Here is a 107683-nt window from a genome sequence, read left to right as displayed (position 1 = left end):
TTATAGTATACAATTATCCGTTGTAAAACTACACATAACACACCTTTTCATTAACAGACCCAAAACCTAAATAAGATGGCAGATGTCGAGAGTTATGTTAATTAGTTAGTTTAAGACAGTGAATATGCTATTATTTAGTCACAAATTAACATTATTATCCATACAATGTAAATGTATAGAAGTTGAGTTTCATGAAGTAAACTAATATAAGATGGAAACAGAACGATATTCTGTAGTGTGCGAGCATTTAAAAAAGATATATTATAATTATAGATCGAATGGTTCATAACGACATTTCATTTACAGTACAATAGTGCAAAAACAGCAGTATTGAAGTCCAAGAATTTAATAGGTATATAATACATGGTTTTTTTGTGAAACTTTGAACAACCAAAACTCGAACCTTGGATGGATGCCCAAATAAATTTAAATGAATTTAGTAGCTTTACCGATTAACCAGGCACACAAATTGCCGAGGGATTTAGAAGAAGTAAGAAAGCACAAGACAGAAAAAATAGTGAAGAACAAACAAGGATTTTCAAACCACATTTTTTTCAAATAAATTTCAATTCATAAGTGCACATATCGATAAATTGGACATATGTTGGAGAGGGTTAGGAGTGACATACAGATTTCTTTTTGATATAAACAAATAATTGTTAAAATTATTATTTATACATTGATGAATTAAATATAATAATGATATAGTATGTGTCATAAGTATAATACTTTATCTCATATTTATCTAGAGTCAAGTACGGTAAATCCGAAATTGCGTGAATGTGTGTATATAAACAACCTAATAAACAGTGAACAGGATGTCCTCGAGAACGGTACTTTTTCTTTCTTCATATTTAACTAAAACGGTCAATGAAATATTGTGAATAAATGCTGCAAAATATGATGTGTTATCTGAGAACCTAAAGCACTGTTATAAATGCGTGTAGATTGTATTAAATTTCGCTAAATGTCATTGTAACATGAATCATCTTTACCGCATTAGCTGTTTCTTTTCACTGCTTCCAAGAACGGAAGACTATTTTATATTTTAATCAAAAGTGGTATTATTGTTACCTTTTTTTTGGACGAAATAGTTAATTTGGTATAAAAGCAGGATATTGTTTTCACGTATGTTTTATTTTGCTGTCTAAACTGTCAGAAAATATTTTGAGTTTATTGAGTAATATATTAAACAATGTGCTTCTGAGAATACAAAAGGGATTTATGACACATAATAAAGGTTCTGGATCTAAACGTATTGTCAATATGGTGTAATTTTTCATAAAGAGAAATATAGATCGAGCAAGGTAGGTCAATATAGTGTTTTATTTGTATACACAAACGTGAAAACAATATAAGAGAATTTAATGTGTTGGAAATGTTTATATATGAGTTGATAATTTAAATACTATTCATGCAAGACAATTGTTTGATTCCTGTTGGTTAATGAAATTGTTATTTTGTTTCAAAAAACGTCGATAGCATTCCATAAAAGTAATGCTTATTGCATAATGTCTTATGATTTATATTGTATAAATCTTCACATTTTCCTTACAGATTTTCACCGTGGCCATGCTTTTGATACCGATCCTGATGTTTCTGCGCCCATGTATGATCTTAGGTATATATACACATGCATGTTGTTGTACGTCCTGCTTGTTAAATACCTAACAATACAGTATCCACGATATTAATATCGCCATACGGCTGGCTAGATAATTCAAATTAAATTGATGTATCCCAAGCGTACAAATCGGGTGTATGACTGCTTATTTAGCCGGGTTATTCAAATTGGAAAATAGAGAATATATGGTTGATGACTTTTGATATCAACCGTAAACTTCATTTTGTAAACCTTAGCCACATATTCACACAAACAGAAACACGTGATTCGAAAAATACATTTTACTTACTGGAAGGTAATGTTATAGACTTGTTGATACAACTTTAATACACTATTAATAGACAAAGTCATATGAGCCGCGTGATTCGTAAATTATTGATATGTCATATAATACAAGCGTATCTTCGCCCCCGACTGTACATCCGCACCGTCTGGTCAAGAGCAACAACGTCCGGTCATGAAACCAGAAAACATGGCGTGACTTAATAGAAGTGATGCTCCTGAAGAGCTATGATGGAGCTACGCTGGCCGTATATGTCATAATACTTATTTTCGCATAACGCGGGTCATTTCATCTTAATAGTGTAAACATGACTTTAATAGATTTATGCAAAAAATCAACAGGGTATTATGGTCAAGCTGTTCTACATCGTCAATATTATTAATGACAAAGGACTGCAATTAATGTATGGTTTTATAAAAATGTAGTAACACAATACATACATTTGTTTGTTTTGTTACACGCTGTATTTATACATCAGTTTGCAGCTCCGCCCGATGTATTGGATGACGGAGTAAGTAACATGTATTTATAAAGTCGGGTATTTCAAATATAATAACACAAGCTCTGAAGAGCTTTTAAAGTCGGCGTAGACACATATATATATATGAATAAATAAATAAATAAATATATATATATATATATATATATATATATATATATATATATATATATATATATATATATATATATATATAATGCGGCTCAATTAAACATTAAGAGTCTTTAAAAAATAGGGAACCTGATTAATTGACATTGATTACATGTACACAAATATGTAAACACATGAAAAACAAAACATAAGGGTATACATAAGGAAGTAACACAGGGAGCATAAGCACTTAAGTTTACAAACTAAGGCAAAGAGTAGAGATCATGCAGGGACACATATCTAAGAGGAGACACTAGCAAATACAAGGACGTATTTGATTGAAACCCTTTCAGTGTCACAGGCTAATAATTTTAATATTTTAAATATATTTAATTATTTATGCAAGACGAACAAGAGCAGACTGATCCATTCCAGTACCCAAGCATGGATTTAATGGAGTTGAAGGATGAAATTTGCCTAAAGTGATTTGGTAAATTATTCCAGAGTTTTGCAGCTGTGTATCTGAAAGAGTTTATACCAAACCTGTTTGTTTTTGTCTTAGGCAGCCTAACTGTATTTTAATACCTAAAATTATAAAAAATTTCTCTAATTTCAACCAAACCATGTAAATAAGAGGGTCCATCCTTATTATACATAAAAAAATTGGGAAAGTATTCTTAATCGCCTTATTTTAAGGGATGGAAGACCAGACCTTGTGAGAAGAGCATCATAATCTGAAGTTCTGAACAAATGGATCACGTTTCCTGCCTCTTTACAATTCAAAATCGTCAACATCAAGTCAAACACAATTTCTGAGCAACAAAGCATTGTGCTTTGTCGAACGAAACCATTGAGCGTTTTGTACGAAGTTAAAATTAATAAAGTCAGCAAAACCGTACCGCAATATATCGTTTGAATGAACCGCGATATACCGATATGGTGATATATGGCTGTACAACTTATATAAACAACCATGAAATTGTGATATACTAACGAAGAATATAATAGAGACTTCTCTAGACTAATCATTGTACAATCGATATGCAAGTTATATACAACACAAACTCTATTCTGGTGTGTTCCTTTGTCTCGAAGATATATATAGTGTGATATTATCTTTGAAAGAAAGTTATTTAAAGATAATGTTGCATAATATTATTCAAATCGAAACTGTATTTAATCTCGTTGTGTTCCATATACAGCACACACTGTCTTTCCTCGACTGTTAGAATTCGAAATCGTCCAGTCTTCATCCGTATCCGTTAATTTTTGTTTTTAATTTGAGCAATCTAGGGTATCAGCAGTCTTGTTACTGAATGTAAACAGACTCATCAAACTAATATTCCTTTTTTATTTGGCGGTAGGTTTTGTGCTTGGGCGGACAAAAAAAGTCCTTTTTTCATTGTTCCAAACACGTATCTTAAAATTTATTTTAGCCTGACGAAGAACACAGTGTATTTTATATCGGTACTAAAATTGAAACAAAATGACGCCGCGAGCGGGACGTTATTCGTATCTAGCGGGCCAATATAAATTTTATTTGGGCCGATTTTTTGTATCTGAAAAGAATCAGATCACGCGACTTCAACTGAACAAAATGGCTTCCACATTTAGTCTAAGCAAACGGTGATCAATAAAATTATGCCACTACTCAACTAAAGAATCGGACATAATGACACGTGGCACACAATTTGAATAATATAAATATCGATTGATACTGAAACTAATATGTACATTAAATTGATACCTCTTTTTGTGTTCTAGCAGGATTCGTCAAACAGCACAATTTATAGTAAGAGACACACTTACCTCGGTGACAACTTAAATGCTTATAAAACAAAGTGTACACAAAGATGTGCACTTTCGTTTTCTGCAATTCCATCTGTTTATCTATTTTGATTTTAAACTTTTATAAACGATTGTATCGAATGCTAAACATTGTCACCAAAACACGATTTCCGAAATCGAATGGCAATGCGATCACAATAATTGTATTTCTATCGAAGCTCCCAATTATGCATGACATACACAAAATCCGAAATGTGTTTGGGATTCATTCGATGCTTACAAAACATTTAACGGTTAAATAAAATACCCTCCACATGCGAATTGTTGTCCTAAATTCACGAGAGTCTAGCTAGTTTCGTCACAGAAAAATACGTCACATGAGATACGTCGACCCTATTCGCATAATGGCCCTTGGGCCGTTATGCCGGAAGCGGGTCGATTATAGATGTCCGACCCAGCTCTGCCGTGTGCTATTGCCTAAGTAATAAATAGTTTCGCATCGATATTTATTTGTAAAATTTGATAGAATCCAATGTTCGACAATGTGTTCCATGTCGGAACACTATCAATATCTGTGTTATTAGTCCCAAAGAAGCATTGTCTTTGTCATTCTCACATCTGGCATGTTGTCAATCCGGTATCATAAGCGGAAAATATCCATGTGCCGTGAACATGAGTGTTTCGACGTTAAAGGGGCCTTTTCACAGATTTTGGCATTTTTTAACTTATTCATTAAATGCTTTATATCGATAAATGTAAACATTGGATCGTAAAAGCTCCAGTAAAAAATCAAGAATAAAATTAAAAAAAAGGAAAAGAACATTGCCCGGACCAGGTTTCGAACCAGTGACCCCTGGAGTCCTGAAGTAAAAACGCTCTAGCCTACTGAGCTATTCCGCCGAGTACATATACTTGAAGTATTTTATACCTTATATAAGCAATCTTCGTAGTTTTACAAAATTTAACGACAAAAACAGAACTCTCCAAATTATTCAATCGTTTCGCGTTGCAACGCTTTATAATTTTTAGGTTTTAAAATCGTCAAAAGATGCATATAATGGCTATATTAGACCATGGTAAATGTTCAGTATTACTGTTTCCTCACAAATATCATAACTAAAACGAAAATTTGCGAATCTGAAACAACTTTTTTCAATTTTGTCAATTTACCAAAGCGTGAAAAGATCCCTTTAAGGTGTTAATACCGTCCTAACACAATTATTAGAAAGTTTATGGAAAACCTTATTTTTATTTTTAAGCAACCGGTAGAAGGTCTTCAACCCATGCTTTGCCATTACTCCATTTCGGTACACCCATTTGTTTATCGAAGCTAAATACTTTACATATTTTTGTTATTAAATGCAATTTTAAGGTCAGTCCCCAATGTTCCAAGGACATTTGATGTGTGGTTTACAATATTGCCGTTTAAGACTAGGGTTTTATTCGTTTTAATAAAAGTCACACCGAAGTGCTTGTTTAATTATTGTTGACAATTTATAAATATCGTTGAAATCAGCTGTCTAACATATTCACCAATGCGATTATCGGTGCTCGTTCCATAAGCATCACTCTGACATTTGACTTCGCATGATGTGCTCATTGCGTGGGCTAATGTGAGTAAAGTATTGAGTGTTCGGTCATCTACCATTCCGGTTGTATACAAATACAGTACGTACATGTATTACCTTCCTTTTCAGTTGTTGTGTCAAATCATACTCAAGAATTTCATGGTGCAAGATTGTCCAAGGTCATTCGATCGAACTGTTTTATTTCATTAAGAATATTTGTAACCGCTCTTTCCTTTGCAAAGACCGTGTAGTGGACGCATGTTTATCCTCCTGGTCAACATGGATTCATTTATTTAACATTTTGTATTTTTTATTATGAAATGTGTGTGTATAAGTGTAATTAGTGTGATATTCATTACATTCATATCTCATAGTATCGCATGTTTTGGTACTGTTTGTTAAAGTATTTTCATTGGTTTTGTTGAGGTTTTTCTGTCAATTGACGATATTGATCGACGTCTACAAATAAAAAGATACAAGTTATCTATGGACTTTGTTTGCCTAGACCCCACCCGACATCTATTATACATAACTTCTCACATAACTCAGCTCCAGTATGTACTTCAAATGCTTTTAATAATGTCATGGTTAAGTTTCTGTGAACACTCAATACACTTCCGATTTTCCTTTAGCTTAAATGGAAATTAATGTGTCATTTTATACTGTTATTCTTCTTTTTAATATACATACTTTTTTCTCTCGTAACCATTCAAAAAGTGAACAAAAATACAGTTATCATATGATATTTTTTTTATTTACATTTGAAAAACCACACTTATGTATTTAGCCAGTATCCGGTTGACGCAGTAAATAATACAATTACGCAGTCACTCACGTTCGCCATTTATGTAACACCACTTGACATGTCATTTGTTATACTATAGTAAGACAGCAAATTCTACCAGAATGCGCATGTGTCCAATACCCTTATATAGACTGTAAACGCCTTTGTAGATTGATTAATAGACATAGCCTTGTGTGATGATGATGATGATGATGATGGTGATGATGATGATGATGATGATGATGATGATGATGATGATGATGATGATGATGATGATGATGATGATGATGATGATGATGATGATGATGATGATGATGATGATGATGATAATGATGATAATGATGATGGTGATGATGATGATGATGATGATGAGGTTATGAAATCAAATGTTTGAACATGTTTGGTATTCAAAAACTGGTCAGAGTCAATATTATATCAGGTTACAAAATTAAATGTGTGAACATTTATGGTATTCGGAAACTGTCCAGAGTCAATTTTATATTAGATTACGGAATCAAATGTTTGAACATGTTTTGTATTCGACAACAATCGTAACTGTTAACGTATGAAGACGGAATGAGCTATACAAAACACGTCTAGTATTCACCTATCGCATTGTTTTTTAGGTAAGGGTTAGATAAAACTGACAGAACTGTTGAGATAAAAAATTAACAATCTGACATTAAACATAGCCAATAATACAAATATAAAGCCTCGCCATGCCAGAAGTATATGATCCGAATTAAAGTACTTTAAAAGTCGTCAAGGTTCCTCAACTACACTTGAAAGTTTTATTTAATTGCCTCCATATTTTATATAAAAAAAAAACGAATACACGTACTCAAAAGTAACAAAAAGCACCAAGTCTCGATGGTTACCAGCCCTACACCGACGTTAGCTCAACAGGTTCCTATTCCGTATACAATAGCAAAACAAACATTTTACATCTTGAAATATTTTGCAATAAATCTCTCCCCTCTCTCCCTCCCTCCCTCCCTCCCTCCCTCCCTCCCTCCCTCCCTCCCTCCCTCCCTCCCTCCCTCCCTCCCTCCCTCCCTCCCTCCCTCCTCTCCCTCCCTCCCTCCCTCCCTCCCTCCCTCCCTCCCTCCCTCCCTCCCTCCCTCCCCTCCCTCCCTCCCTCCCTCCCTCCCTCCCTCCCTCCCTCCCTCCCTCCCTCCCTCCTCCCTCCCTCCCTCCCTCCCTCCCTCTCCTCCCTCCCTCTCTCTACTCTCTCTCTCTCCTCTCTCTCTCTCTCTCTCTCTCTCTCTCTCTCTCTCTCTCTCTCTCTCTCTCTCTCTCTCTCTGAATTTGAAAGCTACGCCCCATTCATATTAAATCAATGCAGAACAAATATTACTGCTAGTTTCTTGCTGCTTTAACAAACCTCAAAAGTGCAACATGAATTTGGAGCATAAAAACGTAAAATACTATGTCAAAGGAAAGCCCTGAGCGATTTAACTACGTTTTAATAACAACATATAGTTTTCATAACTCCATAATCCTGGGTATCGATTGGTGTATTAAAATGCTTGTATGTCGATTCAACATCACATTTATCAACGATTACTCTATATTAAAAGCAAAAACCGGATATTGTCAATGCACATGAATAATGGGTATATAACTGTCTTATTTGAAAACATTTAACTATTTACTTTGAGCTTGTGTTGCAAAGTTTTTGTTAAAATGTAACAAAAGGCAACGAAGGTTTGTAACAGTGCAGTCCTCATCCGAAAATTATGTGGTATAACATATTTATGATAATTGCATAAATTAAGTAAATCGATATTTCTAGTATTTTTGACATGTTACTGTTGATTTGGCTTTACACATTGAGTTCATTGATGAATTTATGATCATTTTCATTTATTCACAGGTATCACTTACTACTTGGGCTGTTATGATGATAGCATAAACAACCGAATTCTTAGAGATGTCCATGACCAGTTTGATAATAACTCACCAGACTTATGTTCAACAAACTGCAGGCACTACATGTTTTTCGGAGTGGAGGTTGGTTGTAGATTTAATGTTGCACAATGTCATGATTATCGTAGACATTTACTCAACATATAGGTACAACATGGTATAACTTAACTCCTTTAGCTATGAACATAAAATATATTTGGCGTATCCCTAATTTTCCTATTTTGGTTGTACATTTTGTGTTGAACTATGTGTTATGAATGTGATTGCATAAAGTATAACCTACGAGATGCGCCTATAGTATATTTGAACAAAATTTGTCGACACGCATAGACAACAACGCGCGAAAAATTTGCAAATTGCTTTTTCTCTATCTTGTAAAATCATAATCTTGGTGTTTTCACATTTTTATTCGGTATTTATTGCATGGTATGTTGAACAATTAGCGTTAAAATTATAGAGGTATTTGTTGCAATTTTGAAAGCTAAACATGCGTGAAGAAGTATTCAAAATGTGTTCAAAGCAATGGGGTTATCGATTTCCGTAGGCTCCATTAAGATCATACTTGATAATATCTGACATCAATTCCACAATACCCATCCTGACCGTCCATTACCAAAGTTTATAAATCGAAATGTGGCCACGTCGACGGTTATCAGAACAATCAATCGTATGATCGTCAAATTTGATCTGCCAACCAAAAGTGAGATGTAGTGAGTTGTCGTCCATATTTGGCATCTCTGAAGGAACTGTATACCACATACTCACCAAAATATTAAAGCTTAATACTGAAATAAATGTAAAACTCATCAGCTCAATACAATACAAAATTTAGTTGAGAAGCGCCAGATGATGGCAGTTAAGATAAGGCAATGTTCTAATTTGGTGGGTCGTACGGACAACGCAAAGTTTGCTACAATAGAAAAGGCAACACAGAGAAATCTCAAGTTCTTTAAGCAGGACTCCTTTTCCAAGGGTTTCATGGCATTTGCTGGTGTCACTTATAGATAAAAAAACAAGATTCGCTATTTCATCAAAGTTAATATCAAGGTCTACATCACTAATGTATTGCTGGCGTTTCTTCGAAATGACGTTCCTAAACTGTTTCAAGAAGTTCGGAAGTCAATGATTTTTGCCCCATAACAGTGCCTCAAGTTACACATCTAAACACTCCTTTAAGTTTCCTAAGAAGAAGAAAGTGAACTTTATTGACCTTGATGTATGCATGTCGAAGTCTCCGGATGCTGCTTCAGTGGACTGTGATATTTGGGGAAACATTAAACGCTGTCTACAGAATCGCTCTGTTAAAGGTCTTTAACAAGCTCTTGGAGATGTTTTGGCAAGACTAGACAAAATATTATTAACAGGACTCTTTAATCGTGGCAAAAAAGTGTAAGCTTATTTAAGAGTTTCGATGATCTCGTAATGAACACTTATTTTAACGATGGTACGTTTCCTAATATGTTTGTGCCAATAATTGTGTTCAAATATAATATGGGCGCCTCTCGTATTACACCTTGATAATGTCTTCAATATGCAGATTGGCAGAAATATGTCATCTAAGCAAGCACACATTGAGTAAACAAAAACTAAAAACGTTGATATCCCTGCGAATAGAACGATGTTAAGACAACCAATTATTACTTATTCCTAAACAACGACCGTACTATCAATATATTTTGTTTCTGATTGCAATTAGGCATGGGGGAATTGTCTCTGTGGTAATACGCTTCACTCTTCGATCCGAACACCAGAGTCAGAGTGTAATTCTATTTGTAAGGGCGACAGCAGCCAGAAATGTGGCGGTCATTGGCGGATGAACCTCTACAGACATTTGGGTAAATGTACAGTTTATACTAGATATATTAGTATATAAAACGTGTTTAATCACGTGAAGCAATACGCATGGTTCAACGCCTGTAAAAAATAAGGCATATCACACTATGAATAAAACATATACTACGTGTATTTCTGATTACGACAGTTTATCAGGGTTTATTTGGGATACTCATATGTCTTACAGGCGTGTTTGAGACTTTAAATCTGAAATGAGGCTACATTTATCAATAATATAATATTTGGTAATTAGAACTACATAAAGCATTCTCAAACCGGCAGTGAAAATATTTTTACAGTCTCTAGAAAGGCTTTCTGATATTCTCAGCATCAATTTAATTGGCAAACATGTATGGGTCTTTATTTCAATCATGTTATAGCTAATTTATCATAGCATTTTTTATTTACTATATGTGGAAATCAACTTATTCCCAGGTACAAACAACATTTATGTCAAATGAATATTCGCGTACTGACTAAAGGTTTAAGGTATTTAATTAATTAAAATACATTGCCCTTTCGATGTATGTAATTTTCTTACGGAAAATGCCGCTTTGGCAATGGACCTTAGTGAATAATCGCTCCGTTATAAACAATTTACTTCAACCGCGACCATTGCGGAGAAAATGCTTACTCCTACATGCAACATACAGTTTGTACGGGTTTCGGTGACAACTATATATGTATATACCTTTTAGTATCGTTTCAGATTATGATATACCGACAAGCAAGGTACTTCGTTTAACGCTAAAGTACACGTATCCCTAGAATAACTACGTATTTTATGGACATGTAACTGCTCTGGTGATTTTATGTAATAAGCGCGTATGTTGACATAATTATTCGTATTCTTTACCATTCTGTCCGGTCTGATTACGTTGAAAATTATAATACCTACAACACACGAAAGAGTTGTGTCAGGAAAGATTTTTGATGCATAATCAATTAGTTACTCAATCACTGCGTAAGTTAGACGTATATGCTTTTGATACCAAACGAAGCTGATAAATCATCTTTACTTATAAACGAAAAGATACTAAATATCTTTATTCCAATAATATTACAGTCATGTATTGAAATCCTTAAACCAACGTGGAAATAATTGACACGTATTGACTCATTCTCGTGGTAAAATGTAAATGTGTTGCAAATCGCTTCGTTGCACATTGTGTATCCTACATTGAAGTATCAAGTTCATAAGGGGTGATCATTTTAAATTAAATATGGTTTCTGTGGTTTTTACTAAATATATTGTGAAAATTTACAAAATGCGTTTCAAACGCATATCATTCAATACTATCCGTTCAAGTAAATAAACGTATGTGAAATCCATAATACATTAATTTTAACTTAAGACGACAACATATACATGTTATTACTATAAAATCATGAACAGACCCCTCGTTTACGTTGTCAGATTGCCCAATCGGAAGTTACACCTTAAACTGTTCCAAGCAATGCAATTGCCTTGTTGGCTCATGCGACGATGTTACGGGTGCATGTGGAGTTAGTGGCTGCAAAGACGACTGGAAAGGAATAGCGTGTAATGAAAGTAAGTTGTCAAACGATACTAATGAAACCAAAACGAACACATCAAACTAAAGCTATTACATGAAAATAAGATATTTAGTGTCCGCATAGAATGCTCTAAAATCTGTAAACATATCCGAATCATTTTCAATTCAAACATGTGTGACGATATATATGAAAACAAGGTAGCGTCCACATATACTACTTCAATACTATAAAATATGTCAACAGACATACAAATAAGCGTCCACATATAATACTCTAAAATCTGTCAACATATTGACCAGTTTAGATTCATACATATGCAAAGACAATTATGAATAAAAGTTAGCGTTCGCATATTATGCTCTAAAATCTGTCAACATATAGACCCTATTAGATTCCTACATGTGAGAAAATATATATGAACACAAGGTAGTGCAGCATATAATTGACATCTCGCATGTACGATGGTCGCTCCGCCCACGTAGTCACGTGGCTTAGCGGTTAGAAAGACTTGACAAGCTAACACTAAAGTGGCTTCTTTCCCTATAGATTGCCTATAGATTACGTGATTCCGGATGATTTTTATGGGGCTTATTCGACCCCCTATACAACTGATAAAAGGGGTTTGTATCATATATTTGCTATGCACATGCAAAGAAAATTTAATTTAGCTTTGTATAACGGGTATCTCGGTACTTAAAACACGCTCCCAAATGCGTGCGCGCTTACCGACATCTAAACTGTTACTACGTGTAATGGTGGTATTAGTAATAAATTAAAGGGATCTTTTCACGCTTTGGTAAATTGACAAAATTGAAAAAAGTTGTTTCAGATTCGTAAGTTTTCGTTTTAGTTATGATATTTGTGAGGAAACAGTAATACTGAACATTATCCATGCTCTAATATAGCCATTATATGCATCTTTTGACGATTTTAAAACCTAAAAATTATAAAGCGTTGCAACGCGAAACGATTGACTAATTTGGAGAGTTATGTTTTTGTCGTTAAATTTTGTGAAACTACGAAGATTGCTTATATAATGTATAAAAAACGTCTAGAATGTGTACTCGGCGGAATAGCTCAGTAGGCTAAAGCGTTTTTACTTCAGGACTCTGGCAGGACTCCAGGGGTCACTGGTTCGAAACCAGCTCCGGGCAAAGTTCTTTTCCTTTTTTTAATTTTTTTCTTGATTTTTTACTGGAGCTTTTATGATCCAATGTTTAAATTTATCAATATAAAGCATTTAATGAATAAGTTAAAAAAATGCCAAAATCTGTGAAAAGGCCCCTTTAACATATCTACATTGGTATTAACCAATTTACGGAAATAATATCGAGACATTTTTTCCACATGTATTCGACACGATTAGCGCTTTTAACTGGAATTTCGCTTATGTTTTACACGCTTTCTGACGCCGAGCGGGTTCCGAAATCCCTCGTGTTATAAAGTAGAAAGTGAATTATAAATGATATTTAACATTGTTTATGGGGTATTTAACAAATATTATAATTGAAAGTGCAGAAGAACAAGCCGGTAGCATTGATACGTCTGTATTGAAATAGTAACATAGTATCTGACATGATAAGCGATTTATAACGATGATTTCGTTAAGTTACGCAAATACCAATATTCTCTTTTAGTTTAGATATACACGTGATATAATTCATGCTTATTTTTTTCAGTTTCTGAAAAAAATTAATTTTCTATAAGGGGGATATGGGTAATTTTGGTAATTCTTCTCATTGAAGCTTCCACTCGCACTTCTCAGGACTACATTTCCGCGTTGAAAATTGTATATACTAGATTCCTTATCTATCGCTATCTGGATACCGAGTCTTCTAGTAACATAAACCTTATTTACTATTTTTTCGAACAAAATAAACGAAACACGTTGAATACATGAGAACTCGGCATACGGCCTGTCTAGAAAATGGTGTACAAGTCGTTAGCAACCGGCGCGCACGATTTATCGATCGCTGAATAATAGATAAGAATCTGATTGACAGTTGTCGAGATGTCTATTCTCTAAAACCTGTCCACAGATAGACCATTTAAGGTTCATTAATTTGCAAATACACATATGAACACAAACGCATTGGTATACATTTGGATTTAAACATGTGAATGTAATGCACCTAAAATATAATGCTCATAAGCAGTGTTAATTTATATTAATTCATTGCAAATGAAAGAGAAAACGAATGAAGAGACGCTTGCTAAATGTATATACTGTTATTTGAAACACGATTTGGAATTCACGTAAAACGAATTATTTTGCTGAGAACACAAAATCATTGTACGATCTTCAATTGGAGGTTTGAAATAATATAAATTGGCGCTATCTGTGTGTGATTTTTAACAACCAGTATTACCCTTCATTAACATAAACAAATCATTGCTAATAATTTAAGTAGCAAGGTAAAAACTAATTTCATATATTATATATGTATTTATATATATATTTATTTTTATTTATCACATGCTATACTCTGTTTCCCATGTAATACAACCATTACATATTTTTTTATATTACACATGTGTTATACAACATTTTTAGCGTTTTCATTGGCTTAGTTTTTGTTTATTGACCAATCGCATTTTGTTATTTTGCTGAAATGACGTTGCAACGTCAAATGACGTCACGAAATGTAAACAACATTCAGTATTTAGCATTATGTTTGCGTAAATATTTATTTAATTTGCTCATTTAAAATCATGTGATAAACAAGAGCACCGCCTTGCGGGTGCAGACCGCTCATCTATTTTCTTTTTAAAGGTGAAGGGACTCTCATTTTCAATCACAAAGGAGGGAGGGGTGGAGTGAAGAGGGGTGCATTGTGTGGGGGTGTGGACATTTATTACATTATGTTGGGATTCTTGGGTGCGATGGTTGCACGGTATTTCAAACATAAAATAATAAAAATAAACATTTGTGTTTTTTAACCGTTTCAAAAAAAAATTGGGGGGGGGGTGAGGTGGGGGTGTATAGTGTGAGGCTGTGGTGGTAATTTGTGAGATGATCTTAAAAAAAAAAAAATAATAGGGGGGTGATTCGGGTGGGGGGAGGGGGGGATTCTTGGGTGCGATTGTTGGACGGTATTTCAAACATAAAATAATCAAAATAAATAGTTTTGTTTTTTAACCGTTTAAAAAAAAATTTGGGGAGGGGGTGGGGTGGGGGGGGGTATAGTGTGAGGGTGTGGTGGTCATTTGTGAGATGATCTTTAAAAAAATAGGGGGAGGGATTCGGGGGGTAGGGGGGGAAGGGGGGGGGCACGGGCGATGGTTTAGGTGAAGTCTATTGTGGTATGTCAGGTAAGAGTAGTTTTGTCAAAGTATCAATCAAATCTAATCATAAATAAAGAAGTTATGGCAATTTTAGCAAAATTTAATAATTTGACCTTGAGAGTCAAGGTCATTCAAAGGTCAAGGTAAAATTCAACTTGCCAGGCACAGTAACCTCATGATAGCATGAAAGTATTTGAAGTTTGAAAGCAATAGCCTTGATACTTAAGAAGTAAAGTGGATCGAAACACAAAATTTAACCATATTTTCAAAGTTACTAAGTCAAAAAAGGGCCATAATTCCGTAAAAATGACATCCAGAGTTATGCAACTTGTCCTTTTACTGTACCCTTATGATAGTTTGCGAGTGTTCCAAGTATGAAAGCAATATCTATGATACTTTAGGGGTAAAGTGGACCAAAACACAAAACTTAACCAAACTTTCAATTTTCTAAGTATAAAGGGCCCATAATTCCGTCCAAATGCCAGTCAGAGTTACATAACTTTGCCTGCACAGTCCCCTTACGATAGTTAATAAGTGTTGCAAGTATGAAAGCAATAGCTTTGATACTGTAGGAATAAAGTGGACCTAAACACAAAACATAACCAAATTTTCAATTTTCTAAGTATAAAAAGGGCACATAATTATGTCAAAATGCCAGTCAAAGTTACATTACTTTGCTTGCACAGTCCCCTTATGATAGTTAGTAAGTGTTGCAAGTATGAAAGCAATAGCTTTGATACTTAAGGAATAAAATGGACCTAAACACAAAACTTAACCAAAATTTTCAATTTTCTAAGTATAAAAAGGGCACATAATTCTGTCAAAATGCACGCCAGAGTTATCTTACTTTGCCTGCCCAGTCCCCTCATGATAGTAAGTGTACCAAGTTTGAATGCAATAGCATTGATACTTTCTGAAAAAAGTGGACCTAAACGCAAAACCTTACCAAAATTTTCAATTTTCTAAGTATAAAAAGGGCACATAATTCAGTCAAAATGCACGCCAGAGTTATCTAACTTTGCCTGCCCAGTCCCCTCATGATAGTAAGTAAGTGTACCAAGTTTGAATGCAATAGCATTGATACTTTCTGAGAAAAGTGGACCTAAACGCAAAACTTAACCGGACGCCGACGCCGACGCAGACGCCGACGCCGACGCAGACGCCGACGCAGACGCCGACGCCAAGGTGATGACAATAGCTCATAATTTTTTTTCAAAAAATAGATGAGCTAAAAAGATCTGACACTCGATGTCATATCATAGCATATTTTATTATACTCGTCCAGGAAATTCGTTAGTAAGCTCGCCAAAGGCTCGCTTACTAACAAAATTCCTGAACTCGTTTAATAAAATATGGTATGATATGTCAACTCGTGCCAGATCCTATATATATATATATATATATATATATATATATATATATATATATATATATATATATATATATATATATATATATAGATTGGAGAAATATGCTGTTCAAACAGTGCTAATTACATATTTAATACATATGCCCTAGCGCTTTCGACTTTTCGTCTTCATCAGGGGCTTGTCAACACAGATATGGTTGTATATGCAATATTGGACATGACAGCGGAAAGTTCTAAAATTCAAAATTGATTGATCGTAACTCACCGATAAAAACGTGCACTCGCCTATAGAGCCGTGTCCGTATTGTTACAGGCTAATTGAATGTTCGTAGTGGTTTACAATAGACTTGCTCCAGACTCATTTTAGCAATGAATCACGCAGAAAACATTTGACATCTGCCAAAACACAACCCTCTAAAGTATGATGTATGTGTTTTGAAGACTCCATTATGTGTCATTTTTGTTTATTCCATATGGAGCAAGGGTGTTCAGTCGCCTTATCCAATATGTCTCCCGCGACTTGCGTTGCTCGTCGGACCACTGTGTATTTGCTTCTATACAATTCAGAATGATATTGTCAAACGAGTGGCCCGATTCGCTGAAATGTGCGGCAACGGGAGACCTATTGAATTTGCGAGTTTTTCCAGTCAGATTCATGCGTATGTTCAATGCCATTTTTGTTTCGCCAACATGTTGCTTGTTACATATACTGCACGTCATCAGGTATACGGCATTTGCAGTGTTGCAGTTGTGTTTACCTTTAATGGATGAAATGGCACCAGATGTGGTTTTGAATATATTTGATGGGCGCATCATTTTGCATGTTTGGCACCGACTGGTGCCGCATGGTTTTGATTCTCCAAGAACAGCTTCTTCGGATTTTGGTGTTATTTTGGCACGTACAAGAATGTCCCTGATACTTTGGGGTCTTCTGTATGCCAAAATGGGCTGTTCAGGAAATATACGTTTAAGCTTGTTTGATTTTTCGATTGTGGTCCAGTGGCGGTCAATGATGTTTTTTATTTGTGGTAGCCCTGGGGCGGTATTCTGAACATTTCTTAGATATTTTATATAGAAATTTCTAATTCTTAATTTTTTTCACTTAGAAAGTTTTTTTTCTAAGATTTTCCTCTAAGAATTTTTCTAAGACCATTCTTAGAGAAAAATCGTTCTTAGAAAATAAAACTATTTTCGTTCGAAAAAGATTTCTATTTTTGACAGATTGAGCGCTTTTGCATTTGTGCGCATGCGCGATTATTACTGCGAAGCAAAACAATATGGCAACTTTGAAGGACAATGTGTGTCATTTCAAAACGCGAGTGTAATGTGTTTTAAGGCTTCAAACACATTATTTTAATTGAATATTGGATGTTATTCCATCTGCTATTCGTTAAAGCCGATAATACTGAAATCGCTCAAACGTTCAGAGTAGAGAATGGTTAATAATTAATGTGCGTCGAATCATATTCGCGTGAATGTGGATCAATTGTTAGTTGATGTTATGTGTCTATACAATCTTCAATCGAAAGCAATAAAATGTGTCAAGTCTGAATATAACACGGATGGTTGCATAATGGTATGTGTGGAATAAAGTAATTCTACATATTTATTTCATAGTTATGTCATTGTGTAACCATTCGACTTCGTCACGAATAGGAATTCCCGTCTCTAAAAATAGAACATTTTACTTGGGATGTAAACAGACGACAACTGTCAAAATCAGTGTTAAACAATGGCGACAAGTAAAAAGGAACGGGAACAAAAATTTTCGTTGGACGATTGTTTAATCCTTTGTAATTTAATGGCTGAAGGAAGTGGCATCAGCGGATTAACCAACCATGAGCTACTGAAACATAGATTTACAGAAGGTAATTAAATTCAGGGCCAAAACACCAACTTTGTGGAAAGGGCCACAGCCTTATTCAGGGAAAAAAGACACACTTTTCTGGTTTTGGGTAATGAACAATACTGAGATAGATTTTTTGATAAAAATGCATGAATTTAAAGAAATTTTTGTGGGAAAGGGAATTTTTGGTTAATCAGAAGAAAAAGAGGCCCCTTTGCGAAGAAGGTTTTTTTGGCACTGAAATTATAGTTAAGTGTGTTATGTTTCTAACAGATTTTCCAATTGCACCATTGAACAAACAGTTGTTTTAGTACATTATAAAACAAGTAACTTTATACAAATATTTCAACCTAACTTAAAGTAGTTTCAATAATCACACTCCCAGCTTCTGACCCTGATCTGTAAGAATATACTCATAAAACTCGAAGCATTCAAGAAGAACTAAGCTCAAAGTTTTTACATCCATGACTTTGTAACAAATATCTACTTTATATACATTTTCATATTATGTAGACATTTCACCCACAAAATGTGAGTAAAACATCTAGGGGGGAAACGGGGGAAAATGACTGCCACCCTGTTGGAATGATGGAAAGTATAGTTTGATCCAAAAAGTTGCACATTCCCATTCTCTAATCTCATGAACTTAAAAATGGAAGATAATCTCATCATATTCATAATTTTCTTTTTAATGTTAATAATAATAATAAACATCAAAATATTCGTACCAATTTATTTGCTTTATTTGCTACTTTTAAAACAATAGAATCAATGCTTATATCATGTTAATTGTTTTATGAATGAAATAAATATATTTAATAACAGGAATAACTAGCCAAACAAAAAAGAAGATGTGGACAAGAGTGTCGGACTTGTACAATGGAAAAGCCAGCAAGTCTAGATCTGCTGACAATCTAGAAAAAAAATGGGTGAACCTGGTGGCCAAGCACAGAATAATATATACGGATCACGTGAGAGACCGTGCACTGACTGGTAGTCATCAATTAATTGCAAACTGAGAAATATAATATTTATATAAAAAGGAAAAGAATATTATCAAATATTATGCTTTACCTCTGAAATGAGTACCCAGTATTTTGTTCTTATACATTTATGTCTTATATATCACTTTGGAAATGTAAGTTCTCTTCATGTAAAGTACATGCATCAACAAAATTGAGTCTTATGTCATTTTTAACAATATAGCTTGTTTAATTTTGCTGGCAAGTAAAAACCTGTTGGTAATGATGTATCAATACACCTTCAAAAAATTCAGTTTTTTTAATTAAGTCATTACCGTACACCGATAGTAGCAAGTTTAAAATTATGCAATAGTAAAACTCTCATTTAAGTTTTGAATAAAGTTCATAAGTGTGATTATATAATTTTAACCACACATTCATAAATTCTTGAATGAAATTTTTTATTTAAGGAGGAGGTTGTTTGCAAAAAACTCTGGACATCGTGACAGAGGCGGTCATGAATGTAATTGGAATTGAGTCGCCTTCAATCGCTGGTGCTGCAGGCGTGGCACTTGACTCCAGCTTCAGTCTATTGGAGTCATTTTCAGCTGCGTATGATAATTATTTATTATCTTTTAAGTTAAAAGCAGATAAACCGTATTCTACTGTTTTACCTTTTTATCCCCCGCCGGAGGCGGAGGGATATTGTTTTGGCGTTGTCCGTCCGGCTGTCCGTCCGTCCGGCACTTTTGTGTCCGGATCAATATCTTGGATGTGCTTTGGCGGATTTCATTGAAACTTGGTATGAGTATATATATGCATAAGACGATGATGCACGCCATATGGCATTGTACACGATCTGTTAATAATGGAGTTATGGCCCTTTGTATCTTGAAAAAATGCTTTTTACTATAGGCACTTTTGTGTCCGGAGCCATATCTTGGAAGTGCTTTGGGGCATTTCATTGAAACTTGGTATGAGTATATATATGGATAAGACGATGATGCATGCCAAATGGCATTGTACACCATCTGTTAATAACGGAGTAATGGCCCTTTGATTTGTAGTATGTTCATCCGTTCGATTTGCACCCATCCTTAAACAAAAGATATGTTGCGGGGGATATCAATTCTACGAATTTGCTTGTTTATATATAATAAGGCATTTAATGTTCATACTCATTAATGTAATATTCGAGACAAACTACAGGAAACACAAGCACAATCATAAAAAAAGTTTTATCAATTTCCTTCTTAAAAACATAATACAAAAACAAGTGAAAAAAAAATCGTACAGAAATGCATAACCAAGAATTATCTAAAATGCTTCATTGATTTTTAAGTACCCAAATTATTTGTGGGCTTACATATACGCTTCATGAAACAAACTTTTTTCAGCGCAATACCTTCCCATACAGTAACACAATACTTGGAAGTGGTGGCAGGGCCAAGTGAATCGGTGGATTATGGTAGCAGGTATTAACAAAATATATTTTCATAATAAAAGAAAACAAAAAGACAACAGATAAAAACATAATATCATCATATGTTTGGTGTATACAAATTATCATTTGCAGTCAAGTAGTTTTTAAAAATGCCTTTCAACATGTGATTGATATTATATTAACCCCTTGAGCGCTGTAACCGATTTTGCAGGCCTTTGCAAACAGTTTGGATCCAGATGAGACGCCACAGAACGTGGCGTCTCATCAGGATCCAAAGTGTTTGCTATTCTGATAGTATTCTTTGAAAAAAAATCAAAGAAAATGCTAATTTTAGAAATTTAGCAGACAACATTTTAGCAGACAACAAATTTCCCAGCATGCAAAGGGTTAATAAACATACCATTGTAAATTTGTACAAAATATAGTGAAAACTTAAAATATCTTTTTATCTGATTGCTAATGTAAGTGGAAATACTCATTCAGTCTTATTGTGAATGTAAGAGAGACAATTGAGAGTGTTGGGGAGCATCTATTTGTTGACAAATAAATATCAGAAAACTCATCAGTGTTTTATTAGATTTAACAATTGCTATATTCAACAAAACAAAAAATAACTTCAAGTTTCCGCTTGTTGATACTAAATTAACTATATAATCCTAAGCACATTTATTTGTTCAGTCTAGTTCATATGTCAAAGTATGACTAATGAATTTTCTTTGTCAGATGTAACTGCAGCTGTCACGGAAACGACCAACTACATGGAATGTCTTTGGAGCAACTGAAAAGAAAAAAAATTATACTTGAAATCCAGTTGTTAACACAAAAGCTACAGTCACCATAAATGTTTTTTTTAATGTAAGCTTTTGTTTTTTTTTATCAAAATCCTTAGTCCATAAAAAAATTAAATACTTTTTTAAAATAGCATTTGTTTTAATGAAAATTTAATGCATTTTTGATACAGAAAGCAATTTTGAAAGCATGAAATGCTTAAATATTTATTATGTTTGAAGACACTTACAATATACAATAATATATAGAATCTTCTAAATCACCTTTTTTAACACATGTATGGACTTCATTTTCAGTTGTATATTTTGTACAGTTGTGTCAGTATTACTGACAAGTTTAATTCTGTTTAATAATTTAGAAGTACGATAAAATGGTCTTCATTTAAACATTCAATGTTATTGTTCTTTATTGTTGAAAGGTACATACTTTTACAGTTCGATAATTATATTGTATCACCAAAATTGGTAACAAGTTTATGCTATTTTTTACTGTTAACTGCAATGATAATTAACATCAAAGAAATCGTAAACATTTAGATGTTTGTAAACAATGTACATGGGTTGTTCACTCTAATGTGTATTTTGATATTAACTCTTATGTCCATATTGAAATTGTTAAGTCATTAATTTAATTTGTTTTACCGTACCTTAGTTAAAATATGTTAGTGCTACAAAATCCCTGTATCGCTGAAAGAAGCTCAGGCACCTAGTCCCCCGAGTTATAACTCGTATTACCTGCTCTGTGGCAGGGGTATCATCGGGCGCCACCCGACTCTTTGTAGCTAGGTTCGGCTTATATCTGGCTTCTCCCCCCATTTAAAGTTTAAAAATCCGAGTGTCACTTGTGTTCGAAGGCACAGCACTTTAAATTAACACACATTTTTAAGACTTGTTTTGTCTTTATCCAATGTAAAAGAACAAACATTTTATAGACTTGTTTTGTCTTAATCAGTTGTAAATGGGCACACATTTTTAAGACTTGTTTTGTCTCTTTCAGACGTTAATGAACACACATGTTATAGACTTGTTTTGTCTTTATCCAATGTAAAAGAACAAACATTTTATAGACTTGTTTTGTCTTAATCAGTTGTAAATGGGCACACATTTTTAAGACTTGTTTTGTCTCTTTCAGATGTTAATGAACACACATGTTATAGACTTGTTTTGTCTTTATCCGATGTAAATGAACACACATTTTATAGACTTGTTTTGTCTATGTGCGTACCTTAGTTAAAATATGTTAGTGCTACGAAATCCCTGTATCGCAGCCCATTCTGAATTCCTTGGTAAGGTACTTCCTGCTGCATGTTGGCTGGTATATCATCCCCAATCATTGGGATGTTCATTTCTTTGCAAATGTTATGCAACACTCCACATGCCATGATAACTCTGTAAAAATGACATTGAACACTATATTACACAGTGTATTATGATTATGTTGTTATTTTTAGTTCAAATAAATGTGATGTTTATGTTAAATCATCATTTTTATCATTGTAATTTTTTTGGCAACACATAAATGACTTACTGACAAGCCTTTTCAGGTTTCAATCGAATTTCCCCATGCAGGACTCCCCATCTTCTTTTCAGTTGGCCAATTCCTCGTTCAACTTTGCACCTTGTTATCTTGTGAGCTCTGTGATATCAAATTTACATTTAATAAATATAGTTAAATTATTTTGCTGATATACTTTTTAAATCACAATCAGTGTGTGATATTATTATTGCAATATATAAAAACTTTATTTATTATTGTTTGTATTGCTACACCACATGAAATAAAAACTTATTTTATGCCATGGATATAGTTGTAAACATACATTCAAAAAGCACTAACCATAACCTGATATTGTTTTATTTCAAAATGTATCATTCTAATATGTTCTCATAGTTCTAATAAATATTGTAGACAATGAATATGAATCATCTTATTGTTCAATTAAAAAAAAAATTTCATGTACCTGTTGTAGTTAACCTGTCCTGCATTGGCTGGGTTTAAATAAGGAGTGAGCAACCACTGCTTGCATGGGTAGCCACTGTCCCCGAGCAGATATTTGTGCTCGCTGGCCACATGCCCACGTTCAAAGAGTTGGTATACGCTACTCTCCCTTAGGATCCGGCTGTCATGGGTTGATCCTGGCCACCGTGCAACTATATCAATAAGTCGGTCTTGGCCATTGAATATCACCTAAAATTAAACAGTTGTGGTAGTTTGTGTGTCTTGAACATCCAATTGTTTCCAGTGATTCTATCTATTATTATGATTAGTTTATCAGAGTCTCATCAGCATACATGTATATACAATCACAACATACAATAAAAACATAAGCATAATAATAACATGCTGCCAATTTGAAATATCGAGTTATAAGAGACTATAAAATTATATAACAAAGAATCGTCATACACTTAAAGTAAAATGAAAGGGAGCTAACCCCTGAGTTCAAATTACAGAGACTGTAACATGAACTACAGAGTTACCTCTATTCCAAATACCATAAAGTTATATAGTATCCACTAAAGTCTGGAAATCAATTAAAACAGCTTTGTACAATCTTAGAGTTATGAGAACAATTCACATATAGCACAGTACAGTTAAAGACTATATAACATAATAAAAGTTTGATTATGTCACTGTCAAATGCATCATTTTATTAAATAAGTTAAACATAGAATCATAGATGTTCAATTAAATCCTGTATACAGACACGTTTTGAATGAAAATTGGAAAACTATGTATGAATGTAGGAAGTTAGGCTTCTATATGTAAAAATAAATGTGTACATGAATTGCTATTTTTTTTACCTGGGTATTAATCGAATGATATCCCATTCTATTAACATAGGCGTCCTCATTGACATGCGGAGCTTGAATTTGGACTTGCGTCCCGTCAACCACTCCAACAACATTGGCAAAGTTGGCTATACCTTGGAAGTCCGTCTTCACCCTGGTTATATCATGCATACTGGTTGGGAATGTTATGTTTCTTGTCATCGTTTCCTGGTTAGCCAGCATCTCTGTGAATTGTGTCACAGCTCTTGATACAGATGGCTGTGACAGTTTATGGATGTCTCCATCATTGATTTGAAAGTCACCCGACGCAAAATAGCGTAGGGTGACAATTATTTTTTCCAAAGCGGAGACATTTCTTTGGCCAAGTGTTCTTGGCGCTAATCGATCACCATATTCATCATTCAGCCGATCAATACCATCCTTATCTAGACGATATCTACGAACAACCTCCATGTTTGTGAGGTTTTCATAGGTATCGAGTCTTTCATTCATATCTACAAGTCAATAAATAAACAAGGTTTATATCCATATTATCTTACTTGCAAAACAAATACACAAATAATAATATTAGAAACATTGTGTAGTTTTCTGAGAATTTTTTTCATAAAAGCGGAAATTTCTGAGAAAACTGGGCATAATGCTTGTGCGTAAATTGTCATCCCAGATTAGCCTGTGCAATCCGCACAGGCTAATCAGGGACGACAATTTCCGCTTTTATGAAAAAAATTCAAACGATCATGCACACATTATAGTGGGATGCAACAGTTGCTAATTTCCTCATTAGGTGGGATTTCATTTGTCGGGTCAGGTATGAGTGCTTATAGGTCCTTTAGATTTTCACATCTTATACCAATGTTCATTTCATAGGCAATTGCTCAATGAGTATATTGATATCACCATCCAATTACAAATTTAATATGAACAGTTCAACCAACAATATAAACAACGCTAGGATGACAATAAATAAAAATGGAAAACAAAAAAATTACATCACGTTTTTAAGAAATTAAGTATAAAACTTTAAAAGTGAAAATAGTATAGTAAATTGACATGTGATTTAGATTACACTTTCTCCAATTCAAGAATTGTTACGATACCAATTTCTAAATCCATACAGTTTTATAAAATTACAGTATGAGCATTTAACTTGAAAGCACAAGAGATGATGTGCTTTTGCATCGTTATGTTCCTATTTAAATTGGAAACGTTCATTTAAAGTTTTCGAAGATGTAAACAAAACTGATACGTCCGCCATAAGTCCGCCATATTTGTTTTGACGGAAATGTATCTAAGGAGGTTTCGTCACTTTACAGTTTCGTATTTTGTAAAATAGGAAAGTGAAGGTTTCGACATAGTAATACATTCTAGGATGATAATAACTGTCAACGTATATATTGTGGTGAATTTTGTTCCCACATTTTAAATGCGTTTGTAAACATACGAGAGATGGATATTTATGTTACGTTATCTACATATTAGGTGCGTTTACGTCATTTAAAATGTAAAGATTGTTTAACAATGTTAAATTTAACTTACCTGTGGTGGTTTGACGTGAAATTCGATATTATTTTCAATAAATCAACACAAAATGGCCGAAAAATATTTTCTCTAAGAAAATTCTATACGTTATAGACAGGTGTAGAGGTTTCTAACTTTTATAGTAAAATTCGGCGACTCTTAGAAAATTCTAAGACATTAGAACGTTTCTAAGACAAAAACTAAGAAAATATTACAGTTATAGTAAAATTCTTAGAAAAAATGTGAATTCTTAGTGAAAATTTTGTCTAAGAAAGTTTCAGTTGGTAAGTGACCACAAACGGTATGCGAGTGTTTGGCGTTTTGCTTTTGTATTGGAGTAGGTCCTCCCTATGTAAATTTCCGGCTTTGGTAATGGATTGGGATACTTTCGTGTCATTGTACCCACGTCTGCATAATTGTTCGGTTAGCTCCTTTGTTCGGATTTCAAAATCTGATTTTTGGGTACAAATCCGCCGTATTCGAAGGGCTAAGCTAAATGGTATATTCCTACAGCAGTGTGGTGGATGGCAGCTTGTAGGTAGAAGGTACTGGTGGCTATCTGTGGGTTTTGAATAAAGGTCGGTTATAGAGGTAATGCACCCCATTGAACTCAACGTTATTACATTTCAGGATGAGGGTCAGAAAATCCACTAATGTTTTTGTTGAAGGGTCTTTTGTGTCTCTTGTTTCCCAAGCATGTGTGAAGGCCTCAATGCCTTCTTCGTGGGGAATGTTTATATATATATATATATATATATATATATATATATATATATATATATATATATATATATACTAAGACATTACTATAAATATGGGGTGATTTTCTATATGAAACCTTTATTGTGGGGTGTGAAAAAAATGTGGGCCGAATATACCACCCCACTTTTTTTAACGTATTTAAACGCTTACCTGGAGTACATTTTTCATTTTCAATGAAGTTTTGAAAAACTCGGTTTCATGTGGAAAATTATATACAATAGTTCTGCATTTGTCTCCCTTTACACCAACGCGGATTTACAGCCAGCACGGACTCTAGATTACATTATATACAGTCCGTGCAGCCAGCGAGTTTCTCATCGTAAGGCCGCTGTGAGAATGCTGTATTGGGTGTTAAAAGTGCGGATGTAACGATGTTGCTTTGTTGCTTTGTAGAACTGATGATCCCGATAAAAATAGTCAAAATGTATTATTTCATAAAACCATGTCATTAAAACAATACTTTTGACGGCATACTTTCGATTATACGGTATGGTGGTAATGAAAAATGAAAATGTACATCTAGTATAAATAGTAGATTGTCTAAAAACAATAGGCACTGTCGATTGCTACCTTAATACGACAAAATGTTGTTCATCGTATATTTTTATTGAATGTATATTTCAGATGGCTAAAGTAAAATATAAAGTTACCAAAAGTAAATAGAATAATAAGAAACATTCTTCGATCTAAGCCATGAAACTTAATTCAGGGGGCGTACCTGGGCCTGTTTGGAGTATACACACCATGATTAGGTGCGTCCAACATTTTTGCCCCTAAGAAGCAGCGTAGATGCATTGTGGAGTGTCTAACATAACGGTTAAAATGAAGGAAAATATAGATGATTGTTGTACATTTTATATACAGGGATAAGGGAATTATGTGATTAATTTAACCGATTTTAAAAATTATTTTGGCGAATCTGACATATTCAGTATCAATTTTTATCTCAAATTATTTAAGTTTTTCACGAAAAAAATAAAGTATGTCAAAATCAATTCTAATCCATGTAACGCATATGAACGATATGTGGCTTTATAATGCTCATTCTATCTGATATAATGATTATAACCTTTGAAACATCGACCCAAATATTTCTCGAGATAGACAAGACTCTGAATAGTGCATAACTATCATATTTCTTTCCAAGTAACAAGTTGTTAAGTCGGAAGTAGTGCACCGGCCATTTTATGACACCCACGCACAAAGCGTTCATTTCATTCTTGATTTAGATATTTACAGCACTTTCCAGTCAATTCAATACTATTTTACCAATGCTTTTCTGTAAAATCTAACTGGAAAGTTTATGCGACTTACACAGTAGAGAACCATGTAACGACTGGAAGTACATCAATAAAAAAACAATTAAATTTAAAACAAAAGTTTAACTATTGTGTTTTTTAACTTGTTAGTTGCATATTCACCGCATGAAATGTGTGTTATCATTGTCAAACCAGACATTAGTGTAAGTCGATAAAAGTAAATGGAAAATCAGATTAGCACACCGAAGGGTAAACGTAATTCTAAATGAATTTTATGTATACTTACATTCGTCTTGTGTGGTTTAACGCGACATTCAGATTTATTTCTATAACTTGTGCATTTCATGTGTGGTTTCGCATCGAATGAACACAGTACGTAACCATACCTAATGTGGCGAAGCCATTAGTTAAAGTGTTGCGTTTGACAAAAAGCAATAACATACATAAATGCATTTAAGGTAGAAGATAAAACTTGGTTATCAGAGTGACCAATTTGTTGAACGTCTCCGTGATCCGAAGTGCCCTTTGTCGGTAATAGAAGTGCCTGTATCTTGATGTATACCACCTATTAAAACATGGTCTATCTCTGTTTATATTTCATTGAATTATCGAAATTTCAGAATTTGAAGCGCAGTGATTACTCTACATTCTGGAATAGCAAACACTTTCTTGCAATATTTCTAAGTAGTTTTATTTTGTTCAAATGTTTACTGTTCCTCCAGTTTATGTTGTTTTCCGACCGAATTTTCTAATTTGGGGGCAAATATGAACCATTTTCCGTGAAATTTTGTCTTCCCAGTACAAAAGGATACACCATTTATCAACTCGACCATGTGTCTTGTCTTAAAAACTGATCTTTAGGATATAACTTATACAAAACTGAGCTACATTCATCTCGCGCGTGACGTTTGTTGTTCTCGGTTATGGGAGTGCCATCCACCATCAGAGTATCCGCATACCCGGCGTGATTTACCTACCATAAAAACTGGGTCCTTTTTTTACTTTAATGAATCAACAACAGTTCCAGACAACAAAGCTTCGTGACTGTTGTTTCGATATTCAATGATGTTGCTCTTTGGCCATGTTAACTAAAGGGGAAGCGATAAATAAAACTGTTGTCGAGGATTTAAATGTTATGAAAACTAAATGATCGTTGTGAATGAAGAATATTTGAGAACAATACATGTCCTGCCAATTGATGTGTGGAATGTCAATAGTATCCGTCATCGTAACATTCATCGAATCTTGTGTTTGATTTACATCGCTATGTTTAGTCGTTATTATGGATGAAATTTGTTTAAAGTTAAAAATGTAACAATTAAACCTCTGTATAAATGTCACCATATGTTTGTATTTATTGATTTAAGGTTCTTTTAGCAGGCACATGGGCTGTCTGCACCCCAGTGTACGGTCAAATACATTTTATGATAAAAAACAAAGCCCTGAAGGCACTGAAGTTTTTCGCTATTGCATAATCTTAGACGCAACTCAGTTTTGAAAATTATGTTAAAGCTTTATATCGCAAGTTCACAACCCATTCATATTTATAACGGGAGTGTCTTAACGCACAGGTCGAGTTGTGTGTGCACTGTTTGTCCTCATATTTATGTTATAGAGATAACTAAGACAAAATAACAAAAATATGTCTCTTTTTCGCAATTGGTTGCTGCACTGGCAACCATCTTTAGAATTTTGGTTGCCTTGCTAAAGAATAACAAGCCTAGAATCATGTACATGTTGTGTTATGTATATCGCAAGTTCACAACCCATTCAAATTTATAACGGGAGTGTCTTACCGCACAGGTCGAGTTGTGTGTGCACTGTTTGTCCTCATATTTATGTTATAGAGATAACTAAGACAAAATAACAAAAATATGTCTCTTTTTCGCAATTGGTTGCTGCACTGGCAACCATCTTTAGAATTTTGGTTGCCTTGCTAAAGAATAACAAGCCTAGAATCATGTACATGTTGTGTTATGTGTATCTAATACTTTATTTATTTTCTTTATCAATATTTTGTATATGATTTTTTTCCATGAAAATTTGATCGTCTTATGGCCAGACCATGGTGTTGATCCGGATCACCGAGTGGATGAAAGCGTTGTCTTTATATTGAATACATTAAGGTCATTCATTGTAAACGTGTGTTAAAGAGATGGTTAATTAATAAAAGTTTTTTTGCCTACGAACATGCGGAACCAGCAAGCATTTGATAATTATTATGTGGTTATACTTGAAGCGAGCTTGTAGCGACGTATGCATTTTGTTTTAAATTTGGACTTTATACTTATTTTTCCCACTACATTAGTTACAAACAACACTGATCTATTATGTTTTATTTATTTAAATAATGGCACAAAGTTTTACAATAGTTTCCGACTAAATTGGTTTAACTCTTTTTCATAGTTGTTTATTCTTAATGTATTGCTGATCTGAATTTAACTGATCATTTGCGGTAAATTGTGTTGCCTTACAGGCTCCACATTTTAATGGATAGTTTCATTAAAAAAAGATCCCGACAAAGTAAACAATGAAAAAAGGGAAAAAAATAATTGATAACGCCGATTTGACATTTTAAACCAAACACCAGCATGAGCTGTGGTAAAATTACTCGCATTTCGCAACACAGCTGTACTTTAAATATAATGTTAACCAATGTTTCCAAATACCTCTCTGTTGCGATAGTGTGACTTTCTCTTAGATTTCCAATAATGCATGAGAGCCTTGTTGTGGGAAAACGGGGCTTGATGCATGTGCGTAAAGTGTCGTCTCAGATTAGCCTATGCAGTCCACACAAGCTTATCAGAGACAACTCTTTCCGCCTACACTAGATTTATTCCATAAAAGCGAAAAAAAATCGTCCATTATAAGCCTGTGTAGACTCCACAGGCTAATCTGGAACACCACTTTACGCATTTGCATTCAATGATTAAGCCCTTTTTTCCCAGAGCAAGGCGCATGTATTATTGTACACTGTGTGCAATGTCAAAAGAACCACTGAATTATGAAATAAACCTGTAAGTTATACACGATGTAAGATCTGACAGTTTATTGAACTCATTCAATTTGCAAGTCTGAAAACATTAAAGGACCTTTTCACGTTTTGGTAAATTGACAAACTTAAACAATTGAATAATTTTGAAATTTCTGTTGTTATCGTAATATTTTTTCATACTACGAGGTTTGCTTATATAAAGTATAAAATACATTTCTCATTGTATGACCACGGACGGCCGAGTGGTCTAAACGATAGACCTTATTTTCCAGGGGTCAGTGGTTCGAGCCCAGTTGAGGGTAAGTTTTTTGTTGTTTCTTTATTTGTTTTTTTTTAATGGAGCTTTTAAGATCCAATGTTTACATTTATCAATACTAAGCATTTAATGACAAACTGTGAAAAGGTCCCTTTAGATGTTTACTTAAAAATGCCAAAAGGTAAAAATTTAGAACTCATTCGTTGTTTATTTGATTTAAAAGTGATTTTGTTTATTTGCCTTGTCAGTGAGGTTACTTTGAAGTTATTATCACTTTTTTGAAATCATTAATAGAAAAGATAATTTAAGCTTCATTTTGGGAAAACAGGGCTTAATGCATATGCATTAATTGTCATCCCAGTACCAGAGATTCTCTTTTAACGAAAAACACCATAAAATCAGAGAGTGTCGTCCTTGATTAGCTTGTGTGCACTGCACAGGCTAATTAGTGTGCACAGGACACCACTTATTGGCCATGCATTAAGCCCCGTTTTCCCTGAACGCAGTCAATATGTACAGATTTCAATGACGACCTGGCCAATGTCGCGCACAAGCTGTTAAACACTATTAATTACATTCACACACTCACTGTCTGCAGTGTACCAATGGTACAACTAAAATGGCATTTGGAGTGCGCCTTGCACACAATCGAGTGAATGCGAATCAGTTGTTATAGTGATTCTTGTGATTTAAGCAGTCCTGAATGTTTTTCCACTCAATTGTTTAGATAAAATTACTCTATAGGAATGGACAATGTGAACCATATCTGTAAATAAGCAGTTTGACAGCTTTTCCGCTGCGTTCACATTCATATTTCACTGATTCAAGCCCTGAAAAAAGGTTATCTAAATAAACTTCTTTTGATTGTCAGATAAAAAAGTTGGACAAACATTTCGCCAACTAATTAGTTTGATACGTGATATACAGAGGCGAACCTGGTTGTACATGAACGCGGTAATATTTCGATCCAATTTTATTAAACCAGAATCATGACACACCTACTTAAATGTTTGATATACGAGCATATGAGTCGCGTAATGAGAAAACTGGACATAATGAATGTGCGTATAGTGTCGTTCCAAATAAGCCTGTGTAGTCCGCACAGGCTAATCCGGGACGAATCTTTCCGCCCAAACTGGATTTTCGCTAAGAAGAGACATCATTTAAACGAAAAATTCCACAAAAAAGTGGAAATCGTCGTCCCTGATTAGCCTGTGCGGACTGCACAGGCTAATCTGGGATGACAATTTACGCACAAGCATTATGCCTAGTTTTCTCAGAACGCGACACATATATTCGGAAGAAAAAGAATTTACATTCAACGATAGGACTACCTCAGTTTGTACATCTAGCATGTGTTTTAAAACCATAAACAATCAAACAAAGCTTTAAACATTCAGGTGCTTTTGTCTTCCATTATTATATTGTAAAACTTTTCCTTATTCCAGGTCTTCCAAGTAATGTAATCACTTTCAGGTGTTCTATTTTGTCGTTTCAACATAGCCTGGCCAGTAATTTTTGTACTACTCTTGTTCCCTATATTTTTATAATATCTGCTAAATGATTTCTAATTATTTTAATATATTGAAAAACAATTGGGCGATATATTTACCCATATTGCGTTCACACAATTATGGTTTCATGTAGAAAAGTACCTCAAGGAATAATTATATTAGCTCCATATCAAATTACCTTATGTACGAAAATCATGTTCTTTGCTGCGCAAAATATACTCGCTAATCAAATAGCAGTGTCGGTTTAATTAGTTATTTCGCCAAAATTATTGTAATGTATTACACGCAAAACCTAACCCTGATGAATTTCAATGTATGACATCATAATATATTACACTTAATATTTATTCAATACGCAATCCGATCATAAATAAATGCCTTTTAACATAACCATAGTTTCGACAACGGAATGTTGTCATAATATAGTTTACTGCACGTTCGACAATCATCTACTATTTTAGTATAGTAAAATCACGAATACAATATCTAAAAGAAAAGCGTCCCTATCAGAATGCATAATACATAATATATCTTCCATTATGATTATGATAATGACAACAGTCAAAGTTCTAAATGTTAGTCGAACATTCATATGTGTCGTCATATCGATGTAAATGGATGCGAATAATATTCATGGCGAGAGCAATGTGGCCTTCTCTCCACGCGCACGTGTTTTGTTATTTAGGTGATAATAACAGATATAAATATCAAACAAAGTGGCGTTAATGTTTGATGCCTATCGATGTTGTCATGTGGTATTTACATCATCACTTGTGTGGTATACATGCGATTGAGTCACTCTAAACCTATCGATAAAAGAGTTCAAGTTTCAAACAACATTCAGTCAGCTTTCACACCGCTCGATGCATTTTTTTTATAATGTCATACCAGTTGATAAAGGTCGGCTTATAGCACCTTAAAGGGACTGTCAACCACGAATGACGAAAAAAGAAAAGTTCTAAAATACCGTATTTTTTTACAATTATTAGTTTATATTGATTAAAATATCACGACTGGTATATTACATTACTTGAAAAAAAGTTCATATTTTCGGTATATTCGGTAATAAAATTTCGCGATGTGAAATCTAAAGTACATCGCGAAAATAGGTGACATAACGATATACACACTACAAATAACGCAAGTAGATTGATCATTTTGTATATAAAATATAAACAATTCACTACGCATGCACAATTTGAATTCCTGGGTTTACCACGTGACGATGATGATCAATCTACCGGTACGTGCGTTATTTATAGTTAACTGGTAGTTACCTGGTAGACATACCCAGTAAGATTTATTACCGAATATACTGAAAAAATGAAAGCTTAACAACTTTTTTCAAGTAATGTAATATACCAGTCGTGATGTTTTAATCAATATGAACTAATAATTGTAAAAAAAAAGTATTTTAGAACGTTCCTTTTTTCGTCATTCGTAGTTGACAGACAGTCCCTTTAAACAGCGAATGTTTTGATAATGTCACGTGCACTGTATGCGTTTTGTCACAAAAAGGTACCGCTTGGGTGTCTGTTCCCCACATTCTCCTGGGAATTTTGAACAATCATGTCGACTTATAAAGTTGAACTTATTTTGACTGTGGCGAGCGAAACCGATCTGAAAACTGTAATTGAAAGAGCAACGGAGGATAAAATGGCCTTCGATGTGATGGGAAGAGAACTTCGCTTCCAGGACAGTGACGAACTAAAGATGTTAAAGGAATGGTGCGAAGGCCAGGGAATCAAACTTATTTAAGGTATGTTAAGATTTATATTCTCTTTATTATTTTGGTATATTATAGGTATGTATCAATTCTACGCATTATGACGGTACGCACCGAACTTAAGCAACTTTGCGTTGCGTTGAAATGACGTTAAATCGACTATTATTTAATAAAAAAGGACGTTTCCAACCATGCAAATATTTTGACATTATTTAAAGACAGTACATCTTGGTGTACATATAACTTAGGATTTACATGTATATGTTGATATAATTACAGTGTACATACTTTAGTTAATACCACACTGATCACGGTATCTTAACATTCGTAGTGCGAAGTTCTAGTTATTCATTTGAAAACGCGTCGTTTAGGTTCATTAAAGCATTCATTGACGAATTGAAATTCACGCAATTGTATTCCAATATAATTTTAACAATGCATCAAACTTATTGATTCATAATAAGGACATATAGATATGCTTTGTGTGGTAATTACTAATGTATTTAGCATTCCATTGAAAATTGCAAAGTAACTTAATTCTTATATAGATTTCGAAATGAGGTAAGTGTGACTTTTCTTCGGACATGCATAAACAATCATTATGATTGTACTTTTTAAGCAATTTCTTAATTGAACACAGTTCTAGGTAGCTGGTAAAAACAAATTTCGACGTAAAATAAGTTCAATTAAAGGAAAAGAAAATATGACAAAATGCGAACTACTATTCTGTTTTTGCACAAAATAACGTTGAAATATAACACTTGTGACAACAATTCGATCACGGAAAATCCTATCTTAAAACACTTAAATCAGTAGATGTATGAATTCTAAATAGCAAAGTCTATGACATCTTTTTAGGCAAAACAAAATGCTGTTCATCTCACCCTCAATAATTTATTTTGAGAAACACGAAATGGACCAAATTAAATGAACGCACGCAAATATTTTCCTGCAGACGGATAAAGTTTCTTGTCAAAATAACATGTTGGCACAAATCTATTAAGTCACACCATGTGAATAAGATGCAACGCATGACATCCTCCTTTTAATAATCCACACTGCAAGTTCATATAAATTATCGTATTTAAATTAATTATGAATGTTAGAATTTCATAATTACATTAATTTACAGAGTTTAAGTTTTCCATTATTATATGCTTTATGCAAGCTTAATTTCATATAAACCTGAAATGCAAACATGCAATTATGTTCGTAGCGCAGAACTTGCAAGTTTCTCCAGTTTTGTGCGTAACCTCTATAAGAATAGAACAGATTCTTTATTCAGGCAATCAGTCGTGTACATAGTACATTGACATTGTTGTTATGGAACGAATATATTAACTATTATTTTTTTTAAATAATGTAGACTCCTCTGTGAAATATAACATTCTTAGTATTTCAAACATATCGTATGAAGCAAAACAAATTAAACGTAAGATTTACATGTCTTACAACAAAGATGATCAGTAAAATCACTGATCCAAAATACATCGTTTTTTTTTTATCAATTTGACCCAAACGAACGCCTCGTTCGAATACAATCGCAGGCGCAAGAGCATCATATTTGTTCTTCTGTTGCTTCAAACGTTGTGTGCACAGTGTTTTCATGTTTGAGATAGCTTTCTTTGTATATCACTCTCATATGCACCAGAATATGAATTAAGGACCTTCCAACTCTAAATATGTGCTTTGTGCTTTTTGCTTATCAACCTTATGCTAACGCGTAGATATTTTACTAAATTCAATTCAATGTCGTTATTATCTCATATACAGAAGATATTAAATAGTAATATTACAGACAGTGAGCATGTCACATATTACATAAAAAATATACAATAATCAATTACAATATATACATGTAATGTAACATACAATATAAAGTGACAACGACAAAGTAAGTTGCACAAAGAGAAATCCCATTAAACGTTACCCAATATGGGGACTAAGGATGCTGCTGCTATTAACCCATTCATGCCTAGCGTCCGGAAAAAAGGACATTGCAAACAGCGTAGACCCAGACGAGACGCCGCATGATGCGGCGTCTCATCTGGGTCTGCGCTGTTTGCTTAAAGAAATTTATGTAAGAAATATTCTAAATATAGAAATAAATATACCAGACACCCCTACTTTTGGAAATAAATTGATCCAATTTAGAAGGATGGGAGAGTCCACTGGGCATAAATTGGTTAAAGGATCACAGATACATCACTGGCAAATGGCAACATTCGTGTACGTATCTAAACGCAGTTTTTATAAATTATTCATCATCTTCATTTCTTAGGTAAGGCGACACAGGTGCTCCGAGCAAGCGCTGGGAAAAGTGTGTGGTGTCTGTTGCTATAAGCTGCGCGATACAACTTTCACCTAGTCTGGATATACCGTATATGAATTTTAAACGGCTCTCGGTATTTGCCGCACCGTCGCTAAGTTTATAAACACTTGCGTCATTGTAAGGGGGTTGCACATGTGTGACATATCTCTTAATACTAAAATCTTTGCTATCAATTTTGTGAATTCTTAGCAGCTGAACAATACAATTACAATATTACAATATGTAGCTTACCATCATCTTTCTTTAAAGACTGATGATAGATAACACATTACAATATTTTCATTTTCTCAACTTCTGTAGACACACTACCCATTTCAACTCCATTCCAACACTTTGAATTTCTACTAAAGTTGAATATTCATTTCAGTATGTTACTGAATAGCAAACATTACAAATATCTGTTCATAAAGACTGGGCTCATCTGATTAAACGCGAACGATTTATTGACCCTCTGCTGCAATACTAGCCAGAGTGGTCGGTTAATGGGTTCATCGCGATTTTCGACATAACAGTTAAGGGTTCCTAAACACAGAGGAAATGATGTTGCTCATGCACATGCCTGGGACTCAAGGTTGTTATAGAATTATAGTCGCTAGATGAATATAAGGTGGAAGTCGTTGTTTTTTTAAACACATCATCGTTTGCTTACAATGTCATTAATTCACTGAATATATTTTACAGCTTGTATCATGTGTAAAGTTTAGAGTTGTAAGTTACGTAATATTTACATTATTATTTGTTTCCAATGCCATTAAAAACAAAGTCTAAATATTAGTTTTACTCCGGAACACAATATTCGATTGGTTTTTCCAAGATAAAGTCTCGCGCGGGAGGTATAAATAATGCTTACATGTACAATTTGTGTGCGCTATCCCATTGTAAACCTTGTCAAGTTTAACCTTTGATAAGTTAAACATTAAATTCATGTTTAAACTTTTCAAACACTATCTTAGTTTAAGTACAATTCTGAAGAATTCCTAAATGTTTTAAAAGTCATATTTTACAAATGATGCTTTTGTGAAGATAAAACACGGAAATCAGTTGTAGTACACATTAATTGCTAGCATTGAACTTGTAATATTATATAATCCAGCTTCATCAATATGCGCCAGTAACAACGAAGGATTGCACATTTACTATGAAAGAATAAATCTTTTTTTCATTCTAAAAGAAAACGTTTTCTTGTCAGAGTCTTATATTTTGAGGGCATGATCATCTGCGGGCGCTCGAAAATCTGTTCCTGCCCGAGTGCGCAGCACGAAGGCAGGAACGGATTTTGAGAGCGCCCGCAGATGATGATGTCCGAGAAAATGTTTGCGACCGAGTAACGACTCATGTTCAACGTGAACGAACTTTATACATCTGTATACTGCGACCACTCTAGCATCAATATTAAACAATCCGTGCCGCTAATATAAGACACCAGACAAACAGAAATATAACGATTTTTACAAAGAATACAGAAAAAAAAATAAAAAAAATTTAACTATTACTCTCATAAACAAACAACATAAAACATATTGACGGTTCATTAAAATATTTTTACAATATAGTCTTCATGACGAACAAACGCAACACCACTATTTTGCATTGAATCAAACACATACACAAACAGTAATACAATGCTCAGATATATGCATGTAGCATTTACCACAATTCATTGTAAAATATTAAAGTTACCTTGCGTATATATGTATATCAAAAATCAAAATGAAAAATTACGTACTCATAATAATAATAATAATTTTATTTGTGCACATAATAAAATACTACAATCCATATAAACAATTATTAACAATACAAAAATATCACATATATTTACAATCATAGAAAATAATACATATATATAATTTTTTTTACAATTATCTTCGGATTTACTCGATTGTTTCATAAGTTTAAGGACACGAACCCGTTTTTTAAGCTTAAATATCGAGTGGCCACCAAACAGTTTCATAGATTGTCTCAAATGAATAAAACAATAATTCAAAGAGTGAATTACATTGGATTAACGTTCATTTCATATTAAAAGTTTTGCTCTGTTTGCTTCAGATTCCGACATCAACTATCAACCGGCAAAATTTGACGACGGACATGGCAAACCTGGCAGTCGACAATAGGTATTTCAACTTCTAACGGCACAAATCGACGACGGACCTTCGCATGGCAAACCTGATTGGTGGATTTATGCATGGACTTTTTCGACTCCCAGTCCAAGCGGATATATCGAACTTAAGTTATTGACACATACTATTACAATGTGCAAATACACCATGCACGAAATATTCTAAATCAGTTACTACAACTCAACTCAACATAGACAGTTCTTTGATGTATGTATATTTATAGCTAAAAACGAAGTCTGAGAGAGAAAATTCTAACGTAATTTGGACATTTTTATCAATGTGCAACTGTGCAAAATATTTCGGATGTTTCTATATCTTAAAAATGTTTTTTTTTGCCGTGATCGGTGGAATTGTGACATTAATAATGGATAAACCTAGTATCATATTCATCTGTTAAATATCAGCTATATAACATATATAACATGTAATATATATGAGTCGCGTTCTAGGAAAACCGGCCTTAATGCATGTGCGTAAAGTGTAAAGTGGAGTCGGCACAGGCTAATCTGGGACAATACTTTTCGCCTACACTCGATTATCGTTTAAAAGAGACCTCCTTTAAACAAAACATTCCATACACGCGGAAAGTGTCATAAGTGTCATGTCTCATTAGACTGTGCGGAACGCACATGCTAATCTGCGACGACACTTAATGCACGTGCATTAAACCCAGTTTTCCCAGAACGCGACTCATATATAACATATATCAACTTCAAACCATAGATTTTTGATGTTGAACTTTCTACAGTAAATATCTATTGTCGACTGTCGCTTGTACGCTAGTTAGTGTAAAAGTTATCTTAAAGGCAACAGACTAGATTTTACACCTGGGAGAGGATAAATGTTTATAAAATATCCTTGCTGGAAGTTTCAAGAAAACCTTGCAACTATAACCTAATTTAACAGCTATATAATATCTATCAACTTCAAACTAAAGATTTTTGCTATTGATCTTTCTACAGTAAATGTATATTGTCGACTGTCGCCTGTAAGCTATTTAATATAAAGGTAGTACTGAAAAGTATGTCCCAGTATAATATATCTATATTGTGTGTTTGTTTGCATAACTGATATTTTTTCCTATTTGTAGTTTAGTTTCTTTTTATATTAAACTTTTATCCAAAGACGTTCTTAAGATCTTTGTTTTTTATTTTGATGATGATTAGGTTGTTGTTGATGATGATGATGATACTACTGCTGCTGCTGCAGCTGCTGTTGCTGCTGATTATAACGATTATTATGACGATGATGATGATGATGATGATGATGATGATGATGATGATGATGATGATGATGATGATGATGATGATGATAAGAAGGATGAGGAGGATGAGGAGGATAAGGGTGATGATGATGATGAGGTAGAGGAGGAGGAGGAGGAGGACGAGGTTGATGATGAGGAGGATGATGAGGAGGATGATGAGGAGGATGACGACGATGATGACGATGATGATGACGATGATGATGACGATGATGATGACGAAGATGACGATGATGAGGATGATGATGAGGAGGAGGAGGAGGTTGAGGATGAGGATGATGATGAAGAGGATGAGGATGATGAGGATGATGAGGAGGAGGAGGAGGATGAGCATGATAATGTGGAGGAGGATGATGACGATGATGATGATAATGATGATGATGACAATGATGACGATGATGACGAGGATGATGAGGATGATAATGAGGATGATGAGGAGGAGGAGGAGGAGGAGGATGAGGAGGATGATGATGATGATGAGGAGGAGGATGATGATGATGATGATGATGATGATGATGATGATGATGATCATGATGATGAGGATAATGAGGAGGAGGAGGATGACGATGACGATGATGATGACGATGATGAGGATGATGATGAGGATGATAATGATGAGGATGATGATGATGATGATGATTACGATGAGGATGATGATGATGATGATGAGGATGATGAGGATGATGATGATGATGATGATGATGATGATGATGATGATGATGATGATGATGATGATGATGATGGAAATACATGAGGAAATAAACTCGCTTTGACAAGATATAAAAATTAAACACGTTTTCAATAGGACAAGCAAAATGAATACATTTGTATTACATATAATTATTTCAGGTTTTACCTAGTCTTCATTTTAAAGGCATTGCCTGATTTTCACATTAGAAAACATCTGGTTTTAATACCTAAAATATTACCATCAGGAACTCTGGCTACCGTTGATTCATCTGATCAATTTACAAAGCATGTGGCGCAATTTTCGGTTGAACTAATTGACTTTGATAATAAATCTGACTGACACGAAGTATAACGGTCGTCTGAGCGCCCATTATTTAGCACCTCAGATTGAACGCTATTTAAAACCTCCTATGTCCGGTATTATGTCGACATTTCAATGTTATTAAAACTGGAGTTTTCTTAGAAAAGTGGCACATCCCGTGTTGGCATGCGGCTTGAAATTTTATCAATGTGAATGTGTCAAAACTACTGTTATCTTCAAAGTTCTCCCGGAAGTACACTAATGATCCTTAAAATTGACCTCAACATCGCGTTACTTTGTACCGCTAGACATCTTAAAATATAATGACATCTAAAACAGAAGACATTTCATTGTGTGCAAGTTTTCATTGATTGTATTTGATTATCTTAAAGCCTTACAAGTTGAGTTGATATTCAGAATATGCAAATATAAGATTTGTAAGTATGTGTTCGTTATTGGGTTTTGAAACCTATACTGATGTAGGAAATCTAACAAGAAAACCAACGTACTGCCCAGAAAACGAGAATGAACATGCTGACGGACGTTATTTTTAGAAGTTTCGATAATAGAACTAAAAGGACAGGTCTTCTATATGTATAGCCTCGTTTAAGTATATTGTGGTATTTCATTCATGTAATTGATTCGGTAACGTCCTCATACGAAGAGCAATAACGACATATTGAAAATTATAATGTTTATTCTTGTATTGCTGTGTTGGTTTCTTGTTTCTAATATCTGTAGAAAGTGTTGTTCAGATAATGAAGATTGTGCCCGATTTAACGACACGCAAAGGTCATCATGTCATAAGGCTTTACTTCTTATACGTTCTCAAGGTCAAATTATTGTTTGAGCATGTTCCAAAATGTGTCAGTGTATGCGAGCATTTAGTTCTACGTTCATCATACGTTAGGCATAAGCTTGATGCGCTATAGTGATGCTAAAGGTGCGTTATTTTAATTTATCTCTTCGATCCCCTACGCATTATGGTATACATGTATATTTGCAAATTTAGAAAAAAACATACTGTTTAAACCAAGTGCGCCTCTCAAACGCTTGTTTACGTCACAAACGGTCGTAAACGCTACATTGATTTAAGTTCATATACGTTTACACACGAAAATTATAAGCATTTCGTATAAGCTGCCTTTACGCAAGTCATACGTTATACAAACTCGAAAGATGTGCGTGTAAGCAAATTTCTAATATTAAACGCACATACAATCCTCTCATACGCTATAGTGTGACTGCATTGAAATATTTTAAGTCAATACAACCAGATGATAATCATAACAACCATGTCGACGCTACAAACATTTATAAATAATGTCGCAAAATGAGAACTTCGATGGTAGCAATCAAAGTTAAACTTTGCGCAAATTATCTCAACTAAATTTTAATTAAGTCAAGAACCTGTGGTCTTTTTTACGGATGCTGCCACCAGTCCATTTGGACAAATTTCCATTTAACTTGTACACTAGCCGAGCTAGTAGAAATTAAATAAAGTCATTTGTTTCTACAACTACAGTTTATTTACATTATAAACACGTATTATTTTAGCATTTTCCAACAAAAGTCAAACATTAGACATTTAAATCACAAACGAAATATGTTAAGTTTAGATACATTCCAACAACTCCAGGAAAACATCCCAAAAGCCCCCAAAAGCCCCCCGGTATACCGTAACTCCACCGGCACTCACCGTGGCCATTCCGGCATCAGACCCCGGCAGAGCTACGGCAACGACCCGGTTTGACTCCGGTCGTCGCCTGTAATGCCCAGGCGGAGCCCCGGTGAATGCTGATTCGCCGGTGGCGTCCCGGCAGAGCGCCGGTTTACCGATGTACCGTAGCAATACCGGGACTCTGCCGGCATTCATCGGGGCTCCACCGGGGCAACACCGGCGACAAGCGGGGCGTTGCCGTACCTCTGCCGGGGTCTGTATGGGCCTCGGTAGAGGTACGGTGTCGTCCCGGTTGTTCCCGGTGCCGTCTCTGTTGTCGCCGGTGCCGCTCCGGTCGTTGCCGGTCGTTGCCGGTGATTCCCGGTTTGTCCCGGAGGTGTTAAACGTTTTAATACTTTGCCGGTGGAGCCCCGGTTCATCCCGGTCGTCCCCGGCGCGGGCCCCGGTTCATCCCGTTAGATCCCGGATCACGCACCGGGGCCCGCACCGGGGCTCCACCGGCATCATAGTGAGACTGGGCCTTAAATGTAAGTTTTGTGTTGGTTTTTTTTCTACATCAGAATAAAACTCCCTTTTGGGTTTAGCAACAATTGCGCAGGATGTAAACCAAGCGTGAAATCTTTGAACATTGCGGAACTTTCCTTTATTAATTCTAAAGTCACTCGAACGATATTGTATATTCTGCAAACACACATAAACTACTTATAAGGTTGATTCACCAATGTACTTTTTAGCATTGACAATGTTGGTAACATAGACTTTTTACCGGGTATATTATATTTTTTATACTTGAATTTGGAGAAAATGTGGATTTTACGGGGGACTTAGCGGGGATTTAGCCTGTTTTGAGTAATCACGTAATTGACTTACATGTATCATGTGAATAAAAACATTATAGTAGGTTTTAACATCTTAATATGCTTGGTCGGATTGTTTAAGTTTTAAACTAAAGAAGACAATACGAAAATGTGACCAGCAAATTCTGAAGACTGCTTCACTATTTGTACATACAATTTCTTATCTGTTTAGTATAATCGAATACAGATCAGTAATTTTGTAAAAGAGAATTGTGCGTTTTGTCTACATCAATGTTTGCATTCAATATTGACAGTCAATTCCTTAACATTTGAGCAGTTTTCTGGGTACAAGAAACGCCCATGCTATTAATCTGATGTTATCAATTTGATAGTGATTGGCCCTTCGAGTTTAATGGTCAGACTGCCCAATGAGATAGCGATGAGGCAACATGCTACAAGCTATAAAAAGCGATTCCGTTTCATTTCTGTGACATGTGGTGAGTGAAAATCTTTTGGAATGGCAATGCGCACGTCGGAAAGACAAAAGAAAACGTATGTAGATTTAAGATTATGTTCTTGAAATGTTCTTTTGAATGACAATGTTTTTTTTTCAAAATAACATTTTTATACAAATATCGTTAATTGTTCGAACTTTTTGACAAGTTCTTGTGTATGTATAGTAACTGTACAAAAACAAATATGCTTGAACCAAGATAATTAACTTGATTATGTAGATCACCGAAACTTAAAAATGTATAATTATGCTTGGTTACTTATAGGCCCACCGGGTCTGGTGTTGTCTGTTTCGTTATTTTATATAACTTGACTACTATTAAGTTTATACGTATGTCACAAAAATAAACAATAACTTGCTTATTATCACCACTTCAATACCAGTATCATCATCTGGTACAAAAATAATTTAAGAATAATTATAATAATAACATTCGATGTGTGGGTTGAGAAATTCCCTTGGCTTCAGATTGTTGAATCTGGTAGCAGTTATAGACTTGTTTGCAAATTTTGCAAGAAGATGGAACAACCTATACTTCAATTGAATATGTAACTAGATGTACCGGTAGGTAAGTTTTTGAGAAGCTAAATTAAAGAGACTTTTTCACCGATTTTGGCATATATTGAAGTTTGTCATTAAATTATTTCTATTAATAAATGTAAACATTGGATCTAAAAAACTCCACTAAAAAATCAAGAATCAAGAATAAAATTAAGAAAAAGAAAAAAAAGTAACCCGCATCAGGGCTCGAACCACCGACCCCTGGAGTCCTGGAGTAAAAGTCTACCACTTATACCACTCGGCTAGGGATGCTCAAAAATGAAGGATGCATTTTATTCTTTATATAAGCAATACTCGTAGTTTCACAAAATATAACAACAAAACTCTCGAAATTATTCAATCGTTTCGCGTTGCAACGCTTTATAATTTTCATGTTTTTAAATCGTCAAAAGATGCATATAATGGCTATTTTAGAGCACAGTAAATGTTCAGTATTACTGTTTCCTCACAAATATCATAACTACAACGAAAATTTGCGAATCTGAAGCAATTTTTTTTTAATTTTGTCAATTTACCAAAACGTGAAATGGCCCCTTTAATGTTTCATTGCAATGCGTAATGAAAAATCCTGTTTTGTTTATGCCGTTTTACTGAGTCTTACTCAAAAAGCGCTTACTTAATTTGGTAACGTGTTTACCAAGCGTGTATATGATAACACATGCGAGTCAAACAAAATGACGTCTCAAGGCAGACGAAAAGTTCCGCTTATATAAAAAACGTATAGATTCCCTAGTGGTAAATAAATCTAAATCCGGTGGCGAATCAATTGCAAAGGGCATAGTCAATGACAGTATTAACTCCATGTTTTGTTCTGTGGACATCTGCGGTAGTATTTTAGTCTGGACTTTAACAAAAACAACTTATTATAATTTATATTCTGTTGTTCAGTGCAAACTAAGATCAGTATCAATACGTTTTCGTGATGTTGCATTTTCGTAGGCAATTAGCATGTTGGCGACTCTTGTTCTTCGTGAACAGTTTTCGAAATTGCTAGTTATATAATATTTTCCTGCAGTGCTCCGTTAATGGATATTCGGGGGTAAATTACGCCCGAAAACTGCGGTCGTACGCCCATTTTTTAAACCGTGGAAGTGCCTTGGACGTCCGATAATCCGCATGTACGCCGTTTGATAATACAACAACAACAACAACAACATTTATTAGCTCTTAAGCATATCCTTTTTTTAGCCAAATGTATAATATACACGTGTAAAGACATGGATAATAATAATTATGAAAATAAGGTAATAATTATGAAAACTATGCAATGGGAGAAGTTAACAAATATTTTACTGATTTATAACATAAGATATGTTCCTTTAACATCGATAACTCCAGTTGGTAATAAAATAATGTAACAAAGAATACACTATTTTGCAAAATTAATTTCACTTTAACATTGATACGTATCAGTACTCATCGAATTCTGAGAAAAAAAGTATACTTAGATTAATTAATTTGTTTCTAAATTGTTCCGTAAACAATTCGCATTATATATGCATTTTGAAAGATTTATGATTTATTTTTTATTTTGTGTTCTCATTAAGTTTGATATGTTAAAACTTATTTAATTTTGGCCATGCTTGATACTATTACTTTAAATCTGTTTTTCTTATATGTTTGTAATGGCCATATTAATAAGAAATGGTATTCACTTTCTACGACATTTAGATTACAAAATTTACATTTTCTGTTATCCCTAGCAATATTGTGATATTGCGGTATCGACCTCGTTCTATTTCTAATCTGTGTGATGAAAGGCGGAATTGAGTTAGTGCTATCTAAAAAAAAATGCACAGGACGTAATAATATCAAGTAAAGCTGGTCATTCACACTCCGTTAACTCCGCCCACGAGCTACTGTACTGTACACGAGGAAATTGTATAATTATTTAATTATACAAACATATCCAATGAAAAATCAAATAACATGGCTATAGTCTTGTAAAATTAACAATTATAACTGTTTGTCGATTATTACGAATTTCATTAGCATTAAAAATATATTAAGCGGGGTTTATAATGTCTTTTTTATTTTCCGACTGCATTAGAATGTCAAATTTATTTAAAGTTTGCCAGCTGGCTAGGTTCTCATTCTGAGAACCTAGGTTCTCATGAGAAACCTAGTTTCTTGGGATTATGCGTCGAACCGCTTGCCATAATTGTTTGTGATGTTTTGCTGTGCATCATTAAATATCACAGAATATATTGTTTTTGCGGTACTGTTATCACTCGATCTAAGTAGGTTTAACCAATATTGGAATGTATGTAATTTGCGTGTTATTAATAGCGGGTATCGTCCTAATTCTCCATACATTCCGGCTTGATTTGTGGATTATTTACTTTTAAGATTTTTCGAAGTAGTTTTGTATGTATTTTTTTCGATTTCTTTACCCTTCGCAAATCCCCACACTTCTGCTGAATAGTGTAGGGCCGGTGTGACTAGTTTATCAAATAGGTTTCATTGTTCGCGTGTCGAGAATTAGTTTTGATTTATAATAGTGAAAAGTCTATGTAGAGCTATATTTCCGCGTTCTGCTAGTGTTTGGGCTGTTCTATACCAATTAACATTCTTAATGTAACATTTATAGTTTGATACTAAAAAATCAACGGAAATTGCGTGAAGTATTTCATAAAATAAAGTTTACAAATACAAAATCAATGTTCCTTATAGCAAAAGCCAAAATTTCAAAAGAGATGTTTTCTGGTAACATGGATGTCATTATATTTTGTAACAAAGACGAATTAATATCGAACCCACAATTCTTCAATAAGAGTAAACCGGTTTTAAATTGTTCAATGTTTTACTTAACAAAATGTACATCAAAACGAATGAACTCGCTGGCGTAGTTTGCGTACCCGTCGTCCCGTAAAGGTTTACTCAATAAATTTGTGGAAGAACACCCGTTTGTCCACTGATGAAGAGTCTATTGAATGAATGCTAATGAAGAAACGGCGGGAAAATCTCCTTGTGCACTTCGTGCCGACGCGAATCGACTTTTCAAGTCGATTCGGGGCATGCTCATGCAACAAATTGCGGGAAAATTTTCTCGAGCACTTCGTGCCGACGCGCGTTTAGTATTGAAGACGTCTTGTCCATACATGGTGTATTGTTACGTTTACGGTCTTGTGAATAAAGGCAATCAGATACAAATACGAGTCTTTTTCAGCTGCTGTTAATTAATAAGCTTTGCAACGTCGTAACGTAATGAACTGAAATGGATTCTGTTGATATTGACTGTCGTTTAAACGTTAACTGTTTTTGTAAACGTTTTTGAGCAAAACACGAAACGCGACCGTTTAAACGTTTAAACGTGATACTCTTACTACATATATGTATATAAAGCTTGACCAATTATAGTTGTTGTTGTTGCCGTTTTTGCATTAGTGTGTGTATTGGAAGCAATACACATTGAGATGATGCATAGAAATACATTAATAATAGAAAATACTTTTGGTGTAAATTTTTTATTATCTGGAAAAAGGCATCTGATATGGCCAACGTCCGCAGTAAAATACTGAAATAAAACTTGGACTTCCCTAACTTGATGTCTCGGGACTTCCAAAATTTAAGGCTCGGAAGTCAGGACTTCCAACTTTTGAAAGCTAGTGGAAGCGTTGTTCCTGAAAAACGAGCGAAACAATTACAACACTACAACACAACAAACACACCACTGAAACGAGCATTAATTGCACGTTTGTAATATTTTAGTGATGGCCAAAAGAGAAGACCACTGGAAACTGCACGTGATAATTGTGGAAGTTTTGAAGATCCCCCAGGTTTTGAAGTCAGACAAATAAATGACTACATAGGTATATGATTATTCACTATTTACCGGTTTTATTTAACCAGTTGCAAATGCACAATTGTATAACATGACAGTACGATCTAATTCCGTATTTACGGATGTGTGTTACGCATTTGCTTAAGGGAGGGAATGGTCCTTTACCTATATTGAATTTAATAAATGAGCATTTTGTTATCATATATTTACAAGTTTTTTTGGCATTAAGATTGCGAGGCCAAAACTCAAAATTGCAACCTTTGTGTTAATCTTAACATGTTTGTTAGATTATAATTTATTTTTTTATGTATGTGCACATTTGCTTGTCAAATACAATCACAAATTGAAAAACAAAAATTGCAATAATGCGTGTATTATCTTCGAGGAATCAACTTGTTAGAAACTATAAAAAAGTGTCAAGGAAATGACTGTTTGTTAATGCAAAAATTGTGTAATCGTTGTTCTAATAATAGTTATATTTTGGGTAAAATTAAATGACTTTGCTGAAAGCGTTTGATAATATTGATAATTATCGGCAGATAATATTGTACTTACCCCAAATCTTTCCTGAAAATTGTACGTCTGGTATTATTTGTAGCATTTCAATCATCATTTCAGGCGAAGGCGTTTTTACAACCAAGGCGTTTGCCAAAGGAGAGTTTTTATTAGAGTACAAAGGTGACCTGATTAAAAGTTTGAAACAAGCTAGAAGATTGGAGAAAGAATATGCTGACAAAGACCTTGGTTGCTTTATGTTCTATTTTAAGTACAGGGAAAAGTCTATGTGGTAAATGTTAATTCTTTATATTATCATTTACTGAGTATCTTAATTATCACATTTCTAGAAAAGCTGCAACCGTTTCAGTAATTATATCTTGTTTGATTTGCATTGAAACTAAAAAGTTTCGATCGATAACACGCTGCTTTAAAAATGAAACGCTTTGAGATTCTCTGTTACTACAATAAGGCCTTATAATGTAGCCGTCATTTATGCCAATGTACAATAAAACTACTTATTAAAATATTGATTATCCTGATTCTGTAGTAATGAATTATAAATTCATATTAATCAATGATACTTAATGAAAACACACTTTTTACATATGAAATATATTCTGCTGATAGAGCTGATACATTTTGTGTTTAGTAAATTGTAACCTACACTTATGGAATGTGTGCAAACGGTTTTATGTTCAGTTAAACATATTGCAGTGTGTGTAAATCTTTTTATTTTCATATAGCGTAATTATGTATAAACAATTTTCAAGCGATTCTAAACGAGGTTAGCTCTCGGCTGTCAAAGGAAGCAAGTTGTATTCTAATTTATCGATTTGAACGAGAGCAGATAATTATATTTTACATTCCACTATATTTTAAATTTATTACTTTAATATTTTACATTACACTATATTCTTTATTTATTACTATAATCATATTTTACATTACACTATTTTCTATATTTATTACTTGTAGCATTGATGCAACCCATGATATATTCACACAAGGCCGCATGATAAATGATGCAGAAAATGGGGACATGTTGCAAAACTGCATTATGAAAATAGTGCCGGTCGATGATAGTCCCCGACTATGTATATTCGCAACCCGTTTGATAGCCAAGGGTGAAGAGTTACGATATGACTATGGGGTGACAAATCTGCCTTGGAGAAAGGTATATACATACTAATACAAAAAACACCGCATTTTTCTACCCTGGAATCGTTATTTTATATAGTATTCTAACGCGACTGGTTTCGCACAGGATATATAGTACAGCTGGCATTCCAGACATAAACCAGTAAAGATTGAAGGTGTAGAATAAACTTTTTTTATCATTTATTAGTTGTGAAGTAGGTAACAACATTTACTTTTATGCACATTGCTACTGTTGTTTGGCTAGACTTTTTTAAGTGTTAAGACGCAATTGCACTTATCAATGGCAATTTGGCAAAGCTAAAATTTCCACACATGCGTTATTTTGTTATCCATATTTTAAAAGAGTGTTTTATTGTTTCAGAAAAACAAACAGAAATTGCAAGGTAAGCTTCATAACAAGCAGTACAATGCTCACATCACTATATATTCAGAAAGTTCTTTGATGTCATAATGGTATGGGTATATTGTTAACTATGGCATGATTTTATGATATGGTTTTGCCTTCTATATTATTTTATCTACTAAATACAAACTATTTGCTTTCAAACGCCTAAATGTTGTGCCTCATAAGAGAATTTTATATTAGCATATCATAAAGAAGCTTTCTCCATAGCGGCAAATTATTGTCAGAAATCGGAAGTATAACGAATATAAACGTTTTGACATAGACAATGAACTTGTTCATTTTTGAACGATATTAAAACATCTGTATGTTCAATGCAATGAAAAAAAATACTTTGATCATAGATCAATTGTGGTGTGTATATCATACCTCACTGCTTGCCTGCGCTATGTTGTTAAAGAATATAGAAAACATAACGCGGCGCTTTGATATTGACTTATATACCGTGACATGTACAAACCATCTTGAGCATTTTTTTACAGGTTCACAACAGTCAGGTGATGAACCGAATTCCGAAGGCCTCGATGTGAAGAAGGGATCCTCTACTGGTATGTGTAAGTTATTTTATTACTGAACATGAAAGTTCATATGTATGATATCTGTCTTTTTTTTCGGATTTTCTTTTTATCTGCAATTAAATTCTTAAGCCTAAAACTTAATCGTCAGCAATCATGAATTTGTCGCTTTTTCATCATTTTTCTATTTACTGTTATATTTGTTACTGCCATTGAGAATCAGATCGAACAAAATAACTTTGAGTGCCTTTAGACCCCACAATTCCTTTCAACAGAAGACACATATCATCAATCGGAAAACATATAAGAATAGTTTGTATCTTTTTAAACCAAACGTAATGTTCACTAATAGATACAACAAAGTGTATTATTTAGCAGAGAGACTAAGATATATGCTGGCTCAACTTTTTAAATGGTTATCGAGATGACATGCAATAAGGACACGTTATTGACCATATATCAGTTGCTAGGTGCATATACCACCCCTGTGTCCCGTTACGTTTCTTTGTTAAATGATATAGAATTCAATATTAAATCAAAAATAGCGATAATGTGATAACGATCTTTTGTATGTCTTTATACTACCAGGTACAACTCAAACAGGCAATGAACTTGATTCCGAAGACTTTGAAATGAAGCAACTCACAGAAACCGGTAAGCATTAGCGGTTATGTAGTTTACGTGAAATTACTGATACAATATGTCTGTCATTTCCGTCCAAGAAAAAAATCAGAGATTACATCACCATTTCCCACACGAGCAGGTACGTAACATGTAGATATATTAACATACATGTTTTTTTTAAACTGTTTTTAATTTTTTGTTAATAATTGCAAAATGTAACTTCATGATGATCTTATCTCACCCGGCAGTTTCTCTCAACAAATACCGCGCAATGAATCAGGATAGGCACGCAATGCTTTTATATTACATATTTGTTTTAAATCGAGAAGAGCGATACTTTTTTTTATTTTCATGAAGCGGTAGGAAGCAAAGTCTTCCACGCTAATGCCAGTGTAAGAAGTAAATAGATCATTAAATGATTTTCTATAGATGAGAACATTGTCCGATGTATACAACAATCTAAGTTTCGCATCGTAAATCGAAAATTGAACATATCAACGTTTGTAAGATGTACTGAAATCAAATATGAAGTCATCAAGCAGATATACCAACAAACATTCTTCTGCGCTTTTTGAAACAAACATAATTAACTTACATCTCTCTTGTTGAAAGATTATTATGATGCAACATATGTATGTTTAATGCAATGAAAACAATACTTTGTACCATATAATCAATTGTGGTGTGTGTATCCTACCTCACTGCTTGCCTGCGCTATGTTGTTAATAATATATAAAACATAACGCGGCGCTTTGATATTGAATTATATACCGTGACATGCACAAACTATCTTGAGCATTTCTTTACAGGTTCACAACAGTCAGGTGATGAACCGAATTCCGAAGGCCTAGATGTGAAGAAGGGCTCCTCTTCTGGTATGGGTTAATTATTTTATTACTCAGCATGGAAGTTCATATGCATAGCATATATTATTTTCGTTCTGTAAACTATCTTTAATTGTCTGCATATTTCCAAAGCTAAAATATTAGTAATGTGTCGATCTTTTATCAGTTTTCCTATGCACTGTAAGTATTTGATACCGCCATTCAAAACTAAATTTTGAAAATATAACTATGAGGTGCATATAAAACACCCCACACTATTTCCAACCAGAAGATAATATCATCAATCGGAAAACATATTAGAATGTTCACTAACAGATACAGCAAAGTGTATTATTTAGCAGAGAGACTAAGATACAAGCTGGCTCAATTTTTTAAATGATTATCGAGATGTCATGCAGCTAGGTCACGTTATTGCCCATATATCAGTTGCGAGGTGCATATACGTACTTTGTGTCCTGTTACGTTTCTCTGTTAAATGATATAGAATTCAATGTTTAATAAAAAAAAATCGCGATAATGTGATTACGATCTTTTGTATGTCTTTATACTACCAGGTACAACACAAACAGGCAATGAACTTGAGTCCGAAGACTTTGAAATGAAGCAACTCACTGATACCGGTAAGGTTTAGCGGTTATATGATGTACGCGAAAGTTCTTATACAAAAATGTCTGCCATTTCCGTCCAAGACAATATTTCCACAGGTGCATACTATGAACTTTCAAAATAGTGTACATGTATTGTATTATCACAGCATGATGATTGAATTAAAAACTATTTATTGTGTCTAATACATAAATTTAAAACAGACACCTATAAAACAGTTTAAAGTAGGGTTTTGTTTTGAAGCAAATAACTTTAAGCCAAAACAATGTTTGCTATTAGATTTTCATATGAGCTGTGCTCTGAAAAAACAGACCCGTATGCATGTTTGTATGTTTTTCCAGATTAGCCTTTGTAGTCTGATGGGAGATTAATTTCTACACATGCATGAAGCCCAGTTTTTTTAAAGCGCAGCTTTTATGCATATTTATAATCCACAAAAAATACCATTTCAAATGATCAATATGTGAATGGTATGGTACTAAAGAATTAAGTGTTGTGGTGCATTCTGAACTCTAATACATTGAAACTTCAGAAGCACTTAGTAATATCATATATATATTGCCCTCTTAGTAATTATGTTTTAATAACTATACACGATATTTACCATGAAAAGTGACTAATTTACTGATCGATTAATTAAACTTTGCTAACTGAAATCATTGTTTCCGATTCAGAAAACAGTATTTCAACCCCTAAGAATTCCAACAAACGACAGTCAACTAGCATGCTAGAGACTCAGGTCAATAAAATGCCACGAATATTGAAATCTCCGCAAAACGTTGGGGAAACTCGTTTGTCCGTGGCTAAGAACCTTGCTGAAGAAGTCAGTGAGGAAGACGTCTCATCGTCAAGACGCAGTGCAAGGGCAGTGGTTCCTAACAGCCGATGCAAGGACATTGTGGACCTTACAACAACGGCAGTTGGGAAACAGATGCCAGGTATTGAAATTAAGATGGAAACGATATATTATGACAGAAGGGTTTGGAGTAATATGTCACAATATATAATATATATTATATTAAGTAAGACTAAGACATTACTATAAATATGGGGTGATTTTCTATATGAAACCCTTATTGTGGGGTGTGAAAAAAATGTGGGCCGAATATACCACCCCACTTTTTTTAAACGTATTTTAACGTTGCCCTGGAGTACATTTTTCATTTTCAATCAATGTTTGATAAACTCGATTTGATGTGGAAAACTTACTTAATATAATATATATATATATATATATATATATATATAATATATATATTTATCACATGCCATACCCACTTCAAAATTCAAATAACATTTAAGACCTTTTTTTATACTAGATTCAAGTTTTAAAGGCTTCATTTTATATCTTAAAGATACTTATGAGTAGCAAACAGCATTCTCTGAGTTACTTTAAAGGGGCCTTTTCACAGATTTTTGCATGTATTGAAGTTTGTCATTAAATGCTTTATATAGATAAATGTAAACATTGGATCTAAAAATCTCCAGTAAAAAAAAGAATGAAATTAAATACTAGTAAACAAAAAAGTAACCCTCAACTGGGCTCGAACCACCGACCTCCGGAGTAAAAGTCTATCGTTTAGACCACTCAGCCATCATGCGAAAATGGGTCTTATTCCATGTTCGGCCAGCATAGCTGCATTCCAGCAAGTGCAGTAGCACTGTCATGACAGGAGTTTCAGTGCAATAGTTATTTTCAGCATTTGGGAAGGGGCCCGGTCACTTTCGCAAAAAATCGCGACGTTTTTACTAAAATTGGGAAATTATTGTTGTTGTTGTATTTTTGCTTACAAATGTTTCAAAATTGAGAATAAACGTGTTTTCAATAGGATATTCACTAAGGTACAACTTACAGAGGTGGATGGGAGATGAACTAAATATTTAGATCTTTTTTCGAAACTTTTGATAGACATTTTTGGTCCCACTTGGGAAAATTATATACTTTTTTTCCATTGGGAATGGGCAGAACACCGGCCCCTAATTTGAACAAACAAATCCATTGCTGTGTCGGCTATAAAGTCAAAGTTTTGCAGTCTCATAAGTGGATAGCGTAGCTCTTGACTAGTCTGTGCAAATGCGCAGGCTAGTCCGGAACTTCTCCGGCCGCATATAGCATAAGACCCGTTTACGCATGATGCTGGCCATAAGCTTTCATGTCAAGGTGTTATAAGTACTGTAATAGCAGGTCTAGAATATGAATTTACTCCAGGGACAAATGGTTAGAAGCTAGTAAGCATCCTTTTTGCTGGAGCAATGGTTAAGCTGGACTATTAGATTCATACTGCTAGATATTGTATATTTTCAGGTCCAGGGGATATTGTCACGATTATAGCTGGCATGAATGATGTTCTTACTCCAGTGTCTAAGGTTCAGGACCCAGAGAGCAGCAATCCAGAGGGCAAGGACGTGAATAAGGCTGCTGGTAGGAGTCTTGTGTTATCTTTTGATGAAATGAGTCTCGTTTTGGGAAAACTGGCCCTATTGCATGTGGGTAAAGTGTCTGTCCAGGTTAGCCTGTGCAGTCTGCACATAATCCAATAATATCACTAGAATGGTCTGACTGGTACCTTTTGGGATCCGAGATTTTTTTAAGAACTCTCTTTTTAAAGAAAATGAACTCTAGATTGTAAGAGACCACAAATACACAAATTTATTTATTTTACAGATATAAGTAAATAGACTTTTTCTCAGATTAAGACGTTTTTATGTCCCCCAGTTTATACTGGGGGACATATTGTTTTTGCCCTGTCTGTTCGTTGGTTTGTTTTTCTGTTGGTTTGTTTGCACAAACTTAAACATTGGCCATAACTTTGCAATATTGAAGATAGCAGCTTCATATTTGGCATGCATGTTTATCTCATGGAGCTGCACATTTTGAGTGGTAAAAGGTTATGGGCAAGGTCATCCTTCAAGGTCAACGGTCAAATAAATGGGTCAAAATCGCTCAAAAGAGAACATAGTGTTTCACAAACACATCTTGTTTATTTTTAATAAAAAGATCATCAAAAAATGAGTTGATTCAATTAAAAGGTATGAGTCTTGCTGATGGCTACACTGCATATGATTGCCTTCAGGTTTCCATGGTTACGTAAAGCATACTAGTAAGTCTGGCGGCCAAGAACTGGTGGAGATTCTCCATGATGTCTTCACGAAGGAAGTCTACGAAGATGGATACACATTGGACCCAGAGACAGGTAAAAGTTTGTGTGGTCTGTTTTGCTGAATTAAAACACTTAAGAAATAAGGTCTCAAAAAAGGTCAAGGTCATGATGCTAGGTCAGAGATTGAAAAAGACAACACAGAACTAAGATGTTCTATTTTGCTTATCAATAGTAGCCTTATTTTTGGAAGACATTAATACATTATTCAAAGTATATACTAAAGAATTGGCACCCTTTCATTTCCTGAAAAGTAATGCAAGAGCCCTGGTAAATACCAATGCTTTCTGCCGCTTCTGTATGGTTTCTTTTAGAAGATTAAAAAAGACATTCTTCATTATTATGAATTGTCCACTTGAATTATACACAAAAGAACCTATTTTGTTTTCATTATTTTGAGTTCAATAATTTACTTTTCTATGTATCAGGCATTAAGCATTGCAATTGTCTGTCTGTCTGTATGTATGTCCATCCATACATACTTATGTATGTCTTGAAGCTTGTGTTTTACTTCCTCTTTAACTTCCGGGTGTCTATAACATGACCTCAATGTGTAGATGATCGTAAGTAAAGGAATTCTTGCTGAGACGATTTTTGACAAGGCACCCAATGGCGGCATATATGTTTACACAGCATCTTTAATCAGTAACTAGTTCATATAAAATTGCATGCTACAGGAAATTGGCATATACATTACTATAAATATGGGGTGATTTTCTATATGAAACCCTTATTGTGGGGTGTGAAAAAAATGTGGGCCGAATATACCACCCCACTTTTTTTAAACGTATTTAAACGCTTCCCTGGAGTACATTTTTCATTTTCAATCAATGTTAACCATGAACAACTCTTAAAACCTTTGACATCTTATCTTTAAGTTGTTTGTCCAATGTAGTTCAATGTTTACATAATATAAACAATACAATACAAAAATAGCATCCTTTAAATAATTGTACATTGATACAATCAATCCTCAATGACGAAACTTTAATTAGTATGCTCCATATTTTTTTGACTGGTCTTTTTACAGGGATGTTTTTCAATCAATGTTTGAAAAACTCGGTTTCACGTGGAAAACTTACATACAATAGTTCTGCATGTGTCTCCCTTTACACCAACGCGCCATATATAAATTGTGGGGTGTAAATACCACCCCCTGCTTCCCTGCGTTATGTTGTTAAAGAATATAGAAAACAATTACGCGGCGCTTTGATATTGAATTATATACCTTGACATGTACAAACCATCTTGGGCATTTCTTTACAGGGTTTTTTACACAACAGTCATGTGATGAACCGAATTCCGAATGTTTAGATGTGAAGAAGGGCTCCACTACTGGTATGTGCTATTTATTTTATTACTCAACATGGGATTCCATATGTATGACATCTGTTATTTTCGTTTGGTAAAACATCTTAAATGATCTGCATATATCCCAAACTAAAAGGTTAGTAATGAATCGCTCTTTTATCTCTTTTCACATGCACGTTAGTATTTGATACCGCCATTGAAAACTAAAATGGAAAATACGTATTACTATGACGTGCCTATAAAACACCCCACAATATCTCCCACCAGAACATACATATCATCAATCGTAAAACATATCTTCTTTTCAGAACCGGTTTGGAATCAATAATTTGAAATAACATACAGTGTCTTTATTTGCTTCTTCTTCTACAGACAGACTGAGAGTATGAAGTGTATTTAAAAATGAATTTTTGATTGATGAATTACTAGGGCAATACTAAATTGTCTATGATGATTTGTGATTCATGCACTACAAGGGAATAAGTTCATATTCACTTCCAGAGTCAAAGGTTGCGCTCACCAATAATGATGCAAATGCATACACATCTTACGCCAGCAACGTGTGCAAAGAAGATGACGTTGGATTAGGGAAAACACTGTCAAAGGGCCAGACTAAAGTTAAAGGTAATTATTGATAGACACTGATTAGTAGATGAATATATTTTAACAATTTTTGTTGAGTATATTTTACCTTTCATTTAACTCAAATTATGATTCATATTCACTGCCGCGTAGCTTAACATAATATAAGTAATTAATCATTCGAAAGATATGTTCTATTATGGTGTATTGCTAAATGAGTATCCTAGGAAATGTGGGCTGTATATATATATATATATATATCGACCCACAAGTAAGACATTCCACTTGTATACATGTAGTCGTCTAGCTCTGACAATTGATGTGTAAATGTTATATGTAAAGAAGCTACATTATTTCAAACTTGAGAACGATGTCTGATTTGACTTTAATCAATAATGGATGCTTAGAACATATTAAATATGGTGTATCACATTGTCGGGTAGAAACTATAAATTGTAACCGCAGCGTAAATGTAAGCATGCGTTCCAGGTCCAATGAACGTACTTAAAAATGATGTATCGGGCTGTGCAAGTGCTGCGCTAGGAGGGGAAGGAAGACCAAAAAGGAACGTAACCGTTTCATATGACTATCAATGTACAGGTAATACTTGTTTTGGGTGCTTCTTTTTAAGCATTACGTAACATATGCCACGACTTTATTTTCACCGCCACAACAACAGTAGACACACATATATTAGAATATTTAAATTTCTTAGAGATTTTGATCAATTCTTTACATATACTAACATATATATGTTTTATGTTTAATATTCTTTCTTTTTTTTGCAAAAAAGAAGATTTTGATACGTCTGCAGATAGCGATTCCGACTACATACCACAGAGCTCTGGTACAGAATCATTATTATGCATATTGAGAACTTGAAAATCATAATAATAATTGTTTCATAATATTAATTGCAAAGAGTATAGATATTTGTGTAAGCATATTTTCATTCATATCAATTAACGCACGTTTATTGTTTATTTTGACCGTACAAAACATGTGTTCAACCCGTTAAGGGCTGCATGTAAAGGAATAATTATAATTTCTTAATTTTTTAAATCAAGATGATGACCTAACAGAACACAATGATGATACTGGTGACAATGATTTCGACGAAGATGTCGATGATTATGTCCAAGATGATGTCAATGATTATGTCCAAGATGATGTCGATGATTATGTCCAAGATGATGTCGATGATTATGTCCAAGATGATGTCGATGGTGGTTTAGATCGTGGAGGTGATGATCCAACCGTTTATGACAAACTGATACTCAAACATTAATGCGCTTTATTAGATATTCATATTTGGAGGCATAATATACCAAAAAAATAAACCTAATATACATGCAAATTTTGAAGGTTTCAAAACCGAAACCGAAATTCAAGATGAACTTTGGAATATTAAACAGTCCTTTGATAGAAACAATTAAGCAATGTTTTCAAGGCCGAATTTATTTATTTGGTTATCTGACCTTGTTTTTGTTTTTGTTGAAATCAAATAGGAGAACACTACTCATGGAAACGACAATGAAAATCTTCGGCTTGCAATTTTGCTCGCAGCAGTATCATCAGCTTGAAAAAAATGTTTGCATACGTTTAAAAGAAATATTTTGAACAGTTTTTAACTTAGCTCAGCAATTCTCTTCTGATATTGCAGGAAATGTTTTAATATACTATACTCGTGTTTTTTTTTTTTATAAATTAACAGTTGGTGGCAGTAAAAGTACTAAATCCCAGAAAAAGGAATCGAACAAGATTGAAACAACCAACAATAAGGAATGTCCACATATAGATGAAGCATACAGACGCCAAATGAGGAATGGTAAGGTTTTGTTAAGCTATGTTACAGAACGTTACATTGTAAAAAAATTATATAAATAGATATAGGGAACGAGAGACGTAAAATGAAACCCACGTATCATGTGAGATTATAAGGTCAAGACCCGATAACAAAACATATAGAATGTGGAATAAAACACCGCTTAACAACACAGAATATTTAATATCATGTTTGCACATACAATTCGGACATTTAAAATTTATTTGTACCTGGTTTTCAGCCGATAAAAAAAACTAACGCCTTTTGAGCATTTTCGTTCAACTTAATTGTTTAAATCTATATAATTTGAGGATACATGTATAGTGTGTAAACACATCTTTATACTTCATATGGAAGTGATTATTTACTTACATATTTTCAGTTTCACTGCCAACGTATTCTAAAAAGGAAGATGGGCATCGGGACTATCGAAAAACAAACTACTGTTATTACTGCAAACGTTCATTCACGTCCAAAATAGCACCACACTACATCAGCATTCATTCAGACGAAGAACTAGTGAAGAAAATCATACTGTCATCAACGGAATCAGAACAGAGAAAGACGTTGCTTTTGGAACTTGAAAACAAAGGCAATTTTGCACATAACGCGCAGGTAAAGATAGTGTGTCACTTTCATATATTTAAATCGCCTAAAGTCCAACTATGAATCATACAGCTGCAGTAACTCTGAAATATTTCGAATTACAACGATTCATCTAAGCCATACGTCGAAAAACAATACCCTGGTAAACCATATTACCTAAGAATTTCAGAATGTTGTTCAGTAAATGAATGAAAAACAAACGTAGCGTTAAACCACCAGTTTATATATAAACTATTCATAGCGACAAGAGCGTCGTCCTTTGCCATCATGCTTATACACAATGATTTTCACTAACCTAAGAATGCTCGAAACACACAATTTTAAAACATTGGTCACGGCTTCACATGGCTTGCAAGTGTCGCTGTTACATTATACCTATGAGTATATGCCAGCATAGGAGAACCCCATCCCTAATGTACTGCTCAAATATTTTCAATACTCCAATGAAATCATAAACGTTCATTTCATTCCAGAAAAATAAAGGTTAGTCGTATGTATAACTTGGTTTTACATAAAACACTTTGCAATTGAAGTAATTGTATCTGAATTTGGCAGGTAATCGAAAGGGGCGAGGGAGAATTGGTTGTCGCGAGAAGACCAAATAGCAAACAAAAAGAGAAGTATTCCTCTGCGGACTACTTGCCTTGTGAATATTGTTTAGGGTTCTACAACAAAGACACATTATGGCTTCATGTAAATAACTGTTGCTTGAAGCCCAAGAACAAACAACCTTCAACAAAAAATTTCCGTCGTGATGCAAAGGCCATGTTATTTCCATTTATGAAGGACATAGACGAAGACGATGCCCTACTGGAATCCTTTTTTGATGGAATGAAGGAAACTAATGCTAACCCAGGCGTTCCTCTTCTATGCAAAAATGACCCACTTATACGAGAGTTCGCTAGTTCAAAGTTGTGCCGATTAGGCGAAAAAAAAGAACAAAGGGTGAAAGACGTTGATAACGTGCGAACAAAAGTGAGAACAGTTGGTAGGTTACTTAAACAACTACATCAGAATAATGAAGCTAAAAGTCCACTTTCAGAATTCATAACTGGGATGAACTTCATGAAAGTATTAAATGCTACTAAGAACATATCATTGGAAAGCGACTCGCCGCAGTTGGCTCTCACTATTGGCCACTACATTAAACACATCGCATTGTTGAAAAGCAGCATAGGGGTCCAGACCGAAGACGAACAAATGATCAAAGAAGCACGCCATTTTACAGAACTATACAACGCACACTGGAATGACAGGGTTTCCTGTGTTGCCAAAAGAAGACAGCAAATGAGACATATCAATAAACCGACAAAGGTACCACTGACGTCCGATCTTATAAAATTAAAAGACTGGCTTCTTCAACAGCTTAGAAATGTCATCAAAGTGGAGAATCCGACGCGAGTACATTGGGAAAAGGCGGCAAACATGGCAATGGTCAGAATTGCCATGTTTAATAAAAGGAGAATTGCGGAAGTCTCCGAAATGAAGGTAACCGACTTCACGGAAATGGAAGCACAGGACGACATTGATAGCGAGATATACAATGCACTGGATATGTCGGAAAAGATTCTTTCTAAAAGGTGTGGTATAGTGTAGTTATATATGAAAAATGTCCGAAGTTTATCTTTTATGACGAAAGATATTAAATAACAATGACTATTATAATTTCTTACATTATTTTGGGTACATGTTTCAAAACGATAATTTATAAATACAGCGTTTTATGTTTCAGAATGAAAGTAATCGAAGTACGAGGAAAATCCACGAGGAGCTTACGGAAAGTTTGCGTTCTCCTGACTCCAGACATGATTGATGCTGTGAGATACTTGTTAAAAACCCGGAGCAGCTCAAGCGAGTTTTTGTTTTCGAGGTACTTGATTGCGTAATATTTTTTAAGTTGTCGTATCAAAATTTTGTATTTAATATTAACAACAAAATAGAATAAAAAAACTTCATTCTTAATACTATCAATAAATATATATGGCATGCATATATAACATACCGGGGTTAATAATCTATACATAAGAAATAAAAAGTACTTTCAAATACCAGTGTACATATCCCTAAAATAGCGCATACCAAAACGAATATTCATTTTGCTATATCAAAAGCATATGCTGTAAATAACGATATACTGTCATATACATCATCTGTAACTTCTTTCTATTTGTTTCTTTTTCTGCACTTAGACAAAGTGACAACACCCCGTTGGATGGATGCACTGCAATGAGAACAATAACTAAGGCATGTCCAGGGCTGCAACAACCCGGTCTGATCCGTACAAGAGAAATGCGACGATATTTGGCGACTACGGCTCAGGTATGATATGTATAGAAACCACCATACATAATACCTTAATGAAGTTTTTAAACGTTGTATAGTTGCTAAGGATTCAGTTTTCTATTTGTGAATATTTGATACATATCGCTGATCCCAATATATTTGATCATTGAGTGTATATATATGAACGTATTCTTTATGATGTTTGAAAAGATTCTTGATATGACGGGCGCTGAATTAAAGATGGTTGCTGATCACATGGGGCATAACATCAATATTCACACTGACGTTTACCGTCTCCAAAGTTCTATCCTCGAAAAAACTAAAGTAGCGCGGGTGCTGATAGCGACGGAGAATGGAAGCATCAGCAGGTATCAAGGGAAGAATCTCCAAGAAATATCACTTGAAGGTAACAATTTGAGTTTCAATTTTCTGTTATTCATCGTTTTGTGCAATACATCTTCACAAAACTTGTTTTTACTATTTCAAATCCAATATTCTGTATGTGTCGATATGCCTTTTGTAGTTCTTATATTGCGATTGGTGAACTGAATAGTTTATAAACATACTTGCATAATATCATATGGAAGCGGTAAGAATATTTATATTGCATCAAAGATATGTATTTCCGCAGATATAGCAGAGCCTGTCTCGTTCGAGGACTCTTGGTCAGAAGGGGCAACAGGGACCGGCACTGGCACTGGTGAGACATTTTACATTTACAAATAGAAATAATTAGTTCTTGATGCAAGAAGTAGTATGGTAAATAGAAAATACAGAAAGGAAGATAAATCTATATAATTGTCAAAGAATGTAATAGGCAGTAAATAATATTGTTCTTTTCATATGCCTGAGACGTATATATTGTACTTTGGTGAATAAACATCATCTGTTTATATGATGAAAATTTTCAAGAAGCCTCCATTTTCATGACATGATTTCACTGATGGTAATTGTAAAAAAGATGTGTAAGATTTTCATTGATATTTTCAGATGCAGCCGTTACGCTATCTGGGGACGAATCCGACGACGAAATCGAACTGCCGTTGTCGGAACACTCAGGTAGCATATATATTCTATTAATTGGGTATACACAACATGAGATTCTGTCCGAGTTTAAAATATCTTTGCTACAATTTGTTTTAATTCACAGCATATTTTGTTTATATTTAAAAGTTTATGATTTAATGAAAGTTTTATAAATTAGTATAAATATGTTTATGTTTGCACATAAGAAATTTTAGAAATATTATCTTGGCTGTATATTGTGTAGCTTGTAATACTGTCATCATTAGATATATTATTTTGCTAATAAACTGTGTCTTCATTAATTTGGACAGATGAAAACAAGGCGATCAGTTGCAGTCCTACAAGTTTGATGTCTAAAGTACAACACCTTAAAGGAAAACAAGGTGAGAAGCGAAAACGGGCAATGCAGTATGACATTGCAGTTTCCTAACAGTTTACATACTTCTGAGCATTAATGTATTAAACATTAATAGATATATTGAGAAAAGCTTCCTTTATCAAATTATTTTAAATTGGCTTTAGTGTATACGCATTGTCATAGCAATACATATATTTTTCATTTTCCGGTATCCATGTTTAAGTCAGATCTTCTTCAAACTTAATTAAAATGTTTGCGGGCATTTTGTCTCTAGTCAAGTACAGGAACTGGCCATATTGCCACAGATACATAATGACCCTTTAAGTCCTCCAAATGGCATTGTCAATTGTAATTGAAATATTATTGTCCCCTACCGGTGAAACCGGAGGGGACTTATGGTTTGCGCTTTGTGTGTCCGTGAGTCTGTCACACTTTTCTGGATCCTGCGATATCTTTAAAAGTTCTTCATATTTTTCATGAAACTTGAAACATGGACAGATAGCAATATGGAGATTATGCACGTCATTTCATTTTGTTCCTACGCCAAGAATTATGGTTGCTATGGAAACAAATAGACTAGAAATATTGCTTCAAATGGTGGATCCAACGATAACTCAAAAAATTCTTCATATTTTTTCAATAAACTTAAAACATGGGCAGATGGCAATATGAAGATTATGCACGTCATTTCATTTGTTCCTACATCAAGAATTCCGGTTGCTATGGCAACAAATAGACTGGGAATATTGCTGAAAATGGTGGAGTTTCACCGGTCGGCGACTTATATTGCTTGGCAATAGTCTTGTTTTAATCTTATCTTTAAACCTATTAATTTGTCTTTGCATAATGTCTCAGCATAATTTGACAACTGGCTAAGTCACCCGAGGCACTTCTGAGTTATGGCCCTGCAGAGACTTTAGGGCAAACGAGTTACATAGACTTGTATTTATGAGAAAATCTTCAAAAGCTTCTTATGAACAAAATGTCTGAAAGCTTAAAATATTGTGTATGCCATTATAACAAGTGGAAAGATGTTCACACGATGACTCTTAGGTGTCATACTTTCCCATCATGACTAATAACCTAAAGAAGTTACATGTATATTTTAGAACAATAATAGGGATGTTGCGAATCACCACTTGTGCTGATACGTGCACTTGTGCACTACTTTTACACACGTTTGATATACAAGTGTCACATTGACAAATTAGGAAATAATACCTTAATGAGGAATGATTAATCAGACACAGCACAGTTTACAAAAAGTAGTGCAAAAGTAAACGTTTCAGTTCACGTTTTATTTCGCAACCTCCTTAATGTCTTCTTTATACCTCATTAATATGCAAACACGTGGTCTTTAAATGTGTTTAGTATTACATTTCTTATACCTTTTTTCGATCTGTTTGTTTCAGTGACCGCAAGAAGTGGAAGAGGGATGAAGAGGAAGTGGAACGGGGAGGAGAACGATTTCTTCCTGAACTTCTTTAAAGAAGAAATAACCCAGAACAAGATGCCAACTGGAGAGAAAATTGTAAAGGCTCAGAAAAAGCTTAACCGAACCGTAGCACAAATACGAACAAGGGTGCATAATATAATACATGGGAAGCAGAAAGTAGCATGAACCAATGATTGTTTCAAACATACATAATTGATGTAAAATGCTTGCAGGAAGAATATTTAAGGTTTTAGAAGGCATTTCTGTTTTGTTTCAATGGATTTATTCGAAAATTATATAAAAAAAAGATTTTATTTGCAACAAGGGGTTATGCACTTAAAATAATGTAATTAATTTTCTAACAAAAAAAAACTGGTACCATGAGTAGCATGAAACAAAAACTTTTTTAAACATAAGTAATTGATGACAAATGAGTGCAGAGATAATATGTAGGGTCTAATAAAGCATTTTATGTTTGTTTTAATAGGTTACTCTGAAAATTCTATTTATCATGATTTTTGTTTGCAACAAAGGGCTGTGAACTTTAAAACATTTTATTGTTTTTTTAATCCAAAACTGATACTATGATTATACTGTATGACATGCACTTCACCAAAACATTTATAATAATATTGTATATTCTTGAAAATGTATCTCCCCTTTTCACTAAAAATACCACTTTTGATCAGAAAATTCATTCAGAATGATGTTTACATTTGCTTTCAACAAGCATATAGCTTCTTTCTCTTTTTATTCAGCCACAAGTTCTCAGCCACTTAAGGGTTATGTTGCCTTTCTTTTACTATATGAAAAACAAAATCTACGCTTTGAGCCATTTCATTAAAAGTCTTTACAACACCCAAGGGCTAATAAGTTTAGATATTAAGTACTTCCATACAAACATGACCATGACCGCGAAAAAAAACAACATAACACACTTTTTGGTTTACGATTTTTATTTTCTAAATAGCTTGCATGCGGCATGGCATTCAATTTTCTGTAAGATAAATATCTCGACTTTCTTTATTGGATGATTTCGGGCTGTTTCATTAAATCAGAAAAGAGCTTTTAAACGTAATTTAGACCCATGTTAAGCGAGATAATAAAGTACCACTTTTTGTTCACTGCCAACGCAAATAAAATAGAGTAAACTTTAAAACAAAGAAGAAGTTCTTATTATTTCTTATAACATCGTATATGTATAACAATGCAGATACTGCAATTCAATAGTGCATTTCATGTTTCATGAATACATATCTGGAACCTGTTTTTATATAATCCTTTCATATTGTACTTATAAACATGTATAATGTCTTGTCATGTATGCTTTGTTGTGCATAATTAATTAGAATTGTCTTTTCTTTTGAATGTTATCATATTTTAAGCATTTTCTCCCATGAAATCTATTAATTATCGATTACAGCCGCGAGTTAGTCCCTTCAGGCTTAACCAGTCATGTATTAATGTATTAATGTTCTAGTTTATGAAACAGCCGATTCGCGCGTTTTGGGTCACATTATTGTTTTGCATGATCGATCTATTTTTGATGAGAATATTTTGCCACACCCGCCCACCCCTTTTTGATTTGTGTTTTTATATTTCTGCTTTATACGCTTTATATGTTAATTAGTAGGTATAGTTTGCTAAATGTTTGTTAATTTGTTTATTATGTGCAATTAGTATTTGTATAGTTGTGCATGCATAATTTGTGTTGATAGTGATGCTCATTGGGTCATTGTCGACCTGAAATGGCTTGAAGTCACCAGGGGTGACTAGAAGCCGATTCATGTCACCCTGGGGTGACTTCAAGCCGACTCTAGTCACCCCGTGTGACTAGAATCGGCTTCATGTCACCAAGGGTGACATGAATCGGCTTGAAGTCGCCCTAGGGTAACAAGAATCGGCTTCTTATCACGCCCCGGGTGACTTGTGGGCCATTTCATGTCGACAATGACCCAATGAGCGATAGTGATAGCCGTTATTGTTACCTGTGTTAGGTGGTGTAAGCAGGAGTTGATCGGCGAAATTGAGTTATTGAAGCTATTGGGCGTTTTTATGTATTTGATCAAATTGATTCAATTTGAAATTATTGTCATTTGTATGGACGTCTTGTATATTTGTGATTGCAAGTTCTATTGACCTTTGATTATAATGATCGTGTCACACATTCAGACCATTTAAATGTTCTTATTCAATGTATGTTCTATGTTGATTGCACATCAATACGAATCGTGTTAATTGTTGTATTTTCTAGTGTTCAATGTTTATGTTTATTTCATTTATTCGTGAACATGTGTGAATACGATGTAATAGTTGTTCACAAACTTATACAAATAATGGTGTTATGGTGTTTAAATAAACGGATTTGAATAACAGTTGATTTTTTTATTATTTATGATTTAACAAGATATTATATAGTAAAAATGATCTGATAAAAGTCGTGTACGTCCTGTACACTTATAAAATCAAAAGCAGAAGATGTGTACACATATTTCACACCAAAAACACAGAATAACGCAGGGTTATGTTTGCCTACAATAGTTTCGTCTAAATAAATTCTTGATTCTAAGGAATGGTCAACAGATCGTACCCAAATGGCATGTGAAAATTATTACAGGCTAAACCGTGATCATGTATGAGGTGACCGCCGTTATATGACTCAAATAATGTAAACATGGTGTTAAAGGTCCATCCATGTTTGATGATATAGTTGGCGAAAAAGGAATTGCATAACATAATTTACAACGAGAATGTTTAGAGATAACTGTTAGTTCTTTTGTCTTCAAAATCATACATAACCAGGAAGATTTGTTATGGCAAAGTGTAAGTATTATTTAGCAAAAATAACTAGTAAGTTATATAGTACATTTATTATCAAAGCACTGTATCTAGTAATATCAATTATATTATTGACTTATGTCATTTTCGTCATCGCACAATGGAAGGGACCGTTCAATCCGAAATACGCATAACAAATTAAACATTAAAGTCAAATGGAAAATAAAACGACATAGTCAGTATCGAGACTTGTCGTAAAGCAAGCACCGTGACCTCTTTAAAAGAAAGCTTATATTTGATACACTTGGGGTCGCGGTTCATATATATTTAATTGGTTTATGGGACGTAAGATGGTTTTAAACAGGTTTGATATGAGTTGGTCGGTATAATCCGTAGGGAAACAGATTAGATATCGAAAATAATCTGAAAGAGGAAGATCCTTTAGACGCGCTAAATACACTCCAAGTACAATAAATAGCAGCTTCGGTTTGATTGAAGCTGTTCATCTGCAGTGATGTAACTTTGAAACAATGCTGACGCCCTCTGGCATACACGATGTATCATAAATAACAAAGTATTACATATGTGTTAACAAAAACCCCACCGTCAGCGGCTGAATACTCTTTTATGAACATTTTTATTACGTTCGCCATGATGTATGATAAATATGGTGTATATATCGTATAGTACATTTACTTGTTACAAGTCATGTACGTTGTTTTCATATTATTTCAATTTAATTTGATGTCTGTACACGACCTAAATATGTGGTGCGCGAATGAAACCAACATACGGGGCATATATCATATATATATGATATATGCCCCATATGTTGGTTTCATACGCGCACCACATATCTAGGTCGTGTACAGACACCCCACAATTGCGAGAATATCTGTATATATATATATATATATATATATATATATATATATATATTGCATACTTCTTCATGTTATATTGACCTAGTTGCTATTTTTTATCAGGTGACGTGTAATGAAGACACAGATGGGCAGGAATATCTTCCGCAAGGGTATGTATATAAATACACTTTGGCTGTACTAACGATTTCAAGTTTTCTGTATCTACCATTTCAATTCGGCTAGGATAACCTTCCGTCCATCATGTCTGACCGTTTTCCTGTTCGTTTGAGAAACTTATTACTGCGAGTTCTCAATAACTGCTAAAAATACTTGGAAAAAAATAAGTATACGGGACGTGTAAAGACTGCACCTTTTTTAAACAAATGTCTAAGATCGAGTTGCTTTTACTTAAAATAGAACAGAACAAAAGTGGAATACTTAAAAAAAACGTTCATAAGATAGTATTATGAAACTTGGTTTATACTATAGGTTGGATATTGGCGTGTTTGTCGAAATCTTCATCTGTTCATAGTTCTATCGTTTTGTCTGTCGGTAAAATAAAATAACTAGAAAAGAGTTATTCATAAAACTGTGCCACGCGATTTTTCAGAAAGTATCATACAGATTTTTGGAAGAAACTTAGTATAGTAAAAGAAGGACCATTTTGGCACTCTGCAATACCGTTCGAATTTTTATCTTTATTCAAAGGTCAGGCCCCAGTCACATGAATATAACAAAACTTAATAATATAATAAATGGTCAATTTATGACATATGATGATGAATCATGGTAAACACGTTTTAATATATGTGTGCATTTTGTCTGTCTGTGAATATGTTCTTCTGTTCACACATCCGCCCGTTTATCTGTGCGCTTAAAAATGCAATACGTTAAAACGTACGTCTAATACTATGATGAAAATTAGTTTACATATAAAAGTGATCGGCGGATTATGCGTGACTGTTCATTTATGAAAATATGTTTCGGGTAAGTTGTCTAGAAATGGAATAACACAAAATAATATATATGACTAGCAAAGTGATGGTAATAGGTTCAAACTTTCTTCATCAGAGGCGAATCATGTAGGGAATGTTTCACGAATATTTATATTGATGTGCTACACGGATTTCGGATTGTATTATGAATCATTTGTAGTGAATGAAGCTTTAAAGGTACATTCAAAGGTTTTGAACTTTTTAATTGATTTCGGTTTTCACTCAACAGGTAGGGACTACTGTATTGCGTGCAATACTTTCAATGAGATATTTATAATGTTTTGCTGCATGGAAAAAACATCATACGACATGGACTCAATACACCGTTCCTGTGTACATATGTAAAGAAATATAAGGCTTATGTATTGTGCTGTTTTGTACTGTTTTGGCAATTGGTCACTTGCCTTAAATAAAGGACCAACTAATTGTATATAATGAGAAATCAATACTGCTCCAGAAGCTGGAGTTTCACTTCTTTATATATTGTAGAAAGATAGATCTGTAAAACGCAGCACTTAATTATATAACATTCTGAATTTAATTGTTGGTATTTAATTATTAAAAAACACATTGTAAAAAATGCGTGTGGCTTTTGCTCTTAACCATAAGCAGCATAAGACAAACGCGTGTGCATACTTTTCAGCAATAAGACCACAATCCTTTCTACTGGGTACTCAGGAAGTAAGTAAAGTCTTTATAATAATCAACACTTGTAATAACTTATTCGTAAAAATAACTTATTTTATTTATATCATAATCAATGTAAATATATTCCAGATTACTTGTATCCTATTACATAAAATTTAAATCTATACTTCAGGTTGGGAATCCGTTGAATATATGGAATATCAATGTGACACTAGAAGGCTTCCGGCATTTTCATACAGCAAAAGTTTCATTAAAGGAATAGAAGCACGATGTATGACTGGTCTATCTGATATTGGTTTAATGAAACATGAGTCGTCCAAACTCTTTGCGATTAATGCCAATGTCTTCGTTCCATCACGACAAAGCTTAACTCACATTTTTGACACTATTGCTTTTGAAAAATGCAAAACATGCGTTATAAAAATTCTTGAAAAATCCCTTTCTCCTACAAGACCATGCGTGTGGATTGTTGACTATGAACATTCAAATGAAGCGTGCAATAGTTTATACAAATACAACAGCTCGAACGCAATAATATGCCTTTTATTACTCGGAGATGCTGCAACAACCCAAAAACTGTCTACACATCACAATGTGATTATCGCATACACATCTCAAGATAACATACTTGACGCCATGGACGACTTGCTTGAAAGATTCGCATTCATGACCGTAAGGCCATTGATGCATAGAATTAAGGAGAAATATGGAGCACAAGAATCATTATCTGGTATGTAGTTATTTAGTAACTCACAACAGATCTTGTATTCCGTTAATAACTGAAGTAAAGAAAACCGTGTTTGTTTTCTTGAAGTTTAGGCATCCATTTTTGTTTCAGACAATGTCAATGAGGCGCTACACGATGTTTACGATTACGTACGCACGGCTTACGAGAAAAGCGCGGTACCATATGATGAGTGGCCAGAAATTCCAAAAGCGAATTGTAAACTTCCAGCAAACGTAGATGATGTATGCATATCAATCGATGTCATTCTATAGTTTACTAACAATTGTATTGATTCACGTATAATGTTATAGTTTAATATTATGTATTTTTGGTTTAAACCGATGTGTATTTTTAGAGATACCAAGGAACAAAATAGGTTTAATGTGACCTTTTTCAAGATTTTGACTTTTGATTTTTAAAGCATTTTAAATTAAAAGCTTACGTTTATCAAAAATACAAATTTACAAAAAGGTTCAACCATGATTCATGCCGATGTCTTTTGCATTAAAAGGCTATTCCTTAACGTCAACGCCATCCGAACAGCAATGTGGCGCCATGCATTTGATGTTTTATGCAAACGGCCCACGGTTGTCACAAAATATAACGAAAAAGCAATTGTTTCGTTCCGCTTTACAAACGAAGAATACTCAAAAACATATTCATAGTATCATTATGTTAGTTGTATTCGAAATTATGTACAAATGTGTGTGACAGCCCGCTAGTTTGGTGGGTGTGCCTTATTGTCTTCTGCATCATAATCGTTATATTCCTAGTATACACCTGCAAAAATAGATTAGCTCTCCACAGCCATGACGTCTCTAATAAGCATGTATTTGCAGTATTGTTACAAGCATTTATATTTTTATCATTTTTAGCTCGGCTTTTTTCGGAAAAAAAACGAGGTATTGTCATAGCCAGCTGGTCGTCCGCCGTCCGGCGTCTGCCGTCCGCCGTGCTAAAACCTTAGCATTGGCTCTAAAATCAAAGTGCTTCCACCTACAACTTTGAAACTTCATATGTAGATGCACCTTGATGAGTTCAACACGCCACATCCATTTTTGGGTCACTTGGTCAAAGCTCAAAGTCACTGTGAACTCTAAAAAAATATTCTGACAAGCTTTCATTTATTCACAACCGCACCCGCAGCCGAGCGTTTGCACCCGTAATGCGATGCTCTTGTTATCTAATTAATATAATCATAATTGAAGAATGTGTTTTGCAAAAAATATTTTTTACAAGTCTGGTATCAATATATTTTGTAGGTCGTGGAGTCCGTTATTAAAATACCTGGAGTATTATCCTGTATTAAGAAACTGCAGCGACTCGAGATATATATCGACACATCTGTAGCTGTGGAAGAATTTTGCAAACAGTCCGTGCTACAAGTTTTGGATGGATACAACATTAAAAACGTATTATTTATTTACGGAAAATTAAAATCATTTTGTAATGCTGGATCTCCAATTTTGGGTGGTTTAGGGACACTCGGGGGATTTGCTGATAAGTTTTCGTGCAATAATGCTGCAAATAATCAAAAACAAATCAACTGCAAAGCTGTAAACAGTCGTACTCAGAATCCCAACTTGGTAGCACTCATTTCTAAGCATGTTGCTATGGTTTCACTTAAACGACAGAAGAAATCAAAGGGATCTCTAAAAGTGTCTGAAAAGGTTATTGGTTATATTGAAGATCCTGATACTCTTCAACCTGCATGGCTAGATATAGTTCCTGTTGACGTTTTAGAAGGTGTTCAAAAGGACTGTGTGACACAATTTAAAACCAAAGAGGGGTTATTAAAATTTGCCACTTTGAATGACAAGAACATTTGCAAAGGAGACCCTGTTCACATATGGGGGGCTGTGTCTTCGCCTGGGTTGGGTAATGTACGTGAAAACGCTTACGGGAAAGATGAAAACAGATACATTATATTAACAAACTATAATGACGGAACGGTGTTTTGCCAACCCGGTGATAGTGGATCAATTGTTTGCAAAAGCGATCGCAAGGGCGTGGATTTGTACGCAATAGCAATGCTTGTTGGGGAGTTTATACCAATGCACACAGAGGAGTATACAACAGTCGAGGGAGATACACCGAATACTGAAGAAACCTCATTAGAAGGAAATGGAAAGCAACAGCCACCATGTAAATTGAAAAAGAAAATTCAAAATACTACAGATCAAACTCGTTCCATAGATTCTGAAGTAAAACATGACGATACCCAAACAGCTCAGAATATCGTCAAAAAAAGTATACTACGGAGTTCTGACGACGTAAATGAAAATAAAACGGATACGGAAGAACATGCTAACATGAGTATTGAAAATCCTCAAGAAAAGAAGATAAAGAAGTCAAATATAACGGATGATTGTGCAAGTTCTAGCGATAACTCAAATATTTCGGAAGTCAAGACAGTAGTGACAGACCAACAAAGACAGGGACAGCCGCTGTATTTAGCGCTCAAACTTGGGAATGCGTTTCAAGAATTATCAAAAGTGTATGAGTCAAATTTTAGTCTATGTCAAGAAACAAAATAATTATTCACTCTTTATTAACACCGATACTTTGGTTCATTCATTTTCTGCAGAACTGACATCGATTTCTGGGAGGACAATTTGTAGCCATTAGTACTCGTAATAACACACACACAAAACAACGTTTTTTTACTCCGTTGATAACCAATATTTTGAATATTTAACTTTCAGATTTTGTTCTTCTGTTTGCTAAGCACAAAAGATGCATTTTCGTATTTTATATATGTTTCTGTTAGCGTGTTTTTCACATTTTAAAATAAAGTTTTATAAACTTATAGATATGTATATTACTAATTTAAATGCTGTTATCATTCATACATAATTTAAGCAAAATTAAGAACAGCGATATACCTTCTAATTATGTATATAATGGTTAAATCCATATTATTAACATATTTTGATTTTTGTATTCATGTATTACCAAATTGAATGATCATGTCAATAAACGTATTTTATTTTAGAGAAAATGTGTTTATATTTCATTAAACAAATGTTTAATTATAATATTCCGAATAAAAAAAATAAGCTTAAGTTATTTAACTATCATTAATTTGTTTAATTTTCTTATATCTTATTGTCGTGCTCTCAATTTTAGGTGTAGCTATTTTTGATTTGACAGTCTGATAAATAGTTTACACGTTGCTTTACTATAATTTTTACATGTGTTATGTATTTTCTTTACAAAATATTGTATGTTCACCAGTGCACAGCATGCACATGGTTAGCTTCTGGAATCGCCTTTTGTCTGGCTTGCGGCATGCGTCATCCGCTGGGCGTCCAGCGTAAATTTTTTAATTCAAACGACATGAGAAAATTTAAGCGACAATTCAAATGCACCCATTCTCTGAAATTGCAAGGATTAAACATATGTTATATTGTATAGTAGTCGTGTACTTCAATTGTTCAATTCAGTTTTTAAATTCAAAACCACGCCCAAGTGTACACACGGTGTGTAAAGACTATTAAAGTAAAGTGAATAGTAAATACTTTTTGAAGTCATGTCTTTAACTACAAGTGAAACAGATTTTATATTTGGCATCAACATCAGATATGAGTCTTATAAGACGTGTGTGAAAAGCATGCCTCTGAGCATGAGCACTGACAAGCCCAAGGTATAACATGATTTATACAAACTTGCTTAGTTTTAGTAGTTCATAAGGAACAAATCGTTTACCCAAAAACCGCTTTGGTATGTAACATCAAATAGTGGTTATTTGCAAAGTTTGTTCAAATCATATCTCGGGAAGATTATAACTTGCAAAACCAAACAGGTCATATGATAGATAAAATCTGGTATGTACAATTATTGTCCGTGGTTTGTATCGCATGTAACCAATACAGCAGCGCCAAACATGGTTATCATCTCGGTCACTATGTTGGACGTGAAAAACATGTTTATCTCACTGGTCATCACGTTGTAAGAGAGTTCGATGGAAAACGTCAAAGATAAACATTTTACATTGTTTAGTCGTGGTCTAAGAATATAGTTTACATTTGTAAATCAAAACAGATAATCTTTATTATTCTTTAATTATTACTATTTAATTTCAACATGTGTTCCGTAGTTATTTCATGATCTAAATAAAGATTCGTGAGCGAGATTGGTGATTTTATACTGCTCTCTGGATAATTCCCACAGCGCGTTTCATGGTCAACCAACTCGAGGTAAACTTTCTTCGTTTTGCTCGTCAGTCTTAGTTGCCCTCTCTATTAGACAACGCGTTTATGGGCTGCGCGGTTTCCTTAGCTATGCCGAAAATCTTCGGTACACGGCATTGAACTGTGAGAAACTAGTCACTGATGTAATACCAATGCAGCGTTCATGTCATCTTTACATGGTTACTCGGTTACTCACGATGTAATGAATTGGTATTATCATTTAACTTTTATTTTATTAACGTTAATCGTATTTCGACGTTGCTGCTTAATTGCATGCCATGTGCTAAATTAATTTTAGTTATTTTGATACGTACAATTATTGTTCATAACATCTGACTTAAAAGTTTGTTCATAAACTTGTACAAATGTTTCACCTAATGACGCTGTTTATATTTTGATTCATTGATTTCTAAAACCTTATACCCAAATGCCATGTACTGCGCATGACTTTGTATTTTAACAAGTCTAGTGAAAATATTGTTCTGTTTTAAAACTGTACATATACTGTAAAAATATGTCATTTTACACGTACTTTAGAGACTGGTTTTGTGATTGTTAATAGTTCCTCGCTATTTTATTGTGTAATTTGTAAACAAGATATAGGGTTACAAATATACATTTGCATTTAGTACTGTGTCATGTGATAATTGATAATATGCTTTTCCAGTTTGATCATGTATCTAATTTAGTGACATTTTGATGTAAATAACAAGAAATGCGCTATTTCGAATGAATTAATACATACATAAAGGGTAATGAAGGCATACGCAATGTATATAGAATGTAAATGCCAAATATATAATATTTGTCAATAAATATAATAGTTATTATATTTTTCTATCTCAATGTAATGAAAGTGATCTTTTTCTTCAAAGTGTAAAAATACCGCACACACAAAAATGTAACTGAACGCGTGGAACGCTGTAAAGCTGAGTTGTTAAATGCTTGTCTCCTGTAGTTTTGACATGATTCATTGAGATCATGTACCTTATTTATTGATTTATTTTATTATTCTATTACACCATTATCGGTGTTTCGACAACCAATATAAAATGACGTGTAAAATGGAAAATTGTACATATACTGTAAACGTATGAATGGTTATTTGGACATACACGCGTCGTTACCATCAGTATGCAACTCAGTGATGAAATTGGTTTTTGTTTAATGTTTAAGATTTTGCATATAAAATATGTGCACGTCATTTCATATTACCATGTAATTATGATGTATAAGATGTTCATAGACGGTAGATTCCTTCTTATAATCGAAAAATAGTAAGTGTATAAAAATCATTTGTTTCTATATGTATGCGATTATAATGCATTTGAGATTAAATATTTACTTTACTCAAGTCGATGAATGCTAATACAAGAATTAATTCAATTGTATTAAGACATTTTTAAAGCGGTACAATGCCACTAATCAGTCGCTTTAGTCTTATTATTTAAAAGCTAAACAGCATACCATTTTTAATCAACTAATTAATAGCTTAGAAGAAAACCTCAACCTCTAAGTGTAATACGGTGTACCTCTAAGTGTAATACGGTGTACCTCTAAGTGTAATACGGTGTGCGTTAATTCTACAACTGTGAGTCATGTTAAATCGCTGCATGTCCTTTGCAAATCGTAAGAAGAAAAAACATATTAATTTAGATACGAACTCATTGTATGTGCAATTGTTATCGGCACAGGATTTAAGTTGTATCCCTATATTCTACATGTAATATGAATGTATGCTACATGTAAAGCATATTAATAAATTGTGGCTGAAAATAATTACAAGCATGCATTTTGTGTTTTGAATCATTTTTGTTTCAATAGTGTGTGTTACTTGCCTGTTTATAATGCGTTAGGTCCGATCATTTACAATATGCGATTATAATAACAAGCAAACATTTTGTGTTTTGAATCATTTTTGTTTGATAAGTGTGTGTTACTTGCCTGTATATAATGCGTTAGGTCCGATCATTTACAATATGCGATTATAATTACAAGCAAACATTTTGTGTTTTGAATCATTTTTGTTTGAATAGTGTGTGTTACTTGCCTGTTTATAATGCGTTAGGTCCAATCATTTACAATATGCGATTATAATTACAAGCATACATTTTGTGTTTTGAATAATTTTTGTTTGAAAAGTGTGTGTTACTTGCCTGTATATAATGCGTTAGGTCCAATCATTTGAAATATTTTGTCAAACTAGACAAAATTGTTTTTCGTTGGTATCAGTTCTAAAAATAATCCCTGTGCGCTACAATGCAATTTGTATTTCATATCTGTTTTCAAAGCAGCATTTAATCGAGCGTATTTTCAATTTATAATTGCGTTTCAAATGTCGGTTCGGCGATTGCTTATATAGTTATATTTACCGAAAGCTTCACAAAAGTTTCCACTGCATTTTTATTTATGCGTTTTAAATTTATGCGTTTTAAATTTATATTTTATAGAACAATTTGAAATTTAAACGTGTTATCAATGTATTGACAGTAGAAATATCTGAAGCATATTGAAAATAACCACAAAGTCTGTGTAATTATTGTGTAACTAGATGCATGATGACAAGACATAACTGAATCGCAAACTGAGTGTATGCTATTATTAATTATTATTAATGTCTTCAAGTACATACGGTTATACAGAATCATTTCCGGAAAAATTTACATTCGCAAAGTATGTGATGCTATACCTACGTCACACCGGACCGGCGTCCCTACTACGACAAAAAAGCCTTTTTTCTCTAATGAAAATATATTTAACCATCGGTCCGGGGTCCTGCTATATGTTTTCTTTGCGAGTTCGCATCGTTCTTAGCGTAAAATTGAATTGAATGAATGCATGCGCGTTCTTCAACAGTAGTGTTTTAAAACTGTTATTTTAAGATTTAATTGTATTGCTGTGTAATGATATGTACTGTTACGGCTGTTTGTGTCTGTAGATTGTGTAAAATGTATTGTATTTTATCATTTTATCAGCTCAAGCCATTCATAGCACATGAACAACTTTTTTAAATAATTAGGTCATATGTACCCAAATGGAATTGGAGGAATTTTTAATTGCGCATAAAATATCGATGTAACGATAAAAAAGTGTGTGTGTGTGTGTGTGTGTGTTTGTGTGTGTGTGTTTTCAGAATAGATAAAACAATTTCCATTTGTTTCGCTGTAATTAGTGTTTGGTAATTATATTGGATTCATACATTGTCGTTTTACCATGCCGATACGTACATTGCATGACAATTAATTGATGTTAAGAGTTGTTGACTGGTTGCATTATGAATTGATGGTTAATTAAGGCTTTGTTCCATTCAAGTCCACATTGCTTTTTTTACGCATAATTTGCTTGCCTTAAATTTGCATTGGTGTAATGCTGCTCTTACTACTTCCGTTATTCGGTTGGTCTACGCCAAGGGAAGGTAATGTCCCCTTTGCTCTTTTCTCTGTTTGTAGAGGATCTAGAGTTGTTTTACAACATAATATAGATTCTGGTTTAACTATAGACGATGTTTTGCTTATATTACTCTTTTTCGCCGATGATATGGCCATATTGGGTTAAAATCATGAAGAAGACCATACCCATTTGGATAATCTGCTTTTATATTGTAATAATTGGGGCTTTGAAGTAAACACTTCAACAACTACAATTACGGTTTTCCGTAAGAGGGAACGTTAACGCAAAAATGAGGCATGGGCATACGATGGTCATAACATCGTAACAGTGAATAACTTTAAATTCTTAGGTACTATTATACATTATACAGGTAGTTTCACGTTAAATCAAGAATATTTAGTAAGTAAAGCCCTTAAGGCTATGAATACTTTTCTCTACAAGTGTAAAATGTATGATCTAAAACCTACAATACGTTGTCAGTTCTTAGATGCATTTGTGGGTTCGATTCTTAACTATGCCTCCGTAATATGGGGTTTTACAAAGATAACAGAAATATAACGTATTCATTTAAAGTTTTGTAATAATGTTACAAGTACGACTCAACAGTTGTAACGCATGCGTTTATGAAGAGTAGGGTAGATACCCACTTTACATTAATCGTTTTATAAGAATATTGGTTTAAAATTAGATTGAGTAATCATATTATGCTCCATACTTTGTATACTATGAATGTTGAAGAGTGTCATAAATGACACATCAATTGGTTCTCACATATTAAACAGTTCTTAACCGATTGAGGTTATGGATATGTGTTTTATAACCCTTACTATGTGTGTGTTACTTCTTTTATATGCCAGTTCAGAAATAGACTTATAGATACATTTAAACAAGAATGGTATGGTACATTAAGTAACAGTCCTGTGTTAGACATCAATATAGTTTTCTTTTAATTACAATAGTATGTGATTCTTATTTTGATTTGTTACCAAGAAATTTGAGTATTCGCTTTGTTAATTTAAGAATTTCTGTACAACAATTAAGAGTTCAAACAGGGAGGTATGCCCGCAATAATACTCCTCTCAATGACATACTGTGTTTGTTTCAATAGTAGAGATATAGAAGATGAGTTTCACTTCGTTTGTATTTGTCCATGATTAGTGTTTTACGACAGAAATACCTAAAAGGTTATTTAAATGTTATTCCATCTGTGTTTAAAGGGGACTTTTCCCGGTTGCGTAAATTGACAAAATTAAAAAAGTTGTTTCAACTTGACAAAGTTTCGTGTTAGTTATGATATTTGTGAGGAAACTATACCATATAACCTTTATCACTTACAAATCTTTCTGTGATTATATGTTTAGGAAGTTTACTATATGCATTTTCTTCATTTGTACTTTTTTGTATTTTTTTTTTCATTTGTAGTGAACTTTTATGTATTGAAATCGTGACATACTTCTATACTATATGTATTAAGACGATGTACTTATGTATAAGTCTAAATAAAATGTCTGTTCTGTCTGTTCTGTTGTATGAAACATATGTCATACTATATCTATTTAATTGTAGACGATATATTAAAAAGCATCAATATGTGTCCGCTTATACTAGGTGAAACATTTCTAAACCGGAAAGTGGATTATAAATCTATGTAAGATTTAATCAAAAAAGAAGTTTTCAATACGACCAACTTTGATACCCACTGCGGGGGGGGTTCTTTAGATCTTCCTCATAGACACCAAATTATGGTTCTAGGCCTAGGAAACAGATTCGAGAGCGTTTTCAAATAAGACGTAGGCTTTCTATGCATCGAGCTGAAAATAAATAGGTATAAACTAAGTACGATGATGCGTCAACGTTATTAAATCATGTCTTAATATATATGCACACATTGTTCACACCTAAAACATGGTTTACAGTACGCGTCAGATATATATGAGTGGTTTGCAAAAACATTGCAGACAAAGGCTAAACTTATTTACAGTATGAAGTTTCTGTAAACGTCATATGGAGCTGTTATTCGGAAACGTTCTGTAAACACGTTATGTAGACATGCCACAGATCAGATTTAATTTCAAGAATTATCTCGTGGTTTGCCTCAAGACGTGTAAGATCATACCGGTATATATATATATATATATATATATATAGTGTGTAAATACAGTTTTTGCTAGCCTGCTATATAAGAATTCTTGAAATATCAAGTTTCTAAATATCTTGCAGAGGTTCTGCATTGATTCAATGTTTGATATCCATTAACTTGAGCATGCTTTATTTATTCATGTAGTACTACTAGAGATATGAAAATTTTGTTCGGATTTTTCAACCAAATGTAGTTTTATTATTTTATGGATATATAAAGCCTTGCTACGCTCCCGTTTTTAGAGGTTGTGGGTGTGGAGGAGTAACATATTTGCGCATGTCCTCCCTTTTCTTCCTTCCGTCTGTCTGATTAATTGTTGCGAGCCTATCCTAAAATGTATTCGTGCTAGGAAAATTAAAACATGTAACCACCATAAAGAGTTGCAAACCTCTTTATACTTTTTGTTTTGCATTAGCAAAGTTAAGGCCCATTTGTCAGTAAAAAGACTGTGACATGTTTGAAACAGTTTGGCTTATGGATAGTTGAAATTTTAAAAGCGTACCTCTATATTTTACTTTCGACTTTTTGTCAACAGAACCTGAATTAGGGCCCTTTTTGGCAATTTAACTTGCGCTGCGCATATCTAACAAAGTATTGCAGTTAAGGGTTGAAATTTTACAAACATATCGACATAATGTGAACGTGTAATCCTTCATATTTGGTTTCTCTTTTTTCTTGACATATTTGGAGATATGACGCCTTTTCGAAAAAAACCATTTTGCCCTGTGTCGTTTGTACCTAAAAATGTACTGTTGCTACAGGGTTGACACTTCAATTAGATATGAACGAGCATATGAACACATTTTCATATCTTGGTCTGGATTTATTCGATATAACCACAGTTAATGAACTTTTTTGCCAGAAAATGCCATTTTAACATGTCGCGCATATAATTTTCTAATTACGATATATGAACAATTTTCTTCGCCAAATCAACTTTTTATAACGTGTTCGGGCATTGCTTAAAAGGCTGAATGCGAGTCATATTTCAAATTCTCGTTCTTATAATTACTTCCGGTACCGCTTAAAAAGTTACAAACGATTAACATGCTCAAAACGACTTATGACATTAATTTTACCCACCAATTCCTTTTTACAACCATTCCAGTACAGCTTAATTACAAATAATTATCAAAATTACTTCAAATAAGGTGGGCCTATCCTTAAGTATTGGAATAACAGGTTTTATCAAGTACATGTTGCATGAAGACAACAAGTGATGATCGATTTGTTTGACAATAAATTAAGCAATTCAGACAGTGGGGTTTAATTGTTCGACAAAGCTGTCTTCTTAGTATCACGCCTCTGTAAATAGAAATAATATTAATCATTAGGCGCTTTAAGAACACATTCGCCCAAATGCTGTTGAGCAACGGTAATAAAATAGAAACCACCCTTATGCACGCTACACAAAGCTTTATTTCAAACTCATAACCATCAATATTTTAGTCACAGCATCTTAAATGAATCAGGTTAACAAAAGTACCAGAGCTGTAGCTGTAAAATAGGTGTACGAAAGCTATTATAGATGCATTAGTAGATTTGAAAAAAAAGGATCTATAACGTTTAGTCATTGTTTAGTACTGGATCGGCTTTCGTTTTATGGTGCTCAAAACTATTCATGTAATGCCTTTAAACAACGATCTATCTTTGAATTTGTTCAATAATGGTAATAGAATATGCATACCAATAAAGCTAAATACACTTAGGCTAAATGCTCTTTTCAAAGACAAATTCTGTTACGAAGCAAACCTGTGTGAACTACATGTACCAAGCAGCCATATAATGCTCGTCTGTTTAACCCTTTGCATGCTGGGAAATTTGTCGTCTGCTAAAATGTCATCTGCTGAATTTCTTAAATTAGCATTTTTTTCATTTTTTTTCAAAGAATACTATCAGTTTGGATCCTGATGAGACGCCACGTTTTGTGCATCTCATCTGGATCCAAACTGTTTGCAAAGGCCTTCAAAATTCGGTTCCAGCACTGAAAGGGTTAATTAGATTATAATATCGATAAAGTCACTTACAAAACATATTGGAAAATTATGCCTGAACGGGATTGCCAGAGATCAATGCAAAATATAAACTTTCATTACATTAGAAAAGATAATTTATTTAAACAAATCATGTATAGATATTTATTTCACCATCTACAAGCTCATCTTGAAATTATGTAAATAAAAGGATAGTTATTTAAAGGCACTATTATGTAATATAATAATATACTACGTTTGATTCGCATAAATATGTTGTGCACTTATAATACAAATATGTATGACTGTTAATAAAAAAATGTAAGTTCTGGTAAAGTATTAAAAAACAACGTTTTTAACATAAAAAGTCATCAACAAAACAGCTTATATATAAAATTGGCACTTTAATATCATAATACTATTGAACTGTTTTACTATTAACTGGGACACAATCTGGTCTTTTGTATTATATACTAAAATTAAACCAGTATTTATGCATGATTAAGTATAGGAGCAAAATAATATGAAGTACACAAGCAAAATGCTTATAGTTTGAGAAAAACTAAATGTTAAAACACATGCAAAATTCAAAATTGACAGTAAATAATCTTTTTTCTAAAACATGATAAAGAAATAGTTTTAATGCCCTTCTTAAGGCAAAAAGTAAACCATCAAATGGTAAATAAGAACACTGCTCACCCGCAATATTAATTAAATAAAAAAGTAACTCACATCATAGAAACAAGGAATGTCAGATTCCTTGTCAGAGTACAAAGACGAACAGTACAAAATGTAATTTTATTAATTTAACAAGCAATTCATTGAATTGATATCCCCACCAAATTTCGTCATTGATTTCTATACACCCATGAAGTTTCATGTTGATATCTTATATAATTTCAAATTTGAGTGAGTTTCTGAGATAAAGCCCTGAAAAGTTTGTGACAGACGGACACGAAACGCCAATTCTATATCCCTCCGCCTTTGGCAGGGGTTTAAAAGCTGAAACGATAACTCAAGTCCCTTGACATTGAATTATAACCTTGACTTTGGCTGTTAACCTAGGGGCATAAGAATTGCACATCACCCATCTTATGGAATATGTATTCACATAAGTATTATATACCCTCTAAAGAATAGAGGATACAAAATAAAGCCAATGACCTTTGACTTTGTGACCTTGGCTTCACTCTGGTAAATGTATCTAACACATACTTTGGGTATGGTATTAATAATCAGAAGTAATATTAATAAACTCCAAAGCAGTGAAGTTACAGAAAAGAATTTTTTTAAATTTAATGTTACATTTTTTAGTGACCTTTATTTTAATCTTGACTTTTAAACAAATAGCACAGAAGTCGTGTGGTTCACATCATATCGTACCATAAAAGGGAATTATTATCCAGACATATATAAAATTTGTTCTGACATAAATAGCAGCAACATAAAGCCATGACCTTTGACGTTGAATATACACCTAACCTTTCACATAAATAGAATCATCATAAAGTCCTGACCTTTGACCTTGGATATAGAACTAAACTTTCACATTAATAGCAGCATCATAAAGTCCTGACCTTTGAACTTGAATATAGATCTAACATTTCAATAAGAAGCATGATAGCTCTATAGACACATGGGAACTCATTAAAACTTGTAAAAAAAAATCAGAGACATTCAAAAACTCAGAACAGAAACAAAACTTCATAACTTTCACCTTGTTTTGTGACCTTTACTTTTCTTCAAAGCGCATAGGCGTCGCATAGAATGCATTGTCTGGTAATGCAGGATTATAATACACATACTTATAAAAAAAATCCTTCCAGGCAGGTAAATGTTACAGAGCTGCAACTTAATCTGGTCATACGGATCACCCACCAGACACCCATCCCTAGAAAGGCAGTTATACCCAGACACCCAGCCCTAGAAAGGCAGTGATACCCAGACACCCAGCCCTAGAAAGGCAGTTATACCCAGACACCCAGCCCTAGAAAGGCAGTGATACCCAGACACCCAGCCCTAGAAAGGCAGTTATACCCAGACACCCAGCCCTAGAAAGGCAGTTATACCCAGACACCCAGCCCTAGAAAGGCAGTTATACCCAGACACCCAGCCCTAGAAAGGCAGTGATACTACCTACATGCCCTCCTTCAGACGCAAAACATTGATCAAAAGGTCAAGTTGAATTACTATTTTTAATGCATACCAGTTATTTTCAAACAAGTATTAATAATTACCCTGATGTGTAAACAAAACACGCACAACAATAATATTTTTGCCTTTGGCAGACAGGATTTTATCAAAAACTACATGTAAAGTCAGAGTGTGCCATTTTTTCACTCAAAATATCACCTGAATATTAATTTGTTATAAAAACAACCTTAATTGAACTATAGACATTCAATGAAAAAGCAATGAATTATACAATCATTCGCAAAATGTTGTTTAAAAAATGCCTTTTTTTTAAGTTAACATAATTTGTTGACATTATTTTTGCAAATAAATTCTGAAATTACAAGCCATGTTAAAAAAACAAAACTTCAATTGTTGTAATTTAAGTTGTCCAACCAGAATCTTGGCACTTGTTGGTTTTAATGGTAGCGTTTCCAAAATCATCAACAATAGAGCAGGCATAATAATATTTATATTGTAATAACTATTTACAAATATCAAGTCCAGATCTGAATTATCGTGAAAAGAGATATGTTAAGAAAATAATCTCAAAAACAACACAGAAAAAAAACTAAATATTACTAAAGTATTCTCCCTCCTTTATACAACGAACAACCTTCAAATCCCCTTGTTCTTTACTCAGCATCATTTTTGGACAACATTTTATCTGATCGGAAAGGAACATCTTTGAGAGCATCCACGGACTTCAGGCTGCCCTTTGACCAGAGGAGAGGACCATCTGATGACCCCTGGGTGACCTTGACATTCGGAGGAATGGTGAAACATCCCAGATTTATCTCCTCGACCTTGATTTTGAATAACTCTGCCTCAATTGATGCGCATGCTGAAAAAGATACGATGGACTGTACCTTTGAAATTGCAAATATTTGTGTATAAGTGATTTAAAATTACAGAGCCATGCATGATCAGAGGGCGTAATCACATACAAACAAGATGACGACGTCCATGCCAAGACAGTTATTTTTCGCCATTTTTTGCCCTTTATTACTTGTATTAATTTTCTAAATGCCACTCACTTTCCAGCCATATCAGCAAAACCTGATTAGCTTTATTTTGTATTAATATTCCCTTTTTTCTCAACTTTACTTGCTGCGAATTTTCGTAGACGGAGCTGATATTTAATGAAACGCAATATCTTTCTGATATGGCTGGAAAGTGAGTGGCATTTTTACAATTAATAAAAGTAATAAAGGGTATAAAAAAGAAGAAAACAAGCAAATGTGTTGAATTGATATCCCGCGCCAATATGCTTCTGGACACAAAAGTGTTATATTTGACACTCAAAAAAGCATTTTTACAAGATACAAAAGGCCATAACTCCGTTATTAACGGATGTTGTACAATTCCATTTGGCGTGCATCATCCTCTTATCCATATATATACTCATACAAAGTTTCAATAAAATCCCCCACAGCACTTCCAAGATATGGCTCTGGACACACAAAAAAGCATTTTTTCAAGATACAAAGGGCCATAACTCTGTTATTAAAAGATAGTGTACAATGCCATTTGGCGTGCATCATCCTCTTTTCCATATATATACTCATACCAAGTTTCAATGAAATCCGCCATAGCACTTCCAAGATATGGCTCCGGACGTACAGAAAGATGGACGGACAACGCCAAAACAATATCCCTCCGCCAATGGCGGGGGATAAAAACAGTCAAGGCATGGTTGTCACCATCTTGTTTGTCACCTGATTACGCCCTCTTATGATGGCCTTGTAAAACACACCTGAGTACTCAAGGTTTACTTTTGAACCTACATGATCCAGATTCTAACTTGGCATTTATAGTCTATATATGCATTCTGACTAAGTTTCATCAAGACTAAGTCCTAAATTGGGCCTCTAGATTCTAGATTGCTAAAAAGATTTGTGTGAAAATTGATCTTCGACCTTGTGGTTTTAATTAACATGACTAAGATACAAACTCTGTCTAAACATTGTCAATATAAACATTCTGTCTCAGTTTCATCAAGATTGATTCACAAATATGGTCTGTAAAGTGGCTACCAAAGTTTTTCTAAGATTTAAGCTGGTGACCTAGTTGTTGGTAGCACTTAACCCAGATATTAATCAGTCTAGATGCTGTCAAGATAATAAGGTGAATTTTTTTATCAAGATGATTTTAAATATGTGGCCTCTAGAGCAATAAACGGCTAAATAAATTTAATACAATATGCACAACAACAGACGGCAGACATAGTCTAACCACAAAAGCTCATCATGAGCCCTTTGAGCTCAGGTTAGCTAAAAATCAACTACGTGGTACACAATTTCAAAATAAACAAGAGTGCCAAACTGTCACAAGATACGCCCGTTCGGAGGTTTTGGACACCATGCTTAATGCTTGAAATGCACTAAGTGACCTCGAGACCTAGTTATTGACCCGGCATGACCCATATTTGAACTTGACCTAGATATCATTTAGATGTAACATCTGACTAAATTTGGTGAAGATCAAATGAAAACTACTTCAATTAGAGAGCGGGCACCATGCTAAATGCTTGAAATTCATTATGTGTCCGATCGTGACCTCGTTTTTGACCCGGCATGACCCATATTCGAATTTGATCTACATATCATCTAGACTCAACTTCTGACCAAATTAGGTGATGATCAGATGCAAACTACTTCAATTAGAGAGCGGACACCATGCTAAATGCTTGAAATGCACTAAGTAACCTTGTGACCTAGTTTTTGACCCGGCATGACCCATATTCGAACTTGACCTAGATATCAACTAGATGCAACTACTGACCAAGTTTGGTGAAGATCGGATGAATACAATTTGAATTAGAGTCCGGACAAAGTGGCGCCGTTGAAAATGCACTAATTGACCCTATGACCTAGTTTTTGACCCGGCATGACCCATATTCGAACTTGGCCTATATATCAACTAGATGCAACTGCTGACCAAGTTTGGTGAAGATCGGATGAATACAATTTGAAATAGAGTCCGGACAAAGTGGCCCCTTTGAAAATGCACTTATTGACCCTATGACCTAGTTTTTGACCCGGCATGACCCATATTCGAACTTGGCCTAGATATCAACTAGATGCAACTGCTGACCAAGTTTGGTGAAGATCGGATGAATACAATTTGAATTAGAGTCCGGACAAAGTGATGCCTTCCGCCCGCCGCCCGCCGCCCGCCGCCAAGGGGTTTCACATAATACGTCCCGTATTTTATACGGGCGTATAAAAAGCACTTTTTAAGCTGTAACTTCATTTGTTTTTGTTTTAATTGAAATGATGAGGATTCATACAAATTTGGATTTTTATTTGATCATTTAGGTGCTGATCTTTTTATATGACTGACATAAAACTTCGGACTTGAACGTTCATGGGATATTTGATCTCATGGTTAAGGGGACCCATGAATATCCACAACAAATAAGTGTTAAATGAATATTATTGGTTTCATGGTAATACGGTTTATTAATCCCAAAATTGAAGGCTGTGCAAGTATATTATTCCCAAAATGGAAGGCTATGCCAGAATATTATTCCCAAAATGGAAGGCTATGTCAGTATATTTTCCCAAAATGGAAGGCTATGCTAGTATATTATTCCCTAAATGGAGGGCTGTGCCAATTTCCAAAGCAATAAAAAAAGCCGTGTAATTATTTTGTAGCCACCATTATTGTATTAAAGATCAACGTTCTCCACCTTTGTTGTCATAAAAATGATTGTGCACATATACCATTCATTATATACTAAGTCACTTGATTATTTTCAGATTCAACAATTAATATCAAACTGAAACAAGGGCTGTTTGTAAAGCATGCATGCCCCCCATATGGGCTGTCAGTTGTAGTGGCAGCCATTGCGTAAATACGTTTTTTGTCACTGTAACCTTGACCTTTGACCTAGTGACCTGAAAATCAATAGGGGTCAGCTGCCAGTCATAATCAATGTACCTATGATGTTTCATAATCCTAGGCGTAAGCATTCTTGAGTTATCATCCGGAAACCATTTTACTGTTTTGATTCAATGTGACCTTGACCTTTGACCTAGTGACCTGAAAATCAATAGGGGTCATCTGCCAGTCATGACCAATGTACCTATGAAGTTTCATGATCCTAGGCTAAACCATTCTTGAGTTATCATCCGGAAACCGTTTTACTGTTTCGAGTCACTGTGACCTTGACCTTTGAACTAGTGACCTGAAAATCAATAGGGGTCATCTGCCAGTCATGATCAATGTACCTATGAAGTTTCATGATCCTAACCTAAATGTTCTTGAGTTATCATCTGGTGGACGGACCGACCGAGGGACCAACCGACATGTGCAAAACAATATACCCCCTCTTCTTTGAAGGGGGGCATAATAAGTGCTTGATCTTAACTTTTATTTATGTCACAACATTTCTGTTGGAATTGCATATCATTTATCAAAAGACTAAATCAAACCCTGCAGGCCGCAGTGGTGTAGTGAATACTGTATCCACCTAGCAATATGGAGGTCAAAAGTTTGATCCCCACTGTGGGAGCATTCTTAATATTTCTCCATAGACACCAAGTTCTGGTTCTAGTCCCAGGAAACAGACTTGAGAGCGTTTCAAATAAGCCTGAGGCTTTCTATGCAATCAAGCTAAAATAAATAGGTTAAGAAAACACACACAAAAAACGTGCATACCACTGAAGGACCTTGGGGTGACTGTGATCTGGCTGAGGCGGATACACAGACTGGCATACTCCTTTAGGTAAGGAACATCCACACACAGGGGTGGTGGGTTGCGGGCTGAAATAGACGAAGTCAAGAAGGTAAGGTTCATCCACACACAGGGGTGGGTAGAGTGGGGGTGCGGGCTGAAAAAGACGAATACAAAAAGGTAAGGTACATCCACACACAGAGGTGGGTGGGGTGATGGGTGCGGGCTGAAATAAACGAAGTCAAGAAGGTATACATCCACACACAGGGGTGGGTAGAGTGGGGGTGCGGGGCCGAGCTGAAATAGACGAAGTCAATAAGGTGAGGTAAATCCACACACAGGGGTGGGATGAGGTGTGCAGGCTGAAATAGACGAAGTCAAGAAGGTGAGGTACATCCACACATAGGGGTGGGATGAGGTGTGCAGGCTGAAATCATGAAGATGAGGTACATCCAAACACAGGGGTGGATAGGATGGCGCGAGGGTGCCGGCTGAAATAGAGGAAGTTAAGAAGGTGAGGTACATCCAAACACAGGGGAGGGTAGGATGGTGCAAGGGTGCCGGCTGAAATAGAGGAAGTCAAGAAGGTGAGGTACATCCAAATACAGGAATGGAGGGTTGCAAACTGAAAGAGAACAAGTCAAGAAGGTGAGGTACATCCTAACACAGGGGTGGGATGAGGGGTGCAGGTTTAAATAGACAAAGTCAAGAAGGTGAGGTTTACCCAAACACAGGGGTGGGTAGGATTGGGGGGGGGGGTGCCGGCTGAAATAGAGGAAGTCAAGAAGGTGAGGTACATCCAAACACAGGGGTGGAGGGTTGCAAACTGAAATAGAGCAAGTCAAGAAGGTGAGGTACATCCAAACACTGAGGTGGAGGGTTGCAAACTGAAATAGAGCAAGTCAAGAAGGTGAGGTACATTCAAACACAGAGGTGGAGGGTTGCAAGCTGAAATAGAGCAAGTCAAGAAGGTGAGGTACATCCAAACACTGAGGTGGAGGGTTGCAAGCTGAAACAGAGCAAGTCAAGAAGGTAAGGTTCATTCAAACACAGAGGTGGAGGTTTGCAAGCTGAAATAGAGCAAGTCAAGAAGATGAGGTGCATCCAAACACTGAGGTGGAGGGTTGCAAGTCAAGAAGGTAAGGTTCATCTACACACAAGGGGGGGAGGAGTGCCGGTTGAAATAGAGGAAGTCAAGAAGGTGAGGTACATCCAAACACAGAGGTGGAGGGTGTTGGGCTAAAATAGAGCAAGTCAAGAAGGTAAGGTACTTCTTACAAGGGGGTGGAGGGGAGTTGTGGGCTGAAATAGAGGAAGTAAAAAAAGATACTGTACATCCACACACTGGAGTGGGCGTGTGGGAGGGGGGGGGGGCTCAAATAGAGGAAGTCAAAATGGTAAGGTTCATCCACACACTGGGGGGGGTGTGGGCTGAAATAGAACAAGTAAGTCACATTCAGAGCTTCAGATAGGACAGGTATGTGTTGTAATGGCATTTATTCTAAAATAATAGTACAATATTAAATAGATGGTATGGGCAAGTCTGGTGAATATGTTAGTTATACTAAGTAATTTAGACCAGATAGTAAGGAAATAAGCATAGAATTGTTGAAGTGCAAAAAGTTAACTTGTGATGATTGAGAGACTAGCTTGTGAATCCTAGCTTAATAACAAAAGTTCCTGAAATAGTCTCCTGTCCATTAGATTATTCACTTAACACAAACCAGCACTTACCAGACACAGTTTCGTTGATGATGGTTTTACCATCCACAGTCACAGTAGCAGATATCCCATACTCAGGTGCAGGCAGATATGACACATTCACGCACACTGGAAACAAAACATCATACCTTTAAAAAGCAAATTCGTTGAATTGATATCCCCCACCTTCTCCTCATTTAAATCTACACACCTATTAAATTTAATGTCAAAATCTTATATAGTTTCTGAGATATAGCCATAGAAAGTTTGTGACAGACAGACGGACGGACTGACAAACTGACGAACAGACAACACCAAAACTATATCCCTCCGCCTTTGGTGGGGGATAAAAAAACAAACTTGATATGCTTAGAAATTACTAAAATGTTTGTTTTTGTCTTCTTACAAAAGATATTAAACGGTTTCCTTGTTTTTTAAATGCACTTTACCCAGATTTAAACCCCACCTAGATATTGTACAGATAAACATTCTCACCAAGTTTAATAAGAATTGAGTAAAAAGTGTGCCATCTAGAGTAGTTTTAAGGTTTATCTCAAATTTGACCTGATGCTCTAGTTTTTTCATGAATGTGACCCAGATTCGAATAAGGCCTACATGTTTGTCAAGATAAACATTCCGACTATGTTTCATTACAAATGAGAAACAAATCTGGCATTTCGGGGATAGCAGGTGTTTCCTAAGAACTTATCTTGTGATCTAGTGTTTTGACCCAAAATAATACTCAACTTAGATTATGTGTCTTGATAAAAATTCTTACCAGGTATCATCAAGATTGAGTCAGTCACACATGTAGCCTTAAGGTCACTGGTGGTTACAAGATTTTTGTAAGATTTGACCTTGTGCCCTAGTTTTTTAATGCACTTGACCCAAATTCAAACTTGGCCAAGAAATTGTCAAGATAAACTTTATTACCAAGTTTCATCAAGAATAAGTAATAAGTCTGGCATCTGCAGGAAGAATACAATTTTACTAAGATTTCACCATGTGACCTAGTTTTTAAACATAAAAAAAATTAATAAAAGATTCAAACTCAGCCTCAACATTGTCAATATCTACATTCTTACGAAGTTGTTCATCAAGTTTGAGTTATAAATGTGACCGTTAGAATGATTACCAGGTCTTCCTAAAAGTTGACCTAATTACATTCACAGAATAATGATTGCGCAGAAAAACAAGTTTCTCTATTTTATTTTCTGCCAATGCTGCTTTTCATTTAACAAGAGCACCGCCTTGCGGGTGCAGACCGCTCATCTATTTTTCTTTTTAAAGGTGTAGGGACCTATCTCAATTTCAATCACAAAGGATGGAGGGGTGGAGTGGAGAGGGGTGTATAGTGTGGGGGTGTGGTCATTTATTACATTATCTTCCAAAAATGAAAAAAAAATATATATTTTTTTTGGGGGGGGGGGGGGATTCTTGGGTGCGATGGTCGGACGGTATTTCAAAAATAAAATAAAAAAAATAAATATTTGTGTTTTTTAACCATGTTTGAAAAAAACAAGAGATGTGTTTGTCAGAAAAACACTATTGCGCCGCTTTGAATTTTTAAATATTTTTTTTTACCTTTGACCTTGAAGGATGACCTTGACCTTGAACTCCACCACTCAAAATGTGCAGCTTTATGAGAAGGCCGCTTTGAAATATTATTTGTTTGACCTTTGACATTAAAGGATGACCTTGACCTTGAAGGATGACCTTGAACTTCCACCACTCAAAATGTGCAACTTCATGATAACCCCGCTTTGAAATTATAATTTTTTTGACCTTTGACCTTGAAGGATGACATTTACCTTGAAAATGACCTTGACCTTGAACTTCCACCACTCAAAATGTGCAGCTTCATGAGAACACCGCTTTGATTTTTTTTTTTTAACATTTGACCTTGAAGGATGACCTTGAACTTGAAGGATGACTTTGACCTTGAACTTCCACCACTCAAAATGTGCAGCTTCATGAGAACACCGCTTTGAAAAAAAATTTATTTTTTTTTACCTTGAAGGATGACCTTGACCTTGAACTTCCACCACTCAAAATGTGCATCTTCATGATTAAAAAAAAAATTGTTTGACCTTTGACCTTGAAGGATGACCTTGACCTTGAACCTACACCACTCAAAATGTGCAGCTTCATGATAACGCCGCTTTAAATATTTTTTTGACCTTTGACCTTGAAGGATGACCTTGACCTTGAAGAATGACCTTGACCTTGAACTTCCACCACTCAAAATGTGCAGCTTCATGATAATGCCGCTTTGAAATTTTTTATTTGTTTCTTGACATTTGACCTTGAAGGATGACCTTGACCTTGAAGGATGACCTTGAACTTCCACCATTCAAAATGTGCAGCTTCATGCGAACGCCGCTTTGAATTATTTTTTTTTACCTTGAAGGATGACCTTGCCCTTGAACTTCCACCACTCAAAATGTGCAGCTTCATGAGGACACCGCTTTGAAAAAAATTTATTTTTTTTTTACCTTGAAGGATGACCTTGACCTTAAACTTCCACCACTCAAAATGTGCATCTTCATGATTTAAAAAAAAATTGTTTGACCTTTGACCTTGAAGGATGACCTTGACCTTGAACTTCCACCATTCAAAATGTGCAGCTTCATGCGAACGCCGCTTTGAATTATTTTTTTTTACCTTGAAGGATGACCTTGAAGGATGACCTTGCCCTTGAACTTCCACCACTAAAACTGTGCAGCTTCATGAGATACACATGCATGCCAAATATCAAGTTGATATCTTCAATATTAAAAAGTTATGGCCAATGTTAAAGTTTTCGAACGGACAGACGCCATATATTTGACATTTAACCTTGAAGGATGACCTTCACCTTCACCTTTCACCACTCAAAATGTTCAGCTCCATGAGATACACATGCATGCCAAATATCAAGTTGATATCTTCAATATTGAACAAGGGCTGTTTGTAAAACATGCATGCCACCCATATGGGCTCTCTGTTGTAATGACAGCCATTGTGTGAATATGTTTTATGTCACTGTGACCTTGACCTTTGACCTAGTGACCTCAAAATCAATAGGGGTCATCTGCGAGTCATGATCAAGGTACCTATGAAGTTTCATGATCCTAGGCCCAAGCGTTCTTGAGTTATCATCCGGAAACCACCTGGTGGACAGACTGACAGACCGACCGACATGTGCAAAGCAATATACCCCCTCTTCTTCGAAGGGGGGCATAAAAAGTTATGGCCCAAAGCAATATACCCCCTCTTCTTCGAAGGGGGGCATAAAAAGTTATGGCCAATGTTAAAGTTTTCGGACGGACAGACACCATAAATTTGACCTTGAAGGATGACCTTGACCTTTCACCACTCAAAATGTGCAGCTCCATGAGATACATATGCATGCCAAATATCAAGTTGCTATCTTAAAAAGTGAAAAAGTAATGGCCAATGTTAATTTTTTTTTCAGACTGAAAGACAGACTGACTGACATACTGACGGACAGTTCAACTGTTATATGCCACCCTACCGGGGGCAAAAAAAAAATTTTGTTTGGGGTGGGGGTGGGGGGGGGCATAGTGTGAGGGTGTGGTGGTCATTTATTAGATGATCTTTATTTTTTTTTGAAATAATGGGGGGGATTGAAGGGGGATTCGGGGAAGGGGGGGGGCGGGGCGAATGGTTAGGACGGAGTCAATTGTGGTATGTCAGGTAAGAGTTGTTTTGTCAAAGTATCAATCGAATCGAATCATAAATAAAGAAGTTATGGCAATTTTAGCAAAATTTAATAATTTGACCTTGAGAGTCAAGGTCATTCAAAGGTCAAGGCAAAATTCAACTTGCCAGGTACAGTACCCTCATGATAGCATGAAAGTATTTAAAGTTTAAAAGCAAGAGCCTTGATACTTTAGAAGTAAAGTGAATCTAAACACAAAATGTAACCATATATTCAAAGTTACTAAGTCAAAAAAGGACCATAATTCGGTAAAAATGACAGCCAGAGTTATGCAACTTGTCCTTTACTGTCCCCTTACAACAGTTTGCGAGTGTTCCAACTTCCAAGTATGAAAGCAATATCTATGATACTTTAGGAAAAAAGTGGACCTAAACACAAAACTTAACCAAATTTTCAATTTTTCTAAGTATAAAAAGGGCACATAATTCTGTCAAAATGCCAGTCAGAGTTAAATAACTTTGCCTGCACAGTCACCTTACGATAGTTAGTAAGTGTTGCAAGTATGAAAGCAATGGCTTTGATACTTTAGGAAAAAAAAGGACCTACAGCTGTAAACACAAAACTTAACCAAATTTTCAATTTTCTAAGTATAAAAAGGGCACATAATTCCGTCAAAATGCCTGTCAGAGTTACATAACTTTGCCTGCACAGTCCCCTTACGATAGTTAGTAAGTGTTGCAAGAATGAAAGCAATGGCTTTGATACTTTAGGAAAAAAGTGGAACTAAACACAAAACTTAACCAAATTTTCAATTTTCTAAGTATAACAAGATGTGTTTGTGAAACACTATGTCCCCGTATATGACGTTTGACCTTGAGGGATGACCTTGACCTTGACCCTTCACCACTCAAATGTGCAGCTCCATGAGATACATATGCATGCCAAATATCAAGTTGCTATCTTCAATATTGCAAAAGTTATTGCAAATGTTAAAGTTGGCGCAAACCAACAGACCAACCAACCAACAGACAGGGCAAAAACAATATGTCCCCCACTACTATAGTGGGGGACAAAAAAAGCGCACATAATTCTGTCAAAATGCCAGTCAGAGTTACATAACTTTGCCTGCATAGTCCCCTTATGATAGTTAGTAAGTGTTGCAAGTATGAAAGCAATAGCTTTGATACTTAAGGAATAAAATGGACCTAAACACAAAACTTAACTAAAATTTTCAATTTTCTAAGTATAAAAAGGGCACATAATTCTGTCAAAATGCAAGCCAGAATTATCTAACTTTGCCTGCCCAGTCCCCTCATGATAGTTTGTAAGTTTGAATGCAATAGCATTGATACTTTATGAGAAAAGTGTACCTAAACGCAAAACTTAACCGGACGCCGACGCCGACGCCAAGGTGATGACAATAGCTCATAATTTTTTTTCAAAAAATAGATGATCTAAAAAATGATAAGGTTAACACAAAACACCACAAGTGAGAACACAAGTACTATTTTCAAACTCTTAAAGATGGAGCATTCAAAGTTTACCATATACAACTGGCTTTTTTTTCTCCAGATTTTTCAGTTGTTTTTCAAACCACAGCAGTCAGAAAAACTTTTCCTGGACAAGCAGGTTAACCAGTAATTTAAGTGCACATACCTTTGCTATTAAGTGACAACTGCCTATTTGAATCAGAGGTAGAGGGAGAATGGATGCACAAATAATTTAATGACCAATCACTTAACAACTACAGGGTTCGCCAAAACCGTCGGTCCGCCGGTCCTGACCGGCAAATTTTTTTCAGGACCGACAAGTGATTTAAGATAATCGGTCCGACTGACCGACACAATCGGATGAAAAATGGTTTCAAAAAGATCACTCAAATTGTATAATGTGCTATTGGATTAATAGAAGGTAAATGCTTTTTGTTCAACTTCTGTCAAAATCCTTTTTTTCTTACCTTCATTTTGATTTTAAAAGTTGGATTAGAATTGACTATCACATCCGAATTCAAAATCAATGGTCTTTGTTAAAAAAAGCAACCGAGTGCGTCCGCCATTTTGTTTGTTCCATTTAATTTCTCCACAACAGAAACCGCACGAACACTTGTTTCAACAGGCATTTGTGAGCATTTCTGTTTAATAGTTTCATTATAATATTGATATATTTTAATTTACATACCAACAATTTCTGAAATCAAAATTAGATTTTTCACCCGATGTACTATATTTCGGATATTTTAAAATTCGGACATAGGGATATTTATGTGTTGATTTGTTGTTGATAGTTTGTAGCAATATGTTTTGTGTTATTTCAGACAACAAGAATTAATGGTGGTAATTATTTTGGGCCTTTCTATCAAGAAATAGGTGTGAAATGCATTCATTTAATTGAACCTGGAAATCAACCACCTCAGCTAAGAGAAAATATTTTAACAATAGGTGTTGTTTTAGACCTTGTGAATTGGCTAATAAACAGAAATGAAGTCAACCAAAGTAGTGTGAATGGGTGTGTGCATTTATATCTAACTTGATTGGATGTCACCCTAACATTTCAAGAACACGGATTTGTAGAGCTGTGGAGGCTAAAAAACAGTTTGACAAAAAGAAGTCTAAAAAGTATGCCTTTGGTTTATATGTTGTTTATTATTAATATAATAATTGTTTAATTATATAGACATTGGACATGGTTTTATTGTATTTTAATGTGATCAAAACCAATAAATATCTTAAAGGTACTTCTTTTGTTGTGATTTGCTGTTATAATTTAGTCGGACAGTGGGACTGAGAGAAACTGTTTCGGACTGACAAACATTTCAAGTCTGTCAGTCCGAATGACTGACAGATTTTTCAAGTTTTGGCGAACCCTGCAACTAGTTGGGTCGGGAATCAAAACCTCAATCATCTGATTTATTATCCTCTGCCAATTGTGCTAGCCACAGGTGGCAACTCTTCAATCAAAGCTTTATTGACTAATTACCAGCTATAACTTCAGAGGACAAAAATAACACAAAGCTGCATTAACTTTCCTTTAACGAATAGCCTTACATGGACAAAAATGTAGAGTGTTACATATTATAATTTGGCAACCAGTAAATGTTATATAGAAGAAATAAATAAACATATAAGTGCCTGTATCATCCAGATGTATGACGTCCCACTTGAGATTTGCACAGCAACCACAGTTGTATCCACTGCAGACGCAAGAGCTTCCATTGGCCTGCACACTTTGTAATGATTCGAAATTCCTCACATACTTGTTCACGTCCCCTTCGCGGACTGATTGAATCTCTCTTAAAACTTTCTGGCTGAATAAGTTTTCCACTCTCTTGGGATCAGCTGCAAAGATTAAAACACAACATGTTATTGGATGATGTTTAATTCTCAGCAAAACAAGATATTGGGTTAAATAAAGACATATGCCCATAATAGAAGCCCTGGCTTATTGGCCAATAAGGATAAGCTCATGTCCCAAAATTAGGTCCATGTCAAGGTTAAAATTAGTTCTGGTGATGTGGCTCTGTTGAGTTTTATTGTAGCATCCAAGCAAGAATCAAAGCTTTGAAACATGTGGTGTTTTTTGTGGTTAAAAATCAGGGCCTCACAGTATCAGGCTCAATGGAAAAAGTACCGGTATCTATTTTTCCCAAATGAGACCTAAACATTCCCTATTAAAGGATTCCAAAAACCGATTTAGCTCATCTCCTATCCATCTCGACAAGTTACACCTTATTAAATATAATATTTAAAACAATTTTATTCTCATTTTTGAAGCATTTGTTAGCAAATAACACTTATTTCCCAATTTGGGTCAAAACACTAACCCTATTCCAAAAATGGTAATAAAAACAACACTGATCTTCAATGAAACACCTCATATTGGGTTGAGCCAAATGTCCAAAGGTGTGTTGATAACTGTCAAGGACATCATCCATTCAAGTATAAAATCTTTGAAGGAAGCATTATTAATGCAGTGTTTTTTCCACCAGTTTGGGAATGGGGTTGGAAAAAAAGGAAACTTATAGTCACTAGTGTTGCTGTTGTTTGTGCTAAATGCTTCAAAATCTTGAATGTGTGTTCAATATTGTATTAACTTAGGTTCAACTTATAGAGCTGGATGGGAAATAAATGTTGAGATTAAAAAAAAAACAGTTTGAATGTTCTCCCTTGAATAGTAATTAATGGCTCAGTTTTTACTACCAAATTAAGAAGAAACCGTCGGAGACGGGTGATGCTCCCCAATTAAAGGTCACAATATTGCACTATATATTAAGATAAAAGGAAACGTCTTGAGGGCACAGTAGTTTGGGTGACAAGAATTTTTTTATAGAAAATTTCTGTGAAAAATCATCCGACCAGAACCCGCTGATAATATGCACATCTCCTCTTGGTAGTGAAGCTTCCCATAAAGTTTCATTGAATTCCGGTCATAAGTTGCTGAGAAATGGCCCGGACAAGAATTGCACTATATGTACAGTTAATGGAAAATTTCTTAAATTTCAAAGGGCCATAACTATGTGAAAAATCATCTGACCAGAACCCGCTGATAATACAAATGTATGCACATCTCCTCTTGGTAGTGAAGCTTCCCATAAAGTTTCATTAAATTCCAGTCATTAGTTGTTGAGAAATAGCCCAGACAAAACAGTTGCACGGACGGACAGACGAAGCGGCGACTTAACAATTTTTTGGGGGAGCATAAAAATTATCTCCTGTCTATTAAATGCGGTGAGTAGCATCAATTTTCGAGAAGAAATTGAACATGGATAGTCAGGTCAATGTTGCTATTTGAAACAAACTGCGACTATTTATACACCCAGAAGAAAACATATTGCACTGTTAAACAAATACATTCACATCATTATAACGTTTCATAAAAGAGTAGCTTTATTTTAACTCTTAATTTCTTTCAACTTACTCAAATTATAAAAATGTCTGGAAAATACTCCTGTACAGTGTAAAATCAACTCCATTTACTGACCCCCAATACAGGCCTGGTACATACACACATGCACACACAAAACTGTTTTGTTTACATTCACTCGTAGAATAACAAACCTGGATGTATCATAACATTTTCATGACATTTATTAGTAACGGTCTCCGGTCTTTTCTCCCCCTGGACGTTTATCCCCTGGTCTTTTCTCCCCCCAAAGCCTTGACTTTTCTTTTTTTATTATCTGTATATTAAGGTAGGAGAAAATGAAGTATGTGATTGAAGAATGTTAATGAAGGAGCAATTTAGTTATACCAATAAATGTTGGTGTTGTTATTGCTTAATTAGTGAGTAGTGTTATTATTAATTAAATTTTGTTGTAAGTCTATAAGACTATGAAAGAAATAGTAATATAGCGACATATTATTTTAAGTTTCTGTTTTAGTTTATAAGTTAATCTAATTAAATAAAAATTGATTGTTTATCATTCTTGAATATTTATGAATTGATCAAAAGATGTTGTTTTTCACACTTCTTTGATCTGTTTATAAATACTTGAGACTGATAGAAAGTTCTGGAGCACATGGAACGACTATTCAAAACAGAAGATAACGCCCTTTGAACTGCTGAAGGTCATCAGTAGGGTGTATGGTGCAGCTGAGTATTAGTAAATGTGAATAAGTGCAGTTAAAAAACTGTGTTTTGTATTTTATCTGATCAGTTATTTTTGATAATATCATATGCTTTTTAATACTAAAAATATGTCTTGGTATAGATCTAACTTCTAAAATTGTATTATTACAATTTTAAATTCTTCATATTTTTTCTTCATTTAAATTATAACTCAATACAGAATATTATTTAATTAAAAAAATGTCTTGGTACAGATCTAACTTCTAAAATGATATTATAACATTTTTAAACATTCATATGTTTATTCTTCATTTAAATTATTATTTCATACAAAAATGTCTTGGTGCAGATATAACTTCAAAGTGATATTATTGTAACAATTTTAACACATTTTTTGGTTTTTTAAATTTATTTTAATTAATATTTATTACGAAAAAAAATATATTGAAACTTTCATTACATGTTTTTCAAAACTAAAATAGTTTTTGCTGTATACCATTATATTATGAGTAAAAATTGATGATTTGAAATAAAATAAATTAATTAGTAATTGTGTTGTGTTTCTGTTTAACATATATTTAAACTTCCATTAAATGTTTTACAAAACTAAAAATTCTTTTGATGTTTACCATGATATAGTGAATAAAAATTGATTATTTGAAATAAAATAAAATAAATTAATTAGTAATTGTGTTGTGTTTATGCTTAGTGATCAGTTAAAAATGAGCTAAGAAGTTGATTGGCGCACTCTTTCAAATAAACAAGGATAACACATTCCAATGGATGACACATTTCACCCATGTAATTTATGCAAGCATTTTTCACAAGAATGTCTTGGGGATTCACACCTGACCATTTCCACATCCTGTCCATATCCTGCCCAGTCCCAGTGTCATGAATTAAGTTAATTTTGATTTGACTTTCATTGTTTCATGATCATTTTAAAATTTATATTATACAATTTGGAAATATTTATCTTAAATTCAAAATTAATAATCAATATTCAAAATTCGGGTTGCTACACATTTAAATCACACACTTATTTTAGCAATTTATTTCAATTTGCTATCATTTATTGTGTGATCTAAATCTTAAGCAGTTTAACTTTGAAACAAAAAATAATTCACTTGAATAATTTAGTAACTTTTTACATTTTGTACATTAATACTTTGGCATTAGTAAATAAAAAGTAGCTTAGAATATGTTTAAAATAAATGTACATACTTAATTCAGATTATTGTATGGATTTATTTTCAAATATAATTCTTAGTAACTTTATTGTTAATAATTTTTCCTATTGGCTAATAAGTCTAAATGTTCAAAAATAAAAAAATATACTTAAGACCTCAAGTGGATTTTTTTTTCAGAAATGCAAATAAGACTGAGTTTTTTGTTTACATTTAAGTCTGATTATGTAATATCAATTTTATCTAAATATTATTTTTTTTAAAAGATACAACATAAAAATACTCAATTTCAAATAAATGCAAAGACTGTTTAAATAAATTAAACATTATAATGTCGAAATGACATACACAGACACTTTATCTATTTCATTGACAAATAATGAAAATGAAGAAAACTTCCTTTCTCGATGAGTTTGATTGATCACTGATTGAATTTACATTGTTAACAAAGGCATATATTTCATGAAAAAATCATTAAACAATAACTAAACTTGATACATACTTTATTTTTTTTTTTTTTAACAAATTACAAGTGAAATATGTAGGTTTTCAGATAATAATAATAGAGTTGCGTACCTTTAAACATTCAAGTACATCGTAGTCTGCGTCACACAGAATTACCCTATAAGATCGTGCACCTATTTTGATGACGCCATAGCGAGGTCCTGGGATGTGTTTATAGTAACCAATATATGTTTTTGTGAATATGTGTTTACTTGTATTAAATATGTGTTGTTTTAGATGAATTTCGTGAATAAATTGTATTGAACAGAATGGTTTAAACAAAACTGGTCTTCATAAAAACGAAATATGAACTGTGATAAGTTATCATAACTGTATTCAGAGGTCTAGATAAAGTGTATTTACTGACGGAAAATAGCTAAATAAAATTCTATTCACAATGAGGGCATAAAAACCTGTCACCTATTCTAATGACAGTTGTTTTGTTACAAAATTCCAAATGGACGCAGTGAGAACATTTATCGTAATAAGCCCAGGTCACAATCTTAACGTATGGTCTCGTGTCATCATTTGGGGGGTAAAATTTTCCGCATACACAGCATACTTTAATTATATTGTTGTGCAAAATACTCATAACAGAGAGCACAATACAAATTCGAGACGGGCCTCCAAGTGAAACTACCCTTAAAAAAATTTACATCAAAACATTGACAAACATGGCCGCCTCCGTCTGGTGAAAGATTTTATACATTGTCTATGGGAATGAGGTCAGAAAAACGGACAATTTATATTTATATCATATTTATTTATTTTTTCCTCATGATTGTTGTCTTATAAGCTGTGGAAATTCTTGCGTTACAAAAGTGAACAGTTTTCGGGCACGTGCGTTCAAATGTTGCTTAGAAGTTTACGTCATAAAAAATACACGATCTTATAGGGCTGCACAAAGTTATTGACCTTTTCGACATTTTTTTGAGGGAGACATCTCTGGGTGGATTTAGTGAGGTCAGGGGGGGGGGGGGGGGGGGTACTTGATCACCTACTGCAATGCATCTGCATACAGTTCTGTGTTGAAGCAATTATAATTTCACCCAATAATTTGCAGATATAACTTATATGGTATGATATTTTTTTGTAATTTTTTAGTCATCCTTAATTGGTTGTGTGTTGGGCTATCCCAATTTACTACCCCTCATGGCAGATTTGTTCAAAAGAAGACAAGTATCAATGTTTGAAGAATTGTTATTGCTCTTACAGTCTTGACGCTAACCCCAAGCTGGACAACCCGGAGCTAGTGATATGTATTAAATTTGGGCTATTAAAATTTCCTGATTCATATAGTCGGGCTTGTGGGTATTTTAATCTGTTCTATTAAAGCATAAAGATTCAGGCTGCCGTTAGTTGTTCAAAACTGCTAAAGTGAAGACTGCTTGTATATGTTGGTAAGTCTGAGACATTCCAACCAACAAGCAATAACTGTGACAGTCCAAATACTTTCTCATTAAAGTGTATGTGCAGGAGCTTGTGTGTGTGTTTGGTACAAGCTCATCTCAAAAACTGATTCACTATTTAGTTTTTAACCCAGGGGTGGCGAAATCAAATGTCCGAGTTGCCCGAGTCGTACATTTGCTTGTCTGGGCAACTGATTTTTTTCAATTAAGTTGTCCGTGGACAACAAGTTTTTTAAAAGTCGCGTCCAGGTATACAAAAATACATTGTATAAAAGCCGTAATTAAGTTTTACTAAACCGGATGTTGACATGCGATTACATTGTCAGTGCTATTTGCGGAGCAATCAAGCTAAAATACGTGCACTTTCCTGCGCAGTGATCTCCCTTATTCTATAAGAGACCGGGAGCATGCCGCATTTTCAACATTCGGCCCAACTGTTAGACAGTGTACAGACTGGTTTCTTTATATTTACAATCAGACGGAAATAAAAAGTATCAATCTAATTTAATCAAAACACGGTCTACCTTGTTATTTAAGACGACTTTAATGGTAAAGATGAAATTTTTTTATTTTTTTTTAACAACGGAGCAGAAACCCGAAGCTTTGAGCAGCCCACCTCCCAAAAAACTAAGAAAGATTATGATAAAAAATATGATCTAAGTAAACGCACCAGAACTTTTCAAGAAACTTGGCTAACAGATTTTCAATGGTTACCAGTTTATATAATCAAATTGCTACCAGTTGCGGAGCCTTAGTCTGATGAGGTCCACATATTGGACTAGTTTAATTTGTTAAGATTACAATGTACTTATGTTCAGCACATGTTTTAATAACACTAGCTTCGCAAGATTTAAAGTTTGAGAAAGTCTTTATATTGTTTATAATATACTGCTATAATGAATGTACCATTGAAATACGATAATAAACAAAACAAGCAAATCATACTCATTTTGATATATTCCACATTATTTAACATTAATCAATAAATGCGTTTATAATTTATATAAACATTAACGGACAAGTGAAGTTCAGCAACGGACAAGTTAAATTTCCTAAATGGTTGTCCGTGGACAAGTATAGTTTTTTGAGATTTCGCCATCCCTGTAACCTAATAGAAGTAAAACCTGACTGTAAAATGAATACTATCATTGTAAAATTTTGTTGTTGGGATGAAATATTTTAAACTGTAATCCCTATGATTAACACAGAAAACATTAACCGAAAGCTTATTCCTGTTGATGTAGCAGAGCTAAAAGACCTGGAAGTATAGATGGTTAATGACTGATGTTCTTTATGATAATACTAGTAGTCTAGTAGGTACTAGTTGGTTTGTCTTTTTGGATACATCTACCCGGTTATAGTATTTTTTTTTTTCATTAATAAAATGGGGTTAACGTAGTAGTCCTGCTCAGTGGTTGAATCTTCAGGAAATTTTAACATCAGCACATAGTTACAATGTATTTGATACATGATGCCAGTGACCCTCAACTGCAATTTTGGTAACAGACAGGGTAGCCTAAGTCGTAATTATTTCTAAGAGATGAACCCGAGTTGAGGCTTAAACTTACCAACCCATGAGTGAGTCAGAGATCAGCACTCTACCGGTTTAACTGGCCGGGGTAAGCTTGGAATTGTGGACTTACTTTTTCTTAATAATGATCTTAAATACTATTATAGTTGTCAACAATAGATTTGTATGTATTTTAAAAGCACAACAAGTAAGGCTTGCAACAGAAGTAATAAAAATATATAGATTATTATACAATTTATAAATTTAACAATAAAGTAGTCTTATGTTTACTGAAATGTGCAAATACATGTACCAATTGGTTTTTATTTCTGAAAATTTAGAAAAATGAGCCAATATAATAAAAAATGTTTATTTTTAATTAGTGGGTGGGTTAAAATTAACTTGCACTCAAAAATTATAAGTCTGGGGTTGTTTTAATTTCTGACACTTCAGCACACAGTACAGTAACATGAGTAAGGTATGATCTTGTTATTTTTGTCAGTACCGGTAGTTAATTACGTAGTTCTTCTTGAATGCTCTGAGCTTTTATGAGTACATACGTACAGCTCATACCCGGATACCCGGAGGGTCAATAGCTGGGAGTTGGATTATTGCAACTAGTTTATTACGGAGCCGTTAATTACAATGATACTGAACTATTTTTTGAGAAGATTCAAGATGGTCGTTGAACGTTATAAGAAAAATTATGATTGTTTTTATTAGTTGTAAATCGGCAATTTATCGCTTTTATTCTATTTATAGTCAATATAGCGGATAGGTAAGGTGTCTACTGTAGAGCTGTCAGAACACCGCCCCCCCCCCCGAACCCGTAATCTCGCGTTATCTCGGCAGTCTCGTTACGCGTAATTTAACAATGTCGAAAGCGTGATTAGGAATGGAGGTAGCTGAAATAATTCGCGTTCAGAAGAGTCTGCCAAAGCAAAAAAATCATCAAAAAACTCTAAGGCGGCAATTTATATAGACTAGAATAGAGGAATCATCACATCCAGTTTAAAGGACAAAGTTGCTGTTTTTAACAGTTTTCTTAAAACTTTTTGCGTTACAAGTTGTGAAAAAATACTTTACTTACCTTTGAAATCGTTGTTTATGTTCGTCAATGAGTTCAAGGCGTCTACTGGTAAAATTACATTGATAAATACCAACAAAACCAAAGCGAAAGTTGTCGACTCCATTTTCCTCACTCGAAAGCTACTTCCGGTATTGCAATATAGGCTACACAACACTAAAAATTAATGAGCACGTAGGTAACACATTACCATCTGAACTTTACCAATTTATATTATTCTAACTATTTAATTTTTGTTTTAAATTGTACATATATTGAAATGAAAAATATATAATTTCTTACGATATTAAGCCTGTGTTGTGTTCTTTTTCTTTCTGTGGCCACTGTGAAATCTATTTGTTAAATAATTTTGAAATATATTGAGCAGGGTCTCTCATGTACGTGGCATTGGTATTGACACCCATATTCGGCATGTTAAAACTTTGATAGTTTTATTATAGATTTAGCACAAAGTCTGTCATAATTGTATGAATTCAACATGACATACTTTCAAATGTTAAATCATCAAAACTTTATCGTCATATCAATCATTAAGAAACATCAAATACATTAAAACTTTTAAATATTTAACAACATTAACTGTCCAGCTCTAATTAAGGGTTATTTAAAGTGAACATGTCACACCGACAGAGTGATGGGAAGGTCTGGAACTATGGTTGCGGTGGTGTAGTGGATTAGGTGTCCGCCCAGCGATCAGGAGTTCGTGGGATCGCTCCCTACTCGAGGAGCGTTCTCATTATCTCCTCCATAGACACCAAGTACTGGTTCTTCCCAGGAAACGGACTC

General features: G+C 34.3%; 5 protein-coding genes and 2 long non-coding RNA genes across 7 annotated transcripts; 5 read left to right on the top strand and 2 right to left on the bottom strand.

Annotated features, from left to right (window-relative positions):
- Positions 1-18155: 18155 nt before the first annotated feature.
- LOC127854235 (uncharacterized) lies at positions 18156-23527 on the top strand. The gene is made up of 5 exons (XM_052389254.1): positions 18156-18438; positions 19242-19409; positions 19849-19990; positions 20776-20853; positions 21546-23527. The coding sequence occupies exons 1-5, from the start codon at positions 18303-18305 to the stop codon at positions 21661-21663; spliced, it is 642 nt and encodes a 213-aa protein (XP_052245214.1). The 5' UTR covers positions 18156-18302; the 3' UTR covers positions 21664-23527.
- On the bottom strand, positions 22837-24925 carry LOC127852469 (putative nuclease HARBI1). Its single transcript, XM_052386424.1, has 3 exons — positions 24416-24925; positions 23572-23798; positions 22837-22999 (listed from the first exon to the last, which is right to left on the bottom strand). The coding sequence occupies exons 1-3, from the start codon at positions 24893-24895 to the stop codon at positions 22837-22839; spliced, it is 870 nt and encodes a 289-aa protein (XP_052242384.1). The 5' UTR covers positions 24896-24925.
- Positions 24926-34138: 9213 nt separating this feature from the next.
- Positions 34139-40018, top strand: LOC127854255 (uncharacterized). Its single transcript, XR_008036991.1, has 2 exons — positions 34139-34466; positions 38815-40018. It is a non-coding gene; the product is annotated as an uncharacterized LOC127854255 (long non-coding RNA).
- Positions 40019-49691: 9673 nt separating this feature from the next.
- LOC127852468 (uncharacterized) lies at positions 49692-55805 on the top strand. Its single transcript, XM_052386423.1, has 9 exons — positions 49692-50149; positions 50495-50516; positions 51019-51084; positions 51640-51705; positions 52485-52550; positions 53075-53140; positions 53801-54064; positions 55432-55548; positions 55792-55805. Exons 1-9 carry the CDS (start codon positions 49988-49990, stop codon positions 55803-55805), a joined length of 843 nt encoding a protein of 280 aa, XP_052242383.1. The 5' UTR covers positions 49692-49987.
- Positions 55806-58101: 2296 nt separating this feature from the next.
- LOC127852467 (uncharacterized) lies at positions 58102-65896 on the top strand. The gene is made up of 14 exons (XM_052386422.1): positions 58102-58219; positions 58667-58777; positions 58971-59024; positions 59245-59421; positions 59892-60005; positions 60385-60617; positions 61164-62188; positions 62341-62478; positions 62798-62927; positions 63102-63297; positions 63523-63591; positions 63882-63950; positions 64229-64300; positions 65688-65896. The coding sequence occupies exons 2-14, from the start codon at positions 58672-58674 to the stop codon at positions 65894-65896; spliced, it is 2592 nt and encodes an 863-aa protein (XP_052242382.1). The 5' UTR covers positions 58102-58219; positions 58667-58671.
- Positions 65897-71172: 5276 nt separating this feature from the next.
- LOC127852363 (uncharacterized) lies at positions 71173-73116 on the top strand. The gene is made up of 3 exons (XR_008036215.1): positions 71173-71724; positions 71833-71963; positions 72984-73116. It is a non-coding gene; the product is annotated as an uncharacterized LOC127852363 (long non-coding RNA).
- A 9724-nt stretch (positions 73117-82840) lies between these two features.
- LOC127853613 (uncharacterized) lies at positions 82841-107030 on the bottom strand. The gene is made up of 5 exons (XM_052388279.1): positions 106901-107030; positions 98764-98970; positions 92005-92100; positions 90255-90359; positions 82841-86433 (listed from the first exon to the last, which is right to left on the bottom strand). Exons 1-5 carry the CDS (start codon positions 107001-107003, stop codon positions 86225-86227), a joined length of 720 nt encoding a protein of 239 aa, XP_052244239.1. The 5' UTR covers positions 107004-107030; the 3' UTR covers positions 82841-86224.
- Between the last annotated feature and the right edge of the window lie 653 nt (positions 107031-107683).

This window comes from Dreissena polymorpha, chromosome 12 (genome assembly GCF_020536995.1).
Source record: "Dreissena polymorpha isolate Duluth1 chromosome 12, UMN_Dpol_1.0, whole genome shotgun sequence".
NCBI lineage: Eukaryota > Metazoa > Mollusca > Bivalvia > Myida > Dreissenidae > Dreissena > Dreissena polymorpha.
The sequence above is the reverse complement of the archived record's forward strand: the minus strand, read 5'-3'. Positions and strand labels throughout refer to the sequence as shown.

Coding starts and splice junctions, on each gene's coding strand:
- LOC127854235 (XM_052389254.1), top strand. CDS start 18,303: ATGGCGACAAGTAAAAAGGAACGGGAACAAAAATTTTCGTTGGACGAT. Junction 18,439..19,241: donor GAAACATAGATTTACAGAAG/GTAATTAAATTC, acceptor ATTTAATAACAG/GAATAACTAGCCAAACAAAA. Junction 19,991..20,775: donor TTGGAGTCATTTTCAGCTGC/GTATGATAATTA, acceptor AACTTTTTTCAG/CGCAATACCTTCCCATACAG.
- LOC127852469 (XM_052386424.1), bottom strand. CDS start 24,895: ATGAATGAAAGACTCGATACCTATGAAAACCTCACAAACATGGAGGTT. Junction 23,799..24,415: donor ATCATTCGATTAATACCCAG/GTAAAAAAAATA, acceptor GTTTAATTTTAG/GTGATATTCAATGGCCAAGA. Junction 23,000..23,571: donor GGACAGGTTAACTACAACAG/GTACATGAAATT, acceptor TCATTTTTACAG/AGTTATCATGGCATGTGGAG.
- LOC127852468 (XM_052386423.1), top strand. CDS start 49,988: ATGATAAATGATGCAGAAAATGGGGACATGTTGCAAAACTGCATTATG. Junction 50,150..50,494: donor CAAATCTGCCTTGGAGAAAG/GTATATACATAC, acceptor TTATTGTTTCAG/AAAAACAAACAGAAATTGCA. Junction 52,551..53,074: donor GAAGAAGGGCTCCTCTTCTG/GTATGGGTTAAT, acceptor TTATACTACCAG/GTACAACACAAACAGGCAAT.
- LOC127852467 (XM_052386422.1), top strand. CDS start 58,672: ATGAACGTACTTAAAAATGATGTATCGGGCTGTGCAAGTGCTGCGCTA. Junction 62,479..62,797: donor AGCGAGTTTTTGTTTTCGAG/GTACTTGATTGC, acceptor TTCTGCACTTAG/ACAAAGTGACAACACCCCGT. Junction 62,928..63,101: donor ATTTGGCGACTACGGCTCAG/GTATGATATGTA, acceptor ATGTTTGAAAAG/ATTCTTGATATGACGGGCGC.
- LOC127853613 (XM_052388279.1), bottom strand. CDS start 107,003: ATGGAGTCGACAACTTTCGCTTTGGTTTTGTTGGTATTTATCAATGTA. Junction 92,101..98,763: donor CATACATCTGGATGATACAG/GCACTTATATGT, acceptor TTTTGTTTCCAG/TGTGCGTGAATGTGTCATAT. Junction 86,434..90,254: donor CACCCCAAGGTCCTTCAGTG/GTATGCACGTTT, acceptor TATCTTTTTCAG/CATGCGCATCAATTGAGGCA.